At 43.5% G+C, this 125820-nt stretch overlaps 2 protein-coding genes and 1 long non-coding RNA gene across 6 annotated transcripts; 2 read left to right on the forward strand and 1 right to left on the reverse strand.

Annotated features, from left to right (window-relative positions):
* The first annotated feature begins 32434 nt into the window (after positions 1-32434).
* On the forward strand, positions 32435-40110 carry ZBTB33 (zinc finger and BTB domain containing 33). 2 transcript variants are annotated; one of them, XM_061408589.1, is made up of 2 exons: positions 32435-32620; positions 34980-40110. In XM_061408589.1, exon 2 carries the CDS (start codon positions 34982-34984, stop codon positions 36977-36979), a length of 1998 nt encoding a protein of 665 aa, XP_061264573.1. In that variant the 5' UTR covers positions 32435-32620; positions 34980-34981; the 3' UTR covers positions 36980-40110. The 2 variants fall into 2 exon arrangements, with proteins under 2 accessions (XP_061264573.1, XP_061264574.1); XM_061408590.1 differs by lacking the exon at positions 32435-32620 and adding an exon at positions 33100-33189.
* A 264-nt stretch (positions 40111-40374) lies between these two features.
* On the reverse strand, positions 40375-88577 carry TMEM255A (transmembrane protein 255A). 3 transcript variants are annotated; one of them, XM_061408591.1, is made up of 10 exons: positions 88223-88571; positions 81305-81447; positions 72980-73042; positions 70733-70822; positions 65221-65289; positions 63408-63479; positions 62912-63000; positions 55437-55599; positions 49490-49633; positions 40375-42715 (listed from the first exon to the last, which is right to left on the reverse strand). In XM_061408591.1, exons 1-10 carry the CDS (start codon positions 88278-88280, stop codon positions 42557-42559), a joined length of 1050 nt encoding a protein of 349 aa, XP_061264575.1. In that variant the 5' UTR covers positions 88281-88571; the 3' UTR covers positions 40375-42556. The 3 variants fall into 3 exon arrangements, with proteins under 3 accessions (XP_061264575.1, XP_061264577.1, XP_061264578.1); XM_061408593.1 differs by lacking the exon at positions 63408-63479 and having other exon boundaries at positions 88223-88564; XM_061408594.1 differs by lacking the exons at positions 70733-70822; positions 72980-73042 and having other exon boundaries at positions 88223-88577.
* LOC133242435 (uncharacterized) lies at positions 86508-98550 on the forward strand. Its single transcript, XR_009734862.1, has 4 exons — positions 86508-86635; positions 89162-89349; positions 89982-90110; positions 96612-98550. It is a non-coding gene; the product is annotated as an uncharacterized LOC133242435 (long non-coding RNA).
* The last annotated feature ends 27270 nt before the right edge of the window (positions 98551-125820 follow it).

Consider the following 125820-nt stretch of genomic DNA (forward strand, 5'->3'; position numbering starts at 1 on the left):
CAAGAAACAAGGGGAAAAAGAAAATGTTCTCATCTATGTCCGAACTACAGCATGAATACCCAAGAACCTCCTTTTCTATTTCTTTTCTTTGAATGAGGTATAACTGACATCCACTAGTTTCAGGTGTGTAACATAGTATTTGCTGTTTGCATACATTGCAAAATGATTACCACAAGTGTAGTTAACATCCATCACCATACAGTTACAGATGATTATTTCTAGTGATGAGAAGAAACTCATTTTTTGTTACTGCTGTTGTTTTTTTTTTTTTTTTTTGCCCACACCTTGTGCTTTTCAGGATTTCAGTTCCTTGACCAGGGATTGAACTAGGGTCATGGCAATGAAAGCTCAGAATCCCCACCGCTAGACACCAAGGGAACTCCCAGGAAGAAACTGTTAATGTTTTTCCCTTTCTCTTTTGCAAATATAACAGACTTGCTTTCTGTAACCACTGTTGGGAATAGAGACCTAATGCTGGCCCACATACCCCACTGTGGGCTCTGGTTGTTTAGGGAGGTACATTTTGGTTGGTACCACTGGTCCATTTGAATCCTCTCAAAATGAGCTCCATTGCGCTTTCTTATTGGCTCAGATGATAAAGAATCTGCCTGCAATGCAGGAGTCCTGGGTTCTATCCCTGGGTTGGGAAGATCCCCTGGAGGAGGAAATGGCACCCCACTCCAGTATTCTTGCCTTAAAAATTTCATGTATGGAGGACCCTGGTGGGCTACGGTCCACGGCATTGCAAACATTTGGACATGACTGAGTGGCTAACACTTTCATTTTAAAATGAGCTCTATTACACTGGTCTTGATGTACTCATGTACAGGAAGGATCCTAAATCCTAAAATTACAGAGCAAAAATGTGGAGTCAGGCAAGGGGAGGGGGCCTACACTGTCACAATTTGTAGTCTGGGAACTTCCAAAATGATTAAATGCCGTGTAAATACCATTAACTAAGATGATGAGTGGATGGTGTGGTTTCATTGACATGGTTTTGTTAATAGTTGCCAGACATCCTGGGAAAAGACTTTGTGTGACCCCACCTCCACAGTTAAAAAAAAATTTTTATTGAGGTACAATTGACATACGTTATTTTCTTGGGCTCCAAAATTACTGCAGATGGTGACTGCAGCCATGAAATGAAACAACACTTGCTCCTTGGAAGATAAACTATGACCAACCTAGACAGCATAATAAAAAGCAGAGACATTACTTTGCCAACCAAGGTCTGTCTAGTCAAGGCTGTGGTTTTTCCAGTAGTCATGTATGGATGTGAGAGTTGGACTATAAAGAAAGCTGAGCACTGAAGAACTGATGCTTTTGAATTGTGGTGTTGGAGAAGACTTTTGAGAGTTCCTTGGACCAGTCCATCCTAAAGGAAATCAGTCCTGGGTGTTCACTGGAAGGACTGATGTTGAAGCTGAAGCTCCAATACTTTGGCCACCTGATGCGAAGAACTGACTCATTTGAAAAGACCCTGATGCTAGGAGGGATTGGGGGCAGGAGGAGAAGGGGACGACAGAGGATGAGATGGTTGGATGGCATCACCGACTCGATGGACATGAGTTTGAGCAAGCTTCGGGAGTTGGTGATAGACAGGGAAGCCTGGCATGCTGCAGTCTATGGGGTTGCAAAAGTTGGACATGCCTGAGCGACTGTAATGAATGGAACTGACATACATTATAATAGTTTCAGGTGTATAACACAGTGATTCAGTTATCTTATACACAGTGAAATGGCCACAATAAGTCTAGTTAACATTGTCACCACACAAAAATTTTTCTTATAATGAGAACTTTTAATAGCTACTCGCTTAACAACTTTCAAATAGAAAATACAAATTATTATTAACTATAGTTACCACACTGTACATTACACATCCCCCTATGACCTGAGTTTGTTCCTTTGAACCCCTTCAGCATTTCTCCCACCTCTGGCAACCACCAATCTGTTCTTTTGTGTGAGGTTTTTTCTTTTTTTGGTGGATGGTTTTCAGAGTCCTCCATGTAATAGTGAGATCATACAGTATCTATCTTTATCACTTATTTCACTTAGCATAATGCTCTCAAGGTTCATCCGTGTTGTAACAAATGCAAAGTTTTCTTTTTGTGGGTGAATAATATTCCATTGTATATACAGGTATGTCTCATTTATTGTGCTTGACTTTAAAGCACTTTGCAGATATTGTGTTTACACATTGAGCTTTGTGGCCACCTTGCATCTAGCAAGTCCAGTGGTGCCATTCATCCAAAAGCATTTGCTCACTTCTTGCCTCTGTGACCATTTAGTCCTTTCGGCAATATTTCAAGCTTTTTCATCATTGTTATATTTGTTATGGTGATCTGTGATATATGGTCTGTTACTACTGCAAAAATACTACAACTTGCTGAAGGCTCAGAAGATGGTTAACATTTTTTAGCAGTATTTTTCAAGTAGGGTATTTATGCTATTGTCTAAGACATAATGCTATTGCACACTGAATAGACTAAAATACAGTGTAAAAATGACATTTATATGTATTGGGAAAACAAGAAATTTGTGTGGATGACATTGTAGGGCTATTTGCCTCATTACTGTGGTCTGGAGCCAAACCCGCAGTATCTCCGAGCCATGCCTGTATACACGTGTTCTTTGTCCATGCATCCGTGGATAGACAGTGAGGTTGTTTGCTTATCTGGCTGTTGCACGTAATGCTGCAGTGAACACGGGGGTGCCACACTGTGGCTGACCTTGTTCTAAAATGCCTAGTTCCACTCTCCTGCCTTAGATCTCTTGATGGTGTTGGACTCTCCTAGGTGAGGCGAAGGGCTGGTAGGACCATGGTGTTTGACCACTCAGGCAACATCACCACCATCTAGAATTCTGAACCTGAGGGTAGAACCGAATCAGCTGACAGTGTCCTGAGCCCACAAAAGCTGAAGGGTGGGGACAGGTTGGCGTATGCAGAAATGATGGTGGTCTGCCTCTTTCCCTCCAATTATTGGCTGGGCAGAAACTGAGTTAGAATGGACTTGAACCTAGTTAGGTGAACTTGCCTTAGCATTCAAGACTAAAATATTAAGGCAGTATCCAGAGCTTCAGCAACTCTCATGTCCCAGTAAGACAAGTCACAAGCCCCCTGAGCCCCCTTGCCAGACCACCTTTCTAACTCTCAAGAGGTTAGACCCCCTCAGTCATCGTTCTGTCTAGAAAGCCAGCATGTTCCTTCCTAGTAACTATTTAGTTCAGACTGAAGATGGCCTTTAAATTGGTGCTGTTTCCCTCATTATGACTTTGAAAGGGGTTGAGTCTTTATCATGCCCAGCCCCCCCCAAAGACCAGGGGGACACTGTCCCTAGTGAGGAGGGGCAGAGCAGCTGGACTGCTGGTAGAGCACTAACATTTCTTTATCCTGTTACCAGGCAAAGCACTGACAGCAGGGCCACGGCACTGTTTGCGAGCGGGCTTACATGTAGGACGTGGAAAATAATCCAAGAATACTAAAAGTGAGAGGACAGGAGCAAAGCAGTAAGCCTAGACCAGAGCTTGGCACATACAGTCTACCATCCCTAAGGGTGGGCTGGAGGGAGGGATGCAGCCTTAACCTTCCTACAGTATTTTGGCAATGAAATAGTTCCTTCCATTTCGTCAGTGGCATATAGATTTGCATGTTGTGTTTTTCTCTCAAGACCTTAACTGCCCAAGGCTTACGAGTGGGAGGGCCAAGTGTTGGCGATATCAGAGGGCTGTAATTCTCAGACAAATGTCCCCTGTGCCTTGGGTCACCCTCTCGTCATAATCCTGTATGGACCCCAAAGGGCCACATTGTTTTCGGGCGCAGCTGGAGTTGGGTGCCTCTGCTGCCACTGCAGCCCCAAACACCCAGGCCCCCCATGCCACCCTTGCCTCCTCCACCTGTGCCCTCCTTTGTGTGAGCTTGGTTTGGCCTGGCAAGGGCCCCTGTCAACAGCATTCATTTTGTGGCCCCTGTCTTGTAAGACCAGTTTCCTATGACAGTTTTTCTAAAAGTGTTTTTCTGCCAGATTCTAATTTTTCATAGCACCTCAAGAACACTTCACCAAATGCCTGATGGATGAACTCAATAAACGAAAACAGAACACTGTATTTTTATAGGGCGTTTTGGGAGTATTTTCAGGAAAGATGTGAATTCTCTTGTATACTAGTTTTATATGCCAAATGGGGTTAGTACTGTATGGATAAGAATTGCTGAGGGCTTCCCTGGTGGCCCAGTGGTTAAGAATTGGCCTGCCAACTCAGGGTACATGGGTTCGATCCCTCGTCTGGGAAGATCCCACATGCCGCAGAGCAACAAGTCCCATGTGCTGCAACGACCGAGCCTGAGGGCTGCAACTACTGCAGCCTACATGCCCGAGAGCCCATGCGCCACAGTTAGAAGCCACCATATGAGAAGCCTCCACACCACAACGAGAGAGCAGCCCTGCCTGCTATACCTAGAGAAAGTCCCTGGGAAGTAATGAAGACCAAGCCCAGCCAAAAGTAAATAAATCAAACTGTTGTCAAAAAAAAAAGAGAGAGAGAGAGAATTGGTAAGGAATGTCAAGCCGGTCCCTTTTCACGAGGTGACATCCCTGAGTCACATTCGCTGGGCCCTGCACTTCTCAGGCATATACAGGTGAAAGATGCGGTGGGGAAAGTCTCAGTGACAGAACGGTGTGCCTCAAAATGTGGCCGAGCTCCATTCATGATGACGAGTTCAGGCACGAGCCTGGACTCTAAAGGAATCTTCCTAAGAAACTACTGTTCATAGGCCTTTCTGGGAAGGCAGCATCCAAACATTCCCCTACTTTTGTTCTAGATGCTCCACATTCTGTTCATGCTCTCCCTTTTTCTGGATAGAGGGGAACAATCCATTCTGGCCCAAAGGAAACACAGGAGACTCCATCAAGTCCAGAAAGGCTCTTCTCCCATTTCTCCCCTGCCCCCACCACAGGATCATATTATTGTCATCCCCGGCTCAGGAGTGACAATCATGCCTTCAAATGTACTCTGTCTCATTCAGAATCCTTGAGAGGACCCCAGTTCCTGAGGACTAAACACTAAAAGGAAACCTTTCAGTTGAGTGCTGCTGGAAGCAAGAGGGAGGCCTTGCTTAATATTCCACATGAATGGATCATTGAAAAGAAGCAATGAGACCTTGGCTTTCTTCATGCTGTCTTCCTCATGTGCAACTGTCAGGCTACAAACAAAAAGAAAAATGAACTGAGGCATTACTGTCAAATTTTGGGGCACAGTAATGGTCATACGGTTATGTTGAAAAAAGAATGTCTCTCTTTTAGAGAAACATGCTGATTTGTTTATACATGAATTGACATCTGGGTTTTGTTTCAAAATAAATAGGGGTGGTAGCAACTTCCCATAAGTTGATGGTTCTTCAAGTTGGTATACTTGTGTAAATATTTGACCTTTTCCATAATAATAATTATAGGAAAACACCTGGTCATTTGTGTTTCCTTTCCTTTTGCTGGGCTTGTTTTTTGTCTTCCTTTTGTTATCTTCATATGAAAAGAAAAACACATTAAAATTGATAAAATGTTTAGCCCTAAAACATTAATATCTTTGACCAGGTAGACATGCTTTTGCTGTCCCATTTGTTGTATCACAGAGATTTATTCATTTAACATCTATGTCATGAACCATGCTAGGCATTAGAAGCACAGACATTAAAGTTACACTGGGTATTAGATTATATGAGGAATTATTAACTTAATTGGGTGAGATAATGGTATTGTATTTAAGAAAATGTCCTTTTTTCAATGAGGTGCATAATGAAATACTTAGCGTATTTTACCTGGAACAGCTCAATGACAACAAAACATCCGTATCTGAAGCAAATGTCAAAGGGCTAACAGATGTTACACCTGAGTGAGTGACGAGCACTGTATATGGCATTAATGACACTACTCCCTTCACTTTTCTGGATGTTTGAGTATCTTCGTGATGTGTGTGTTTGCGGGGATGCTTTCCAGGAGCTCAGTCTAGTGGAGGAGACAGAGGGAAGGGGGTCAGTAGAATCTGAGTGACAGGGAAGTGGGGAGGGAGGAGGTGATCTAGGCACACAGAGGAGTCTCACCATCAGGCTGTTTTCGCGAGGGTGGGTGAGGAATGGTTGACCATGAAAAGGTGACTCTTAAGCCAGTTCTTCCTAAAGTCAGCTTTATTACAAGAGTAATGCACGTCCATCTATGCAGCCAGTAGGCCAAGCCACATGCAAGGAGAGATTGGACTGTAGGCAGCCGGACTCTGTACCACATGGCAGAGTCAGGAGAAAGGACGTGCAATATGAGGAGATGAAACTCACTCTGAGGCCACAGAGGACGCTGCAGGAGAGTGATGGTGTACATGCGATGAGAGAGCCACTGATCAACTGGGGTCTGACTTTACCCTGAAGCCAAGGAGAGCTCTGGAAGGATTTTAAGCAGGGACTGCCACGCTCAGCTCTGTGCTTCAGGACATCTGTCTTCCAGCAGGGAGGAAGGAAGGTGACGTCAGAGGAAGGGGGCCTGCCTGTAATGTGTCCCCAGAGGAGGCACCTCTGTCAATCACCCGCCAGGGGAGGGCATAAAAAGGGGGCTTTGTTGTGATGCAGCCCCACAGGAAGTGTCTTCCAGAAATCAGCTGCTGGCCTGAAGGGCCCCCTATGTTGTGCCTCTTTGAGGATCGCACAAAGCTGCCCACTGAGTGTGAGAATCTCACAGAAGAGCCGCTCCACTGGGCTGATGCAGCCGCCTATGGCCTGGTTTGGCACCTCATGTCTCACAGACTGACCCCAACTTGGTTCTCTGCCACAGGCCTTGTGCAGCTACACACAACCACCCTGGAGTCACATCGCTTGGCTCTGAGTCCCAGCTGTGTGACCTTGAGTGCAGGCGGGACTTATAACCTGCTCGGGTCCTCTGTCTCCCCACCTCAAAGATGCGTCCTACAGTGCCTGTGTGGATTAAAGAGCAATAGTGCATATCCGGCACCCAGCAGGGTCCCTGACACTAAGTCAGTGAGTGTTCCAAACTCTTGGCTATTAAAAAAAAAAAGTCTTGGCTATTATTAAGTACCTTTTTCTAATATCAGCTTTCAAGAAGTAAAACTTGAAAGCAAGGCGGGCTAATGATATTGGCTTTCTTACCACTGGAGTCTGTGTCAGAATCAGAGTCGCTGTCACTGTCGGCACAATGCTTCTTGTGTTTTCTTTTAGATGACTTTTTCTTCCTCCTTTCTTTGGATCGTTCTTTTGAATGACCAGACTTCTTTTTCTTGTTTTCTTCTACATAAAATATAAATAAAGTTTTATTGGAAATCTTCAATGCCAAAGTGTTACTGCCCACAATATAAGGAACTACTCCTCCCAAAGACAAGCTTCCAAAGAGCACCTTAGTGATGGGCACACAAATGTCACCTCCTCTCCTCCACACCTGCACCTGTCATTAAGAATGAAATAGTTGAGGGACTTCCTTGGCAATCCAGTGGTTAAGCTCTGCACTTCCACTGCAGGGAACACTGGTTCAATCCCTGGTGGGGAAAACTAAGATCTCACATGCCATGCAGCATGGCAGAAGAAAAAAAAGAGAGAGGTTTAAAGAATTTATCAACAGAATTAATGTTGATAAATGACAACAATGATTAATGTCCTCCAGGATAAAGGTACCTAAGAGGCTGTCTGATCAAATCCCTGTCACCCTCAAAGGCAGGCTGACTGATAGAGCAGCCCGGACTCTGTCTACCTACTCCTGCTTCTCTATTCCAGCCCACTGGTAGAAGAGGGGCCACATGTGAAAGCACAGTGAGTGGAACCACTTCATCCTCAGGGCAGCACATAGCTTGTCAGTTAGTGACATTGAGCAATTCCACCCTGGTTTGACTTCTTTTAAAGGTGGGGTGGATGATGATAATGATGAGGGGGCAGGTAGAAATAGGATAAATCAAGTACAACATCAAGCACAGCACTCATAGTTAGGAGCTATTCTTAATATCCAGGATATTCACATGCCCTAAGACACCTGTAAACACCTCTTGTACAACCATAAAACCCTCAGTCTGGCCTGCCTTTCATTTTGCACTTCTCAGTGGAGAAAGGGAATTCCAGAAGTTAGAGGTGAGACAGAGGGGGAGGGGAGGGGAGGGGAAGGATGGAGTAGGGAGAAGGGAGGGGAGGGAGATGAGGTGTAGGAGAAAAGGGCAGCGATAGGGGAAGATGGAAACTTCCTGATCTACAACACAGGCCCAATAAAGGGCAAGCATGCCCCACTGCAGAGTGCCTGCAGCCAGAGGTGGGGAGCTGAGTCCAGCCCCGTATGCAGAGGTCCACAGTTACCTTCACAGTCAAAGGAATGGCCCCTTGCCCCACTCTTCAAGCTTGACTTGCCTATCTAGATTTTGGGGGATATCAACTCGATTTGAATTCTATCTATTATAAAAGAATTAAGTATTTCACTTAGCTCTACTAAGCAATGTCATGGGTGTTTTACATGATCTGCTTCATTTAATTAAAAAAAAGAAAATCTACGAGGAAGGTGTTATCAACATTCCCATTTTACAAATGAGGAAACTGAGAAACAGGCATTATTAAAGTTACAAGCTGGTGAAAGAGATGCTTTTTGGAAAGCGTATTAATCTATCCTTAGTAAACATTGTGGGAAAGGGCATTATCTATCTAGATTCTTGGGGGAAAACTTGTTTTCAATATTCTGTATTGAATAAAACAACACAATTAAGTATGTTACTTAGATCAAAGCCACGTCCTTAGTGTTTTACATGATTGGCTCCATTTAATAGAAAAGAAAATCTATGAAGATGTTATCAACATTCCCATTTTATAGATGAGGAAACTGAGGCACAGAGGTATTAAAGAAGTTAATAGTAAGTGAAGGAGATACTTTTTGGTCAGTAAATTTATGTATACTTAATAAACTTTGTGTAAAGGGCATTATTACATAGATTGTCAGGGAAATAAAACTCGATTTCCTATCTATTAAAAAAACAGAACTAAATATGTTGCTTAGATCTATGAAGCAGTGTACTCAGTGTTTTACATGCTCTGCTTAATTTAGTTAAAAAAATCTACAGGGAAAGTGTTATCGACATTCCCATATTACAGATGAGGAAACAGAGGCACTGAGGCATTAATGAAGTAACTAAGTGAAAGAGATGCTCTTGGGTGAGCATGTTCATGCATACTTAGTAAACTTTGTGGGAATGGGCATTATCTATCTAGATTGTTGGGGAAAAAATCGACATCTATACTCTCTATTAAACTTGGTCGGAAAGGGAATTGTTATCACGTTTGTTGGGGGAAAAGACTCGATTTCAGTTCTATATTTAAAAAAAAAATCAAAACTAAGTATGTTACTTAGATCTGCTAAGCTTTTCCTGGGTGTTTTATATGCTCTGCTTCATTAAAAAAAATTATTTGAAAGTGTTAACAATATTCCCATTTTATAGATAAGGAAACTGAGGCACAGAGGCATTAATGATGTTACTAGTAATTGAAAGAGATGTGTTTTGGTAAGGTATTTATCTATACAACTAAACACTGTCAAAAGTGGTTTGTCCACCTAGATCTTTGGGCAAAAAAAATTGACTTCTATTCTCTCTCTTGAAAAAAACAAAATTAAGTCTGTTCCTTAGTTCTAACAAGCAATGTCCTGGGTCTTTAACATGTTCTGCTTTAATTAATTAAATAGAAAATCTACAAGAAGCTGTTATCAACAATTCCCAATTTATAGATGAAGAAATTGAGGCACTGAGGCATTAATGAAGTTACCTGTAAGTGAAAGAGATGCTTTTTGGTGAATGTATTTTATCTATATTTATTAAACTTTGTGGGAAATGGCATTGTGTATCTAGATTTCTGGGGAAAGTTACTCGATTTCAATTCCATACTAAAAAAATCAAATTAAGTATGCTATTTAGATCTACTAAGCAATGTCCTGTGTATTTTACATGCTCTGTTCAGTCAATTAAATAAAAACAGACAAGGAAGGTATATCAAAATTCCCATTTCATAGATGAAACTGAGGCACAGAGGCATTAATGAAGTTACCAAAGTGAATGAGATGCTTTTGACGAGTGTATTTATCGGAACTTTGGAAACTTTGTGGTAAAGGGCAGTAACTGTCTAGATTGTGGGCTATATAAAACTCTATTTTAATTCTCGCTATTTAAAAAAACCCAAAATTAAGTATGTTACTTAGATCTACTAAACAATAATCTCAGTGTTTTACATGCTGTTTCATTTAATTAAAAAATCAACTAGGAGGGTGTTATCAACATTCCCAAATTATAAATGAGGAATTTGAGGCAAAGGGGCATTAATGAATTTACTAATAAGTGAAAGAGATACTATTTGATGAACATATTTATGGACATTTAGTAAAATTTTCACAAAAGGTTATTGACTATCTAGATTGTTTGCAAAAGAAACTCAATTTCAATTCAATATAAAAAAAATTAAGTCTGTTACTTAGATATACTATTCAATGTCTTTAGTGTTTCACATGATTGGGTCCATTTAATTAAAAAGTATATACGAGGAAGGTGTTATCAATATTCCCATTTTATATATGAGGAAACTGAGGCACAGAGGGATTAAAAAGTTAAGTGAAAGAGATTCTTTTTGGTCAGCGAATTTATGTACACATTTTAAAGTTTGTGGAAAGAGCATTGTCTATCTAGATTGTCAGTGGGAAAACAGTCGATTTCCAATCCATCTATTTAAAAAAAAAAGTATTAAGTATGTTAGTTAGTAAAAAAGTTGGCTTACAGCTCAACATTCAGAAAACGAAGATCATGGCATCTGGTCCCATCACTTCATGGGAAATAGATGGGGAAACAGTGAAAACAGTGTCAGACTTTATTTTGCTGGGCTCCAAAATCGCTACAGATGGTGACTGCAGCCATGAAATTAAAAGACACTTACTCCTTGGAAGGAAAGTTATGACCAACCTAGATAGCATATTCAAAAGCAGAGACATTACTTTGCCAACAAAGGTCTGTCTAGTCAAGGCTATGGTTTTTCCTATGGTCATGTATGGATGTGAGAGTTGGACTGTGAAGAAGGCTGAGCACCGAAGAATTAATGCTTTTGAACTGTGGTGTTGGAGAAGACTCTTGAGAGTCCCTTGGACTGCAAGGAGATCCAACCAGTCCATTCTGAAGGAGATCAGTCCTGGGTGTTCATCGGAAGGACTGATGCTGAGGCTGAAACTCCAATCCTTTGGCCACCTCATGTGAAGAGTTGACTCATTGGAAAAGACTCTGATGCTGGGAGGGATTGGGGGCAGGAGGAGAAGGGAACGACAGAGGATGAGATGGCTGGATGGCATCACTGACTTGATGCACATGAGTCTGGGTGAACTCCGGGTGTTGGTGATGGACAGGGAGGCCTGGTGTGCTGCGATTCATGGGGTTGCAAAGAGTCAGACATGACTGAGCAACTGATCTGATCTGATGTTAGTTAGATCTATGAAACATGTCCTGGGTGCTTTCCATGCTCTGTTTAATTTACTTTTAAAAATCTATGAGGAAGCTGTTATCAACATTCCCATTTTATACTTGAGGAAACTGAGGAACAGACACATTAATGAATTTAGTAGTAAGTGACAGACATAGCTCTTGGTGAGCGTACTTGTCTGTACTTAGTAAACTTTGTAGGAAAGAGCATTGTCTATCTAGATTGTTGGGTAAATATAGTTGATTTCAATTATATATTTTTTAAAAATCAAAATTCAATACGTTACTTAGATCTACAAAGCAATGTTCTGTGTGTTTTATGTGCTCTGGTTCATAAAATAAAATAAATATCGACAAGGAAGACACTATCAACATTCCCATTTCATAGATGAGGAAACTGAGACACAGAGGTATTAATGAAGTTACCAAAGTGAATGAGAAGCTTTTGCGGCTGCTGCTGCTAAGTCGCTTCAGTCGTGTCCGACTCTGTGCGACCCCATAGACTCCACCATCCCTGAGATTCTCCAGGCAAGAACACTGGAGTGGGTTGCCATTTCCTTCTCCAATGCATGGAAGTAAAAAGCGAAAGTGAAGTTGCTCAGTCATGTCTGACTCCTAGCGACCCCATGGACTGCAGCCTACCAGGCGCCTCCGTCCATGGGATTTGCCAGGCAAGAGTACTGGAATGGGTTGCCATTGCCTTCTCTGAGAAGCTTTTAGGTAAGCATATTTATCAAAACTTTGCAAATCTGTGGTAAAGGGAATTAACTATCTAGATTGAAGGAGATATAAAACTTGATTTCAATACACTCTTTAAAAAAAAAACAAAATTAAGTATGTTACTTAGAGCCCCTAAACAATATCCTGGGTGTTTCACATGCTCTGCTTTAGTTAATCGAACAGAAAATAAATGAGGAAGGAGTTATCAACATTCCCAATTTAAAGATGAAGAAACTGAGGCACAGAGGCATTAATGAGTTAATAGCAAGTTAAAGAGATGCTTTTTGTTGAGCCTATTTGTCTATATGTAGAAAACTTTGTGGGAAAGGGCATTTTCTATCTAGATATTTGGGGGAATAAACCTGCTTTCATATCTATTTGAAAAAATAAAATTTATTTAGCTCTACTAAGCAATGTCCTGGGTTTTTACATGCTCTGCTTCATTTAATCAAGAAAAAAATCAACTAGGAAGGTGTTGTCAACATTCCTGTTTTATAGATGGGGAAACTGAGGCTAGAGGCCTGAATGAAGTTACTACTAAGAGAAAGAGATGCTTTTTGGTGAGCGTTTTTATCAGTCAGTTCAGTTTAGTTCAGTTCAGTGGCTCAGTCCTGTCTGACTCTTTGCGACCCCATGGACTGAAGCACGCCAGGCTTCCCTGTCCATCACCAACTCCCAGAGTTTACTCAAACTCATGTCCACTGAGTCGGTGATGCCTTCCAACCATCTCATCCTCTGTCGTCCCTTTCTCCTCCTGCCTTCAGTTTTTCCCAGCATCAGGGTCTTATCAAATGAGTCAGCCTTTCGCATCAGGTGGCCAAAGTACTGGGGTGTCAGCTTCAGCATCAGTCCTTCCAATGAACATTCAGGACTGATCTCCTTTAGGATGGACTGGTTGGATCTCCTTGCAGTCCAAGGGACTCTCAAGAGTCTTCTCCAACACCACAGTTCAAAAGCATCAATTCTTCGCCGCTCAGCTTTCTTTATAGTCCAACTCTCACATCCATACATGACCACTGGAAAAACCATAGTCTTGACTAGATGGACCTTTGTTGGCAAAGTAATGTCTCTGCTTTTTAATATGCTATCTAGGTTGGTCATAACTTTTCTTCCAAGGAGTAAGCATCTTTTAATTTCATGGCTGCAGTCACCATCTGCAGTGATTTTGGAGCCCAGAAAAAGAAAGTCTGCCACTGTTTCCACTGTTTGTTCATGTATTTGCCATGAAGTGATGGGACCAGATGCCATAATCTTTGTTTTCTGAATGTTGAGCTTTAAGCCAACTTTTTCACTCTCCACTTTCACTTTCATAAAGAGGCTCTTTAGTTCTTCTTCACTTTCTGCCATAAGGGTGGTGTCATCTGCATATCTGAGGTTATTGATATTTCTTCCAGCAATCTTGATTCCAGCTTGTGCTTCTTCCAGCCCAGCGTTTCTCATGATGTACTCTGCATATAAGTTAAATAAGCACAGTGACAATATACAGCCTTGACATACTCCTTTTCCTATTTGGAACCAGTCTGTTGTTCCATGTCCAGTTCTAACTGTTACTTCCTGACCTGCATACAGATTTCTCAAGAGACAGATCAGGTGGTCTGGTATTCCCATCTCTTTCAGAATTTCCCACAGTTTATTGTGATCCACACACTCAAAGGCTTTGGCATAGTCAATAAAGCAGAAATAGATGTTTTTCTGGAACTCTCTTGCTTTTTCGATGATCCAGTGCATGTTGGCAATTTGATCTCTGGTTCCTAAGTATTTACTAAGTATTTATCAATACTTAGTAAAATTCATGGGAAGGGGCTTTGACTATCTATATTGTGAGCAAAATAAATCATGGTTTCAATTCTCTCTGTTTAAAAACAAAATTAAGTATCTTAGTTAGATCTAAGACACAATGTCCTGGGTATTCTACATGCTCTGCTTTATTTAAATGAAAAAAAAAATCTACAAGTTAGGAGTTTTCAACATTCCCATTTTAAAGATGAGGAAAATGAGGCACAGAGGCATTAATGAAGTAAATAGCAAGTGAACAAGATGCTTTTTGGTGAACGTATTTATCTATACTTAGAAAACTTCTTTGGAAAGAGCATTTTCTATCTAGATTGGGGAAATAACCCGCTTTCAATTCTGTTTTTTTTTCTTAGGTCCTAGCTAACCCTCTGATTTTACCTACTATTTCTCTGTTCCCTTCAGCCTAAGCTGGCTTCTTTACTATACTGCAGACACACTAAGCCCCTTGCCATCTTAAGTGTTGCTGTGCACACTGATTTAACTCTGTTTCCTGGTTTTGTTTTGTTTTTTTAGTTCTTCAATTAAAGGATAATTTTTATACAGGATTTTCTGTTTCAGTGCTATCTATTAAAAAAATTCAATGTTACTTAGATATACTAAGAAATGTCCTAGGTGTTTTACATGCTCTGGTTCATTTAATTAAAAAAATTCAACTAGGAAGGTGTTATCAACATTCCCATTTTATAGACTAAAAAACTGAGGCACAGAGGGATTAAAAAAGTAATCATAAGTGAAAGAGATTCTTTTTGGTCAGAGAATTTATGTATACTTAGTAAAGCTTGTGGAAAGGGCATTGTCTATCTACATTGTTGGGGGAAAAAAAAAAAAACTCGATTTCCAACCTGTCAATTAAAAACAAAACTGAATTAAGTATGTTACTTAGATCTATGAAGCAATGTCCTGGGTGTTTTGCATGCTCTGCTTAATTTAGTTTGAAACATACTACAAGGAAGGTGTATATCAACATTCCCATTTTATATATGCAGACACTGAGGCACAGATGCACAAATGAAGTTACAAGTAAGTGAAAGAGACACATTTTGGTCAGCAAATTCATATATACAAGTAAACACTGTGGGAAAGCATTATCTATGTAGACTGTTGGGAGGGAAATTTTACCTCTATACCCTCTATTAAAAAAAAAGCAAAATTAGTATCTTGCTTAGTTCTACTAATCAATGTCCTGGGTGTTTTACATGCTCTGCTTTACTTACTTAAGAAGAAAATCTACCAGGAGGGTATTGTCAACATTCCCATTTTATAGATGAGGAAACTGAGGCACAGAGGCATTAATGAAATTACTACAATTTGAAGAGATTTTTTTTTTTGTGAGCCTATTTATCTATACTTAGTAAACTTTGTGGGAAAGGGTGTTCTCTATCCAAATTGTTGGGGGGGGGACTCATTTTCAATTCTATCTATTAACAAAAATGAAGTATGTTCAGTTCACTCACTTAGTTGTGGCCGACTATTTGCAACCCCATGGACTCTCAAGATCTTCTCCAACACCACAGTTCAAAAGCATCAATTCTTCAGCACTCAGCTTTCTTTATAGTCCAACTCTCACATCCATACATGACCACTGGAAAAACCATAGCCTTGACTAGACGGACCTTTGTTGGCAAAGTAACGTCTCTGCTTTTTAATATGTTGTCTAGATTGGTCATAACTTCCCTGCCAAGGAGTAAGCGTCTTTTAATTTCATGGCTGCAGTCACCATCTGCAGTGATTTTGGAGCCCAAAAACATAAAAGTCTGCAAACTGGAAGTGGTCAAACAGGAGAATGCAAGAGTGCTTGCTTTTAGTGAGCGTATTTAACTATGAAAGGGCAGGTTTGTCTAGATTGTTGGGGGAAAAAACTCGATTTCAATTCTATTAAAACAAAAAATTAAGTATGTTACTTAGATCTACTAAGCTACATGTTCTTCTTCATTTAATCAAAAAGAAAATCTACGAGGAAGGTGTTATCAACATTCCCACTTTATAGATGAGGAAACTGAGGTACAGAGGCTTTATTAAATTTACTAGTAATTGAAAGAAATGATTTTGGTGAGTGTATTTATCTATACTTAGTAAACGTTGTGTGAAAGGGCATTGTCTATCTAGATTTTGGGGGGAAAATTACTCTATTTCAATTCTATTTAAAAAAATTAACTATGCTACTTAGATCTACTAAGAAATGTCCTGGATGTTTTACATGCTCTGCTTCATTAAACTAAAAAGAAAATCTACAACAAAGATGTTATCAGCATTCCCATTTTACAGATGAGGAAACTAAGGCACAGAGGCAGTAATGAAGTTATAACAAGTGAAACGGATGATTTCTTTGAGAGTGTATTTATCTACACTCAATAAACTTTTTGGAAAATGGCATTGTCTATTTAGATTGTTGGAGAAAAAACTCAGTTTCAACTCTCTCTTACAAAAAAAAAGAAATTAAGTATTTTTCTTAGATCTACTAAGTAACATCCTTGATGTGTCATATGCTCTGCTTCATCTAATTAAAAAAAAATCAAAAGAGGAAGGTGTTATCAACACTCCCATTTTATAGATGAGTAAACTGAGGCACAGAGGCATTAATGAAGTTACTAGTAAGTGAAAGAGGTCTTTATGGTGAATGTATTTATGGACACATAGTAAAATATGCAGAAACGGCACTGTCTCTAGATTGTTGGTGAAAAAAACTCAATGTCAACTCCATCTATTAGAAAAAAAACAAAATTAAGCAAAGTCCGTCTTGTTTTACCTGCTTGCCTGCATTTAATTAAAAAGAAAAACTACACAGAAGGTGTTATCAACATTCCCAATTTATAGATGAGGAAACTGAGGCAAAGGGGCATTAACAATTTAACTAGTAAGTAGAAGAGATGTTATTTGGTGAACGTATTTATGGACATTTAGTAAAATTTTCACAAAAGGTCACTGGCTATCTAGATTGTTGGCAAAAAACTCAATTTCAATTCTATCTTAAAAAAAAATATCTAAGTATGTTACTTAGATCTACTATGCAATATCCTTGGTGTTTTATGTGATTAACTCCATCTAATTAAAACCAAAATCTATGAGGAATGTGTTATCAACATTCCCATTTTATAGATGAGGAACCTGAGGCACAGAGGGATTAAAAAGTTAATAATAAGTGAAAGAGATTCTTTTTGGTCAGCGATTTTTATGTATACTTAGTAAAGTTTGTGGAAAGGTCAAAGTCTGTCTAGATTGTCAGGAAAAAAACTCAATTTTCAATCTATTTTAAAAAAAATTGAATTAAGTATACTACTTAGATCTACAAATCTCCTGGGCGTTTTCCATGCTCTGCTTAATTTACTTTAAAAAATCTATGAGGAAGGTGTTATTAACATTCCCATTTTATACATGAGGACACTGAAGCACAGAGGTATTAATAAAGTTACTAGGAAGTGAAAGAGATGCTTTTTGGTGAGCATATTTATCTATAGTTAGTAAACTTTTGGGGAGAAGACTATCCATATTGTTGGGGAAAAATACTCGTTTTCAATTCCATCTATTAAAAATGTAAACAAAATTGAGTATGTTACTTAGATCTACTAAGCAGTGTCCTGGGTGTTTTACATGCTCTGCTTCATTTAATTAAAAATAAAATCTACAAGGAAGGTGTTAGCAGCATTCCCATTTTACAGATGGGGAAATAGGCTAGAGGCATTAATGAAGTTATTAGTGAGTGAAACAGATGCGTTTTGGTGAAATATTTATTGACACTTTGCAAAATTCATGAGAGTGGGCTTTGACTAGATTGTGAGGAAATAAATCTAGATTTCAATTCTATTAAAAAACAAAATTAAGTATGTTATTTAGATCTACTAAGCAATGTCCTGGGTATTTTACATGCTCTTCTTCATTTAATTAAAAAGAAAATCTACGAGGAATATGTTATCAGCATTCCCATTTTATAGATGAGGAAACTGAGGTCCAGAGGCATCAATGAAGTTACTAGTGAGTGAAAGCAGAGAAGGCATTTGGCACCCCACTCCAGTACTCTTGCCTGGAAAATCCCATGGATGGACGAGCCTGGAAAGCTGTAGTCCATGGGGTCACTGAGGGTCGGGCACGACTGAGTGACTTCACTTTCACTTTCATGCATTGGAGAAGGAAATGGCAACCCACTCCAGTATTCTTGCTTGGAGAATCCCAGGGACGGGGAGCCTGGTGGGCTGCCGTCTATGGGGTCGCACAGAGTCCGACACGACTGAAGCAACTTAGCCGCAGCAGCAGCAGTGAGTGAAAGAGATCCTTTTTTTTGAGAGCATATTTATCTACACTCAGTAAACTTTGTGGAAGGTGCACTGTCTATCTAGAATGTTGCGGGGGGAGGAATCAATTTCAGTTATCTCTATTAAAAAGAAAAAACAAAAGTATGTTACTTAGACTACTAAGCAATGTCCTCGGTGTCTTACAGGGTCTGCTTCATTTAATTGAAAACAAAATCTATGAGGATATTGTTATCAATATTCCCATTTATACTTCAGGAAACTGAGACGTTAATGAAGTTGCTAGTAAGTGAAAGAGATGCTTTTGCTAACCATATTTATCTATACTTAGTAACCTTTGTGGGAAAGGGCATCATCTATCTAGAATGTTTGGGGGAAAAAACTTGATTTCAATTCTATTTTAAAAAAAATTAAGTATGTTACTTTACTAAGCATGTCCTCAGTGTTTTACATGCTCTGCTTCATTTAATTCCAAATAAAATGTACAAGGAAGGTGTTATCAACATTCCCATTTTATAGATGAGGAAACTGAGACACAGAGACATGAACGGCATTACTAGTTAGGGAAATACCTGCTTTTGAGTGAGCGTATTTATCTATTTAGTAAACTTTGTGGGAAAGGGCATTGTCTGGCTAGATTGTTGGGGGAAAAAAACCCAATTTCAATTCTATTAAAAAAAATTAAATGTGTTGCTTAGGTCTTCTAAGCAATGTCCTGGTTGTTTTGCACCCTCTTCTTCATTTAATCAAAAAGAAAATCTACGAGTAAGGTGTTATCAACACTCCCATTTTATATATGAGGAAACTGAGGCACAGAGGCATTGAGAAAGATATTAGTAAGTGAAAGATGATGTATTGGTGAGCATATTTATCTAGACTTAATAAACTTTGTTGGTAAGGGCACTGTCTATTAGATTCTTGGGGGAAAAAACTCAATTTCAATTCTATTAAAAATAATTAAGTATGTTACTTTACTAAGCATGTCCTGGGTATTTTACATGCTCTGTTTCATTTAATTAAAAATAAAAATCAGTAAGGTAAAATAAAATCTACAAGGCTGTGGGAAAAAAAATAAAGATTTTAACACTCTTTAAAAAAAAATATTATGTATGTTAGTTAGATCTCCTAAGCAATGGTGGCTGTTTTATATGTTAAGCTTCATTTAATTAAAAAGAAAATATATAAGGAAGGTGTTGTCAATATTCCCATTTTATAGATGAGGAAACTGAGGCACAGAGACTTAATGAAGTCACTAGTAAATGAAAGTTTCTTTGGTTAGCATATTTATTGACAGTAAACTTTTGGGGAAAGGGCATCATCTATCTAGATTATTGGGGGGGGCTTGAGTTCATTTCTATCTATTAAAAAAAAAACTTAAGTATGTTACTTAGATCTACTAAGTGATTTCCTGAGTGTTCTACATGCTCTACTTCATTTAATTAAATTGAAAATCCACAAGGAAAGTGTTATCAATGTTCCCATTTTATAGATGACGAAATTGAGGTACAGAGGCATTAAGTTACAAGTAAGTGAAAAAGATGGGGGTTTTGTGAGAGTATTTATCCATACAGTGGCACCCCACTCCAGTACTCCTGCCTGGAAAATCCCATGGATGGAGGAGCCTGGTGGGCTGCAGTCCACGGGGTCACTAAAAGTTGGACACGACTGAGCGACTTCACTTTCACTTTTCACTTTCATGCATTGGAGAAGGAAATGGCAACCCACTCTAGTGTTCTTGCCTGGAGAATCCCACGGACGGGGAGCCTGGTGGGCTGCCGTCTATGGGGTCACACAGAGTCGGACATGACTGAAGTGACTTAGCAGCAGCAGGAAACTTGTGGGAAAGGGGTTTGTCTATCTAGATTGTTGGGGCAAAAAAACTCGATTTCAATATTATTAAAAAAAAATAAGTATGTTACTTAGATCTACTAAGAAATGTCCTCGGTGTTCTACATGCTCTGCTTCATTTAATTAAAAAGAAAATCTACAAGGATGGTGTTAACATTTCCATTTTATAGATGAGGAAAGTGAGGCACAGAGGCATTAATGAAGTTAACTCGTAATTGAAAGAGATGCCTTTTGGTGAGTGTATTTATCTATACCTAGTAAAGCTTATGGGCGAGGGCATTGTCTAGCTAGATTGTTGGGGGAAAAAAACTCCATTTCAATTCTATTAAAAAACAAAACAAAACTTAAGTTTCTGAATTTTCCAAAATCAAAATTTGTCTTACTCTATTTCTTCCCTCTATTTTAAAGTATTTGCACTTTTTTGTCACGTAGGCAAAATAAGCACACTCTACTCCTCTCATTCTGTCGCTTTCAGCATGTTATTCCTCCACCATAATCACAGCCCTAGAAAGGAGGGTAATTTGGACTAGCATAAAGGGGGCAGAAGAAAGCCCTGAACTCACTGTTACTCAGTTTTTATGCAGAGAGCAAGTGAAGTAGGCACTCTGCCCTCTTGAATAGTTCCATTCTTAAAGTTTTGATCACAGAATTGGGCTCAATATTCTCTCTCTCCTAATTCTGTGTTGATAATCATTCTGGTCAACTGTGCTGACAAAGGACCGTCTAGTCAAAGCTATGGTTTTCCCAGTAGTCATATATGGAGTCGGACTATAAAGAAAGCTGAGCACCAAAGAATTGATGCTTTTGAACTGTGGTGTTGGAGAAGACTCTTAAGAGTCCCTTAGACTGCAAGGAGATCCAACCAGTCCATCCTAAAGATCAGTCCTGGGTGTTCATTGGAAGGACTTGTGATGAAGCTGAAACTCCAGTACTTTGGCCACCTGATGCGAAGAGCTGACTCATGTGAAAAGACCCTGATGCTGGGAAAGATTGAGGACAGGAAGAGAAGAGGATGACAGAGGATGAGATGGTTGGATGGCATCACCAACTCGACGGACGTGGGTTTGGGTGGACTCCAGGAGTTGGTGATAGACAGGGAGGCCTGGCATGCTGCAGTTCAAGGGGTCACAAAGAGTCATACATGACTGAGCAACTGAACTTAACTGAACTGAGACATCTCCCAGCTGTTTTGTTAATCTGCCCCTCAATGCCTGTAACGTTTGTAAATTTCTCATTTTTAACACATTCAAGGCACCTAGCAGGTATGAATACTTATAGAGCAATAATTAGAACTTTTCCTTCTTAAATTGGGATGGGTCAATCCTTATCCCAATTCCCAAGAAGAGTAGTACTGAAGAATGTGCTAACCATTGGACAACTGCACTCATCTCCCACGCTAGTAAGGTCATGCTTAAAATCTTGCATGCTAAGTTTCAGCATTATGTGAACCAAGAACTTCCAGATGTCCAAGCTGGCTTTAGAAAAGGAAGAGGAACCAGAGATCAAATTGACAACATTCGCTGGATCATAGAGAAAGCTAGGGAATTTCAGATAAACATCTACCTCTGTTTCATCAACTACGCTAAAGCCTTTGACTGTGTGGACCATAATAAAGTGTGGAAAGCTCTTAAAGACATGGGAATACCAGATCATCTTACCTGTCTCCTGAGAAAACTGGATGAGGGCCGAGAAGCAACAGTTAGAACGTGTATGGAACTAGTTCAAGACTGAGAAAGGAGTATGACAGGGCTGTCTGCTGTCACCCTGTTTAATCTATACATGGAGCACATTATGAGAAATGCCAGGCTGGATGAGTTACAAGCTGGAATCAAGATAGGCGGGAGAAACATCTACAACCTCAAGTATGTGGATCATACAGCTCTAAAGGCAGCAAGCAAAGAGGAACTAAAGAGGTGACGGAGGAGAGTGAAAGAGCCGGCTTAAAACTACATATTAAAAAACCTAAGATCATGGCATCCAGCCCCATTTCTTCATGGCAAATAAAGGGAGAAAAGGTGGAAGTAGTGACAGATTTCCTCTTCTTGGGCTCTAAAATCACTGTGGATGGTGACTGCAGCCATGAAATCAGAAGACGTTTGCTTCTTGGCAGGAAAGCTATGACAAACCTAGACAGTGTGTTGAAAAGCAGAGACATTACTCTGCCGACAAATGTCCCTATAGTCAAGGCTATGGTTTTCCCAGTGGTCATGTACAGTTGTGAGAGCTGGACTATAAAGAAGGCAGAATGCCAAAGAATTGATGCCTTTGAACTGTGGTGCTGAAGAAGACTCCTGAGAGTCCCTTGGACAGCAAGGGGATCAAACCAGTCAATCTTAAGGGAAATGAACCCTGAATACTCATTGGAAGGACTGATGCTGAAGCTGAAACTCCAGTATTTTGGTCATCTGATGCGAACAGCTGACTCATTGGAAAAGTCCCTGATGCTGGGAAAGATTGAGGACAGAATGACAAGAGGGAGTCAGAGGTTGAGATGGCTAGATGGCATTACCGATGCAATGGACATGAACTTGGGCAAACTTACCGAGATGGTGAGGGACAGGCAGGCCTGGAGGGCTGCAGTCCATGCAGTCACAGAGTCAGACATGACTGGGCGACTGAACAATTTCTTAAACTATTTTCCCACTCCAATACTCACTTTCATTAGAGGAAAATTGATCTCACTCTTCCCTCATTCCTCAAGGTTAAGATTGAAATCACTTCACAAAAAAGTGGTCTCAATCTTAGCTTCATCTGCTGTTACACACATCACTTTTCCTACATTCACCCAATCGTGTCTTCGGAGAAAGTTTTCTCTTTTCCAGTGTAAACTCTTTCATTTCAACCCTTTCCTGCTGCTGCTGCTACTGCTGCTAAGTCGCGTCAGTCGTGTCCGACTCTGTGCGACCCCATAGACAGCAGCCCACCAGGCTTCGCCGTCCCTGGGATTCTCCAGGCAAGAACACTGAATTCAGTCTAGTGGAGAATAAAAACTTGCTCACAAATGACAAAGTAAACACTATAAATCGATCTAGGACCCTTGGCCATGCCTGCTGCCAGACCAGAGCTGAAAGCGGGTGGAGGGGTCAGGGGCCCACATGAAGGCGCCCAAGGATGAGTAAGAATTAAGGGAGAAAACGGGCGAATAAGGAGCTGTCAAGGACAGAAGCAAAAGATGGAGATGGGTGCAAGGAAGGTAGAAATGCTTAACTGAGACCGTTCAGAAGCGGGACGAGAGATGAAGCGGACTCTGAAGGCAGGTGGGCTCCTCAGAGCGAAGGTGCGGCCGTCTCACTCACCTCCTCCTGGTCCTTGTCCAGGAGATCGTCCCGGCTCATTGCTCCGGCAGCCGCGATCCTGGATGCCGCGCTTGGCGGACTAGGAGGCAGATGCGGAGGAGGGTCAGCCCCGAGGAGCCGAGGGCCGCTCTCACGAACGACACCGCGAGCCGGGGTCGCAGGGCTGGTTTGGGGGGCCTCGGAGGAGGACACCCAGCTGACGACTGAGGCCATTCAGGTTCCCGGGCCGAGAGCAGGCGAGCCCGCCGGCTCCGCGGGGTCGGGGCTCTTCCAGGAACTGCGAGGCGTTCCACTCCAGACTGCGCGAGCCAGACACCAGAGCCATTGTTGCCACGGAAGAGGGCACACTCACGAGCCGGGGAAGATCTCTGGTCTCTTTGGCCCCCAGAACCCGCCGCTGCACAAGCCCTACCCATGCCGAGGAAACAGCGGAAACCTTCCGGGTACGTCGGCAAAACCCTTCCCCAGGCCTATGTGGCGTCCAGCTAAAGTGAAACGACGTGCACATCCGTATAAAAAAGCCGCCGCTGCAACCGGTTCCGCGCATCCTTCCGGTTCCTCAGGAGGCTCGCCAGGTCTAAGATGCATCAGTGACTGTGTCTTCCTCAGCCTTGTCCTTGAAATGACTGAAAGGAAGGATGACACACCACAAGGTACATTTCAGAGTGGCCGTATCACCAACACAGCCAGTTCTGCTTGTGTTTCAGGTGCTTTCTATGCCTGTGTGTTACGTTATACTCTATACTATTGGGTGCTTACTGTTTCTCATGTGTGTGTGTGTGTGTGTGTGTGTGTGTGTGTGTACATATACATAGTATATGCAGGTGCGTGCTAAGTCCATCAGTCGTGTCCGCCTCTTTGCGACCCTATGGACTGTAGCCTGCCGGGCTCCTCTGTCCGTGGGGTTCTCCAGGCAAGAATACTGGAGTGGGTTGCCTTTCCTTTCTCCAGGGGATCTTCCTGACCCAGGGACGCAAACTGGGTCTCTTATGTCTCCTGAATTGGCAAGTGGGTTCTTTACCACTAGTGCCGCCTGGGAAGCCCAATATATGCACAGATGAGCATATATATGTACATACAGAATATATAGGAATGGCCCAAATCGAGTTACATTATTTTTTTAAGTCTGCTGCTGCTAAGTCACTTCAGTCGTGTCCGACTCTGTGCGACCCCATAGACGGCAGCCCACCAGGCTCCCCCGTCCCTGGGATTCTCCAGGCAAGAACAGTGGATTGGTTGCCATTTCCTTCTCCAATGCATGAAAGTGAAAAGTGAAAGTGAAGTTGCTCAGTCGTGTCCGATTCCTCTCGACCCCATGGACTGTGGTCTACCAGGCTCCTCCGTCCATGGGATTTTCCAGGCAAGAGTACTGGAGTGGGGTGCCATTGCCTTCTCCTTTTAAGTTTATCTTGATTTAAAATAAAAATCTAAGTGGGAAGAAAAGAAAAGGCACAAAGTATTTCCTATGCAACTGTGTGTTTATTTTAGTGCTGTCAGATTTAGCAGGAAAGAAAATATAGTAGGCTTGATTACATTTGAAGTTCACTAAACAATGAATACTGTTTTAGTATAAGTATGCCCCGGGCTTTCCAGGTGGTTCTAGTGGTAAAGAACTTGCCTGTGGATGCAGAGACTTGGATTCTATCCCCGAGTCAGGAAGATCCCCTGGAGGAGGGCACGGCAACCCACCCCATTATTTTTGCTTGGAGAATCCCATGGACACAGGAGCCTGGCAAGCTACAGTCCATAGGGTAGCAAAGAGTAGGACCTGAATGAAGCGACTTAGCACACAGGCATAAGTATGTCCCATACAATAATAATGCACTATCAACTATTTTCTAGTAAAGATAAGGAAATGGCCACTATTATACCTCCTCTCCCACCACTTCTGAAGTTTATTCCTGATATTCTAAGGTTTTTCACTTGCTGTTAGAGACAGTGGGTTTGAAAGCATCCCCTGATACCTGGAAGCCGGCTAGCACTCAGGCCATGTTCTTCTGTTGGACATAAACTTACAGAACACCAGTCTAGATGTCAGTGACTGACAATGTGAGACAAAACTAAACCACTTCATTATTTTTTCTAAGCAGTTCAGTTCAGTTCAGTCGCTCAGTCGTGTCCGACTCTTTGCAACCGCATGGACTGTAGCCTACCAGGCTCCTCCATCCATGGGATTTTCCACGCAAGAGTGCTAGAATGGATTGCCATTTCCTTCTCCAGGGGATCTTCCCGACCCAGGAATCAAACCCCGGTCTCCTGCATTGCAGGCAGACGCTTTACCATCTGAGCCACCAGGGAAGCACAGACCAAAAAAAAAGGTTGCTCTACCACCCACAAAACACCAAACACCCCCTCTCTTCACCAACATGGGTGACTGCTTCTTTATCCATTACAGATTTATCCTTGCCCTAGTCTGTCCTCCCTACAGATGAGATCATTGAGATGCCCAATGCCCTAAATTATCCAAATACTATAGTAAGTTCTTGCTAACGTTCTCTTACTGAAACACCTCTAGTTTCCTATAGTGTTCGTTCTTCCTCCCTGCAAAGAAAAATAAACCCAACTTGTCAGCTATGAGTATATTCCTGGTGCTCTTTGGTTGAAGGGCATTGACATGTTCCACTGCCTAGAATGCTTCCCCAGATATTTGCATGACTCTTTCCCTTAGTTCATTCTGTTCTTTGCTCATGCATCATCTTTTCAGGGAGGTCGTCCCTGAAAAGATTTACAGTACGACCCTCATCATTCTCTCTCCCTTTATGCTGGTCATTTTTCTTCATAGCACTCATTGCTATCTGATATTATATTATATATTTAGATAATATGTTTATTGCATGTCTTTCCCATTAGAATCTAAATTTCCTGAAGACTAGGACTTCACCTTTTTTTTTTTTTTTTTTTAATGTGGACATGCCACATGGCATGCAGAATCTTAGTTCTCCAACCAGGGATCAAACCCATGTCCCCTGCCTTGGGAGGGCGGAATCTTAACCTCTGGACTGCCAGGGAAATCCCACTAGGACTTCATCTTGATGATGATTGTATCTACAGTGTGTAGAGCATTTCCTGGCACAGAGTAGGTACTAAGTGATATGAATTTAATGAACACATGAGTGGATTTTTATTGTGTCAGGGTGTATATAATATTAATAGTTTCTTCTATCACATATTCATAATCAACCTTGTTGTTTGGTCTTAGTCCTCCATTTAAGTAGATTGGCTCATTGCAAAATGTCCATTCTTAATTCTTTGACTCATTTTTTATCGGATTTGATTTCATATTGCCAAATAGTTTTTCACAAAGGATGCCTGGGTAGTGCATTCTCTCAACTTTTTTCATATTTGAAATAGGCTACCTGTTGCTTTTGGGGGAGTAGATTGTATTATTGTCAGCAATGTCCACTTCCTCTTTCCCTGTAGAAGGGTTATATATCCCTATGCAATTGCCTTTGTAAGGTTTTAGGAAGAAAAAGAGAATCAGCAGTTATCAAGCAAGTCACTTAAAGAGATAATTGAGAGAGAATTGTTGGGATAAAGCAGAAAAGGGGAGAGTGATGAAAAAGCAAACATATTTAGCACTTATAAGGTTCTAGACACTCATTCACTCAATAATTCAAGTAACCACATCAGTCTACCATCTGTTGGGTCAAGGCAGGCCTCACAAATGGAAACTGTAAGCAGTTTGACACTATCCGTAGTTAGTTCATTTAATCCTCAAAACAACTCTATGGGGAGGTATTATTATCTTTATTTTACAGATGAAGAATCAGGCTCAGGGTCACACAGCTAAGTGGAAGTACCAGAATCCCAATGCTTTCACTGCTGCCCAAGTCTTTGTTTTTTCCATGATACCTTACTGTGGTTTCTTCTTATACTCATGCAGTGACCTTTCTAAATTTGTGTAGCTAAGTACAACTCAGGGGAAGGGCTATAGGACTGAATAAATGTCATTTTTTCTCTTTTATCATCATCAATTAATACATATTAAGCACCCACGAGGTTCTCTGTATTTTAACATAGGAGAGGACAGTTGCTGGCTTAATGGAATTCTTCAAAAAAGGCAAAGACAAACAAACACGAACACACAGTTTTAAAACCTGACTCCATTATCAGCCAGTCAAAAATCTCTCTAGACTGTGAAACAATTGATACCTCCAAATCCAGTTGATAAAGGTTCTTGTCTTTAAAAACTACGGCAAACAAATACTTCTTTTTAAAAAAAAAGCTACTAGATTATTTGAAGTAAGGTTATGCCTGGAGATAAAAATAAAGTGAAAGGTGAAATAGCTTGTGAGAAACAGAAAATTAGTGACTTTCCAAATATCTTGTCTCCAAAGCAACTGTTTAGGCCACTCAAATTTCTTGGTCTGACCTGCTTTTCCTATCAAAAAAGTCCTTTCCAGATTATTATTGTTGTTTAGTTGTTAAGTCGTGTCTGACTCTTTTGGGACCCTATGGACTGTAGCCTGCCAGGCTCCTCTGTCTATGGTATTTCTCAAGCGAGAATACTGCAGTGGGCTGCCATTTCTTTCTCCAGGGGATCTTTGCAACCCAGGGATCAAACTCACATTTCAGGATTATTAGATCCCCTTTGATTATAGCTAACTTTTTTCTTTTACAATTTTTTAAAAAAAGATTTTATTTATCTATTTATTTATGGCTGTGCTGGGTCTTCGTTGCTGCACGGACTTCCTCTAGTTGCAGCATGATGCGTTGTGGTGGCTTCTCTTGTTGCCAAGCACAGGCTCTAAGGTGCTCGGCCTTCAGTAGTATGGCTCCCGGGCTCTAGAACACAGGCTCAGTAGTTGCGGCACATGGACCCAGTTGCTCTGTGGCACGTATGATCTTTCTGGGTCAGGGATCAAACCCGTGTCTCCTGCAGGGATAGGTGGATCCTTTACCACTGAGTCACCAGGGAAGGCCTTAAATTCTTTTTAAAATTGAAGTGTAGTTTATTTAGGGCTTCCCTGGAGGCTCAGAGATATAAAGAATCCACTTGCAATGCACGAGACACAGGTTCAGTCCCTGGGTGGAGACGATCCCCTGGAGAAGGAAATGGCAACCCACTCCAGTATTCTTGCTTGGAGAACCCCATGGACAGAGGAGCCTGGCAGGCTACAGTTCATGGGGTTGCAAAAGAGTCGGACACAACTTACCAACTAAACAATTGTTGATTTACAATATTGTGTTAGTTTCAGGTGTACAACAAAGTGTTCAGTTATATATATTATTTTTTTCAGATTATTTTCCATTATATTATAAGATATTGAATATTGTTCCTGGTGTTATACAGTAAATCTTTGTCGTGTATCTTTTATATACAATAGTTTGTATCCGTTAATCCTATACTTCCAACTTGTCCCTCCCTCTCTCCCTCTCCCCTTTGGTAACCATGAGTTTGTTTTCTGTGTCTGTGATTCTGTTTCTGTTTTGTATACAGATTCATCTGTATTATTTTTTAGATTCCATATATAAATGACATCATATAGCATTTGTCTTTCTCTTTCTGACTTACTTCACTAAGCAAAGTACTCTGTAGGTCCATCCATGTTGCTACAAATGGCAATATTGCATTCTTTTTTATGGCTGAGTAATAATATTCCATTGTATATATGTACCACATCTCTTTAAGTCAATCATCTGTTGATGGACACTTGGATTGTTTCCATGTCTTGGCTTTTGTAAATAGTGCTGCTATGAACATTAAAGTGTATGTATCTTTCTGAATTAAAGTTTGTGTTTTTTCCAGATATATACCTAGGAGTGGAATTGCTGTATCATATGGTAGTTCTGTTTTTAGTTGTTTTTATTTTTGCTAGGGTATAATTGTGCTTTAATGCTTCTGTGTAATGTTATGATCCAATAGTTCTCAGGTTTACGTATTATTTATACAATGATTTTCTGGTCACAAATGATAGCATAAGGGTTGTTTTTTTTTTTAATCTACTTTTTAATTGAAGGATAGTTGCTTTACAGAATTTTGTTGTTCAGGAACCTCCATACTGTTTTTCATAGTGGCTGCATCAACTTACGTTCCCAGCAACAGTGTGTGAGGATTCCCTTTTCTCCACACCCTCTCCAATATTTATTATATGTAGGCTTTTTGATGATAGCTATTCTGACTGGTTTTGACTTGTATTTCTCTAATTATTAGTGAATAATTTTTATGTGTCTGTTGGCCATCTGTATGTGTCTATTTAGGTGTTCTGCCCAGTTTTTGATTGAATTATTTGGATATTGAGTTGTATGAGCTGTTTTTGTATTTTGGATATTGAATTGTTTCGATATTGAGTTGTATGAGCTGTTTTTGTATTTTGGATATTAACCCTTTGTCAGTTGCATCCTTTGAAAACATTTTCTCCTATTCCATAGGTCGTCTTTTCGTTTTGTTGATGGTTTCTTTTGCTGTGCATAAGCTTTAAAGTTTGATTAGGTCCCTTTTGTTTCTTTTCACTTTTATTTCTTTTGCCTTGGGAGGCTGAGCTAAGAAAATATTGCAATGATTTATGTCAAAGGATGTTGACATATGTTCCTTTCTAGGATTTTTATGGTGTCATGTCTTACATTTAGGTTTTTAAACCAGTTTGAGTTGATTTTTGTATATGGTGTGAGGGAGCATTCTAATTTTATTGATTTACATTTAGCAAGCTTTCCCAGCACCACTTGTTGAAGAGACTGTCTTTTCTCCATTGTATATTCTTGCCTCTTATGTTGTAGATTAATTGATCTTAGGTGTGTGGGTTATAGGCAGTTTCTTAATTTTGGCTTATTTTTTGCTGAGTTAGGGAGTGAGCCATGTGGACAGAAGGGAAGGGGCAGTTTTCTACATTTTGAAGTAACAGGCCTTCATCATACCTCAGCTGGGGTTTCACACTTTGAAAGCCCTTTCAGGAAAGGGACAAAGACAAGGCAATTTGGTTGGAGGTCTTGGTGCTGTTGGTGCTGATGTAAAAGAAATTGTATTGCATCTTACAGTTTACTGAGAGGTAACCAACACCTATTTGATATCAAGAGTGGCAGTTACTATGATCTATATTTCAAAGAAATATCTTGTTTTAGTTTTTGTCAACTAAGCTACTGAAAGATAAATAGATCCTAAACTTTCAAGATGTACTTTGTCCTATTTCCTAAATAATGTTTTGCTACTAAGTTTTGTGAGAGGATGACTCAGAAAAATGGTCATTAATGTTCTAAGTAGTTTTGTTAAGTGCTCAGTTGCCAGGAAAACACTACAATCTATCTTAGTTTCTTTTACAACGGCACACTTCTATTTTCCATGAAATGTGTTTATGTTAATAATGCAGTGATTCCCACATAGGTTTTTTTTTACCACAATACAAAACTTTGGAGAAACGCCTAGGGAATTTCATATGGATTTCTTATCTCCATGTGAAAATACAGCTGTATTACACTACTTTGATATTTTACTATGTGACTTGACTTTATTGAGGAGAATGTAGAATAGATTAGAGGTCGATAGATGATGACATCCTTGTCTGCTTTTATGTTGAAGAAAATTAAATATAGTTAGTAGATCTGTTTTTATTCTGGAATATCCTGATGGACATTTTCTCCAGGATTTTTGTAGGAAGGAAGTGGAAGGATTCCAACTGAATGGTAAATAAGTGCCGATTCAAATTTTTGGAAACTGATGCAATATTATCCTGTATATATATATATATATATATTTTTTTTAAAGAAAATGAACATAGCGAATGGCTCTAATTGTTGAAGAAAATGCTACTATTTTGGTTCCTTAGTTGAATATGATCAATAACCAGCCTGAAGGGAAATGTTTGGCTCTTCAAATACCCATCCTGTCATTTCATTCATCATAGTACTCAGTCAGAAGTGGATTACCAGAGGAGTTTTTCAAATTACCACAACTCATTCATGTATTCATTCACTTAACAATTATTGAACACCTACTATGTGTGGACAGTAAAGCCCTCTGTGCAGGCAATGCTATGTAAATAAAAGTAATAAGCACACACAATGCAAGTGTTACAATTTATCTTTCAAGATGCAGCTCTAATTCAGTTTGCTAGTTCCTTCTCTGTGTTCTGTATTTTGTCGATGTTTGTATACCTATCTACTGAGCTCTTTGAAAAGGTAGAGACCTTGGCTTATTCATTTTGTATTCCACACAGTCTAACATAAGATTTGGTACAGATCAAACAGGTGGTCAGAAAAGAATAGTTGCAATAAAGGAATTAACAATATTGCATCATTTAGTATTCAGTTGAGAAGACAGTACTTACCCCAAAACTGATTTCTTCAAAGTAGGTGTTAGAATGTGCTTGTTATGCTTCAACTTGAATCATGACTTGATTCATTATGTTTTATTATATTCATTCTGATTATATGTCAAGGTGGTTTCAGTTCAGTTCAGTCGCTCAGTTGTGTCTGACACTTTGCGACCCCATGAATCGCAGCACGCCAGACCTCCCTGTCCATCACCAACTCCCAGAGTTTACTCAAACTCATGTCCATCGAGTCAGTGATGCCATCCAACCATTTCATCCTCTCTCATCCGGTTCTCCTCCTGCCTTCAATCTTTCCCAGCATCAGAGTCTTTTCCAATGAGTCAGTTGTTCACATCAGATGACCAAAATATTGGAGCTTCAGCTTCGGCATCAGTCCTTCCAGTGAATATTCAGGACTGATTTCCTTTAGGATTGGTTTATCATCTAACAACAAGCTATTAAATAGGGCAGTCTCGAACTTTCAAAAGAAATGAAACCTTATTAGTCTCTCGAAGTTTTTACGCCCTAGAAGCTTACACAGAACGTAGAGGAAAGGGACTAGTAGCCCTCGCATCCCAACCGTTATTTCCGCGTTACCCCCCTTCCCTTTCCTTTTTCCCACCCTTTCGCCCTCCGGAAGGGGCCGAGCGCTCCCGGCGCTTCCCAGTCTTCCTCCGCCCCTTGCGGAAGGAGCCGAAGGCGGAGCGGGGCGCCGAAGTGGGACGGCCTAGCGCTCGGGCCTCTCCGGAAAGAGCCGAACCGCGCTCGGAAGAGGAGGGCTCCTTCGTCTTCGGCGTCTCGCCCCCGCGCGGTGCCCTCTGTCGGCGGCGTGAGGCAGCTGTGGCAGCGGTGGCGGCGGGAGGCGGTAGCCGCGTCGACGTTGACCAAGACTGGAGCGACGTTTAAAGAAGGAGCCGAATCGCCGCAGAGTCCGGCTTCTGACTGTTGGAGGATTCCTACCCTTCCGCGCGGGCTGACGACGAGAAGCGGCGGCGCCGGGAAGCAGGTGAGGAACCGGCTGCGACCCGTGAGGGGGCGATGGAGCGCGCCGGCTTCCTCCGTCTCTGGGCCGCGCCAGCCTTCGCTTTCTCCTCACTTGAACCAGGAAGCGGCGGAGTCTGAGACTCCGCTCCTCCGGCCCTTTTCTTTGTGTGGGCTCGGGAGCGAAGGAGGGGACGAACCAGGAGGGCCGCGGCGCGGTCTCCTCCGCCGTCAGGGGCCGTCAGGGCCCGGGGTAGGCCCGGAGCTTGGGGAGCCCACCGCGGAGAACCACTCGGCGTTTTTCACGGCCCTCGCCTGCCTTTTTGCGCCAGTTCCCCCTCCTCACCCCGACTTTGATTTAGAGCTTTTCGGCCAGGCCCATCCTCCCCTTCCCAGGGCATAACAATGCCGCCTGCTTGGCCACATCCCCTCCCAACACCCCACCCTCCGCTTCGCCACCTTCTACTTTCCCTGGCCGGCCGCCTGTCCCGACTACCCCCGCCCTGACCGTGCTGGCCGGCCTTCCATCTGTATTTGCAAGAAACTGCTTTTCCACGTGAATCCGGGTTGAAAACCTCGGTTGCAGCCGGCCGGGTGCGAATGGGGAAGAGGGGGTGGACAGAGGGAGATGGGGTTCAGCTGCCGCGTGTAGGTTGTTTCACTCTCGCGGGTGGCGTCTCTCTTTTCCAACGTCACCTGCCCTCGGTCAAGGATTTGTCTCACGGGCGTGCAGAATGGCTTTTCCACGGTCAGGTCGCGGATCTGGGGTTGGGATGGGTTCAGACCGATTTGTGCTGATCCTGGGTCCACCTGGACGGGAAAGACAAAATGAAACAACAAAATGAAACCAAGTCCTGGTGTCACCTGGACGCATACATTGAAATCCTTGCCCCGTTGGGAAAACCCATTTGCAAAGGACAAAAATAGTGGGACTGTATTCAGAAAACCTGTCTATCCACTGAAAAGTGACTTGTGTCGAAATGCCCGTATTTCGGAAGCGCTGGTAGCTGGCTCGCTGTCCAAAGGTCACCCTTTCTGATGAATGCCTTTATGGTAACCTGGAATTCCCTGGTACTGTTAACAAGCAATGCCTTATAACATGATGTTTTAAATCCTTGATTTCTAGACATTTCTTTGTGTGTGTGTGTGTTTAAGCTATAATTTTGAAAAATTTAGAAGACATTTGAGACGCCCTGCCTTCCACATGTGTATAACTTAAGAACTGTGACAATTGTACTATTTTGGTAACTCTAAAGGGAAAGAATATATACTAGCAATAGAAGTGTCTCTTTACCAAAAGTACTTATCAACTAATTTTTAATTATATATACATGTATCATTTTATGTATTTAAATTGTTACCAGAAATATCTTCTGTGAAGTGCTGAAAATTGTTTAGAGGGTGGTACACAGCAATACTATTTATTGACATTCCCTCTCCTCCTTTTCTAGAGTGATGTCTGGTCTGTTCCAGTAAGTTTATATCTTCATTTTCACTAAATCATTCTGTGTGAAGAAAATTCTCATATCAGTGCTCATAATTCTTTCCCAACAAAATGAAATGTTTTGTGTTTTCACGCAGTTGAGCTTTAAGAAATGGTAAACTTTTCCCTTGTTTTGTTTTTCGCAATAGTATTTATTGACTTCATTTGGCGTTCTAACATTCCATCTCTGGAGACTGTGGGGAGTAGACAGGTGAGGGGAAGAAGAAAAGAGGAGAGGGTAAGAAAGGTGTTTCATAGTTTAACCAGATGAAGCATCCCTGTTAAAATAAGAACATAAAAACTTTAGAGGTAATAGTCACCAGTGTTTATGAATGCTGGTTCAGTCTGTGGCTGCAGGGAGTAGCTGTTGAATATGTTGTTAAAGATAAGTTAAATGTTTAGGAAGACTACCTATTTTGGACTTAGTATTGTACACATCAAGCTTTTCTGACACCTCATTCATTTACAGGTGAAATAACTTTTTATGTGTTCACAATGAAGATTTTTCTTAAAGTGTTCAGACAGTTAAAAATTAACTCTAAACTCTTGAGAAAATCCAAAATTGGAACAAAAAAATTAACTTTAGTCTTTAAAAATTGCTTAGTGGTGATGCATGTATCTAAGATTCAAAGGAAGAGATTAGTGTTCAAATCTGTAGATCAGTTTAAAACTTGCTTGTCTCTTCTTAGGGGGAAGTCATGAGATTTAACATGTGGTCCAAATAACAGTTATATATAAAAATCTGTAAGAACAGTTTATATAAAAACCAAAAAGTTACACCAAACTTCCACTAAAACGCCAATAAACTATTTAATGAAGCTGTAGCTCAAATTCTAAATAATGAAATACTTGTGTTTTTCTTTCCTAATGCACACATCTCCCCTTCTCCTTTCTCTTACAGGGATGGAGAGTAGAAAACTGATTTCTGCTACAGACATTCAATACTCTGGCAGTCTGCTGAACTCCTTGAATGAGCAACGTGGCCATGGACTCTTCTGTGATGTTACTGTTATTGTGGAAGACCGAAAATTCCGAGCCCATAGAAACATTCTTTCAGCTTCAAGTACTTACTTCCATCAGCTCTTCTCAGTTGCTGGGCAAGTTGTTGAACTGAGCTTTATAAGAGCAGAGATCTTTGCAGAAATTCTCAATTATATCTATAGTTCTAAAATTGTTCGTGTTAGATCAGATTTACTTGATGAGTTAATTAAATCAGGGCAGTTATTAGGAGTTAAGTTTATAGCAGAGCTTGGTGTCCCGTTGTCACAGGTTAAAAGCATCTCAGGTACAGCTCAGGATGGTAATGCAGAAAACTCACCTCCTGAAATACAAAAATCAAAAGATGAATCCCAAGAAAATGGGGCCACTATAATGCCAATTATAACAGAATCTTTTTCCTTGTCTGCTGAAGATTATGAGACAAAAAAGATCATTGTTACTGATTCAGATGATGACGACGATGATGTCATTTTCTGCTCTGAGATTCTGCCTGCAAAGGAGACTTTGCCGAGTACCAACACAGTGGCAGAGGTCCAGCCTAACCCAGGCTCTGTTGCTATTTCAGATGATGCACCTTGTGTGAGCAATAGCTCTCCCCCTTTAACAAACATCACACCTACTCAGAAACTTCCTACTTCTGTGAATCAGGCAACTCTGAGCCAGACACAGGGAAGTGAAAAATTGTTGGTGTCTTCGGCCCCAACACATCTGACTCCCAACATCATTTTGTTAAATCAGACACCACTTACTACACCACCAAATGTCAGTTCTTCACTTCCAAATCATATGTCTCCTTCAATCAATTTACTTGTACAGAATCAACAGCCACCAAACAGTGCTGTTTTACCAGGAAACAAGGCCAATGAAGAGGAGGAGGAGGAAATTATAGATGATGATGATGACACTATTAGCTCCAGTCCAGATTCTGCTGTCAGTAATACGTCTTTGGTCCCACAGGCTGAGATCCCCCCAAATACCACTTTTGATGGATCGTTGATACAAAAGATGCAGATTCCTACACTTCTGCAAGAGCCAGTTTCTAATTCTTTAAAAATTTCAGATATAATTACGAGAAACACTAATGATCCAGGTTTAGGATCCAAACATCTAATGGAGGGTCAGAAGATTATTACTTTAGATACAGCTACTGAAATTGAAGGCTTGTCAACGGGTTGCAAGGTTTATGCAAATATTGGTGAAGATACTTATGATATAGTTATCCCTGTCAAAGATGACCCTGATGAAGGGGAGGCCAGACTTGGAAACGAGATACCAAAAACACCTAGCAGTGAGACGGCAAATAAACGTATGAAAGTTAAACATGATGATCACTATGAGTTAATAGTAGATGGAAGGGTCTATTATATCTGTATTGTATGCAAAAGGTCATATGTCTGCCTGACAAGCCTGCGGAGACATTTTAACATTCATTCTTGGGAGAAGAAGTATCCTTGCCGTTACTGTGAGAAGGTCTTTCCTCTTGCAGAATATCGCACAAAGCATGAAATTCATCACACAGGAGAGCGAAGGTATCAGTGTTTGGCCTGTGGCAAGTCTTTCATCAACTATCAGTTTATGTCTTCACACATAAAGTCCGTTCATAGTCAAGATCCTTCTGGAGACTCGAAGCTTTATCGTTTACATCCATGCAGGTCTTTACAGATCAGACAATATGCATACCTCTCTGATAGGTCAGGCACTATGCCTGTAATGAAGGATGACGGTATTGGATATAAGGTTGATGCTGGGAAAGAACCTCCAGTAGGGACCACATCTGCTCCTCAGAACAAGCCCATGACCTGGGAAGATATTTTTATTCAGCAGGAAAATGATTCCATGTTTAAACAGAATGTAACAGATGGCAGTACTGAGTTTGAATTTATAATACCAGAATCTTATTGAACTCCTTTGAAATATCAGAAAGTTTTGGTTTGGATTTAAGGGTCAGGGCTTTCAGAAGACCTGTAAAACAAAGGTGAAAACAGGTTCATTTGATCTGCCATGTCATTTGAAGGTAGTCTAGTTGGATTATTTGTTCATAATTTTTAGAAGCAAATTATTCTGAAAGTTTGAATAGAGGTTGAGAACTTCCCCCTCCCCCAAGTATCTGTTTATATAGTTAGCTTTCAGCACATTTAAAAGAGGCAAAAAGAAAAAAAAAGCTTGGAGAGATAGTTTCCTGAATAGAATTTGAATCAGTTTGAATGTTCTTTGAAAATAACTGGAGTTATTAGCATACCCTAGTATATCTTGCAACTTTCCCCTTCCATGTTAGCACTTTACTGCTGAATTCTCAATTTTCTTATTATTGAGACTATAAATGTGTGTTGTGTCTTGTATATGGCATAAAGAGTAAATGAGAACTTCTAAAGTTGTCCTGGAAATTTTCAGAGTAAGTCTCTGCTTGGTTGTGTATTTTGCTAACCCAAATGGATAGCAGCCTCCTGCCTCCCACCCCTCATGAAAATAGCCGTGCAGACAAGTTTCTCATTTGAAGAATGAACAAGTTTTAGCTAATTAGAATTAAACTTCACTTTTATCACCATAGTCTCGAAAAGACTGGTGCCTGGACTACTGTATATATATACCTTTGCAGTGTGGTTTCTATGGGCAAAAAAGAAATCTCTGTAATGCAGACAGGAAGAGATTAAAAGTTTTTATCATATTTGCTTTAAATTCTGTGCTCTTATATGATAGAGACAGAGAATGGAAGTGAATGGAGATTTCCTTTTTGCTCATTATGGTTAAAAAATATTCTCATTAAGTTTTTCAGACTTTGAATTTGAACACCACCAAACTAATCTTTATGTATGCATCTTTATAAATGACAAATTTCATAAATGAGACTCTTACATATTTTGGGTGGGAGGCCACTGGCATGTATTTTTAAATGTTCATATTACTTAGAATCTCTAATAGGAAGTTTTTATTTGACATAGCTGAATCAGATATCTAGTATTTTCCTTTCAGCAAGACCTTTTAGGTTTTTACTCCTAAAATAAGTTCCATTCCATCTGCAAATTGCTGCAGTATTATAGCAATCAGAAGCTATACAAGGAAGTTAAATAGGCTTGTTGATTCCCATTTATCTTGAGAACAATGAATACCACCTTTCTCCCTTTTAAAATGACACATGTTTAAACACTTAGAAAATAAAGTCAAAACTTATTGAAGTGCCAGTACTAAAAGGGAAGCAGGTTGGAACAAATATATAGCCTAGCGTTTATAATAGATTGACTTGTTGAACTTCTGTAAATTTTTGCAAACGAAAAAAATATGATTAGATACTGAAAAAGATTGTTGTGCATAGTTATTAGTCCTTTGTAACCTTGCTTAAGTATTTCTTAATTCAACATAGATATTTTCTTTCTCCCTAATGATGTATTTTTGAAAATAGTCTATTTCTTGACTTTGAACTTAAAGCTTTAATCAATTTCTCATGTATACATCATCTTTCTGACAGTAAGCTAGACTTGAAGATAATGATTTCAGTATTTCTTGAGATGGTAACTGAGGGTATCGGGCATCAGTGTTTGCAGTAATACAAGGAGAAAGAAAAATTAATACAGTCCTTTGCTTACCGAGGGTTAGAATGATGTGCATCTTTTATGTTTTCCGTTCTGTGAGTTGAGACGTTAAGACCATTTTGTAAACTAATCCTTGGAAAATTTTTAAATTACCATACAGCTTACAAGTCTGATCTCTGGAATTGCAATATCTGTTTCCTTTGTGTATATGTATTGATAACATTACTCTTTGACTATAGGGTACACTCTGAAATGTTTTCAGTGGAAATTTGTTTCATTTATGCTGTTTCACCAGTTAGACATAATTCAACAAGTGTGAATGATACTTCCAGTCCTTTCAGACTTAACTGCTAACTTCATGGATGGCTCAGATGGTAAAGAGTCCACCTGCAGTGCAGAAGACCTGGGTTCTATCCCTGAATCAGGAAGATCCTCTGGAAAGGGAATGGCTACCCACTTCAGTATTCTTGCCTGCGAAAGTCCATGGACAGAGGAGCCTGGCAGGCTACAGTCCATGGGGTTGCATAGAGTCAGTTACGACTGAGCAACAAACACTTTCACTTTTTCAATAAAACTTGGTTTCTACAAGGCCATTATGACAAACTAGGAATTCTATAATGGAAAACTATCCGTTCAGAATTATCTTGATATAATTATTTGCTGCTGCTGTGCTCTATCTAAGTTCTGAGTCTGAAATTTCAACTTTGCCTACTGAAGGTATCTTCTAGTTTTTTGGGAGGAGGAAAACTGGAAAATTCACTTTAAATTGTATTTTTGCCAGAAGACTCTTACTTGAACGTATGTCAGGGTCTTCAGTTTTTTTAGAAGTCTCTATATCCAAAGTTCAGAATCCATGTGGAATACTCTCTAGGAATTAAAACCATTCACTCCCAGTGTTTATGGGGTTGGAAATCTGTAGCAAGATGCTATTCAAAACCTGTCATGGTGTTTTCCTATTTTATACTTAGTTTTCTGGCAATTGAACTCTTTTTTTTCATTCAAGTTGGCTTCAGATTTGCTCCTATGCTAAATTACCTATAAATATTCTGGATAGGAACTGTTTGAAATAGCAATTTGTTCAAAGAGATGACAGAAAATGAAAGTGCTTAGTTTAAGCAAAGATTTTTATATGCCATAGCAATCTTGAGAGATTCATTTTAAAATATATTTTATCATTTTGCTGGTAATGATCCCCCACATACAACCACTATGAGGAATCGATGCTGCATTTTTCCCATTGTACCAAAAAGATAAAGGTAAAAATGGTAAAAGTTTTTTGTATTGTCAAGGCGTGCATACTCTAAAGAATTAAATACTAATTCAACAGCACTGGCTTTCTCACCTCTGTCAATCATATGAAACTTTTGTTCATTTCCACCCAGTGCTGTAGTGTTCATACTTGTACAGTCTTCCCTGTCATGACTTTAAGTTCTACTTTTCATTAACCGTTACCTGATATTAGTTCGTAGAGTTTCTTATGGCAAAAATAAAATGTTTTAATTCTGATTTTTTAGTGTCTTTTTTTTTTACAAGATGATCTTTCATTAATTATATAGACTATTACATTCTGTTGTTTTTCAATTTTTGTAGCAGGAGACTGGAACTATATTTCTGATGACAGTATGACAGAATTTCCTGTTAGGTTTTATATGTTGGTTAATCGCATGCCCATTATATCTTGAACCATAGTAGTCAGAAGTGAGTCAGCTGCTGTCAGTTGCTTTAGAGCATTTGTGATACTTCTGTTGATTCCATGAAGACACACGTAAGTTGATAAGGAGGAGGATAGTTTTATTAATTTGAAACATCACAAAAGCAGTCTGGGTTTCCAACATGGCAGTGATACAGATTTTAAGCAATATCCAGTTTACACAGGTTCTGGATTAATATTTTAATTTTTCATGCCCAGTTCAATACTTTAAAGCAGAATTAGGAATAAAGCGGTAAATATTACAAAATGCAGTCAAGGTACATTTTGGAAATACAAATTCCTTCATTACAGCAAATGTTTTTGCAAAAGAGTAAAGCAGCAAATATTAACTTTTCTAAGGTAACATGCAGTTGTTATAATTCAATGTAATAAAAAAAGAAGCTGCTAAAATTAAGTTACAAAATCTATACTGTTTCAAGTTATTTTGTAAAGTAAGAAAAATACATAGAAATGAGTCCTAGAATCTTAACACTTTAAGAAATGTGATAAATGTAGGATATACTGTGAAATGGTGCCTTTTAAAAAATTAAATACTCATACACGTTCATTAAAGCAAAATGTAAAGTGTAAACAGCAAGAAATTTCATTGAGTATCACAAGTTGATATTTGTATAGTAAGTCAATTGGTTATTAGTCCCTTTTTGAAATCCAATAGAATTTTAATATGCTCAGAACAGTAGAAAATAATAGTGTTATATAACGCAAAAAGATTATAATTGTTCAGATTTGAAATTCAGATGAGACGTCATTTGTGATGTCAAAAGTTAAACTGAATGTTTTGCAAACATTTACTGTGAACAGTGAGCGCACTTGTTGTGCCTTGAGAATTCTTGATGGCTGGGTGTCTACAAGGTAGATGGGAGCACCAGCATTTGCCTGCTACCTCTAATCCATCAAGTTGGGAGGTAGCAAAATTGGCTGGAAATTTTTCCTGTATATGTTCTGTCTAAAATACAATAGCCCTGTATTTTTTTTTTTACAAGTGTAGGATTATCAATCTTCCTTTAAATCAATTCTCAGGTTAACATAAGATCGCAATGAAAGTGTTCATTCTGAAGTGAAGGCATGGGTGCCAAAGTGTTAAATTCATCAGGTTGAGGTTTAAAGCTATGTATAATTAAAAGAACTGTACAAATACCACAATGTGCCAGATGGATTTTAAATCTACAATAACACTTAAGAGTTTGTCAAGTTGGCTACATTTGAGGTTTTGCAGACTTAAAGCGGCATTGTAACACTTCCATAATCTTGAACACTGTCACGATTGGTCTCAACAGAAAAAAGGACCAATTAGAGCAGTGGCATTAAAATACAGATGATTCTTTTGGGGTAGGGTGCAGGATACGTGCGGTTTGCTGGGGTTGAAGCACAATATTTGAAGATTAAATAGTCACAAAGATTAGTGACATTTCAAGAACCTAATCTAGCATTTTTAAAACTCAGTTTTAACCGTAAGATTTCTATCTCCCACAGCAAATGCAACATGTAGTAAACCGCTGTTTTCCTAAGTTACCTGATGTATAACTGGGATCTACTTAAAACATCTCACATGCTGCTCTGTGTATGTCAGTGCTTCTTGAACAATCAATCCTGTTCCCCACTACTCGAAGGAATATTGCACTTTTCCCTTTGGGAGGTACCAATCACAAAAGCTGAGCTGAATGATCACAACAGCCATTTTTACAATACAGAGAAGAAAGGAGTAAGGGATATGGCCAGCTTTATTCAGCATCAGACACAAGCAAACAAAATCTTAGCCAGAACTCTCTGCACTGGAACTACCGTGTAGCCCTATCATCTGGGAAATTTTCCTTAGGGACTGACTTTAGTGGGAGGGAAAGAGAGGGCCTCTAAGCCAGGCGCTTCAACTGAGGTGCTAGGGTGGCAATCTGCTAAGGGTGAGGACAACACTCCTTTTACACCAAGTGAAGCAGATGGCAACCATGCTTCTGCGGCCTATAGAGGTGGGGCCATAGCGTAATGCAGGCCCAGACCAGAGACACTTCTTGCTGAGATGGCTCCCCAGCCTCGCACTGTCCTGCTCAGAACTGCTGGGCTCAGCCTGGCCACCCCTCCTCTGCACTAATAACAAATCAACTTCTTCTCTACCTTTCCCTAGCCTGGCAGGCCACTGTCAAAGTTTATGTATGAGTCACACTTTAAATTTTGTACCCTACACACTTCCACTAAAGCAGAAATACGAAAGCCACAATAATCTCAACAGCCAGCGGGCATTCCTCTTTAGGGGCTGTAAGGGGGTGGCTTCTCAAAAGGCGGATAGTAAGGTGGAGAGTAACGGGGTGGAGCACTCGAGGACCACATGTAGCTGGGCGAAGGCGAGGCAGACTGGGGCTCGTCAGAAAGTCCAGAGGGAGGGGAGGATGGAAAGACGCTGGAATGCTGTGCAATCAAAATAAAACATCAGTTTCCACCATGAGGTTGCAATTCCCCAACATTAGTCATTATTTAAAAATGAATATGGACCCAGTGTGTTCTGGTTTGGAACAACCAAGAGCCCCTAAACCTCGCAGGGTTATTGAGGGCCATAAAACGGAGCTGGTCCAACTTTCACTCAAGCTGCAAAGCTCAGGCAGAGATGCCTTGGAATCCTCTTCCCCAGCCCTTTGGACCTCTCAGTCAGTCAGTTATCCTGTTGCTCCTACTTCTGGGTTATTTTGGGGGGGCTTCCCAGGTGGCTCAGTGGTAAAGAACCCGCCTGCCAATACAAGAGACATGGGTTCGATCCCTGGGTTGGGAAGATCTCCTGGAAAAGGAGATGGCAACCTACTCCATTATTCTTGCCCGGGAAATCCCATGGACAGAGGAGCCTGGTGGGCTACAGTTCATGGTGTCATTAAGAGTTGGATATGACAGAGCAATGGAGCATGCATGGCACTTTGGGAAGGGAGTGAGATACGGGATACAAAAAAAATTCCCAGTGAATCAGCATGTGAGGAGTCAATCTGCCACTTCTCTTTCCCGGCCAGTGTACACCCTTGACCCTGACTTTCCTACTCAAGGAGAGTTGACCTGTTTTGGTCACTGCTCTCTCCCCCAGAGCACAGAACAGTGATTGGCAAGTAGAAGTTGCTCAATCAATGTTGGATGAGTGACTAAGACTTCAGTCACTCATAGAGCACAGAAGAATTTTTTAGAAATAAAATCTATTTTCAAAGTCTACAGTCACATCTTGTGGGTACCGTGGCCTTGCTCCAGTGGTGGAGCATGGCTGAGGCCTGAAGGCTGAAGGGGTCTCCAATAAGAGCCAATGAATAGGGCTGTAGAATGGCAATTTTCTGTTGTGCCTTAGCTCTAGGAGGAACTGCTGTATTTTTTTAAAAGAAGACCCACTTATACCAAAATTTCTCAAGAGTTCAAGTGCTGTTTGGGGAGGTCAATACCTTTACTTTGTTCTGCTGGCCAGAGTCAAGGTGGTTGACCGTTTAGTTGTTAAGTCATGTCTGACTCTTTGATACCCTAGGAACTGTAGCCCACCAGGCTCCTCTGTCCATGTGATTTCCCAGGCAAGAATACTAGAGTGGGTTGCCATTTCCTTCTCCAGGGGATCTTCCTGGATCAGAGGTCAAACTCACGTCTCTTGCTTGGGAGGTGGGTTCTTTACCACTGAGCTACCTGTGAAGCCCTAGAGTCTAAGCTGATCATGTCATTTCCAGGCCTAGAACAATCTAGAGTCAGCTTTGCCGTGAGGTGTCTGGAGCCTGAGACCAGTTGGCTGATTCTCCTTATCCCCAGTCCTGACTTCCGTACTCCTTAGAAAGGGGTATCCTGGTTTCTAGGTCTTGCTTTAGACATTGAAATCTCTGTCTCCTACCACATAATGTCAGGACTGATCCTCCCCCACCCCATCCACCCTTTTGATCTGAGAGAAGGAATGAAAGGGTCATAGAAAGCCTTTAAAGACGAAAAAAAAAAAAAAAAAAAAACCTTGAGGGACTTCCCTGGTTATGTGGTTAATGCTTACAATGCAGTGGTTAATGCTTCCAATGCAGAGGGCACGGGATTAATCCCTGGTTGAGGAACTAAGCTCTCACATGCTGCATGGTGCAGCAGAAAAAAAAAAAAAAAAAAAAAGATAAAAGAGCTTGAGGCAGTTGACTTGAGACAAGCCAGACTGCTTCCAAAAATCTCCAAATTTCTTCTCCCTCCAGGAAGAGATATGCTTCCTTTGACACTGATCTCATGATCTCTCCTCTCTCTCCCTCCTCCTCTGTTGCTTTCGCTGTCCTCTTAAACCAGAGAGGAGAGCAAAATCCCACCAGGAACAAGATCTCCGTGTCCAGGGTTGTGACACTCTGCCTTTCTAAATCCCGCTCCAGGATAGAGTCAGGAGGCCAGTTCTCTGCCCACTAGACACAGAAGGGAAGGCAAGTTTCAAAGATGGAGCTAAAGCCCATTCTGTCCTGAGAGGCAGTAACAGGCTGCTGGGGGCAGTTGTAGACTTTGATCCTAAGGAGTCTGGTACAGCCACCTTGGGTTTTCACCTCTCAGTTTCCCGTGATGTGAAAGTGGAAGTCGCTCAGTCGTGTCCGACTCTTTGTGACCCTATAGTCCAATGGAATTCTCCAGGCCACAGTACTGGAGTGGGTAGCCTATCCCTTCTCCAGGGGACCTTCCTGATCCAGGAATCAAACCGGGGTCTCCTGCATTGCAGGCAGATTCTTTACCAACTGAGCTAACAGGGAAGTTTCCCGTATAAGAAGGTATTTAGGGGGATAGGGGTGGGATGCTTCTCACTGCCCTCTGATGATGCTGGAGTTTTAGGAATAAATGGCAGAGCGAGGGAGCTAACTGGCCATAGTCCACCCCCCGCCCTTGGGATAGTGGGTTGGAGGGGGTGGGCACCACCATGCAGTTTCCTAGCAACAGGCAGTTACCTTGGGAAAGCTTTGGCTTTGTTGCAGCTGGGGAGCAGGCCCGGTACATTTTAGTTCCTGCCTAAGACTTGACTAACGGGACAGGACGGCCACTCAGAAGAACAGAGCTTTGAATCTTTTCGCACCACAAAGCATGAAAAGCATGAAAAGCATCTAAATAGCCTACTGCTGGGCTCTGAGCTTCCTGAGCTGCTTCTGAGAGGCTGGGGTGGCTTATCGCAGGGACAGAGGAGGTGGGAACACCCTCACAGACACTTCTCTCCCGCCTCAATCTGCCCCTCCCTCTCCCACTTCAATCTGCCCCTCCCTGCCCCAGGCGGACCCACACTCTGCAAGACCCATGTGCATTTCTATCACGTGTGCTTCTCTCTTCAGAAGCGCTGGGAAGCAGTGACTCCCTGAAGAGCCCTGGAACTGGCCGGGTGATGAAGGTTACACCAGCAAAAGATGCTGTGTTCCAAGGGTGAAATCCAGGGTCTCTTGGTTCTTTGCATTCCCCCTCTGTTTCTGGCCCAGAAAGCAAACCCAGGAGAGACAGAGAGAAGAGTGGGAGCAAAGCGAGGGATCAGAAACAAGAGAGAGGAGGAGAGGCAAGGAGAAGCTTGGCAGGAGAGGGGAAATAGAAGGCTGAGTGGCGGTGGCAGCCTGCTAAGGTTGTCAGTCACCTGCTCCATCTACCATCTCCCCCAAGACAACCTCCACTCTCTCATTCAGTAGGCCCAATTTATAATGGATCTTTTTCAGTGGCTACATAGAAACCTAGTGTACCTTTCTGTGATTTAACAAAGACCATCCACAGAGGCAGTGGCATTTTACAAAGGCTTTTGTTTTAAGCTAAACTTGGCAATTCACCAATTGGACAGGACAGGGACATGGTTAGAGTGAAGTCGGGATTCTGGCCCAGTAGGTCAGACTGGAATCGTTAAGGGATTTACCCCAAAACTTGTTGTTGTTGTTTAGCCACTAAGTCAGGTCCGACTCTTTTTCAATCCCATGGACTATAACACTCCAGGCTCCTCTGTCCATGGGATTTCCCAGGCAAGAATACTGGAGTGGGGTGCCATTCCCTTCTCCAGGGGATCTTCCTGACCCAGGGATTGAACCCACATCTCCTGCATTGTGCAGGTGGATTCTTTACCACTGAGTCCCCAGGGAAGCAGACCCCAAAGCTACACAGGGTTGAATTTCCCAGCAGAAGTAGAAACTGATGTTTCATACCCTATAGGATATGGACTGCCTGGCTACCTGGAAGTGGGTGCAACGTACAAGAGAAGTGAGTGCAGGAAGGTGAGCAAGGAGGCACTGACAGCCTTGGCTTCAAGTCCAAGGTCTGCAAGAATCCTGTTTCTCTAAGCTCAGCCCTCACGACATCCTCAGGGCCACCTGACCAGACCCACGTCCTTGCTCCCATCTGACCACAAGAAATGCTTCCCAAGCTTCCTGACTGGACAGCTACCCAATAAGGGTGTGACTTTGCGGGGTTAAAAGAACACCCTATAAATCTCATCAGCCTCAGGGGTAAAAAGGGAGAGAGAAGTCTTCAAAGTGACATAAATAGTTCTATTTGGAAATGATCAAATTGGGGAAATCATTGAGAACAAAGCCCAGAAAGGTCCATTTTCCTGCTATTATTTGGTTCCCCAATACAATGTAAGAGAATAAGGGCACTCTGGCTTGTTGTTGCTGTTGTTAGGTCTGTGCTTCTGCTGCTTTTATTGTCAGAGCTGGTATGCATTTTGCTGACTGCTTTCCATTTATCTGGGAACACAGCAGATGGCCCTAATCCTCCTGGCTTTCTTGGGTAAAGACTGGTATTTCCTTGTATGAAACGATAAGGAACTGGAACTTGGTGAACAAAAGAAAGCTCCATTCAAATACTAAAACAAAATGCTGTATAAGTTCTAGAGGGAAACAAATACCACCTAAAAACATATCCCTTAGGGATCTCCCTGGTGGTCCAGTGGTTGAGAAACTGCCTTCCAATGCGGGGGACACAGGTTCAATCCCTGGTCAGGGAACTAAATTCCCACATGCCAACATGCCGCAGGGCAGTTAAGCCCATGTGACACATCTAGAGAAGCCCACACAGTAACTAGAAAAAGCCCATGCACCTCAACGAAGAGCCTGTGCACTGCATTGGGGACCCAGTGAAGCCAAATAAATAAATCACATCCCTTAAAACCCACAACTTTAGAACATCTCCAAAAAGGAAATAGAAAAGACAGCTTGAACCTCTGGAAAGAACCAGGAGAGGTATAAGAAGTGGCCCAGCAGTCCTTGGAGTGGGGAGCCATGTAATCACACGGTAAGGGTGAGTCAAGAGAACCTTTCTGAGTAATGATTATAAAGCCCATAATTTAAAGCAGTAAAACATGGAAATATTCTGAAACTAACTGGGGAAAAGATCAATAGTGTGCTCAGATTTACAGCTTCTCCAAAGACTCCCCCAAGCCAGCCTCTGGCCTCAGACAGACCTGGATATACATCTCTGTCCTCGCTGCTGTCCCTGAGCATCCCCACTCAGGTCCTTAGACTGACCTCGTAATGCAGGCCTAGGTCTCACTCAGTCTCTACATCCATAGCTCCAAGCACATGTGAACACAGAGTAAACACTGACTGAACTGAAAACAACAGCCTGGGCCACCACTGGCATTGGGGAACCTTGTTTTCATACCTGGGATGGTTTTGAATGAGTAATGATGGACAGAAAGATAGCTCCATTACATAAACAGGGACTTCCTATCTTAAGAGTTTGCAGCAGCCATTACTAAGGAGGTTACTGTTCCTACTCCAGAGGTTTGTTATAAAGTGAAAAGTCCAAAAACCAATCTAATCGATATAATTTACTTCCATATAAAAAAAATGGAAGCAGCCTCTTGGGAGCCATGCGTGGCCCCTCTATCCTAGGATGACTTTTGGTTATGGATGCCTCAAAGAATGGTGACCCTCTCATGCTAGGTTCAATGTCCCTGAATTCTCTTAAAGGATTCCTTTTTGTCCCTGTCACTATTGCAATTATCTATGCCCTTTCAGAGCATATTTGTGTTTTTCAGTCTATATTATCTATTTGGGGAACAAGTTCCCTGAGTTGTCTACCTGTGAATACAGTAGGCTTTAAAACAAGTTCTAACACTTTCCCCCAGGCTTTAATGGATGTCTCCTTGTGCTGGTGCTGTATTTTGTGACAGTGAACAAGTCCACATTCACACTATAGAGACGTACTCCTATTGCAGTATAGAGTCCTAGACCTGCCCATACAGTGTCTAAATCAAACCAGAGTACACTTTACTCAACTAAATGGGGAGGGTTTTCAGTTTCAAGTATTTTGTTAATCTGAGGCAGAAATTAGGTTTTCCAAGGGCTCTGTTTTTCTAAACTGGCTGGTTAATTGGAAGCACCCCCAAACAGTCATGCTTTTATGTCCCCTTGGAACATTCAGGACTCTTAGTCAATAGAACAAAATTCATTATGGGTTTGCCTCCTTTCAAAGGCATTTCCCTGGTCCCCAAATTTTGAATTAACCAGATTGGAGTGGAATCCCACTCTTCTGTGGTCCGGGGTTTATAATCACTGTAAATGCCTAAAAGACCGTTTCATTTGTTTTCCTGAAGTGTCTAGTTCAGCGCTCTGACCACGTACAATGAATTCCCTTTAATGAAGTGCCTTTTGGGTTCTGTTTTTCTGTGCTTCATCTTAGCTCAAAAGGAAAGTGGGAAAGTGCAAATTTGGTAACACTATTTCTGACCCACATGATAACAAGGCAAAAAAATTAAAAAGGAAGGGAGAAGGGTGTTATAAAAAATATTTTCTCTGTATAGTCCCAGTTAGGAAGTCTAGAAAAAACGAAGGGACTGCTTTCTCATTACAGATTTGATTCAAACCCTTGTGTGATTCAGCGTGTCCTTGTGCTATGGAACAGGACTAGACAAGCCTCTTCCTGTAGCAGAGGAATGGAAAAAGCCATGTTGGACAGGGGTCTGTGGTGATGTACTCATGAGTACCTCAGGGGAGGTCAGCGCCCCTTGGGACATCTGAATCCTATCTCCTTCTCTCCCCCTTTCGTCTGTCACTCTGTTGCTTCTCCTCTTGTGTCTTTCCCAGCCTCCGCCATCACTGCCTGCCTATGCAGTCCTTAAGCTTCACGGGTACCCACAGGCTGCGTGATGGAGAGCCTGGCTACCTCATATATATTAGGAAGGATCCAAAATAGGGAGAGAATAAGAGAGGATGAGCAAGAGCAAGGGTAACAGGGACTTCTTTTTTTTCTCTCAAAACGTACCTGAAAGTCATAAGCAGAATAAGGTGGCAGGTGAGGAGGGCTATGGTAGTAGGTGTTGTAGGATGCCACTTGAGGACGAGCATAGTAAGAAACAGTTGGATGGGCATTTTCAACAGAGCAGTTCAGTGCTGGGAGAGTTGGGTTCTGTAAAATCAAAAAACAATATAAATGTTCATCACTGGGGGAATGGGTAAATAAACCACGGGACATCCATTCTACAGAATACTATGGAGCTGTTGATAAATGATGATGTGCACCTATAGTTAGTGACAGGGAAGTTGTCCAGGATATACTTGTAAATATAAAAAACAAAAACAAGGCTTCCACGGTGCTTCAGTGGTTAAAAATCCGCCTGCCAATGCAGAGGATGCAGGCTCAACCCCTGGTCCGAGAGGATCCCACATGCCACGAGATAACTAAGCCCAGGCGCCACAACTGCTGAGCCTGAGGGCCTAGAACCCAGCCTCTGCAATAAGAGAAGCCATGGCAATGAGAAACCCACACACCACAACGAAGAGTAGCCCCTGGTCACTGCAACTAGAGAAAGCCTGCATGCAGTCAAAAATTAAAATTAAAAACAATGTTTAAGAAAGCAAGCCATTGACAAAACTATGGAGACAATAAAAGATCACTGGTTGTCAGGGGTTGGGATTGGGAAGAAGGATGAACAGGCAGAACGCAGAGGCTACTTAGGGCAGTGAAAATACTGTGTGCTGCCAGAATGATGGATATATGTCATTATACACCTGTCCAATAGAATTCATTTGTCCAATACATTTGTCCAATATTCTATGTCCCATAGAATTACAACATCAAGAGTGGGCCCTAAGGTAAACTATGGACTTTGGGTAATTATGATGCGTCAATATAGATTCATCCTTGCTAACAAATGTACCACTCTGTGGGGGATGTTGATAATGGGGGAGGCTGATAATGGGGAAGGCTGTGTGTTGGGGAAGAAAGTTTATGGGAAATCTCTGTACCTTCATCTCAGTTTTGTTGTGAATCTAAAATTGCTCTAAAAATAAAATCTTTTAAAAAGTCACCATGTTCTATTACCAAAGCATAATCCCAGTTTATGTAAAGACCCAAACAATTATATATAAATATACACTTGTCAATGAAATTAATCTGGAAAGATTCACAACAAAGTGTTAGCTATGGCATGGTATTAGGAAGTAAATGGGGACTCTTTACTCTCAATCAGACAGCCGAAGTTTTCACAACTACTACGTGTCACTTGTGTCATTTCCCCACACTGACTATTTTGAAAAATTCAAACCGATAGTTGAAATCTTTGACTTTCAAAAACACAAAGGAAAAAAAAATTGAGAACCATCCCCCCGATACAAAATGTTAAACCAACAAGACTATTGCTCTCACTGTGACAAAAATATGATTAATCATGAAGAGTTTGGAAAAACTGTAAGGATTCTTGCAGATTCCAACCTCACTAAGGAGCTCGCAGGCACACATGAAGGTATTCACTTCGCCTCAGCCCTGTGGGCTGGAGGCAAAATCTTAGCACAGAAACCAAGAAAGACCAAGTAGAGTATATTGATACCCCTCCACACACACACACACATTTTGGGGAAAATAAAACAATGCAGAAAGAATTGAATACCCTTTTTATAACATGGTGGTGTGTGTAGCCCTTCAAGGGTTAAAACCAATCTTGTCTAGGATGGGAGTCTGGATTTCAATAAGGCCAAAACACTGCTAGAGGAAGTCACCACTGCTCATGAGTTCCCAAGCAGGACTGTGCTTTGTACCTTATGAGTGCCACATGGCTCAAGGTGTGGGAGAAATGTCCTTTCCATGGTCCATGTCATTGACACCCCCTCTGTTCGTGCATATAATCTAGAGCTGTCCACAAAGTCCACGTGTCTTGTTTCTGGTATGTATCTACTTTGTGTTAACGGTGAGCAGAAGCTTCCTCTCAAGTGATGAAAATGTGTGGGCAGGCTTTGGCAATGGCACAGGCAACCATGTTGGGGTGTTGGCAGAGGAAACTCCCGTAGAGCAAGTTTCAACACAGTCTGTTGCTCTCTTCCTTGGAGTGGGTTACTGTTTACATCTCTAGGAGGTTTGAAGAGCTACAAACCTCAGTCATTATGATGCTGCTCACAGACAACCACAGAAATGTTTCTCAGCCTCTCTCATGTGTGGGAGAGGGCTGAGGTCTTGACCATTCTAAGGGCTGGCTCGCATTACAGAAGCGGAGTGTTCAGCAATGCCCTTACCTCTCCACCAGGATTCCAAGAAGAAATGTCACGCCTGAGGAAGTCCCAGAAATCATGTTCCCTTGGCCTTGTGCCAGTTAAAACCACACCCTCCAACTCTTGCAAAATGAAACCAGCTCTTTTATGCAAAGAGAGGGCTTCTCAGGTGGCTCAATGGTAAAGAGCTGGTGCAGGAGATGCAAGGGACGCAGGTTCAATCCCTGGGTCGGGAAGATCCCCTAGAGGAGGAAATGACAACCCACTCCAGTGTTCTTGCCTGGAGAATCCCATGGACAGAGAAGCCTGGCGGGCTACAGTCCATAGGGTCACAAAGAGTGGGACACGACTGAGCATACACACGTAAGCAAAGAGACGCAATTGGGGAATATAAACGATCTAGAAAAGGTTTTTTGTGTGTAGCAAGGCTGGGGGTCCAGGATCCTCTTTGAAAGGAAGTTGAATATTAGAAAGAAACACAGGAGGAAGATGAAATAAGCACAGGAGAGCCACAGATGAGAGACGCAGAGGATGTAGAGAAAATGGACAAGGTACCAACAGAGGTTGAGAGTGTCAAGGGGGGTGAAGTTGGGAGTGGTACAGGGAAGGAGCAAAAGGGATTGCCCCAGAGCATGGTCTAGTTACAGTTTTAAATCCATAATTCTGATTTTACAATAAATCTGGGCTCTGTTTCTATTCGTGTGTGTATATAGGAATGTGTGTTTCTGTACCAATAATTCTGGGGCTTAAGTTATGAGATCTCCACTTCTGATAAGTAGCATTCTGAGCTCCAGTGAAACAAACGGTGATTTGCAAGCACAGGAAATGTGCTGTGCTGTGCTAAGCTGCTTCAGTCACGTCTGACTCTTTGCGACCCCATGGACTGTAGCCCACCAGGCTCCTCTGTCCATGGGATTCTCCAGACAAGAATACTGGAGTGGGTAGCCATTTCCTCCTCCAGGCACAGGAAATGGTCAAATCCATCTCACCCGGACAGAACTGAGTCCCTTCAAAGACAATGATTGTGGACTTTGGAAAGAAGACCACTTTGATTTCTCCCTACTTTACACCAGAGACACTAAGTAGCAAAAAATGGCAAGACAGTATTACTTCTTATGATTCATCTCAAGTTCTCATATCTTTGAGCCACAAACACTGTGGTCATCCAACATTTCTTTAAGATCCTTGGCACCAAGCCCCTCTGGTCAGGGAATGAAGACGTCCTTTTTCCTTTCAGGCTCCCACAACTCTGGAAACAGTGCTCCGAGTTGATCCCATTGAAGGCTGCCAGCTCACAGCCTTTGGCTCCTGGCCTCACTCCTCAGGAATGCCTTTCATCAGCCAGCTCCTCTGGGCCTCCCTGAGGCCCCTAAGGCATTCTACTCAGGGTGGAGACACATCACCACGAGGCATCAAGCACGTTTGGACATAGGCCAAGGATTTTCTGGTTGATGTTCCAGGATTTTCTATACCATGTCTCGTTTTCATAAAGCGATCAAAACAATGGTTCTTCTTTGGTGCCCTGTCGTAATATATAGCTCATACTTGCTCTCTCTTGTCATGAATCAAATTTCCTGCCTCTGCTCTTTGCCTTCATCTTTTGTTTTCCCCACTGGCCCTCAATTGGGTTCCCAGGCTTGGCACTGGATGAGGCTCAGGTCTTCCCTCACTCTCCTCCTCATTTCTCAGAGAAGCTCCCAACAGTTGGAAACAACTGGCTTTTAATTTTTAAAATTAAAGAAACTCAACAAAGGAGGTGATGTCTGTTAAAACACCTATGGAACCAGAAAGGGCTGGCCAAATGATCCTCAGGGGCATTCGGAGTGTGATGGAGTGGCAGGAGCAAAGGCTCTGGCATTTGACCTACCTGGGCTCCACTCCCAGCTCTGCTATTTAGCCGTGGGCAGGTCACTTGACTTCCTATGGGCCTGTTTCCTCAACTGTTAATGGTGGGAGTAATACTTCATGAGGCAGTAGTAGTGGGAGAGGAGCGGAGAAAGGAATTGTGCAAATGCCCTTTATAGAGAGTAAAGGGGCTATTACTGCCACCTCTCAGGATAGACTGTCAACAAACCCCTTAATCCCCTAGAGATCAAAGGTCACAGTGAAATGAACAGGCCACATAGTACACCTGAAACTAATATGCTATAGTAAAGTCAACTACACCTCAACGATTTTTTAAAAGAGTTAAGAAATAAATCTATACATCAATGGTCAGCTGAGTTGTGACAGGAGTCCTTGCAGGAGCCCCACAGAGCCTAGCAGGTGGCTGCCAGTCAGTCTGTGCCTCAGGGTGCTTAGCTGTCCACCTCTCAGAGCTCAGAGGAAATTCAGAGAACCCTTAACACCCATCGGATGTCCCATCTCAACTCGCCAACCCCAACCAGAAGCTTCTCTTCGTCTGTCCCCTGGGAAAACTCTACTTGGTGCTACATGGTGACCTAAATGGGAAGGAAATCCAAAAAAGGAGGGGATATATGTATATGTATAGCTAATTCATTTTGCTGCACAGTAGAAAGTAACACAACCTCGTAAAGCAACTATACTCCAAGTTTTAAAGAAAAGGACAAAGTGCATTCTTTTCTCCAAAGAAGCCCCAACCCAGAAACAGCTTTTCTGAAGAAGCTTTCTCATGCCAAAGCTCCGTCAGGCTCAAACTGAGAGGACAGCCTTCTCCCTCCAAGCTGCCCCCCACCCTAGCCCCATGCCTCCACCAGGCTTAGGGCTTGAGCTCTCCTGAGAAGAGTCAGACACAACTGAGCAACAGAGCATGCACGCAGTGTAGCCACAGACTGGAATCACTAGGAGGGCTTTTTTAAAAGTACTGCTGCCTGAGCTTCAATTTAGACCCATTAAATTGGCATTCTGGAGGAGTGGCCCAGGCCGGCAGATTTTTTAAAGCACCTCAGGTGATTGTATTCTAATCGGAGGCCAGGTTGAGAACCAGAGCTCTAAAGCTATTATCTCCATAATTAGAGATCAAGGTTTATTAAATAAGCAAACAAAAGCTTTGAAATGCTTTAAAAGCAAAAGAGGGAAGGCCCCCAGGACTATGGAGGACCTCCTGGGTGCTGAGCCCTGAGATGCATATTCACACCCGTGTGAATATGGACAAGCAGCTTTCTGGAGAAAACTGCAGGAGGAAATTCCTGGGGAGGGGGAGACAGCCCTACTTCTTACCTGTAGCTAAAAAACGTCTTTCCTTCCAGCTCTCCCGAAGTCTGTAACAGGAAAAACTACCCCAAAAGATTTTCTACTGAAAGTGTGTGTGGGATGAGTTGGGGTAATGACAGGCTATGTTTACATAACCAGCATGAACCCCACCCATCCCCAGAATATGCATCAAAAACACAGGCAGTGTCTCATGTTAACAAGACATGTTTGCAGGCTGAGGACATGACCCGGCTCCTTCGACTTAAGATGTTTGAAGGCAGCTACATTTTTTTTTTCCTTTGGCTGTGCCATATCCCTGTGGCTTGGGGAACCTCACTTCCCGGACCAGGGATTGAACCGGCGCCCTGGGCAGTGAAAGCGCGGAGTCCTAATCACTGGACCGCCAGGAAATCCCACCCTCCCCACCCCCTCCAAGGCAGCTACATTCTTGAAGCAATGGTTTCTGTTCCTCCCTTCAAAACGCGGGTCCCCATGGCCCCCACCCACTGAGCCTTGCCCCACCCTTTACAGGAAGAGGGGCCTCTGTGGAAATTCGAAGTCACTTCCTTCCTTACCATGTCCTTAAAGCCCCCCAGGACAGCGGCAGTGATGATGCCCAGGAAGAGGCCAACGATGTTGAGGATGGTGGCAGACCAGAGCAGGTGGTAGAGGTGGATGATATCCTGGCAGCTGCTGACGTCGATGTACTCGTAGTAGCCACCAGTGATCTCTACCCGGCTGGAAGGGGAGAAGGGCACCCAGTCAGTCGCCAGGGAGCAGGCTGTCCCCCAGGGCTTTGGCTACCATGCAGCCCAGTGAAAAGACAGGGGGTCACGTGGGGCACTATCATAATGGACACGGAAGCCAAGAATGCACTTGGGGATAAAGATAGTATAATGAATCAAAGTGTCACTGCTGTTTATCCCCCTCCCCCAAACCCCTCCTATCTGCCAGAGAAATACTTGTTACCATCGCTAATGTTAATCCTAAATGGGAATTATTAATACCTGCTGTGTGCAGGCACGGGGCTAAGCATTTTACAGACATGGGTTCATCACATCTGTGCTACTATGGCAGCTCCTAGTCAACAGGTGTCTATTAAAATTAAGTTAAAAATTCAGTTCTTCCATCTCACTAGTGAAAGTGAAGTCGCTCAGTCGTGTCTGACTCTTTGCGACCCCATGGACTGTAGCCTACCAGGCTCCTCAGTCCATGGGATTTTCCAGGCAAGAATACTAGAGTGGGTTGCCATTTCCTTCTCCAGGGGATCTTCCTGACCCAGGGATCGAATCTGGGTCTTCCGCATTGTAGGCAGACGCTTAGGCACACGTTAAATGCTCAGCAGCCACACTTTTAAGGGTCATGCTAGTGGCTGGTTACTATACTGGACAGAGCATTTCTGTCATCACAGAAAGTTCTATTAGGCAGCACCGTGAATCCTTACAATATTTATGATGTAAGTATTAGTCCCCATTCCCATTTTACAGATGAAGAAACTGAAGCACAGAGAGGTTAGGAACTTCCTCAAATTGTAAGCAGTAGAACTGGGATCTGAATTCAGGCTTCAATGATTTCAGTATTTCCTTTCTCAAAACAAAATGAAATGCCAATAAAGAACATCCCAATAAAGTACTAAAGCTGAGTTCCTGCACAAAATCTGAATAGCGCCTCCTCAGAGAGACCTTTCCTGACCACTCTGTCCAAAGATAATCCCCCATCCAGCCCCATCATTCTCTAGGCCACTACTTTCTATGAACTGAATTGCGTCTCCCTCTGAAACTCATATATTGAAACCCTAACTTCCAAAGTGACTGTATTTGGAGAAGGGCTTTTTAGGAGATAATAAATTAAGGTTAGATCATAAAGTCTAAGGTACAGGATACTATTAAGTGCTCAGTTGTGTCTGACTCTTTGCAACCCCATGGACTGTAGCCTGCCAGGTTCCTCTGTCCATGGAATTCTCCAGGCAAGAATACTGGAGTGGGTTGCCATTCCCTTCTCCAGGGGATTTTCCCAACCCAGGGATCAAACCTGAGTCTCTTGCATCTCCTGCACTGGCAGGCGGGTTCTTTACTACTACTGCCACCTGGGAAGCCCCTAAAGTCTAAGGGTGGGGTCCTAATCCGATGGGATTGGAGGCTTTTACAAAAAGAGGAAGAGAAATCTCTCCACACACTTGCACACACTGAGGAAAGGTGTTAGCTGTTTAATTAATTAAACAAAAGTTCCTGTCTTTCTGGACGTTGCAAATTTGTTTACAACTTGGCCACTGGAATCAGTAATGAATCTCAAACACTGATTCTTAAACTTACAACCAAACACCCTGGCATCAGTATGGTTGTTACATGCAACTCTCCTGCTATAAGAACACCAAAAATGAAAAAAAAAGAAAAAAGAAAAGAAAGGTTAACCTCCAAAATGAATCAGGGAGAGATTATTCACACAAGACTTTTAAACTTTACAGGTGAATTATCTTAGAATTCTGTAAAACCAGTGTATCTCTAAAGAATTGAAACCAGTGTGGTTATGGGACAGCCTGTGTCAAAATCATCTGTGTTTGTATATCTGTGTGCCAGCCTGTGTGTGTCAGTGTGTTATTCGTGGGTGCCTCTGTGCGTCTCTGTGTGTGTGCATGCATCTTTGAGAAAGAGATGGTTAAACATGCAGACTCTGAGGCCCCGCCACTGGGGGTGAGGCTCTGGGATTTGTGTTAACTGAGTTCATTGATCTTTGAGACCCACTGTGTTAAACAGTAAGCTTCCACAGTGGAATTTTAACAGTGTTTCAATTCACCAGAATTTGAACTGGATTTCAGGATTTGGGGGAACATAGCTGGACACCGCCTGGAAGCATACACTGAGCGCCTCCTATTAGTGGGCACAGTACTCAGGCCTGGGGATGGGACAAGGAAGATACACAGATGACTTACTGCTCAAAAAGGCACCGCTCTACAAGGATGCTCCCCTTTACAGGGGAGCCCTGTGTGGAATGGTGAGTGTAGGGTTGTAGGGATGCAGGGGAGGTTTGAGAATCAGCTTCTGACTTCTCCCAAGTTATCTTTGAAAGTAGTGAAGTGCTTACATCCTAATACACCAAGGGCAGGCTGGTAACACCTGCAGATATATAGATGGGCAGTACAGTGAGCAGATCTGGAGGCAGACTGCGCTTGAACCTTGGCTCTGTCACTTATGTGCTGTCTGACCTTGAGCAACTTTCTTAACCTCTCTGAGCCTGAGGGGTTTCACAAGTGAATGCACGAAAGTAGTATTCCAGCACAATACAAGTACTCTAGCAGTACTCTACCACCTGAACACTGTAGCTGTTTTATTTCCCTTCCAAGAGCCAGCCTCTGGCAAAATGATTCAAACCCCTGAATTGTGTTCTTAAAAGTAGTGATGCTTTATAAGGACACAGACCACAACATGGGGCTTGGTTAGTAGTTCGTTGAAAAATATTCAATAATTGTAGAGAATATATGTTTGGTTTCAGTTTGAGCGGGTTCAGCAGCTACTATGTTATTTTTACAGAGCCATGAAGCAAAAGAACATTAATACTAGATCTGGTTAAGGGTTTAGCAAATTAATGTGGTTTGTTTCTGTTTGAGATTCATGATTCCATTTGGTTCAGTCTTGGGGCAGAACTTCCTCTGAAATTTCATCTTTTGTATTCTGACAGCTCCCACCCTCAAATTTTCATGACTGCAAAGTCTCCTTCCAGAGCCCACCACAGCCTGCTTCAGCTTCCTAACACATTTAAAACACTAAGTCATTCAGCTAATCAAAACCCTTCCACAGCTCTCCATTACCTTCAGGAAAATGTGCCCCAATTCCTCAGTCTGCCATGATCCGACTCCAGAATGGAATCCACACTCCAGCCAGGCTGGTCCTCAGAAGCACCAAACTAGCCAGGTGGGGTAGTTATTCCAGACCTTTGTTCAGATTCCTCCCCCTGCATGGGAGGTATTGCCATCTGTTCTCAGCCTCTCCTGATCTCTCCCACTGCACAAAGCTTCCACACACTCGTCTCATTCTTCAAGGACTCCAGTGCCCATTCATCACCTTTCTCCCTGGGCTCCCACAGCCTCAGTCTGTTCTTCTTAGTTCGGCACTTTGCATATATCAGTAATGCAGCTATTCATTTGATCCGATGTTTACCTGGAGCCTAATTAGAGCTGAAGCTGCAACCAAGGCCAAGGTGGACATGATAGCTCCATCTAACTTCTAACCTCTGGAGGGCAAGGTTATCTCTTACACTTCTGTTGTGTCTCCCTCACTGCCTCCGAGCTCAGTGAGAGAACTGTTGTGGGTCATCAACAGATACTTGGGGAATGAGTAATTGAGTTCAAAGACAGATCATTGCATTGATCATAAGACTGATTACCCAATCTGGGCTTTCACCCACTTGGTCTTAACTTGCTGGGTATATCTGGAGAAACAGATAAACTCTCTTCGTTTCAGTCCCCACTCAACAAATTAGGAGGCACTGGATCTTGGATAAAGCCAAAGGGCATCCTTCTGCTCTTCCATGAGGGCCTGGAATTATTCACCAACTCCCCATGGACAGATAGAGGCTGTGTGCCACCTCTGGACACATTTCTCCACCTCCCCATGATCCCCCGGTAAACTCAGTTACTTAAGGGCAAAATGTTATTTTATCAATATGTATTCTTCTAGAACAATCCCTGGCACATAGTAGGAGCTGAAGAAAAAGTTCGCCCAAGGGAGGAACAGATGAAAGCGAGCTCTCCTCTTTCATTTTATTACCAGTGGCGGCAGTTCACAAACCACCCCCATGTCCTTTCGCTTCCTGTCGGTTACACGACAAAAACCAGTGATATTGACTTGACCTCTCCAAAGCCGAGGGAAGGCTGGAAGGCAGCCGCTGAGGAGCTGTATCCTAAAGAAACCACTTTCCTGCATAGGCTGAAACAGAATCATCTAGGTTTGGTGTTAAAACCTCACTGCCCCTGACGTCAGAGAAGGTCTGTGGCTTCAAGGGGACAGTAGAAACTCTGTTTCCGTAGTGCCCTACAAATGACTGCCTGATGTTTTTGTTTCCACTTTTTTTTTCTTGGCCTCCTTTCCAGGAAATGGACTGGAGGAGCTGGCAATTGATTAAAAATAGGCTTTGTGTGAGGAAAACAAATATGCATTTGGCAAAATTAAAGTCTCTGAGCCTTAGAAGGCTTGCAGCTAGCTATATTTAGGCTTAGAAGTTAGGTCTCCTTCGAGCTGGCTGGGAAAAGCCTCAGGTCAAGGAAAATCTTTTCCTTATATTGCAGGATCATCGCCTCTGAAGTCTCACAGCCTTGGTTTCTGATTGCATGGGACGGTTTCCTGATGAAAAGCTCAGGAAGTGCTTTCCCGGTGGCTTTGCCCTTGGAATCTCAACGTTACAGACCTGGGCAAGGACTCGATGACCGCCTGAAGCTGCTCTCCAGACATCAGGTGGGTGAGCAGCATTTCCAGCTCAAAGGCCTTTATGAGCAGTACCCACACCCCGCACCCCACTCTCCACCCGTAGCCCTCTTAGTCGCCTGGCCCAATACTTTATATTCCTGGAGAAAAGGGTGTTCCTCTTTTTGATCCTTTCCAATACATGTCACTCCCTTGTCATCAGGTTTTTGAATCGAGCCCAGTCCTGTGCTGGGGCCTGAGGATACAGATAAGATGAAGTCATGTTTGCTGCCTTTAGGGAGCCCAGACTTTTAGCAGAGCTCCTCATAAAATTTCTTTAGGGCCTTGAAGACAACCCTGGCATAACTTGCTTTAAGAAAGCCACTGATTATGAAGTTCAGATTGACAGGAAGATAAATTGGGCTTGAGTCTCCACTTTAAAAAAAAGTTCACCTAAGGGCTCAGCTAAATGGAAATTAAAGCAGGATTTAGTTTATTCAGACCTTTTTCAGAAACACACCTAATTGCACAGAGAAAGGTGTGCCCACGAGGAATCACTTGTCAGCCCTCCCAGCCCGCCTCTTCTCACCTCCTGGGATCTCAGGAGGCCTGGGAAGGGAAAAAGGAGACCTGGCCAGAGGACAGGTTGTCCAAAGGAGGGAAGAGGTAAAAAGAGAGGGGTGGACTGAGCAGGGGGAGGGAGGCAGATAGGGGGAGGCAAGAGGAAAGATAGTAAAATAACCCCAAATCCCCTAGGACCTATTTTACATTTCTTTGATCATTTTTGGAAGGATGGGCTCAGGAAGTACAATTATAGCCAGCTCTCCATCACCGCTAAGGAGGGAAGTCCTTTTCAAGTGTTAGTTATTATTACAACATGAATAATTGAACCTCCCAGATAATCCCCAAACCTCATTTGAGTCTTTCAGTTTCTCTTCCTCCACTGCCAAATCTTTTAACGAAATGAGACCAGTGCTAGCAGAGAAAGTAAACAGGCTGGGGTGAATCTCTCTTCTCCTCCTACTCCCCCTTCCCCCTCCCCTGCCTCTGGTCTTAATCCTCCAAGTGAAAAAACTGGTCCGCCAATACCAAGAGTAAGGAGTGTGAGTGAGGAGCAGTGCATCCATCTGACCCCTCTGGATCTAGCTTCATCCTTCTGCCAACTCCTCCCTTCCTCCCTTCCCCTCCTCAGCCCCCTTGCACTGAGAGCTGGAAGAAAACACGTGCGTGACGTGCAGGGCCATTTCCTTATGTTCTGCATCACGCCTTCACACACTCCTGTCTACTCCACCTTCTAAATTCCTCTTACAAGTACTCCCTGCTTTCCACCAGCCCCACAACAACTTCATCTAGGCTCCATTCCCTTTGGCCTGGACTCTGGCGTGGCTCCCTCGCTGTCTCCATGCGCCATGCTGTACCCTTCAGTGGCTCCCAGTTGCTTACAGGGTCAAGCCCCAAAGCATTCCTATGGTCTAGTATATGACTAGGGCTCTACTCCTCACCTCCTACTACCTTGTAAAACCACCCCCACTCCACAACTGCTGGGAAGACCCTCCCCATCTCCACCCCTAGTTTAAGTTTGCTCCTAACTCCCGTCTTATCTTTTAAACCTCAGCTCCCACATCCCCTCCTCCTTGACACGCCTCCTCCCCCGCCCCGCCCCCAGCAACTCTGGCTTCCAGTCTTTTGTGTTGAGAGGTTCCCCAGTACCTCCCCAGATCCCCACCACACTTCTCACACTAGACTGTAATCAATGGCTCATAAGTCTGTCATCCCTGCTGGCCTACAAGCTCCTCAGCAGGACTCTGTATTTCTGGCACCTAAATCTGTTTTGAAAGAGAATAAATGATGTTTTAACATTGAACAGTAGAGCACCAGAGTGGTTGTAGCAGAACTAGCACCACCAAGCCTGCTCCTGCCTCAGGGCCTTTGCACTTGCTGTTCTGTTTGCTTGAGATACTCTTTTACTCAAGTATCTACTTGGCTGGCCCTCTGGCATCATTCAGATCTCTTCACAAATTTCACCTCCTCAAAGAGCTCTTCCTTGGCTCCTTTTATCCAACATGGTACTCACACTCCCCACTTTGAAACTATTTACCTATCTTTCCTGCTTCATTTTTTTTCATGGCTTTGATTGACACCTGGCATGTTACATATTCATGTGTTCATTGACTATCTTCCTTAATAAAATCTAAGTTCCATGAGGGCAAGGAATTTTTTTTTTTTTTTTTTTGCTCCTGCTGCTGAATCTCCAACATCTGGAACAAGGCCAGGCACAGAGAAAATGCTCAATAACTGTTTGTTGAATGTTGTTGAACTTGGACTTAGAACTGGCTGTGAACCCTCCCTCTACCATTGTCAAATTCTGTGTGACCTTGGACTAGTTGTCTGTTTCCTCTGAGCCTCAGTCTTATCATCTGTAAAATGGGAAGAATAATTGTACATAAATCATGGGTAAGAATGAAATGAGATCAGCACTTTGAAAGTACTTACTTAGTATGCTGCCTGGCACAGAGACGGCAGGTAACACCTGTCAGCTGAAATCCATGGACACACCAGTGTCTTCTGCTTCTCTGATCCCTACCGTGCACCCTTCCCCCACTTAGTCCTTCTCATGCCCATGGTGGTCACACCACCAGGGGCTTGGCACTCACTTGCCGCAGTTGTAGAGGTCACAGCAGAAGCATGTGTTGCCCCGGATGCGAGGTGTGCAGAATCCACGGCTGAGGTGAGGGCAGTTCACCTGCGGACACACAGCAGTGAGCAGGTGAGCTGGCGTTGGGTGGGAGCAGGACCCTCTGGGATTGGCAGTGCGAGCTAGTGAACTGATGGAGACAGTAAGGATGGCTGTGAAATGAACACACCAAAGCACAGCCGGGATGGGGCTGGGCGGGCGGCTGGCTGATCTCGTGCATGAGGCAAGTCACTGTGGAGCTGGGCTCACATCCAGCCTCAGCCACAGCCCTCAGCACCCCATCCCTGGAGGGTGGAGATGGAGAGGAGGAAGGACGGATGGAAGGGTGGACAGAAGAACAAATGGACGGTAGGAAGTGAGGCTATGAGGGGGAATCAGGGTACAGGAGGAAAGAGGACCACATTGGGGAAGGAAGACAGAGGGGCGGTCACATGCACTCTGAAGTACACTAGTACCTCTCGAGCTGCCTGCGTAAGGTTCCTCATAACCCTCGCGGAAGGAGAATTTTTGGTTGAGGAACTTATGACCTTATACAGGAAAAATAGGGTTAGGGGGACCAGGGTTACAAGTGAACCTATGGAAGTCATCACTCATATTTTTACAGTCACCAAGGTAACACAAGAATGCGATCATGATGAAATCAACAGAATAACAATGACATTTTATACATCTCGAGTTTGCCCACAAAAAAGGAAAAATTAACTTCCATTTACCGTCTTTTGTTTGTGAGAAATCTTCCAGGCTACCCTCCCCCCAGCACAGGTGCAACGAAGTGCTTGTAAATGTGTTTTGCTGTGTTACAGAGGATACGGATGGTAAACAGGCACTTTTTCTATATTGGGTCCTTCATCCAAAAGCTCAAGCCTTTCTGACACACTGTCGGCACGTGCATCTTTCTATTCCTTTCTAACCCGAGAATAGTTTGGAAAAATAGTGAATTGCTGATCAGGAAAGGAAAATGGGGCAAGTGGGTGGCAAAGTCACCATGTAAGTACATGCCCTAACGCCTTGGGAGCAGGGCCATAGCTTTGCCCGCCTCCCCAGGCACCGTTCACACTGGATTTTAGGGAGAAGGCTTCCCCTGATGCCGGTCCATTTTATGGAATGCAGTCACCACTTTACACCCACTTCTCAGCCTTTTCCAACAATCACAAGTTTACCATTTTTCTAACTATTCTCAGAGTGGGGGTTGATTCATAATGGCACCCCACTTCAGTACTCTTGCCTGGAAAATCCCATGGATGGAGGAGCCTTAGTAGGCTGCAGTCCATGGGGTCGCTAAGAGTCAGACATGACTGAGCGACTTGACTTTCACTTTTCACTTTCACGCATTGGAGAAGGAAATGGCAACCCACTCCAGTGTTCTTGCCTGGAGAATCCCAGGGACGGGGGAGCCTGGTGGGCTGCCGTCTATGGGGTCACACAGAGTCGGACATGACTGAAGCGACTTAGCAGTAGCAGCAGAGAACCAAATGGTCGATGTTGCTAGAAGCATACGGTAGAGGTTCATGTTAAAGGGCTCTCTGGGTTGGGGAGGGGTGGTTGTGAGCTGAAATGAAAGCTCTCCGAGAATGACCTGAAGCCTCACCTCACCCAACTGCCCACAGACTGCCTCGGCTTCTCCATGAGGTGACAGGGACCCAAGGAGAGCTGTGTGGGGTGGGAGAGATAACACCTCACGTGTCCACACAAGCATCATCAGACTGGTCTCCTGGGGGTGTCATGAGACCAGGGGAGTCAGGGCCAGGCCGACAGCTGCCCCAGAGCCTCAAATTGAAGCAGGCTTCTCGATGACCTTCATTTGGCTCCTGACCACCGCCACCACCCCGCCCGCGTGTAAGACTCAGGCTCTGCCTCCCGGGCCCAGGCCTACTGCCTTGGTGGGCCTCCCACTTCACTTCCAGCTAGACATCAAGTCCAGGCAGCTGAACTATCCTCCGCAGATGTGGGCAATGACCTGCCTGTGGCCTCTGTACTCTCCTCGGTCCCTCTCAGGATCAAAGCCACACACAGAGAGGCTGCCTGTTGGGGTCAGAGGGGCAGCCTGTGACCACAGAACAAAGTGAATCTGATTAGGCCTCAGGACGTGCTAACCTATGACCATGGTCCCATTAGCACCTTGCCTTGAACTGAACCACTAAACAAATCAACTAAAGACACCTCACAGCAAGCTGCAGGCCTCGGGAAGAGAGTCAAAGAAAAAGGGGTCTAGGCAGAACAGGAGACTTTTCCCAAAGGTAAGACGGGTAACCCCATTCTGGCTCTTACCTCCTCAGCTTCCTTCTGAGATGTCTTGGGGACATAGTGGCACCGGTTAGCATAGAGGGGCTTCAGATCCTGGAAAGGGAAACAGCAAACCAAAAGGCTTTGGGCTTTGGAAAACAAAGCGGCAAGTGCTCTGATGGGTAAGAAAAGATTTGAACACACACACATCCCAGAGCAGGTAGCGTTGGGTTAATTTCTGTGAGGATCAGATAAAAATGTTCTAATAACTACTTTCTATTGGGCCACTTAGTTAATGAGAAATTAGGAAATTGATTGAGAAATGTGTTTCTTAACATTTCCTATCTGGTTTTCTTTTATTTCTGTCTTTGTCTCTTTGCAAAGAATCCCCAGGGAACCGGAGTCAAAACTCCAGGTGATCACGACATGACCCTCTGCAACAGAGTGAGGCCAGCTCCAACAATGAGGTCTCATCACCTGAGGACAGGACCAGGGCAGGCTGATGCATCCTCCCTGTTGTCATTGCCATAGCTTTTACAGAAAGAAGAGCTCAGGAAGCAAATCCCAGGGGTATGGGTAGCCACGGAGCCCACACTAGGTTTTAACTCAACTGAACTACGAGCCATTTTCACTCAACTACACAGATTAGAAAAAGACAGTGAACTCCAAAAATACTGCTAAAGCCCAGGAAAAGTTGACTAGCCCTGCTGGTTTGGCCAGATGCCTGTGAGGGAGCTCTCAGGCATGGGGCGAGGAGGGGAGGAGGGTGTGCATTGGGGTGGGACAGACAGATGCCACCCAGTGCTGCCCAAAAGTTGGCAGGCAGGGGATGCTGCCCAACTTTTACAGGACACTAAACATCCCCTGAGTGGGAGGGGCCTTCAGCCAAGAGCAGGTTAGCACAGGATCAGCAGTTTACACAAACTGACCTTTGGAAGTGGGCCAAAGCACCCTGGCAGAGGGAATTTATCTATTGCCCCATCCCAACTGAACCCACTTCTCTCACCACTGCCAATCATCCTGATGGCTGCTTGCCCCCACACATGTGATTGAGCATCTCCTATACCTGACACCCATGTGCCCCCTGCCTCCCAGCCTGCCACCCCGTCCAGTTGCTTCTACCTAGCTGCTCTGTGTTATCAAAGTATCCTGCCCTGGGGCTCAGCCTGGAGTCAGGCTGGAAGGCATGAGGGTTCTCATGGTCACGAGTGGCAGGGTTTATTGTCCCCATTTGGGCAACGGTAGAAGTAGTTATCATTCCGAGGTTGTGGCGGGGGCGAGGCTCGATGTGCTGGTTGTAACCTCCTGACCTCCTGGTTCTACTAAGAGCATTCAGCTGCCAACTGCCTAAACGAAGATCGACGTGTGTGTGTGTGTGTGTGTGTGTGTGTGTATGTGTGATGGTGGCCCGTGTGCTGCCTGTGGCTGCCCTTCTGCACTGAGGCCCCAGGGAAGGAATAAGCCCATGGGACTGGCAGGTAAGAAAAGGCCACTGAGCCGGCCGTCAGCCTTTTATTTATGCCTGAAGGGTGAGCAACGGCCAGTCTGAGCGCTGGCCACCAGCTGCCTTCCACTGAGAGTCTGAGTGCTCAGGGCCAGGCCCTTCTCAGGGTGCCTTCACGCCCATGATTTCATACCGTCCTCATGTTACCCCTGAGAGGTAACTAAGTTCCTAGTACGTCCAGGTAGAAGAGAAGAAACTGCCACAAGAAGGTGATGTGACTTTCCCGGCTAGTTAATGGCTATCTTCAGGGAAGGGAAAGGAAGGAAATTGGAGACAAGGGAGAGAAGGAATGAGACGCATTCAGAGGGCTGTGTCAGAAGGCAGGTGAAGCTCATATGCCCCTGAGCCAAAGGACAGGGCACCAGGGGACTTCCCTGGTGGCCCAGTGGTTAAGACTTGCAGGGGCAACACATTCAATCCCTGGATTCCCACATGCCATGGGATGCAGCCAAAAATTAAACAAAAGGACAGGGCACCATGAGGTTAAAGTGGCTCCACAACAGGAAAGGCGGGTTCTAACCCACCCAAGCAGTGCTGGAGTCCAAATGTGCCTTTCATTCAAGCTGACCAACAGATATCACCATTGATTAATAAAGCCTCCTTCCTCAAAACTTCACAGGGTCATGTCACGTATGGAAGTAAAAAAAAAAAAAAAAAAAAAAAAACAACCAGAACTGGGTGTCAGTGAGGACTGGTAGATGTCTCAGGACAGGTACAGTATAGGCAAAAAGGTTTTCTCAAAGACTCATCCAGCTTTACCCCAAACCCTTGAATCAAATGCTCTACTGCAGGCCACGACCAGCAGGAGGTACAGATGACCTAGAGTCAGAGGCTGGAAGAAACTTCCAGTAAATATAACTTAGATTGTTCTTCCATTGCATTTTGGCTAAGGCCACCAATCAAAACCTTTTGGAGTTTAGAAGTCAGGGAAATGCAAATCAAAACCACAATGAGAAACCATTTCATACCTGCTAGGACGGTTAGAATTAACAAGTCAGCTAATAATAGGAGACTGGCACACTCGGACACTTCCAGTGCAACTATAAAATGATGCAGCCACTTTGGAAAATTGGCAGTTCTTCAAAAGGTTAAATATAGTTACCATATGACCCAATACTTCGAATCATACACAAAGAAAATGAAAACATAGGTCCACAGAGAAACTGGTACACAAATGTTTATAGCAGCATTATTCATAAAAGCCAAAAGGTGGAAACAACCTGTATGTCCGTCAACTGGTGAATGAACAACCAAAGTGTGGTATATCCATACAATGGAATATTATTAGGCCATAAAAAGAAAGGAAGCACTGACATATGGTACAATATGGATGAATGTAGAAAACATACTAAGTAAAAGATGTCACAGAAAACCACATATTATATAATGCCATTAATATGAAATGTTAACTAATAAAGGGAAATCTATAGAAAAAGAGAGTAGATTAGTGGTTGCCTAGGACTTGGAGGAGCAGGCAGATTAGGGAGGTGATAGCTAACAGGTATGGAGGAGGCAGTGGCACCCCACTCCAGTACTCTTGCCTGGAAAATCCCATGGATGGAGGAGTCTGGAAGGCTGCAGTCCATGGGGTAGCTAAGAGTCAGACACGACTGAGCGACTTCAGTTTCACTTTTCACTTTCATGCACTGGAGAAGGAAATGGCAACCCACTCCAGTGTTCTTGCCTGGACAATCCCAGGGACGGGGAGCCTGGTGGGCTGCCATCTATGGGGTCGCACAGAGTTGGACACGACTGAAGTGACTCAGCAGCAGCAGCAGCTAACGGGTATGGGGTTGTTTGGGGGATGATGAAAACCTTCTAAAATTGATTTGGTGATAGTTTGCACATATCCATGAATGTACTAAAAGCTCTGAATTATATGCTTCAGATGGATAAATTAGATGAGATGTGAACTATGTCTCAATAAAGCTGTTTAAAAAAAATTAGAAGTGGGAAGAGGAGGGAAAAGGAGGAAGCCATTTTAGCTCATGATGCCATGAAAATCTACCGCAGGCTTCTTGGCCACTATGCCTGTGTTGCCATGGAGACTGCCTCAGAGTGAAGAGTGCTTGTCAAATGGGGATAATCATGCCTGCCCTACATATCTCACAGGATGGTTGTGGGTCTCAAATGAGATAATAGATGTCAAGGCACATTGAAACGCTAAATTCACCACACAAAAACAATTATTGTCATTAAGATGGCGCCTGTTGGAACAAAACAGCACACAATACTATGAGTGACTACAAGCATGCTACAAAAATAGGTATATATACTCAGAGGGTAATATGTGAAAATTGCCTATGTGATAGAATCGCTATTTTAGGGTGGTTAGGGTAGTAGGACAGTGGATGTCACAAGTTCCTGTTGTGTCATTTGCCTTTTCAAAAAGAAAAAGATGGCTGCTCTCAGCTAAAATAATAAGGGATGGATCTGATACAGGAACCAATGTATTCTTGGCCCCAAAAGAGAACTGGGCAAAAAACCTCTCTCTCCCACCCCATACTTTCCCCCTGCCCAGAAATGGTCTCCTTACACACCAACACTGACTATGTGAATTCCACTAAGCTTGGCAAGTGAGGGACTGACTCTTAAATTTGGGAGGAGAGTCCAAGAACAAGTTGGGATTAAAACAATGTTGCAAATCACCCTTGCCCAGATCCATCCATACCCAGGACTCTCCCTCAGGCTAACCTGCACTGTTAGCCAAAGACTGAAATGGAATAAAATATCATTGATCCACAGAAGATCCACAGAATATTCTATGATTCAATTTTGCTCTAATTCACTTGTTTTAGAAAATACACAGTTCCAACTAGTTCATAGGATGTTTTCATTTTCTTTTTTATTTATGGATTTTTAATTGCTTTATGTTTTCATTTTCGCTGTTGGTTCAGTTGGGGATAGAAATAAGTGTCTGAGTGGGTTGTGGGGGCTCACTAAGCAGCTTAGCTCACTCTTGCTTGGGATTTGTGGGCCAGATCAGGGCCACGCTATGACCTCCCTAGGACTATTGCCTTTTGCAACTCCTTCCTCCATTCAAAATATTGAATAGGATGTTTCATTTAATTCTTTGTTATGACTGCATTGGTATAAAGACAAATTTCTATTACATGTGAAAACTTTTTTTTTTTTTTTTTGCCTAAAAGGTCATCATTTTTCCTCTGATTTGAAAATAAATTATATTTTTCTGGGACCCTATAAAAGTTCATGGTTGTGGGCACTGTGTCTATTGAGCCCAATGGAAGAAGGTAGCCTTGGGCCAGATTAAGAAAGCACAGAGTGAGGGGTGAGGGTTCCTCTAGCGGGGCCCATGGGAAGGACCCGAATCCCAGGTTTCCCTGAGAAGCACAGATTTGGGTTTCAGGCCTTCCTCGAGGCCTAGCTTCTCCAGAATTTGAAGCACTTGGCACCTGAATGCCAGGACTGGGATTGTTCTGAAGACTTATAGTTCTGGGGCTTTCTCCAGACCCCAATCACATCACTCCTCTCCAGCTATGAAGACAGCAATGTTCAACGATCCTAGAAACGGTGTCTGGGGGACTTCCCTGGAGGTCCAGGAATTAAGACTCTGCGTTCCCAATGCAGGGGCACACAGATTCCAGCCCAGGTCAGGGAACTAGATTCCACATGCTGAAAACAACGTATTTGTCCTCATGGGCCACTCTTGTTGCTGCTGGAGATGGCGAGGGGAGGTCAGCTACCAGGGCTCTCTCCCTGCCTCCTCAATCCCAATGCCAATTCCCTGGCCCCAATGCCCTTGTCTTTGACTTTTCCAAATCTCAACGACCTCCAGCCCTTCCCCCACTGGGAAGCCCGGCCTGACCCAACGTAAACCACTCTGGCACCTAGAGTTCACCCCCTCAGCTCAGCCCCAGTTCTGTAGTGCATTCCGTGAGGTCCTCATGTTGACGTTACCTCCATGGGACAGGGATCCTGTCTTCTACTTCTTCCGCACCCCTCACAGCCCTCAGCATACACCCAGCACACACCCGCTCGATGAAGCCTCCTTGTATTGCACACTTACTTTAACCCCAGACTAAAAATACTCACAATGTGTCTGGCAGCAAAGACCCCATCAACTATGGCACAGCAAAAGGCCGCAATCACACCAAAGCTGATAAAGACGATAGAAGCCACCAGCTGTGGGGGGACAAAGCAAAAGTGTCTGTTAGCCTTCCATGCCACCCCACGGGGAGGCCCTTTTCAGTAGCATGACTGGGAGGGGGATGCAGAGAAGGGGCCACTGGATTATATCCTACATTTTCAGGGCAAGCTAAGAAATTTACTCCGTGAGTCAGTGAGTACCCAAGGAAGAGGAGGCTGAGGAATCAGGCTACATGGCTCTTCCACTCTGAGACTCAGACCTTTGACATCATGTAGTCCAATCCTATTTTATTTACTGTGGAGTTTGGGCTCAGAGAGGGGAAATGGTGTGTCCCAGGTCACTGGCCAGGCTATGGGAGAGCCTGTGCCCGCCAACTCCTAGTGCAGTGATCTGCCCAACCCCTCATGACTCAGAGGCCCCACACAACCCGACATGGCCCTGCATCACAGAGGAAGGAGACCACACAACTTATGGCTTAGATGTCAAAGACATTTTACAAGGGTTGCAGTCTCTGAAATTGATCAATTCTGTGCAGTCAATACAAAAAAATTCAAGTACAAAAATTGTTTGCTGGAACTAGACTGCCCTATTCTCTGATCATGTTAGGTACAGAAATTTTCCTAATAATGTGTCTCCATTACAAGGGTAATACTACAATCCAATGAGGAGGTAGGCATTTCCAGGTATTTCCAGGGTCGGGAGTAGGTACTGCCTGAGCCCACCATCTACCCTTGTGAAAGTGTTAGCTGCTCAGCCGTGTCCCAGTCTTTGCGACCCCAAGGACCGTAACCTGCCAGGCTCCTCTCTCCATGGGATTTTCTAGGCAAGAATACTGAGTAGGTAGCCATGCCCTCCTCCAGGGGATCTTCCTGACCCAGGGACTGAACCCAGGTCTCTTGCACTGCAGGCAGATTCTTTACCATCTGAGCCACGTGGGAAGCCCCCATCTGCCCTTGTTGACCCTCAAAACAACACTCCTTGAGGTGCTTTTGTGGGGGAAGGGGAGAAATAGGATGACATTAGGCTGCTCTCCAGGGATAAGACCCATCTCAACAGGCTACGAGGAAATACAGATCTCCTTTGGGAGTCGTTCAGAAACCTTGTCCCATAAATCTCACTTCACAGCAGTACAGAGGATTGGTAAATAATGGATGAACGATGTCATGAAATTGGCATTATTAGCTATGCTATGATCAGCTCTACAATTAGAACTCCCCTGTTATTTTGAATAATTTAAATCCAAAGTGCAAACACAACCGGCTGTGGGAGAGCCCAGGTGACATGGAAGAAGAGGACTATGAGAACTCCCCTGAGGCCGACTCCCCACATTGCTGGGGGAGAACATATGGTTAGAGCTCTCTGTCCCTGGAGCTATTACGTTATCTGATTAAACTTGCTGTTAAATAGACTCCATTATCAAAGTCTAGATGCCATGGAGACTTGTACTGGGGAGCCTAATCAGTCCACCATCTGACCACTCACCAGGCCTCTTGATTTACAAGCCTATAAAACTGCAATAAGCTTGCAATTCAGTCTGTACTTTCTTCTCTTGCCCTCTACGAAGCCTTCTCAGGCTGAAGCAGGAAGACACAACAGCTTGCCCTTGCGGGGCCCCATTCGGACAGAGAATTTGGTGAGTTTTACCTCCCAGTATATGCCCATCCTTCCTCTTCACCTCATCACCCAGGTAGCTTTGAACCAAGGGTCATGGGACTATCGGAGACCAGCTTTGTAATTTTATTTTGTCTTCTTGTGCCCTATATGTATTTGTTCTGTTAATTCAAGTCCCTTAGATGAAAATCTCAGGCTATACATCAGAGAGGGAGGGATAAGGGTGGCCACTGAATGCAGGAATCAGAGTAGCAAAGGTACCCCAAGTGAGGACAGTGGCCTGACTGGCTAGGCTGGTGCACTCATTCACTGATGAGGGGAAAATCAAAGGGGAAGATACAGATTATTCTATCCTTGTGACTTAAGGAGATGAGCTGGGCAACTGAGCGAGCATTAGGCAAGGTGAGAACAAGTCCCACACCACAGGGTCGCTTTACAAGTTTCCTGGAAGCTTAGGGGAAGGTAGCTGTTTCTTTCATGGTCCAACGTGGGCAACCTTAGGAAGTGTGCTACCCATCCACAGAAATGTTGAGCTCTTTCAGATGAAGAGGTGGTCTGATTGCGTAGCCACGAAAACTTACCATCTGCCGTTTGTTCTCCACGAGGTTTGATCCAATGATTCCAAGGAACGATCCAAAGCCAAGCTGTAAAGCAACAGGGCATGGATGGTCAGCCTGCCCACGCACACAGCCATTCCAGCCCCAGGACAGGATTCAGGATCGCAGAAAAGAACCTGCTAAACCTGTGCAGTTGTTACGCACACAAATACAGTATGAGCTAAAAAAGCATTTCTTTCACCATTTACCAATTTGCCCCTGTAGATACGAATCACACCTAAAAAGAAACTCAAGTGCCCGAAAGCTAAAAGTAAAAGTCAACCATAGCTTTTCAGAGCCTGCTGATTTCAATTTCCATATCCATTACCTAGCATGTGACCAGTGAGTCAGTCAGAGTCGGATAACGGTGAAAAGCACGAATTATATTCTGATCTTTATCTTTTCTTTGAAAAGAGACCTTCTACCCTGATGCACGAATCACAAAATAAAGGTTGGAAATAGCAATTTTTGATGCATCTGCCACACTAATCAAACCCAGGAAGTACTTTAGAAATCAGCAAGCACCTTAACTTAGACTTGAAAAAAAAAAAAAAAAAGAACAATTTTTTTGAAAGCCTGTATTTGTGGTTGACCCACTGCAATTTATGTGAGCACTTCTTCACCTCTTCTTCCATCTCTGCTTCATTTATGGACAGAAAGCATTCATTAAAGGGTGAGCAGAAATGGCAGTGTAAAATGCTGAGAAACAATCTCCCTGTCTTAGCGTCTGGGATGATGGCTCGGAGTAGCAAATCCCACTTCGCTCTCAGTTCTGACATTAGTGGACTGAGTCTGCCAGTCTCGGCTGGGAACGATCACTAACTGACGGCCGTTATCAGGAATGAAAGTGGAAGAAGTAAAATGTGGTGGGAATGGACCAATAAATCTTAACGCAAGTCCAGTGGTGTAATTACATTTCTCTTGCGCCTTACTAATGATCAGGCTTTCCATCTGCAGCCTTACTTTGGCTCACAGGGGTATCTCTCTCAGCCTGAGGCCCCCCAAGCCTTACACCAGGCTTGGACATCTAAAGGACCCAAAGGCTGGGCAAGAGCCTGGTGGGACAGTGTAGGGGGACTGGGCGCTTGCCTCAGAGACCCAAGGAAGAAAGAGATTGAAGGGAAGGAATGAATACAAATTTCCAAGGCTCATTCTGTAAGGCCACTCAACCAGCAGCCCCTCTTGGGAAATGCAAGTTGAAGAGCGTAAGGATGTATTCCATGCCATCCAAGACCCTACAGAGAACATCCTCTCAACAGTTACTCTATGCCTGTCTCCTACCTGGTCTTGTTTGAAATGTAATTAAAATGCGTTGTAATAAACGTATAGTGATTACGGACATCCCTGGTGGTCCACTGGTTAAGAATCCACCTTGCAGTGCAGGGAAAACAGGTTTGATCCGTGGTCAGGGAACTAAGATCGCACATACTGTGTAAGCCTGGGCACCATGACTAGAGAGCCTGTGTACCACAACAAAACATCCCATATGCCACAACTAAGATCAGACATAGCTAAATAACAAATAAATAAAAACTTTAAAGTACAGTGATTAAAAGCTGGTCATCAGACTAGCCTGGCTTCTAAACCCAGCTCTTCCCCTTGTGTCTGCAACCTCGAACAGACTGACTGACCTCCCTAAACCTCAGTTTCCTTAGCTGGAAAATGGGGACCATCAAAGTGGCCGTCTTGCAGGATTTTTTAAGGATTAGCCAGGATGCTACAGTCAAAGAACTTTGCACACAGCCTAGCACACAGCAAGTACTCAGTAAATAGGAGTTATTGTTCTAGCGATTATTATCACTTTTTAAAAAGACATTTAACTTTTGAGCAGCTCTAACCTGATTTGAGCTGGGAAATCCTATTATTCTTTGCTCTATTTCAGAAGAGTTTCATATTCTATCTTATCTGCCCTTCCAATATGTTCACAGTTTCTATTTTTTCAGGAAGAATTCCATGAATAGTCTGTGCTTATGACACTCTGGGCCATTTGTGGAGATTGAAAGAAAGTCAGAGGCAGCTTCTTACAAGGAAAATAAGTCCTTTTACTGAGTGGTTCATCAGTTTCCACAGATATTCACTGAATGTCTCCTGATCCCCAACGGCAACCTTTGCCTTAAGACAGGAAACAAAGCAAAGACACTCACTTCTGCTGACACTCAAATAACTCTCTGATGGCAATACCGGAAGAGGCGGCCTGAAGCCTCACGGAATTGTCTGGAAATCCCGGGGCAGCCAGTTACTTTACCCAGTTCTCTCCCCTTTCCTTCCATTCCATTTCTATTACACTCCAACTCATTCCATTTTCTAACCCTCACTGAGTACTTCTGTCACATAAATAAGATGACATGGCCCTTTCCCTGTACAAATGCATAGCCTAGTAAGGGAGAGAGTCTGTGGCTGAATGACCACAGGTGAGGTAGAAACAAGGTGCTCAAGAAGCTGAGAATAATTCATTTTGTATTATATCTTTGACTCTGCTATTCTTAGAAACTGTGTGGTCTTGGGCTAGTTCTTTAAGCACGCTGTGCTTCAGTTTCCTCCTCTATTAAATGGGAATCACAATGATCTCGACCACACAGGGCTGCTGTGGGGATGAAATGAGACAAGGCATGTATGTAGTGTGACCTGCATAAGCGAGGCTGCTAAATACACGGTCGTTTCCAGATCTCACAGAGGAGGGGAGAAATGGGGCCAAAGACAGGCAGAGTTCACCAGGTGGGATGCTAAGATCACCTGAGTTCTGGCTAGAAGAATTCACTCATCTGGATGATGGCACTAACTCGCCAGTGCCGCTAAAACTACTTTACATATGAAAAGTATTTGAATTTAAAGAAGCACTTGCCCTCCATGTTGATATGAGTCCCATTTGCTAGACAGCAAAAGGGAGGCCTAGAGAATTGTCTGGGCTTGTCCCCTCTGACAGCAAGTTCAGGCAAAACCAGGAGTAGCCCTCAGATCCCCTGACTAACAGCTGGTGTTCTTCCAGCCACACTTTGCTGCATTTGTGGCAACTGTGAGCAGAACAGTGACCTTTGCCACTGCCCACTCCCCTCAGGGAAGATGCTCTCTGCAAGGAGGGAGTGAGAGATCCTATTTGAGAAAGAGCTGAGGCAGTGAAAGCAAAGGAGGAAAAAATTCAACAGAATTTCCTGCAAATAGGCAGCAGCGTCTAATCAACTGTTTGCTCCCCAGAGGCCTCAGAGAGGTAAGCTCTATGGTCCTCCATCGAGAACACTGAATCGTGGAATGTTTCAGACCTTTGGACCTCCATCTTGACTCCCCATTACCTGAACAAATAACCAGCTTGCTTTGTTTTGGCTGCTCTCCAATTGTAGGGGAAAAAAAGACAAATCATTAAAAATCAGATTCCAGGGTTCTTTTTAGACTGCACCCATGCCTATTCCCATCCTGGAGATGAAGCTCAAAAAGATTAATCATTTGATAAGTTTTCATTGGACAGCTACTCTGGCAGGCTCAGTACTAGACTTGTGATTTGGAGGCCAGGAAATGAGGTGGGATACGATACCAAGACCAATGAGATAGCCTCAAGGAACTATAATTAGGTAATGGGTCTACAATCCCATTCTGTAATCCTGAAATCAACAAAGCTCTTAAAACCAAAAGGCTTTTTTGTAACTAACTTGGTGGCAAAGCCTGACCTCAAACTGCTGTGAGGTTATTTTATAATGTTTATCTACTTAGTGTAAAAATTCACAGTTTACTGCAGAAAGATGAAGATGCTTGATTACTGGGTATATCTCAAGATTCCACTGGGATGTTAGATAATATTGGGTTGGCCAAAAAGTTCATTCAGATTTTTCTGATGCTTATGAAAAACCCAAATGAACTTTTCAGCCAACCCAATATATGACAGATGCACTGTATTATCTTTCTAAAATATAAAAAATAAATAAATTTGCAAACACAGCTGGCCCAAGGGTTTACATAAGGGATTGTTGATGTGTATAAACAAAGCTAAATGAGAATATAGCCCAACATCCCACAAAACAGAATGTGACTAGTTTTCCAACAATTATGAGTAGAAAGAATCTAAGGTAGGGAGTTCAAAGATGGTAGACACAACTATGGATCCCAGTAGCTGAGAAATGTGCCAGCTGTCTTTAAGATAGGATAGAAAAGAACATTTGGATAAACAGAGAGAGCGAGCACTGGGAGGACGTCCCAGCCCAAGTAATGTTCGGGGGACTGTGAATGGACAATTTTGGGAAAAGAAAGGTGTGGGAGACCAGGCTGACGGCATCTTCAGAGAGCTTTGAATGACAATGCTAAGGAGGCAACAGGAAGCTAGTGGAGGGCTAGTCTTATCAAGCAAATCAAGACTCAAGACTCATCTTTGAAACATACTTACTGAACAAGGAATTTTATCTTAGAATGATCTTATATTTTAGAAACAGTTTCAAACAAGAGGTAAAAAAAATTTCTGCCTCATTCACAATGCTGCTGCTGCTGCTAAGTCGCTTCAGTCATGTCTGACTCTGTGCGACCCCATAGACGGCAGCCCACAGGCTGGTGACTACAAAACTATTTTGTGGCTACAAAACCACAAAATCCCACTGTTCAGAGCTCCTTGTATTTCCTGAGCATTCCAGTTAGTCAAACTTTTGTTGGATTTCAAGAGTATTCACATGTGAAGCTGAAGCCACATTGGCCTTAGAGAAGATTTCTGGGTTATTGATGGTTTTGAATGATCCCTGTGGTCTCTGCCTCCTACTCCCCCATGGGAACTCTGATATAATTTTCAGTTAACTGAGCCTCCCCTTCCCCTGCCTGGGAAAGAGGACAGAAACTCCTGGTTTCTTTCCTGAAAGAAAACCCAGGTGGATGTGGGCCCTAGCAGTACAACAGGTAGGGGAGAAGATGTTGGCATGAGAGACTTTTAGCACTGATCAGGTGGCCAACTCCATCTTGGGGGTTGCATGGGAAACACATTTGGAGGCCTCGTTCTCCTGGATCTAAGGCTAGAGCTATACAGAAGGAGTGGGCTTTCTCCCTTGTCTTTTCCAGCTTCATACAAACGAGGCTCTTGTTTTATTTTATTTCATTATTATTATTTTTTTAGTCCTCCTGAGTAGAAAGTTCACTGGAACTCTTCTAGAAAGGACTATGTCTTGAATATTTGAGGACAGTAAAAATCCTAAGCCAGTTTGTCTTTCTGGGTTGGTTTTAATTTTTTTAAATGATACAGTTCAGCCTGTAGAGATGAGCACACCTTTAAAGATGCCTGTTGCACACATGCCTTAAGATGATGACACCACATTCTGGTTCAGGTACAGTAGTTAAAACCCTATCAGAATGCACCTCATTGTCGAAGGGCATCTCATTTGGTAAAATAAAGATGCCGCAGAAAAGTGTCACGTGACTTAGAGTTTAATAAATACGATTAGATTTTTCAATGCTTGAGATCTCAATATTTTTAAATGAAGTGTATGGTAAGTCATCATTTAATCTAATAATTGCCCCCCAATTGGTCTGTTTTAAAATTTTACATTCTCACATACGCATTTAACCAGAGTCCTAAAATAGCAGAGTTCCAAATAACCTGACATTTTTTTTCCCCTAATCTATACAATAGTTATTTATATTCAGACTGGCCAACTAGATAGTGCGGAATCTAAAGATGCCACATTTGGCTCATTCTGGTTTTATTGCTAAGCATTGTTTATTTATTGTGTTTTAGTTCTCCAAGTGGCTGCCGATCCACCTGAATTAAGACTTCCTCCAGGTGTTTCTTAAAATACACGCCAAGGTAGGGAAACCACTGGCTTAGAGTCTATACAATAACTCTCTAGTAACCAAATTATTCAATTAGTGAAAGCACCCAGGTCCCGAATAAATCTAGATTCTCAGGCATTTATTTTTTCAGAGGTATGAGTCATTATTGTATCTGTTATAACATTATCTGACCTATCACCTCAAATGGATTTTTCAGCTGTTCAACCTGCAATCTTCCCCCCTTCACTTTCTATAATTAAAATCTATTTTAAAGAAACAATCTACAGGAACTATAAAAGCAAAAATTTTAAGGTTAATCCATAAGGCCAGTTCTCTGATTAACATTTCCATATCAGCTCTCAGTGAGACACACACACACAGATACTCTTCCACTGCTTCAACTCCCAGTGCTAGCTGAACATCAGGTACTCCAATAACAATCACAAGCCCTCCTTCCTTTGTTAATGTATTCCAACCCAGCCACCCACAGGCAGATATTCTACAGAGAAGGTTTAGAGCCACCGTTCATGAATAGCAGCTGCTACTCTTAAATGACATGGAAAATACCTTCCCCTCACCCAGGGGGAGTCTGAATCTTGGCTTGAGTATGTGCTCAGCAGTCAGAAATCTCTTACTAAATGTAGTTACCTGAAGCCCACAAAGTCACACAGACCCTATAAATTGCTTTCCCAAGCCACCAAAATGCAATCTTACCCCCCTCCCTCCATTCCCCCCTCCCTCATGTGTTTAAAAATAAAACCCAATTCTGCTGACGACTGGTTTTCTTGCCTCACCACAGGAAGTGGACCGGGTGAGTTCTCACGTCACATGCTTAGCAGAGGGCACCAAATGCTGTTTGTGGGACACCTGCCCTTGGCTGAGGGGAGCCCTGTGGGCCCAAGGAGGAACTCCCCCAGTGGGGTGGGCGGCCTTCAGCAGCTGGGTGCCAGAGTCCAGGGCTATTGAGGAGGCTGACTGTGGAATCGGTGACCTAGGCAACAGGCGTCAGGCTTGGTCACTCACAGTGCTGGCTTGTCAAAGGCATCCATCTTTAATCCCTTCCCCTTCCTTTGCTTCTCTCTGCAACCCCCACCACTCCAAAAAAAAAAAAAAAGAGTGAAAAAGAAGAGAGACAAAAAAATAACAAATTCGCCTGTCCTCTCTGATAACCTAAAATGTAAAAAAAAACACAAAATCCCATCCTAACTAACTTTCTTCCCGCCCTCTAGCAGTTACAATTGAGAAGCCATTTAATTGGTATTCAATTAAGTTTTGGGGGTCAGTAGTAGCATGTGTAGATCCAAATGAGGTTTTTGTTTGTTTTTCTTTTTCCTCAATTCAACTGAGGTATAATTGACAAAATGGTATATATTTCATTTCATATATGATGTGATGATTTAGTATCCAGTGAGGTTTTGTATGCAGAAGTCAGCGCTTTCCAGAGTGGATTGCATGCAGCCTGGGGATGGGTAAAACAATCCACTCAAGTAGGGAAAGAAATTTTTCCTATTTTTTGTTTATCTGAAAGAATAGGAAATTTTGCATTACAATTATTCAACACACGGACTGTCACGGGCGCCCTCCCTTGGTGTGAACATCAGGTGACAAGGCAGCTATCCTTTGGGAGGAGAGCAGTTTGAAAGCAGCAGGGGGTTGGGGGTGGGGCAGATTATGTGTGCCCGGATAGTCTTATCTAGTCTTAACTAGTGGCAACAAAACGGACAAGGGGTGAGCAAAGACTCCTGTTGATAAACTACAAAGAAGATGACCCTAATAAAGTAACACAGTGAGAAAATGACAGGAAGTCTCAGGGTAAATTCTTTGCCACCCTGTGAGAGTACATTCAAAACGCAATGATGCCAATGACAATCATATCTGAGAAGAAAGTCCCACATATTCAAAATTATCTAGTAGGTTACTTGAAATAAGGATTTATAGCCACTAACTTTAATGAGACTTCATATGAAGTGTGTATCATTCCTTGAAATTATAGTGTTAGTATGAAGATATTAAAAATTAAAAGTGCATTCACTTTTATCTAATTTTTGAATTTCCATTTTAATAGGTTTATGAACATGTATATACTTTGTAAGTGAATACGTATACATATTTTAGGAGTGGATATTCCACATATTTTTCCTGAGAGGACGGCAGGATGACTTTGGAGATCAGTGTGCTGTGGGTCATAAGACTATCAAGCTGCAAGGGTCCTCAGAGTTCAAGTAAGGTCGGGTGACCTCTGTTATGTATAGGAAACCAGATGCCCAGAGAGGAAAGAACCTCAGCCTACGGTTAACACTGCTAACTATTAACATCTCCTAGATGAGAAAACTGAGGTCCAAAGAGTGAGGGGAGGTTGCTCGGGATCACACTGCTAGTTAGGCATGGAGCTAGGGTTCTTCTTAGTCCAGTGCTCTTCTAAATAGGCCCGAGTTGTCTCTCTATATGAACACAGATACATAAAGGAGGAAAACTGAGCAAACACAGAAACTCAAACAGAATTGAAAGCCATCAGAGTAGAACCAAACGTCTCTAGCTAGCAAGCTGCTGAGACCTACCTATGCTTCTGATACTTACAATAACTCCTGGGTAATAACCTCCAACAGTCACATTCTGGGTCCTGGTGGTTGCAGCAAGGCCCACCGTGAGAATTAACACGGACACAATGAGCAAAGTCACGGTGACATAGATGGAGTTTCGTTTCCTCCGATTGAAGGCTCCTGAAAGCACACAGAGAAACTGAAATTGCCCATTTTGGCCGCAGAAGGGATGGACTTAAAGAAAAAAGTCACTAGGAAGGTGTTCCTTCCCTACTCCAACTGGTAACTGGGGTGATCTCTGGGGAGTGGGATGACGGAGAAGAGATGGAGCTTTAGGTTTGTGCAGTCCTCAGGGGTTACGTTTACAGTAAAATATATACATTTCCGGTTTGAAAATAAACATCAGAAGGAACTGTACCAGTTACATAAAAACAAAACACATTTTTGTGCTTTTGGCATCTGATAAAAGATGTGTCATACCCACTTAGTGGAGTGTTTTTTTAAGCCAAATTACAAGGTGTATGATAAATGAAAAGCGTACTATGAAGATATTAAATGACAATATTTTAAAGCCAATATGCAACTAAGAAGGGTTTTCTCATAAGCTGGAGATATGAAATTTCATTTTCAGTGTAAATACCAGAACCAAGCCAGGTACTGGGATTTTTTTTTTTTCATTTATTTCTGACATTTGCCACCTCATGTATAAACTTTAAAATGGTGTGTTGGCAAGATTTGCCACAAAACAAATGTGTGTAATAAAGTAAATGTTTGGAGGCCATTAGTCCCCAGGGGAGGTAGATGGGGAGGATTATAGCTTACATTGTTTAGGCTTATGTGAGGGTGACATAAATACGAATGATGAGAGACTCGTTCTACTCAGTGCTTATCAGACATGATAGGGCAAACCAATATTTTTTTTTTTCGAAAACAGGCTTATGAAGTCAGATAGAAAAATGGTATGTAGACTCGCTTTTCAATTTAATTTTTTTAAAGGAGTAGAGCACTGTTCAACACTCCTCGTTTGGAGGGGGTTCTCAACAGGAAATAGGAGGGATGAGGTACCACCTAGGAGTTCTCATAAAAATAAGCAACTGGGGGACTAGTTCTGAGAGTCCAGTTCTCTAGAGGAGTGTTATGACGGGGTTGCCCACCCAGGTGGCTTGGCTGTCATTTATGGGCCCGAAGAGGCCACTTGGGACTGTTTCTAGGACCCCGTCATTCTGGGAGGCCTCGCTGCAGCCTCGGGAAGCGGCTGCCATTGAAGCTCAGACTGCACCACTGGGAGGGAGGAAGGGGAGAGGGGATGAAGGAAGCGGGGGAGGGGGGAACGAGAAAGCCTGTGAGACCCAGGAGGCCTGGCGGTGCTGAGAGGGAGGGGCTGTGGCTGGCCCTGCAGCCCCCAGCAGATGCCCCTTCCCCAGAGGGAAGAAGATGATGAGCCCCACCATCCATCTCCTCTCCCCTAGTGCGGTCCTTGCCTCAGGCTCCAAGGGAGGGGGGAGGGGCTGGCGGTCTCTCCCTTGACGTCAGCCTCGAAAGTGAGGGACGTGACTCATCATGGTCATTTCTAATATGGGCCTATTCTAAGACCATTTTACATCGAAATGTAGAAGTGGCCTGAGTGTTTAGAGGCATTCACAGACTAAAGCGTCATGTCGCACCCTGTGGGGAGAAGTAAAGTGAGTTGGGAGATGGGGCTCCTCTGCGGGTGTGTGCTGAGTCCCGCCTCCAGGGGAAAACCTCTGGAGAGCTGAAGACACCTGTGTTATTAGGGCCCTTCGTGTGAGAGGGCAAATGGGGAGCTGACTGCTGGTAATCAGAGGAGCTGAGTGGGGAGGCTTGGACTGTGAAGGGTTGGGGGTGGGGGAGCAGGATTGATTTCTCCTGTTTATCTGAGTGTGTTACCCTTTCTCTGGATTGCAGGGACCTTAAATGAGTCTCTAAACCAGGGTCCCCACATCCATTTGATGACAGCTTCTCAGTGAATCTGCTAGTTGGCTCCACAGAGGGGCTCTAACAGACTTTACTGGTAAAGAATTCGCCTGCCAGTGCAGGGGACACAAGAGACTTTGGTTCGATCCCTGGGTCAGGAAGATCCCCTGGATAAGGAAATGGCAACCCACTCCAGTATTCTTACCTGGAAAATTCCATGGACAGAGGAGCCTGGTGGGGTCCCAAAGAGTCAGACACGACTGAGTGTGCAAGCACACAACATAAACTTACCAACATGGCCTCCCATCCCTGTCTGCATTTCTACACCATCTGAGCCCTCCCAGACCCCAGGCTAGCCAGAGAGAGTGAGGAAACAGCTGGACACAAGGGTATCTTTGTGACACACGAAAGTGTCTCAACACCTCACAGGGAAAACACTTCACCTTAGAGTCTAGAGGTGGGGGAGTGTGTGTATACGGTGTTGGTCTTTCTAAATTTGGGGCTATATCACTCGCCTGGCTCCTTCCTGGCCAACTGGCTTTTGATTTTATTCACAGCTCTTGGGTCTCCTTAGCAAATATCACTCTAACTCTTAAAAGCATAGGAGCCAGGTCAGAAAAGTGACTCAGCAAACCACATGGTGTCATTTGAAAATGTTTTGTTTTTTTTTTCTACTGCTTCAGAACCTGAATTGAAAATCCAATCAGCTGAGAAACCCAGGCAGAGATCCTGGAGCTCCACAGGAGCCAGGCCCCCAGATAGGATTAGCTTTGAATCAAATTCCTAAGAAAACTCTCCCATCACTAGGTTGAATATCTATCCTCTGGCCCCTCACACCCTCCCCCAAGTCACCCCTTGTTTTATACTATAAGGGCTAAAATTGTGTAGAATGAAATTATCTCTAGCTGAACTTAGGGAGCTGATCATTTTAAGGAACCGCAGGGTGAATCCTTCTTAAAAGTTAAGAATCACCCTTCCTTTTATCTTTAGAGGCACTTTGACTGAAAAGTCACATCTACCTCGAGCAAGAAACACCTGTTCTCTGATGGTGTGGTCCAGGCTCCCCAAAACAGCTCTTTGTGTCTGCTTGGGACATTTTCCTGGCTGTTGTTTTATTGAAGAATGGAGAAGCAGAGTTCTGTTCTTCTTAGGGTACACTGTGGGGCCGGCCTTAGATGTTCCCGTATACACAGGGACATCTTATTCTGATTTTAAATCAGTGTATCAAAAAAAAAAAAAAACAACCCTCAAACACCATGAGGTACTTCAGTACAGCCTCAGGTATGTGAAAACAGCGCCCACCAGTGTCTGATACCTAGTGAGCAGTCAGTACTTGTTGAATAAACAAGAGGCCACATCTCAGAATCGCTTCCTTTCTAATCAAGAAGGCTATGGGGTGGGGGTGGGGGGGGTTCTGTGAATAAACATGAGGGACACTCATAGAATTGTTTTTTTTTTTTTTAATAGGGTGCATCTCAGGGCTCCCCAGCACAAAAAGCCTTCTGCCCAACCAGTGGGACAATTCCACTGGCTCCCAGTAGCCTGTCCATGTGGTGCCCAGTATCCTTCTGTTTAAACAACAACCACCCCTGCAACCACCAGCAGTGGGAGAGTCTGAATCCCGTCATTGGCATTGCCTGCCCCCGCCTCCGCCCCCAGCAGCCTCCCTGCAGAACCACTGCAGCCCTCCCTCTCTGCAGTGCCCCACCTCCACCCCAGATTCATGACGACCAAGATGCTCTGCTCTTGAGAAGGGCCCAATTATTTGCCATCTCCACCCTTCCAAATACAGCCAGCTTCTCTCTCCTCCCAGTCCCCTCCCTGGCCAGAGCCCCCACCTGCACTGCGGTCATTGAATCCGGGTCCCTCCCTTCCTCTCAGACCTGCTCAAAATTCACCTCCTCCAAGAAGTTCTCCTTGATCAAGCTTGCTCTCCTCTTAATCACTCATTATTTCATGTCCCTTAGTTCCTAGCTACCTCACTCAGGAAGTCTATTCATTATAACTGCTACAGTTATGCTGTAATTGTGCGTCTGGTCCACAACCCGTAAGATATCCACCAGTCCCAGGATTATATATCCGACAGGAACCAAGGTGTGGGTTGTCAGAAGGTAGGATGGATGGTGTCTGCTCACTTTTTTTTATAACCTTGTACATGTTCCCGATTCCCACCTTGATGACAGGGGATGCAGTCTCTATCAGAGTGCAGCAAGGACTGAGGCCCATAATTCTGTCCTGTGCACTAGGTTGTTGTTGACTGGCTAATCCTTTGCGCTGACCTTTGAACCCACTAGGATTTGCTTACCTGGGTCAGCTGGACCATACAAGGGTGGGTCTCAGGAAGTCCAGCCTTGAGCATCCGTGGAAATAGGTGGCTGCCCACGCAAGAGCCTCAACGCTCTGCCAATCTCCCAAACGTTTCCTTAAAGGTGCTGAAATCCCCGCTTCGGGCAATACTTTGATCAGAGACCTCCAAGTCCACCGGTGAATTACAAATGTGTTATTTGCAAGGGAAGGTGAGCCCCGCTGCAGTAGAGGTGCTTTAGCGCCTGGGGGCGGTGTTGCCAAAAGGGAGATGGGGGTTGCGGGGAGGGGCATGAAGGGGCGCCGGAGTCAAATTACCGTCCAAGCGCCTGCTCCGCCCAGGTCACGGACTTACCGCTCATTCCTAGGCAGCCGGCAAGCGTAGAGTGCAGGCACCTTGGTGCAGTGTGTGTCTGTGTGTTTTCTATTTTATTGTTTTGGCTGAGGTTGTGTCCTGCGTGTAGAGGGAATTCCCTCAGAAATGCTGCCCTTGGAGGCTGAAACACTAACCCACCCACCTCCACTTCCCCTCCCCCATGCAAGGGAACGTGGCGTTGCCAGGGCTGAGGTAAGTGGGAGCAGCTCCGAAGTAGCCCAGACGCTGATTCAGGCCTGGGCTGTGCGGGACCTACGCCAGGGAACTCCGGGGAGACTCCCCTGTCCAAACTCTGGAAACCCAGGGTTACTACTAGACTCGGGAATTTGCTCTGCCTTGGGTCTGCGCACTTTACGAAGCGGGCTGCGTGGAGCTGGCTCGCACGTCCATATGGGATCTGTAATTCTTTTTCCCGCAGTGTCGAGTTTGGACTGGGCGAAGCCCACTCATCTTGTTGCGCAGATGTTTCGTGAAACGCCTGATTGGCTGAGGGCCCCTGTGAGCCCAAGAAAGAACTCTCTTCAACCCCGTTCCCCAACAGGGTGCCTAAGAGCAACGCTCTAACCCGGGGTCCCTAACCTGCCCACTCCCGCACTGGCAGAGGGGCTGGCACGGGCTGCCGGCTTTGCAGGTGGTTGTGGCCGCTGCGGGAATGCGCGCAGCCGGAACCTCGCACTCTGCCATCCGGCCCTAGCCCGTACGCCAGCCCGGCGTCGAGGAGCCAGGGCTGCGTTGGCGCCACAGCTGGCCAAGGTGAGGAGTGCATTCTTTGTGCGTGTGAGCTTGGGGGGGGGGGGTGCGCGCGCACGCGCGCGCGTTTAGCGGGGGGAGCGGGTAGAGAGACCTGGGGAGTGGGGAGAGTCTGGTACTGCTGTGTTCTGGATTCGGATCTGAGCCCTTGGCCTTATTTGTACCACGTTGCAAATAACTACACCCTTAAAAATAATTTTTTTTAAAAGCAAATTCTTGTACTGAATAGGCAAAACCATTAAAAAATAGGGATCTTTCCACCATCCAAGAGATAGTTTCTGGGGCCCCTCGGGTGAACGAATTCTGCTGAGACGAAGTCTTTTGCAGGCAATAGGGAGCTTACGTAGGGAGTTCAGCCCTCTCCCTGCCCCCTCCCCTTGATGTTCCCGCAAATTCTTTGGAGAAGACCTGAGCAGGCTGGATGGCAATAATTAGGGACAGAGGGATTTTGCAGAATGTAAAGTATGTTGGAAAGCGGGGATTCGATGTGGTTCAACTGTATACGAGGCGAATGTGAAGATTAGGTGGAATCGTGGCTTGACGATCCCCTCCCGCTCTCCTGGGCTCCAAATTAATTTCTCCGCCCAGTGAAATCATAGGGCTTGGGAAGGTGCCTAACAGCTGAGGGGGGACGGGGGTTTTTGTTTGTTTGTAACTACCTAAAAGCGGCTTCGAGGAGCAGCCAAGTTGATGCCTGGAGGCAGCTGCCCCCCACTTTTCAAGAGGAAAGGTGTTGAACAAAATCAGGCTAGTGGATCCCCCCCTCCCCTTCCCTTCCACCCGGAGAGGAAAAGCGCGACTTCAGAAGATGCGCGGGTTCGCGCTCGCTCTTTCTTGCGCTTTCACTCGTTCTCCCCCCTCCTTTTTTTTTTTTTTTTTTTTTTTACAATCAACGCACACTCCGTGCACTAGGAACAAAATAGGAATCAAATTCAAGGAATGTTGATCCTGCCGCTGCAGACAGCCGAGCTGGGCTGTCTTGAGAGATTCCTAAGGAATTCCCCTCCTGCCAGCCCCCCGCCCCTTTCCTTCTTACCCACCTCCTGCTGCCCATCCCCCAGGGTTGCGCAAACCCCCCCATCAGCGAGGTGCAAGTCAGGCTTCCCCCCAATGCAGCTCTGAATTTCAGGCCAGCTTCGCCTGAGTTGAGAGGGGGCGAGGACCCTGTTTCTTCTAATTATCTTTAGTGGTGAGCTCTTAGAAGTGACGGGGACTTTGCAAAGAGGGAGCGTCGAATGGAAAGCGAAGGCGCAGGTTGCAGGGAAGTGTTTTGATCCCCCAGACAGCTGAGATTTACCACCGGCTGCAAGTCTGTCGGCACACGCACACAAACATGCGCACACCCGCACTCCGGTAAGGGATACTCCGACGCAAGCTGGGCTCTCGCAGCTCCGCGCGTCGCCCCCGTCCCTACCCGGCCGCTCCCCTGGGGCTCGGGTCCGCGACCCCGATGCTGGGGCACGCGGACCCCCCTCCCTCGCCCCGCTTCCCGCCCCCTGGCTCCCCGGGGCGGCCCGGGCGCTCGCGGTCCAGGGGGCAGCGTACTCACTCCTGCCCGCCGCCGCCCCGAGGCAGGGCGGCTAGACTTACCCATGGAATCCGGCAGGGACATGTCGCTGGACCGCTGCTGAGTCAGGGACTGATGCATGGTGAGAGCTGCCCTGTGGCCCCGGCCCCCGAAGCTGCTTCAGGCGCCCCTGGCTCAGGGCGCCCCGCAGAGCATCCTACTCCGCGGCTGCCGCTCCCCGTCCCTCCGGAGAGCTGAGGAGAGACTGCCTCGGTTGCAAGCTGCAGCCCAAGTGCCTCCTCCCCCTCCCTTCCCCTCTTCTCCCTCCCTCCTCTCTTGCCTCCCTCTGCTCCGGGAGGCAGCAGCATTGGCGGTCCGAGCAGCGACGTGCGCTTGCGCAAGACCCCTCTCCTCCCTCCCCCTCGGCCTCCCCCCCCCATCCTAGTTATCCACCTCCCAGCCTCCCAAGCCAGACAGGGAGCCGTTTTAGCCCCTTGGGGCCAGGACTGCGTAGAGAAAGAGGGGGAGGCTACAGCCTGGGGCTGAGTGGCCTTCTCTGTACTTTGGAGAGAGGGTCTTGGACTAGCATCCTGTTCTAGGATTTATAATTGGGGAAGGGGCAGAGTAAGAGGTTCAGAGCTGAGAACACACACACACACACACACACACACACACACACGCACATTTGTGCAGGTTTGGTCTTAGTGCTTCCAGAATGACATAATGGAGCTGGAGATGATCCAGAGAAGGGCCACTCTATAATCAAGGGGATGGAGGAGGGTGGAGGGGGTTGCCATATGAAGATAGATTAAACAAATGCAGACTCTTCAGTCTAGAAAGATAAAGGCTGGGAAGGGATGTGACTAGAGTGTATAAAATTATGCAGAGATGGAGTGAGGGAACAAGGCCTTATTCACCAAATCTGAGAATTCTAGAACCAATAGCCCCCTAAAAGCTAGATGTGGATTCAGCAAAAGTAAATATGACTCTGCATCAGCACCTGAATTTGTGCTTTTGTTCAGGGTTCTTTTAGGTCAACGATCTCATTTTCTCATCACAGCAGCCATGCAAGGAAGGAAGAAGAGGTATCAATAGCTCCATTTTACAGATGGAAAAACTGAGTCTCAGAGAAGCGATGAAAAATTCCTGTATTCACTCAGCTAGTCAGTGACAGAAGTGGAATGTGCACCTAGATTGGTTGGCCTCCCAGGTCAGTGCTCTTCCTGCTAAGACAGCTAGTAGAGAAATGCTATTGTGTATAGCACGTTGAAAACCTGAAGAATTCATTAGCCTGGAAAAGTGCAACAGGATGAAAACACAAGTAGCTTCGCCAAGAGTGAGAAAGTCATGGCTGACAGACACACTGTGGATTGCTGAGGGAAACTGGGGATGCAGTAGGAAGGTCCCTGCTCTTGGAGAACAACTAGGTCCTCCCCCAGCCTGTCCTTCCGGACCCCATCAGGCTCTTGGGCTGGAATCACTCTGTTGTTGGCTCAGAGGATGGTTCTAACATCTCCCAAATGGCAGAACAAGAGGATGTCTCCTTGGTGTGCCTTGAGACATCTGCCTGGTGGCCAAAGGAGGTGGAAGGTGAGGGAGGGGAGGGCAGTGGGTGAATCAAGGTTTGAAGGCATTCATTCTGCCCCAGTGAGAGCTCCCGGGCTCTGCTTGCCAGGCCTCCTTCCAACCACCTCCCCTTGATGACTGCTACAACCCTCTCTCCATGTGTACCCTCAAAACATACCCAGATCAAGTATAAAACTCTCCTGAGAGTTGATGGGATGAAGAATACCTGTTTCTTTCCAGCTCTGCCTTGCTAATCTACTTTCTTTCCTTATCCAGGAAATGGAACCAAAGGCCCTTGTCCTTTCCCATCTTCCCAAGGAAGAAGAATTGCTTCCTGAAGGTTGAAAAGGGAGCCCTTTGTCAAGAACTTGGGCACCCCAGGGGCCAGGCTGAAGGCTGTGTCAGGTATTATTAGCAGCTCTAAGCTATAGATGCCGTTTCAAAATCTGGGATTCATGTCCTAGATAGAGGTAGGATGCCCACGATTGTAGCGGTGTGTGTCTTAAGCATGTTTGGCTTATGTGTCAGAGTCTCCAAAAGCCCCACAAAGGCAGAGAGAAATCCCATATATACATTCTGCCACGTTTGTCTCCAGTTCTGTTTACTTGTCTCTTCCTTCCCCCACTCTAAATATCCACAGATTTAACGGGAAGAACTCCTGCAACCAGCACTGATTTCTCAGGAGTACTTCATAATTAACTGATTTTGTTGCTCTGAAAGTAGCCTTGAAGAGGTTTTTATACAGGCTGGAAAAGACAGCTTTACACCTTCTTCCGGGATCTGGGTTCCCCAATAGCAATCATACAGCTAGAGAGCCCTAACGAAGCCAAACAGAAACTTGTTACTATGCTGGTTACAATGGATGGAATGCTGTCTTTTCACTTGAGAGAGAAGCACATTACCTGTGAGTTGACACAGAAGGCATATGTAATTTGACCTTTATAATCAAAGCTGGAAACTCGGGAGGTGCCTTTAATTGGGGGAGTGAGCCTTGCTTTATGCACCATCTGTATTCCTGAATCTGGCGCGAAAATGAAACACTGTTTTAGAAAATACTAGAGAAGCTGGCTATTTCAAAGAACAGTGTACTGTGTATTTCCTTCACACTGTCTCTCGGGGTACCGTATGGGACTTGGAACACAGCAGGCTCTCAGTCAAGTTAAAAATGACTTGGAGACCAGCAGCAGTGACAATAGCAGCAGCTGAGGCAGCTCAGAGAGTAGTAGCAGTCTTCTCCCCGGAGATGCTGGGCTGGTTTGCTCAGAGGACCTGCCATAAGTGGAGGGACTAGAATGGGAAATCGAACACACACACACACACACACATTTCAGCTGAGCCTGGCACAGGGACCCCCTTTCCTCCAAAAGAAAGTTTGTTTTAACTCAGAATGAGCTGGACAATTAAAAAGCAAGAGGCGATTTTTCATGGGCTCTATTCTGATTTTCTTCCTGTCAAAACATTTGTGGGTTTTCTACATACATCAGCTCATAGTAAAATTTACCAATAGGCAAGCTGCCTAGATGAAGGAACATGTCTTTCATGCTAATGAAGGCTACTATAAAACTGCTTGGTTAGGTTCTGATAAAAAAGAAATTATTAAAATGGCTTAAAATAAATCCTTTTCGTTGCAAGCTTAATCAAGCATACAGTGTTGCCCTGGGTTGCAAACTGAGGAGCATGAGGAGACTTTTGCCAGTGGGGCTGCAGCCTGCTTCTCTCTTCTCCTTCAAACCAATGATGAGCGTGCTCCCCAAAAGCCTTCCAACCACTAGAAAAATGCCAGGTGGCGCCCTGCCTCTAACACGTTCACTCTGGGAATAGCCATAACACTCCATCACTTCCTTATTTTGATGATCAGTTTGACTGGTTACTTGGAGAAGGAAATGGCAACCCACTCCAATACTAAATTGCTATAGTACCTTCATGATTCCAAATTTGGGGATGTAGACTAGATGTCTGCATGTGTACATACACATATATGCATCTATGCATATTTGGAATAGTGGCAACACCAGTATTCACAAATGCACAGACACACACACATACACATACATATTTACACCCTAACCATTCCCTCTCTGCCGTGGTTAGCACCATCTACCTCTCAGCTCCAGACATGAGTTGATCAAGGATAAGAAAGGAGCTTCAAAATAAAGGAGAACCTGAAAGAATCCAAGCATCTCTAATTGATGCCAGAGTTGTGTCCACCCAGACTACCACAGGTCAATATCTAGTACCCAGTGCCTGTACTGAAAACAGATAAATCAGAGGAGAACACGGTTGATGGTGTTATTTCGCCAACAAAGCACGACTGGTTCCCATCATTAGCTGGTAATTTTCTTTCCATACCAGGAAAATCACCACAGCACCAGGAAACAAAGCTGGTACTTGTCTTTACTTTGTTATTGTTTCCTTCCTATTCTGTGACCTGCATCAGTTACCAAACACTGTCTCATTAGTGTTTTCCAGTACCAGTAAGAAATTTTTGATGACATGATTTTTTTTTCTCTTTTTTTTATTTTTTTTTAAATTTTATTTTAAACTTTACCTAATTGTATTAGTTTTGCCAAATATCAAAATGAATCCGCCACAGGTATACATGTGTTCCCCATCCTGAGCCCTCCTCCCTCCTCCCTCCCCACACCATCCCTCTGGGTCGTCCCAGTGCTCTAGCCCCAAGCATCGAGTATCGTGCATCGAACCTGGACTGGCATCTCGTTTCATACATGATATTTTACATGTTTCAATGCCATTCTCCCAAATCTTCCCACCCTCTCCCTCTCCCATAGAGTCCATAAGACTGTTCTATACATCAGTGTCTCTTTTCCTGGATGACATGATTTTAAATGGATGGAACATCATTTATTTATCATTCCCTGCTATGGGATATTTTCAGTTCAGTCTCTCAGTTGTATCCAACTCTTTGCGACTCCATGGACTGCAGCATGTCAGGCTTCCCTGTCCATCACCAATTCCCAGAGCTTACTCAAACTCGTGCCCATCGAGTCGGTGATGCCATCCAACCATCTCACCCGCTGTCGTCCCCTTCTCCCCCTGCCTTCATTCTTTCCCAGCATCAGGGTCTTTTCCAGAAGTCAGTCCTTCACATCAGGTGGCCAAAGTGTTGGAGCCTTAGCTTCAGCATCAGTCCTTCCAATGAATATTCAGGACTGATTTCCTTTAGGATTGACTGGTTGGATCTCCTTGCAGTCCAAGGGACTCTCAAGAGTCTTCTCCAACACCACAGTTCAAACGCATCAATTCTTGAGCACTCAGCTTTCTTCACAGTCCAACTCTCACATCCATACATGACTACTGGAAAAACCATAGCTTTGACTAGATGGACCTTTGTCAGCAAAGTAATGTCTCTGCTTTTTAATATGATGTCTAGGTTGGTCATAACTGTTCTTCCAAGGGGTAAACATCTTTTTATTTCATGGCTGAGGTCACCATCTGCAGTGATTTTGGAGCCCCCCAAAATAAAGTATGTCACTGTTTCCACTGTTTCCCAACTATTTGCCATGAAGTGATGGAGCTGGATGCCATGATCTTAGTTTTTTGAATGTTGACTTTTAAGCCAGCTTGTTCACTCTCCTCTTTCACTTTCATCAAGAGGCTCTTTAGCTCCTCTTTGCTTTCTGCCATAAGAGTGTTGTCATCTGCATATCTGAGGTTATTGATATTTCTCCCGGCAATACTTTAGAGGTATCTAATTTTCAACATTATAAATAACACAGTGAACTAAATATTGGCATCTTTATTACCATGGGATACAACATTACAGTGGAATTGTTGGTTTCAAAGTTTCAAATGTTTATTTCCCAATTAAAACATGTTTATCAACATACAGTAAAGTGCACAGGCCCAAAGTGTACCTATTAATGAATTTTTACATAAATATGCCCTTGTCACCACCACCCAGATCAAGATGTCGAACCATTCCAGCATCTCAGATGACTCCCTTTAGCCCCCTTTCCAGCCAGTAACCTTTCTAGATGCAACCACTATTCTGATTTTGATCGTTAAGGCTGAATATATTCAAGGTTTTTAATACATATTGCCAAATTTCCCTCCAAAATATTTTTAGTAAATACATTCCCATCATTAGCATGTGAAAGTGCCTGGATCCCCACCCTTGTGGCTTTACCTTGCAAAGGAGATGTTTTAGCACTTAAGACACACCTGGTTACAGTCAGCGACCAGAAGGACCAGTCAAGAAGCCAACCTGGGGTTCAGCTGGGCAGCAGGTGTCCACAGGGAACCACAGATGTAGGAGCAAGAGGTGGAGGGCAGGCCCAGAGGGCAGCAAGTGTCCCAGTCCACAAGTACCTTAGAAACAACTGCTCAGTCCTTTCCTTATTTTCACGTTTGTTGTCCTTCACACATACCCAATGTCTTTTTTACAGCTTTCAAAATTTCTATAATGATCTCTTAGTTATGCCTGGCATGAAGTAGGAACTTAGATATTTGTTGAATATATAGCACTTTTTAAATTGATTGATTGATTTTAACTGAAGGATAATTGCTTTACAATATTGTGATGATTTTTGCCATACATCAATATGAATCGGCCGTACGTATACATATGTCTCTGGGGAGTAGGATTGTGGGAGAGGGGGTAATTTACATCCTGTATACCTGTGGCACTTGTTATCCCCTAGCTTTTTTCTGCTTCCTGAAATAAAACATAACACTAAATATTCTCCAAACTGCAGAGATAAATTACCCCCTCCCCCACAATTCTACTCCCCAGAGATAGCAAGTTGGAATGCATCTTTCCTGAGTTTTTTCTCCGTGCATACTTTTACTTTTGTTTGTTTTGAGAGTTAAATACTCGTTTTAAAAAGTAAACTTTCTCAATAATAAGATAATATATCTTTTGTTAGGCATTGTAAGCTGCATTTAGTAGCACTCCAATATACCACATCAAAGTTCATCTTCAGTCAAGCCTAATAACAGTCCATCCTTGCACAATAAAATCCCTTCAATTTATATTACTACACCTACTTAGCTCTTATGGGCAGGGAATGGAAATTACATCTCACTTCTGATCACTAATGTGTGGTGAAGAGTATCAAGAGAATTATATGAAAATGAATATAAAAAAATGATTCTGATTTCAAAGTAGGTGGTTTGGAAACATTACCAAAAGCATAAAAAATGATACAGGTATATGTACTTCTAGTAAATTCTTAATAAGAATGTTCTGAAGAACAAACAACCTGTTTCTTCCTACAGAAAGAAGGTAGTTACTTTTTAAAACCTAGTGGTTTTTTCCACAGAATTTCACGTTTTCCCAATTCAAAGGCCTAAAACAGAGAACAATAATGCATGCAGCCGTGAATACACTGGGGAAATCTTGATATTCAAAAAGGCCGATAATGCTTTTTTGAATTTTAGAATAAATGTGACAGAGGTTAATAATCACAGAATGTTAAGGTTAGAATGAGATCAGTCAGTGAGTAAACATAATTAACATATTTTATACTGTAAACTATTTACTGAAGGAAAAATCCATACAGAAAAATTCACCATACATATTGTTTTCTGATCAGGAAGAAGGGGCAGGAGATGAAGTCGAGTGGCCTCAAGCCCACAGAAATGGGTTGGGGGATTGTTTGGTGGGTTTCACGGTTTGGGTGCCCTGGTTTACCTGCCAGAGATGGTAGTTGGTCGGGAGCATCAAATAGGATTTAGTGAAGCTGTAACTGCCTTGTTTCCTTCCTCTAATTAATTACAGAGCTCAGTACATCCTTTTCCCTTATCCCCATCAAAAAACATTCATTAAACACCTAATTAGATGTGGCATTGTCGCAGGCGGGGGCGTGTGTGTCCAACTGCTTTGTTCAGGTTTGGACTGGAGAGGATTTCTGTGTTCAGTGTTTTCTGGGAAGCAATAGATTTGCTCCCAATTCAAACTGCTCCACAGAGCCTTTGAAAATGTTTACACTCTGTGACCCAGTAATTCCACTTCTGGGAATCTGTACTAAAGAAAGAGAAATCTGGACTGAGATTTATGTGCAAGGATGTCTGTGGCAATATTATTTATAATAAGGAGGAAAACTGGGGAAAAAAACCTGAAATGCCCAAATTTAGGGGAAAGATTAACCAGGTGATACCACAGCCATAGGATGCACATGTTATATAATGAATGAAATGGCCAAAAAGGTCATTTGTGTTTTCTGTACCATCTGATGGAAAAATCTGAATGAGCTTTTTGGCCAACCCAGTATCAAAGCTGTTTCAAATATTAAGGACATAGAAATATCTATAATAATGAGTGAACACATAGGTTAACAACTGCATGCTTAGTTTGATCCCGATTTTGTTTAAAATTGCATCTATATGCAGGGCAAAATGACTAGAAGGAAAGTCATAAACATTCACTGTAGTTACCTCTGGGAGGTGGGATTCAGGCGAGTACCTGCTTCTTTATACTTTTCTGTATCTTTCAAATATATTCAGTGAGCATGTATTCTTATTACAGTTAGCCTCCCAAACCCTCCAGATTCTATTTTATAAACAAATTGAACAGGTGAATGTTTCATAAATTGCACTATTACAATTAGCCTCCCAAACCCTCCAGATTCTATTTTATAAACAAATTGAACAGGTGAATGTTTCATAAATTGCACCCTGTCCTTCCTGCAGTGTGTGGTTGGGCCACTCAGGACTCACTTTGGTTCTCCCTCATACACACACACACCCACACACACAGACACACACACACGCACTGCTCTGCTTTCAGTCTTCCTTGCCTGGGTGCAAGTTTCAGGCAATGTGTCACCTCTCTAAAGGGAATGTGTGCTTCTTTTTCATTTTGTGATTAAAGCTTGTTGATGCTGGCAGGTGGCAAGTACTTTTTCTGATCCAGGTCTTTCTATGCCCTGGAAATTATACCGGTAGGGGGCTGTCTACTCTGTGGATTGCCTGAAAGGAACAGCTTTCTGGAAGACTGACCTGTCTGGGAAAAGAAGAGGAACACTGCCTGGGGTAAGGTGGGGCAGTGGGAATTTGAGGGAGAGATAGCCTAGAAAGAGGTTAAAATGAGCAGCTTTGTTTATTAGAAAGGATACCCTTAGTAAAGTTGTATTTTATGGTCTTACTGTTTAAAAGAAATACAGCTCTGTAGTTCAGTTAGACCTGTAGCAAGTTCTGTTGAAGGTAAACTGCCCTTAACTCCATGCCTGCCTCTCAGCTCTGTCAGATCCTCAGATCCTACTGTAACGAGGAGGGGGCTCAGTAAACGTTGACTTCCTTTAACAAACACCCAACAATTGCAAAAGTGAAATATGAATCTAAATTTTGAACAACACAGCAATTTGTATAAATTAAAAAGTGAAATTCTTTTCCTCCCCAGTCTCACTCTTCAGAGGTAACTTCTATTAAAAGTCTGGTGTGTGTTTCCACTTTTCTTATGTGTATACAAGAATAGGCACACACACAGAGAATTACACACACAGTGAACAAAAATGGAGCCAAACTATAAATATTATTCTGCGACTTACTTTTTTTAAAAGCCCAATATTATTTCATGGGCATGTTCCATGTCAGTATATATAGGTTTCCCTTATTTTTTTAGCAACTGTGTAACATTCCATCATGGGAATGCTTCAGACTTATTTAACCAAGTCCCCTTGGTTGGACAGTTCATTTAGATCCAGTTTTTTGTAGTTACAAGCAATAATGCAATAAACATCCCTGTGTATATACCATGGAATCAACTTTAGGGGGAATCTTCTTTCCATCAACTGTGCATTACCTAAGCATTTGCAATTAGTTTCCTGGGCTCTGGAGAACAGTTTTTAATGGCCATGCCAAATGTTCTGTAGCGTCCCGAACGGTCTAAGGCATCCTTTCCAATTAAGCTGCAGTCTACTACACACCGCATTTTAAATGACATTATGCTTTAAGGACAGGGCACTGTCTTGCATTACTGACAGTGTCATAATGCTCTATCTTCATACTAACGCCCTGGACCGGAGTGGGCACTGCGGCCCAACACAGGGGGACACAAATATGTGACCTTCCCTCACCCACTTCTATCCAGCATCTCTCTACCACTTCTGGCAGGAAGATCCAATGAGATATAAGGTGCTTTCTTTGCCACCGACTGGCCTGGGGGGAAGAAATAGGAGAACAGTAATAGTAATATCTGAACTGAGGGAGACCCGACTGCTTTCCTGGAGAAGGCAATGGCAACCCACTCCAGTGTTCTTGCCTGGAGAATCCCAGGGACGGGGGAGCCTGGTGGGCTGCCGTCTATGGGGTCCCACAGAGTCAGACACGACTGAAGTGACTTAGCAGCAGCAGCAGCAGCAGCAGACTGCTTTCCACCTTTCTCCCCTCCCCATGTCTCCCCACTATGCCCAGGTGCTCATTGTCTCCAGTAACCTTCTGGTGGCTTGCAGGCCCTAGAAAGAGCCACCCTCCTTGGAGGCGACCTCAGCCTGCACCCCCATCAGAACACATTTCTTTTCAGAACTCTCAGTTGCCAGTGTTCATTTGTGTTAGCATGACAGAGAGCGCTTAACAGTTGGCATCAAGAGACCATTTCCTAGCCCTCGGCTTTTGATCAAATCAATTAATCTCTCTGAGCCCCAATTTTGACATCTGCAAGATGGGGCTAGTACTAACATCTTCTCAGGGTTGATGTAGAGATGAAACGAGGTAGTGTAGGGAAAAGGCCACTGAAAGCAAGGAAGAGTGTTCTGTGATTGTGAGGTGCTGTTATTACTTATGGATTCTCTCTTCCAGATAAACCAATCTGATTTTATTTTGTTTAGATGGGGGATTTCTGGAGACTACAGTGTTTTAACTGGGAGGAGTGCTTGCTGCTGCTGCTGCTGCTAAGTCGCTTCAGTCGTGTGACTCTGTGCGACCCCATAGACGGCAGCCCACCAGGCTCCACCATCCCTGGGATTCTCCAGGCAAGAACACTGGAGTGGGTTGCCATTTCCTTCTCCAATGCATCAAAGTGAAAAGTGAAAGTGAAGTCTCTCAGTCGTGTCCGACTCTTAGTGACCCCGTGGACTGAAGCCCACCAGGCTCCTCCACCCATGGAATTTTCCAGGCAAGAGTACTGGAGTGGGGTGCCATTGCCTTCTCTGTCGTTATTCTCAGCGACTTTCAAATCTATTTTCATGAGTTCGTGTCTGACTCTTTGCGACCCTATGGACTTTGGCCTCCAGGCTCCCCTGTCTATGTGATTCTCCCCACAAGAATACTTAAATGGGTTGTACTCCAGGAGGAGTGCTTATGAGGGTGAAAATGTCAGGTTGTGGAGTGGGCCAGTGGGGAAGCTATTTTGAGATGGGGAATCCCTTCCAGACCTTTAAACCCACATATGGAGGGGGTTGCTGGCTCCCCAGGATGGAAGGCTGACCAGACTTCCCCAGGCTAAAATGGAAGAAAGGTCTCTGTTTCCCTTTTCTGTCTCCAGGGGAGAGGAAGATGGGTTGGAATGGGGGCGAGAACAGCATAGATTTCTGTGGGCAGGCCTGTGTTCTAGCAACTGTTTGGTGTATTTTTAAAGGTCAGAGAGGCTTTGGCTCTATAGGATGGAGTGGCTCTGACACCTGATTAATGTCTGTGCAGTACTTTCCAGAATGAAATTTAATCAGCAGAATGATTGCAGCAAGCAGCTGCCTGGAGGAAAATGATCCTGTTCTAATGGTGGCTTGTTTGATGTGTTGGCATTGTAGTGGGGCACGTACATTATTAGTCCAGCCTGGCGGGGGGGGGGGGGGCAGCTAGGACACTGGCTCAACTAGTAAGGAAATGCAGCAAACAGCAGCAGCCCTTCTATGGCTCTATGTGGGGTCACTTCTTTCAGATTGTCAGCTCCTCGCCACTCAGAAGACCTTTACTGTCAGCCTCCTGCCTGCCCCTGGGGGTCTTCCCTGTCACCTCCTTTAACCCACTCCTATCATTATTCTCCATCCCCAGAGCCGCTCAGATCCATCAGTCTCAGTGCTCCCCCCAGCAGCTTCAAGGCCTTCCCTGACAGCTTCCTCCAGCACACTCAGACATGCAAGCGTGCGTCCCTCCACTCCTCCCACAGGTGTTCTCAAGGCTTAAGCAAAATGAAAATGGTCTCTCCTTGGTCTAATTAACCCTTCTTTGCCTATTTTCTCATCAGAAGCACAGAGGCCATGATACTGACTTGCAGAAATTCTGTAGTCAGTATTTTTTTAAATGATTTTTCTAACATGTTTTTGGCTACACGATACAGCCTTTGTGATCTTAGTTCCCCAGCTAGGGATTGAACCCACACCCTTTGCATTGGAAGCCCAGAGTCTTAACCACTGGACCGTCAGGGAAGTCCCTGTAGTCAGTATTATACTCCCTAAAAGGTAGGAAATGCAGCAGATACCTAGGTGATGTGTGTGTGTCTGCGTGCATATGCAATCGGTCGTGTCCGACTCTTTGCCACCCCATGGACTGTAGCCTGCCAAGCTCCTCTGTCCATGGAATTCTCCAGGCAAGAATACTGGAGCAGGTTGCTGTTTCCTTCTCCAGAGGATCTTCCAGACCCAGAGAATGCAACCCTCGTCTCTTGCATCTCCTGCATTGGTAGGTGGGTTCTTTACCAACCTAACCACCAGGGAAGCCCCTGACTGCCATGTGCTGCCACTCAAATGCCATGGTGTGCCTTCCACCCAAGCTGACTGTGCTGGGCCGTCCTCACCAGGACCTGTGGTTTGAGAAGTTTTCTCGGTAGTAGAGCCAGGTTGAAGGAGCTAGTCACACTTTCTTGCTGCTGTTTGTTTCCTGAGTTTGAAAAGCTTCCACTTAACCCCTCCAGGGTGTACCCCAGAATCACCATAGGGACCTGACCCAGCACAGGGGAAGTGCTTGGAATTATTAAGGCCCGGTTTACAGTGGAAATGGTAGCCTTTTAGAATGAAAAGGAATCAAAGTTAAGGCTGTAACAACCCTCTCTAAACTCAAAGTAATGCTGAGCAGGCTCTTCTCCACCAGAAGTTGCAAGGACCCCAGGCTTCCCCAAGGCACCACCCCAGGGTCCTATGTATGAAATGAATCTGAAAACTAAGAAAGCAGAGGCCAGTGTTCCTGGCCCCATCAAGCAGTGGATGTGTGTGAGACGGTCTAGAGGCAGAATTGAACTGGAGAAGGTAGACATTGTATTCACAGTTAGAAAACATCTTGACTATTTTGAGCACTTGCATTGAGGCAGATTCTTTACCATCTGAGCCACCAGGGACGCCCCTGCTATGTACCAGGTCCTAGAAATAATTAAGATTCAAAAAATAAATAAGATCCTTCCTTCAAGGAGTTTGCAGTTTTTTGTTTTGTTTGGTTTGGTTTGGTTTGGTTTTTTCAGTTTGGTTGGTTTTTGTTTTGTTAGTTCCCCATACAGCTTGTAAGGATCTTAGTTCCTGGACCAAGGATTGAATCCAGTCCCTGGCAGTGAAAGCAAGAGTCAATTGAACTGCCAGGGATTCCTTTAATGAGTTCACAGTTAAGTGGGCAGAGAGAGGTGTGTAAATATATATATAAGTAAGTAAGTGAAAGTATTGTTCTTGCCTGGAGAATCCCAGGGACGGGGGAGCCTAGTGGACTGCCGTTTATGGGGTCGCACAGAGTCGGACACGACTGAAGTGACTTAGCAGCAGCAGCAAGTAAGTGAAAGTCACTCAGTTGTGTCCGACTCTTTGCGACCCCATGGACTATACAATCCATGGAATTCTCCAGGCCAGAATACTGGAGTGGGTAGCCTTTCCCTTCTCCAGGGGATCTTCCCAATCCAGGGATCGAACCCAGGTCTCCTGCATTGCAGGTGGATTCTTTACCAGCTCAGACACAAGGGAAGCCCCATATATATATATATATATATATATATATATATATATATATATAATTTCAGCACAGGAAACTAAAAGGAATGATAAAGAAGATTTATGCTGGATTCTGAAAGAGGACCAAGAAGGGAGGGGAGAAGTGGTGCCTGATTTAAGTATTAAAAGATTTACTCATTCATTCTCTAGGATGTAAATCCCATGAGGTCAGGGACTTGTTTTGTTTGCTATTGTAGGTCTAACGCCTAGAACGATACCTGGACTATGGTAAGAATGCAATATTCACTGAATAAATAAACACATGCCTACTATCTGCTAAGAGTTGGACACGACTTAGCGACTGAGCAACAACAAAAATGTGCTAAGCACTTGGGATACCTGGTGGGGGCGGGGTGATGAAAACTGAAGAGTCAATGAAGATTTCTAGGTTTTTGGCTTGAGCAGAGGATTGGTATTAATTCTTCCTTAAAGGCTTGGTAGAATTTGAGAGGGAAGCTATCTGGTCTGGGCTTTTTGTGTCTGTGAGTGTATGCGGGAATTTTTGATTGCTGATTGAATCATCTTACTTGTATTGGTCTATTCAGACTATTTCTTCTTGAATCAATTTTGCTAACTTGTGTCTTTCTAGAAATTTGTCCATTTCATCTATGTTATCTAATTTGTTGGCATACATTTGTTCATCATATGACTTTAAAAAAATTTCTCAAAGATCAGTAGTAATGTCCTCAACTATAACTGTTGCATTGTCTATTTCTCCCTATAATTCTCTCAGGTTTTGCTTCATATATTTTGGTGGGGGTGTTTGTTCGTATGTATATATTTATAATTGTTATAGCTCCCTGAATTAGTGACCCTATTATCATTATAAAATGTCCTTCCTTGTCTCTTGTAACAATTTTTGTCTTAAAGTTTATTTTTTTATATTAGTATATCAACTCTCTCTTGGTTACTGTTTTCATGATATGTCCTTTTTCATCCTTTTAATTTTAACTAACTTAATTGTGTCTTTGAATCCAAAGTATGTCTCTTGTAGACCGCATATAATCGGATCATGCTTTTTTATCCATTCTTCCAATTTCTGCCTTTTGATTGAAGTGTTTAATCTATTTGAATTTAATGTAATTAGCAAAAGGTAGGATTTATGTCTGCTATTTTGCTATTTGTTTTCTATGTTTCACATCTTTTTTATTCATCAGTTTCTCCATTACTGCCTTCTTTTGGGTTAAGTGATTTATTTTCTACTCTACCATTTTTATTACCTTGTTTCTTTTACTGTATTTTCAGTTATTTTTAGTGGCTTCCCTGGGGGTTGCAATTAGTATATTAACTTATAAAAACCAACCAAAATTAATACCAAATTCATTTCAACATTATTTAAGAACTTTGCTCCAAGAACGCTCCATTCTCTCCCTGCTCCTTTATGCTGTTACTGTCACATAAATTATATCTTTATACATTGTATGTCATCAACACAGATTTATCATGATTGATTTACACAGTTGTCTTTTAAAACAGAAAGAAGGGGGAAAGGAATGTGGTATATGGCCTAAAATTAATATTATGTATTGCCTTGATGGGCTTCCCCAATAGTGCAGTGGTAAAGAATCTGCCTGCTAATGCAGGAAACCGAGGTTTGATCCCTGGGTAGGGAAGATCCCCTGGAGAAGGAAATGGCAACCCATTCAAGTATTCTTGCCTGGGAAATCCCATGGACAGAGGAGCCTGGTGGGCTACTGTCCTGAGGGTCGCAAAGAGTTAGACACGGCTGAGTGACTAAGCATGCAGCATGCATGCATGGCCTTGATATGTGGTAAAACTGAGAGTGCCTCGAATGACCTCACTGCAAATTCCCCTTCCCATTCTGCTTCCACAGATAAGGTCCTCTAGCAAACGGCCCTCTATCATGGAGACCATGCACAGTTCCTGCTTCTCCCTGAGTAGTGGGCTCCAGTTGCCTGCCAGCCCAGAGAACTAAACAAGCCAATCCCAGCCTCACACAGGAACCAGGGGTTACTCTGTCCTCTTTTTTTTTTTTTTTTTTTTTGGCTGTGCCTTGCAGCTTGCAGGATCTCAATTCCCAGACCAGGGATTTAACCCATGCCGCCTGCAGTGGAAGCACAGAGTCCTAACCACTAGACTTCCAGGGAAGTCCCCATCCTCTAGATACTACGAAGTCTCCTCTCACACCCCTGGTTGTTCACTCTGTTCCCTAGCGCAAACTGCTTGTGGCTCTGTTACAGGAAGTGTCCTCCTCCCTCAGGCTGTAAATATATGTGACTAATGAACTGCTGTCTGTCTCATCTGTCCAGTGTTGGGTGTTGCATGTTTGGTCATCCCCATAACCCTATGGCGGCATCCATCCCTCAACAGGGGGTTGAAGAGGAGGTAATCAGCACAATCAGTGTCACAAACAAGATGGACCAACCATGACCAAGGACACCCTCGGGTTTAATTAACTATTTATGGCTAATGAAACGGTTCCATCATGTGGCAAATGCTGTCTAAACTTGGCAGTTCTGTCCAGTGGACTTGTGCTTTGGCTTGCAAGGCAATTTGTTGTCTTTGCTCGTCTCTTTCCACTCTGAATGCTCTAATCCTCAAGATAAGAATGGTCGCTGTCACTATGGAGAACAGTGTGGAGATTCCTTAAAAAACTGGAAATAGAACTGCCATATGACCCAGCAATCCCACTGCTGGGCATACACACCAAGGAAACCAGAATTGAAAGAGACACATGTACCCCAATGTTCATCGCAGCACTGTTTATAATAGGCAAGACATGGAAGCAACCTAGATGTCCATCAGCAGATGAATGGATAAGAAAGCTGTGGTACATATACACAATGGAGTATTACTCAGCCATTAAAAAGAATACATTTGAATCAGTTCTAATGAGGTGGATGAAACTGGAGCCTGTTATACAGAGTGAAGTAAGCCAGAAAGAAAAACACCAATACAGTATACTAACGCATATATATGGAATTTAGAAAGATGGTAACGATAACTCTGTATGCAAGACACCAAAAGAGACACAGATGTATAGAACAGTCTTTTGGACTCTGTGGGAGAGGGCAAGGGTGGGATGGTTTGGGAGAATGGCATTGAAACATGTATATTATCATATGTGAAACGAGTCACCAGTCCAGGTTCGATGCACGATACAGGATGCTCAGGGCTGGTACACTGGGACGACCCAGAGGGATGGTATGGGGAGGGAGGTGAGAGGGGGGTTCAGGATGGGGAACACGTGTACACCCAAGGTGGATTCATGTCAATGTATGACAAAACCAATACAATATTGTAAAGTAATTAGCCTCCAATTAAAATAAATTAATTTATATTAAAAATAAATAAATAAAATTACATTAAAAAAAGAAAGGTCACTGTTTGAGTATATCCCATCATGGTATGCTATTGGTTTTCACCCGTATTTGGCAGGTGGTTTCTGTTTCTGAGGCACCTGCCTGTCAAGACAGCACACACAGCATCTTGACCAGTTGGCACTTGATCACAGTTACCAAAGGTGGGGCTATAGCTCTCTGGTCAGTGTCTAGCCTGGTGACTGTCACTAGGCATCCGGACAGCTATCACCTACTTTGATCATGATTGTACACTGCCAGGACAGGCCTGGGGACACTTCTTCGTAAGGTTCAGGGAAAGGAAAGATACCATCATCCTGAGGAGAATTACTTGATTATTCGTTGCGTAATAGTCATTGTTATTCAGGCAAGGATAGCATCCTTGCTTCACTCCTGTACTGCTGCTTCCCTTGCTACTGTCCTGTATGCGCTCCTGACTCCCAAAGGTATTGAGGTGCACATTCATGGTGCCCCATGGCCCAGGAACTCATGGTTTTTAAAATGGGAAGGAATATTTCATACTTAGTTGCTATCCCAATCTATAACCCCTAGCCAGTGTGCCTGGGCTTTGCCTAACACTGCTGCTTGCCAGCACGCCAAAAGTCCTAATCTTGCAATCATAGGGCTTGATGAATCCCATTCAGGCCATAGACAAAATGATCTTACTGGATGTGGACCTCAACTCAGGGAAGATTGGCATTCCCTGGAGGATGAGACAGCTGCCTATGAAGTGGGCCCCAGGGGCCCTGAACCTTTCCCCGTAACAACCAAGAAGATCCACAGTACAGGTGATTGGGTAGAGACAGAAACTGAAAGCAGCAGTTCTACATGGCTAGAAACCTGAGTTGTTATCAGGAAATTTTAAGAAAAAGAAGAGAGGAGGAAAAGGGCAGTCCCTGTGAGGGAAAGAGTAGGGCTGTAGCAGACTTGTGGCCCCAGTGATCTGCTGCTACACCACTCTTCTGCTTATGCCTCCATTGCAACAGGAGCTCAATTCTCAGGGCTGCAGGAAAAAAAAAACTAAACTGAAACACAGGTCCCCAATTTGATACAACAGGAAATACAACATTGACTAAAATAATTTATACAGCAGAAAGACAAAAGGGCACTTTCACACCTCTACAGTATAGGTTCTGAATTAACTTCAACATTTGCAGTTGAAATGCACCAACTGGCAAACTTTCATGGACTTAGTCAATACTGGAGCTCAAATTATCATTATACCTGGGGACCCATTAGGCTTCCCTGGTGGCTCAGACGGTAAAGCATCTGCCTACAATGTGGGAGACCAGGTTCAATCCCTGGGTTGGGAAGATCCTCTGGAGAAGGAAATGGCAACCCACTCCAGTACTCTTGCCTGGAAAATCCCATGTATGGAGGAGCCTGGTAGGCTACAGTCTATGGGGTCGCCAAGAGTCGGATGTGACTGAGTGACTTCACTTCACTTCACTTCACTTGGGGACCCATTATATTTAAACAACATACCCTCTATAATCTTAAGGGAATTACTAACTGTAAAATATAGGACAAATTGGTATGCCTTACCTTAACCATCAGAATTATTATTTTGCCTAAATTCCCCATGGTCACAGCACCCATTATCCTAAAATATCCTGTTGTGGGCCTGGACACTCTGACCCAATGAGTAATTAATCAAAATTAAATAAAGTTTTAGCACTTACAAATTTCTTTGACTAAGTGAGGTGCCATGGACTCCCCAGTTAAAATAGTTGATATGACCTAATGTAACCTAAAATAGGGCCTTCAAGGATTAAAACTTATTATAGATAAGACCTAATTAGTGAAGGAGTGATTATCTCACTGCTCCTTCTTTTGACATCCTAGTTTGGCCTATTCCTCAACCTGGAAAGAACGAATGGTGCCTCATAGTATGTAACTGCAGCCTCAATGCTGTGGTCCTATCCATATGGCTCCCACATCCAATATTCAGTATTATTGTAATGACTGACTCTAGCCACTCAGCAACTATATTGCTATAAATATAGATTTGGATAATATATTCTGTCCAGTATCTATCCCAATACCTTCTTAACTGCTGTTTGGCTTCACCTCTGAAAGGTCACAAAACACCTTTCCCAGGCTACTCATGGGGTACCTCAGTGGCCTTGCCATCACACCCAGGACCCCAACTGCATCCGCCTTTCTCTGGGAATACAGGTATGACATTACCTCGATGATATCCTACTTCAAGGAGGTTCATTTACCACATTTATTAAGTATATACAAATACTCCCAAGGAGCTCACAAAAAGGGGACAGACCATTCCTCCACACACAGTGCAAAGCCTCACTACCTCTGTTACAATCCTGAAAATTCTTTGGTAGACTGACAGCTGCTTCATCTCTGACACTGTCAGGAAACAGCTATTGACCCTTTAAGTGCCCACAATGTTAATACAAGTCCAATATTAAAAACATTTTTTTTTTCAATTTTGGCTGCACTGGGCCTTTGCTGCAACAGGAGGACTTCATTGACCTGGGTCATGTGGGATTTTCGTTCCCCAACCAGAGATCGAACCCGAGTCCCCTGCATTGGAAGGTGGATTGTTAACCACTGGACCACAGGGGAAGTCCCCCATCTTTGAGTATTTCTTTTCTTCTTCTCTTTTTTTTTTTTTTGGTTCTGGAGGCACCATATTCTTCACTTACAAATTTTACTTTACCTCACTAATGCTGTTACTTGCAAACTGACCCATTTTAAATGGGGCCTTCTCCAACAACAAAGGGCTTCCCTGGTAGTTCAGAGGTTAAAGCATCTGCCTGCAATGAAAGAGACCTGGGTTCGATCCCTGGGCCAGGAAGATCCCCTGGAGAAGGAAATGGCAACGCACTCCAGTATTCTTGCCTGGAGAATCCCATGGACGGAGGAGCCTGGTGGGCTACAGTCCACGGGGTCGCAAAGAGTCGGACATGACTGAATGACTTCACTTTCTTTCACTTTCACTTTCTCCAACAAAAAGCTTTAGAATCTGTCAAATTGAGATCAACAAGCACTTCTGTTAGTGCCCTCACAGACTCCTTCCCTGTAGCTTAGGCAAACTCCTTTCATGCCTCCTGGAATCTCTAGGCCACCTACAAATGACCATAGGTTGTCCCTAGGTTTCTGATGCAAGAAGCTGCCCTTCACAGGCCTGCACTATATACCATCAGGACAGCAACTGAAGGCCACATATTGAGATCTCCTGAAATTTGAGTTTCTCACAGTCCCTGAGCCTATGACCTTCTATACCTCGCTGTTCATTATGCCTTGGGTCTTGAAAGCAGCACCCCACTAGCACATCACAGCTAATGAGGCCTCCTTGACCCAGGATGGAGCCAAACCTGGGCCCTCTAGTAGATTTCAGCTACAGGAGGTGTAGCCAGTCATATGCCTCCTCAGTCATTTGCCAGATGCCATGATGCTGAAGGAGGTCAAGCCTCTCCCAGACCCTTGGCTACCATGGGACTCCCTTAGGATCAACTAAGTGACCAATAATGGGAGTTCATACACTTTACGGGTGGTATTGCACCATCATACTTGATGGAGTTCAGTAGAATGTTGCTGTTTTTCATCCCTTAACCAGAATGTCTCTGAAAAGGATAGTACATGAGAGTCAGTCAGCACAATGGGCCACACTTCAGGTAGTCATTTTAACATTGGATGCCCTGGCCAAAAAGTAGTCTCATCTGCATATTTTTACAAATTCTTGGGTCATTGCCCAAGAAGTGCCCCCTTTGGGGTAAAGAACTCTGAAAATCTCTTGACTCATAGATACCCAAAATATAAATCAAGGTCACCCAGTTTTGACATATACTAAGGCCACAATACAAGGCCTCACCAGGGTACTTCTTATTCCCTTTGGAGTTGTAGACATTACTGATCATGACAAAGGGACTCATTTCATTTTCAGAATACACAATGCTGGCTCTTAAAGAAGGTATTCACTGGAACTTTCACCTCTACTGTAGGCCCTAGGAAGTTGATTTAATTGAACGGCAAACTGAGCTCCACAGAGAACTCTTATTTAAGGTACAGAGTGGCAAATGGACCCCCACTGGGTGTCACTATTGCCACAGGCTCTGATTAGTTTAAATTCATGCCCCCTGGGGACATGTACTCTCGTCACCAATGCCACACAGATCCCTCACGTGACTTTACTGGCCAAAAACGGATCACCTCTGAAGTTAATATTTTTCAATGTTCACCTCACCATGTGGCCCTCTTTCTCCTGGTCAAGCTGCTCCTTTACTTCCTAGGGAAGTACTTCTACTCCCTGAAACTCTTAGGCTGTGACCAAGATTTAAATTGATATCAAGACCTTCAAGAGGTCAGGTGTGATGTAAATCTTAGTAAGTGCTGCCTTGCCAGCTGGTAAAATCAGGAGGGCCTCAAATAGCCTAACTCCAAGTTCCCCTCCTCACTGTGCTCATATGGATGATAAAGTCCCCTAGCCAAAAATTCTCCCTTACCATAGGCATTAGGCACAGTTCTTACTCAACCCAGAGTAGCATGCCTTAGTTGTCTGCCAGCCCTTGGAATTATTCAAACAAGCCAATCATGTCCTTCTGTGGAAACTAAGAGTCACCTCGTACCCTTGATACTTATAAACTCTGACTCCTTCAGATCATGTTTGTTCACCCTGTTCCAAGTACAACCCCCTCATGGCCCTGCATGGCACACGGTATCTTTCCTCCCCTGGGCTGTGAGTATATGTGACTAATAAACTGCTATCCATCTCATCGGAGAAGGCAATGGCACCCCACTCCAGTACTCTTGCCTGGAAAATCCCATGGATGGAGGAGCCTTAGTAGGCTGCAGTCCATGGGGTCTCTAAGAGTCCGACACAACTGAGAGACTTCACTTTCACTTTTCACTTTCATGCATTGGAGAAGGAAATGGCAAGCCACTCCAGTGTTCTTGCCTGGACAATCCCAGGGACGGGGAGCCTGGTGGGCTGCCGTCTATGGGGTCGCACAGAGTCGAACACGACTGAAGCAACTTAGCAGCAGCAGCATCCATCTCATCAGTCCTAGCCATCCCCATAAACCTAGAATGGGGAATCCATCCTTCACCAATGGAGAGGCGGTGATCAAAACAAGGAGTTATAAAGAAAAAAATACATTTATATTGTCTCATACTTATCTATGTAATTAAATTTAACAGTTGACTTTTTTTCATGTGCATTCAAGTTGTTACCTAGTGTTCTTTCATTTAAGCCTGAAAATATCACTTTAGTATTTCTTGTAGGGCAGATCTGCCAGCAATAAACTCTCTTAGTTTTTGTTTATCTGAGGATGTCTTAATTTCTCCTTCATTTCTGAAGAAAAGTGTTGCTGGATATGGAATTCTTTAATTGACAGTCTTTTCTTACAGCACTTTTAAAGTGTAATCTGACTGCCTCTGGCCTCCATTGTTTCCAATGAGAAATTAGCTGCCAATCTATTGAGTAATTTGTGTATCAAATGAGTCACTTCTCTCTTGCTGCTTTCAAGATGATCTCTTTGTCTTTTGACAATTTTATTATAATGTGTCTAGGTGTGGATCTTTTTACATTTATCCTACTTGGATTTGTTTAGTTTCTCAGATGCGTAGATTCATCTTTTCTTTTTTAATGAAATTTGGGAAGCTTTCTAACCTTATTTCTTCAAGTATACTTTTTGCCCCATTTTTACTCTCTTCCCTGAGTCACCTACTGTGCCCATGTTTCACTGTGTCCAAGAGGTTTCTGAGGCTGTTTATTTTTCTTTTTATTCCTTCTTTCTGCTCCTCAAATTCAAAAATCTTAATTGACCTATCCGCAACTCATTAATCCTTTCTCCTGCCTGCTCAATTCTGTTGTCAAGTCCCTCTAGTGAGTTTTTCATTTCAGTCATTGTACTTTACAATTCCATACTTTCTATTCCATTAATTTTATAATTTCTATCTCTTTGTTGATGATTGCTATTTGGTGAGACATCATTTTCATATTTTGCTTTTAGTTCGGGAAACTTGCATTCCTTTATTTCAGCATATTTAAAACATCTCATTTAAAGTCTTTGTCTAGTAATTCCAGTGTCTGGGCTTTCTCAGGAACAGTTCTTATTGACTTCTTTTCCCCACCATGTATGAACCAATCTTTCACGTTTCTTTGAATGTCTCAAACTGTTTTCTTTGAAAAATACAATGTGGCAACTCCTGAAATTAGATTCTTTTTTATGTTCAAGGTGTTTTATGTTTTGTTTTGTTTTTCTGTTTGTCTTTGTTATTGTTGCTATTTGTTTGGTTAATGACTTTTCTGAAGTAATTCTGTAAAGTAATTCTTTCTCATGTGTGACCACTGAAGTTTTTGCTTGGTTAGCTTCAGATCAGATCAGTCGCTCAGTTGTGTCCGACTCTTTGCGACCCCATGAATCACAGCACGCCAGGCCTCCCTGTCCATCACCAACTCCCAGAATTCACTGAGACTCACGTCCATCGAGTCGGTGATGCCATCCAGCCATCTCATCCTCTGTCATCCCCTTCTCCTCTTGCCCCCAATCCCTCCCAGCATCAGAGTCTTTTCCAATGAGTCAACTCTTTGCATGAGGTGGCCAAAGTACTAGAGTTTCAGCTTTAGCATCATTCCTTCCAAAGAAATCCCAGGGCTTATTTCCTTCAGAATGGACTGGTTGGATCTCCTTGCAGTCCAAGGGCCTCTCAAGAGTCTTCTCCAACACCACAGTTCAAAAGCATCAATTCTTCAGCACTCAGCCTTCTTCACAGTCCAACTCTCACATCCATACATGACCACAGGAAAAACCATAGCCTTGACTAGACAAACCTTTGTTGGCAAAGTAATGTCTCTGCTTTTGAATATGCTATCTAGGTTGGTCATAACTTTCCTTCCAAGGAGTAAGAGTCTTTTAGTTTCATGGCTGCAGTCACCATTCGTAGTGATTTTGGAGCCCAGAAAAATAAAGTCTGACACTGTTTCCACTGTTTCCCCATCTATTTCCCATGAAGTGATGGGACCGGATGCCATGATCTTCGTTTTCTGAATGTTGAGCTTTAAGCCAACTTTTTCACTCTCCACTTTCATTTTCATCAAGAGGCTTTTTAGTTCCTCTTCACTTTCTGCCATAAGGGTGGTGTCATCTTCATATCTGAGGTTATTGATATTTCTCCCAGCAATCTTGATTCCAGCTTGTGTTTCTTCCAGTTCAGCGTTTCTCATGATGTACTCTGCATATAAGTTAAATAAACAGGGTGACAATATACAGCCTTGATGTACTCCTTTTCCTATTTGGAACCAGTCTGTTGTTCCATGTCCAGTTCTAACTGTTGCTTCCTGACCTGCATACAAATTTCTCAAGAGGCAGATCAGGTGTTCTGGTATTCCCATCTCTTTCAGGATTTTCCACAGTTTATTGTGATCCACACAGTCTGATCAGCTAATGATTAGGTAGAGATGTCCTTAAATGCCTGGAATCAATGTCTCAAGTATTTATTGAGGGGCTCTGTGTTTACTTTGGAGCTTTCAACACTGAGCCAAATCATTTGAAACTCTTGTCTTAGCTGTATTTCATGATTATGTAGAACCTCAAAATCATCCAGTGGTGAGAGCTTTGGGCCTCCTCAGGTTTTTCCTGAGCATGCACATAGCCCAACACATGTATGTAGCCTTCTAGATTCCTAGAAATTTGTCAGAGCTTGTCAAGATCCCTATGGAGCTTTCATTTCCCTGCTTTTCCTCTTAAGTTTTGTGGTTAGCCTATTGTGTCTCAGCTATTATCCATTGCACCTAGTACCAATGATGTTAAATAAATGCCACTTATTATTTCAACAAACACCCTCAGGGAAAAGGCTGTTCACACTGGGTGAGCTGAGTCAGGTCAAATAAGGACAAGTCTTGTGAGTGAGGTCTTCCAGAGAAATATCAGACAGGTCAAATGATGACAGTTATATGGGCATAGGGTTTTGAAGGAGCTCTAACCTCATTTTGCCTCCCCCAGTGGCTTCCAGGCTCTCAGTTTTCCACATGAGTGTGGGTTGTCATTATTAAAGGCTACTACAGAGCTGGAGAGAAGGGGATGGGCATAGAGCAAGGCCACTAAGTTTTCTGTTCTTACCACAACTTACCTGTTTTTCTTCAATAAACACTCGCTGATTCCTGCAAGCTTTTGTTAATTCCCAGAGGTCTAAAAAAGTTGACTGTGACCATTATTACTAGTGTTCTCACTGCTTCTGTGGAAAAGAGTGTTTTCTGTGGTCCTTACCACATCAATACTGCTGACATCATTCTAATTCAATTTTGAACATTTGGAGTTTGAGATATCTGTAGGTTATCTAGATAGAGATATCCAATGGGAAACTGAATATATAAATTTGATGGCTGGGTCAATCTGATATAGAGATTAAAGTGTGGAAGGTATCAGAATAGTTTAAAATACTGGAGTGGGTGAGCTCACTCAGGAAGAATTTGTATGATATGAAGAACAGACGTTTTTAGGAAAGAACTGTGAAGAACAGCAGTATTTTTTTAATTTATTTTTAATTGGATGAGAGCTGCTTTACAATGTTGTGTTGGTTTCTGCTGTACAACAACGTGGATCAACTATCAGTGTACATATGATAGTATGTAGAGCCTCCATCCCATCCCCCGACCCCACCCCTCTAGGTCATCCCAGAGCACTGAGCTGAGCTCCCTGTGATACAGCAACTCCTCACTAGCTATCTATTTTACACATGGTAATGTATATGTCTCAAAGCTACTATCTCAATTTGTCCCTACCCTCTCCCCAGCTGTGTCCACAAGTCTGAATAACAGCAATATTTAAGGGTGAATTTGAGACCCAGAAGGTTGAGAAGGCACAATAAGAGAGGTAAGAGAAACCAGAAAAACTTGAGTTTACAAATGTATTTGTCCTTGGCCATGTTCTTCATGGTTTGAAATCCAGTGTAGTTCCCAGCTTGTTTTTTTTTTTGCCAAAATGACAGCATTATAAAAATAAGGACCAGATTGGTGTTTTCCAAAGATTAGAGACAGGGGAAGGGGGTCAGAGGGAGGTGGATGTAGTTATAATAGGGCAAGATGAAGGATTCTTGTGGTGTTAGAACTGTTTATTGTCTTGACTCTGGTGATGGATACACAAACTTGTACAGGTGATAAAATTGCATAGAGCTTAAAATACACTCACATACAGACATATACACAAAAATGAATGTGAGTAAAACTGGGGCTATCTGAATAAGTTCAGTGGATATTAATATCCTGGTTCTGATATCACACTATTGTTTTTGCATGTTGCTATTGAGAAACTGGTACTTCCCTGGTGGCTCAGATGGTAAAGAATCTGCCTGCAATACAGGAGACTTGGGTTTGATTCCTGGGTTGGGAAGATTCCCTGGAGGATGGCATGAAAACCCACTCCAGTATTCTTGCCTGGAGAATCCTCATGGACAGAGGAGCCTGGTGGGCTACAGTCCATAGGGTCACAGAGTCGGACACAACTGAGCGACTTAGCACAGCAGAGCATATTGAGAAACTTGGCAAAGTATACAAGATATGTCTTTGTATTATTACTTACAACTGTATGTAAATCTAAAATTATATCAATACAATTTTTAGTTTTAAAAAAGTAGCCAGAGAGAAAATACAGATTCGCCCACAAAGGAAGGGCACTGTCAGCAGACTTCTCAATAGCAGCAATGAAAATCAGAAGATAGTGCAACGATACCTTCAAAGGGTGGGCTAAAATCTGTCAATTTTGAATTAATACCCAGGAAAAATTATCTTTTGTTAATGATGGTGAAATAAAGGCATTTTCATATGAACAGAGAGTTTAGTAAAGGATGTACTTCAAGAAAAAAAAATGATATCAAAAAGAAGGTCTAAATCACAAAAAGAAATATTGAGAAAGAATTGGTGATGATGTGAGTAAATCCAAAAAAATAAGGCAAAACAATAATGTATAACTTGTGGTATTTTAAAAAATATTACAGTGAAAATACTAAGCAATAATTGCATGAGAGTAAGTAGAGGTTTAGCAAGGTTGCTGGATACAAAATCAATATACAAAGGTCATAAATAAATAAATTCCACAAGTGTGGGGTGGAACAAAAGCCCCAGATGGAGTAAAACCAGAAACAAACTAACTTAACAGTATTTCAAAGAAATCACACAACCACTTTAGGGGTTGGGGGTGGAGAGAGAACTAACCCAAGATATTTCTGAACACAATATTTTGACTAACCTAGACTTAAAATAGCTGTAAACAAATGGTGTACTCTAGGTAGTGGGTATGTTTTTTGCAGGGGTTGTGTGTTGTGTGCTTCCTTCACTATCCATCCTAAGTTCTTCTCACCCTCAGATATCACTTCTGCTAGTCCTGTTGGCTTACTTGGTGATGTCAGTGAAACCCTCATTACTGTGAAACCTGAGTCCCTGGCAACCATACACACCTCGGTTTGGGGTTGCTGCACTTGTCCATTCACAATTAAAATGGAGCAAGGCAAGGGACTACCAGGAGTTGTCCAAATGGATTACATAAGCTCCATTCATATCTCATCTTGTCCCTGTTTTGTAACACCAGCCCACGGGGACTTGGCATAAACTCTATAATACATATTTTCTGACCCCTATTCTTCCCACTGCATAGGGTCTGCTGGATCATATGGTTTAAGCAGCAGAACTGCTTTCACTTCCTGGATCTGTTGAAAAGAGTCCTTTCCTGTTCCATGACTTATTCAAAGCTGGTAGACTTCCCTGACTCCAGGTATATGACTGGACTAGTGTTCCTAGGTATGAAATGATTTGCTCTAAAACCCAAATAGTTCTTCCTGGTACTGGGTTTTTCTTCTTTGTTGGAGGGATTACAAGGTGCCAAAATTTGTCTTTTACTTTGGCAGGGATGTTCCTGCATGCTCCTAACCACTAGATCCTTTAAAAAAAAAAAAAAAAAACTTCACTAAATCTTGACAGGTTTTATCTCCTACAATCTGGAGCACGTATCTGTACCAGTACCAAGGCTTGTGGAGTAGTAGTCATTTCTTGCTCATCCTGCTCAATCAGCATAATGATGTTATTAATGTAATGGATAAATGTGATGTTCTGTGGCTGTTAAGAGAGGCCAGATCTCTTTGAACTATTTTATGACATAGGGAGAAGAAGTAACATCCCTGGACAAAACAGTAAATAAATATTATTATATGTTCCACTTACTGTGAACTCTTTCTGATCCTCTTTCTTGTTTGGACTAGCAAAGAACATATTTGCTAAATCAATGGCCATACATCATGTAATACCTAAAAGCCAAATTAATCAGCTCTAGTAAAGATACCATGGCCAGCACAGAAGCTGTAATTGGCTACTACCTGCTTAACTTACAGTCACCTCCACTCATCTTTCAAGTTCTATTCATTTCTGCAGGGTCTGTACTGGTGTATGTATAAAATGGGGAACACCATCCCTTCATCTCTGAGATCCTTAGGGTAGCACCAATCTCTGCCATGTCCCATCTTGAGGTAGGAGATGGCGTATTGATTTTTATTTATAATCTTGACTGTCACCTGAAGTTTTAGAACAACCAACCTAGTCTTTCCACTGTTGTAGCTCTTACCCCACAAGACACCCAGTGTGAAGGTTATTCCAGCTGCCAAGTATGCCAATCCCAGCAAAGACTCAGTGACCAGGGAAATGAGTATCTGGTAAGTCTAAAGACCTAGTGAACCTCTTGTAAGATGTCTTTTTGCAAGGACTCTATTTATTATCCAGTCTCCCTATAACCCACTCTCTAATAAGGGAGTCATGATGACAATTTGGGTGTCTGGGTATCAATGTTCAGTAGTCCTCTACATGTCTCCTCTTTCCCCAATGGACAGTCACCCAAATAAATGGCATTAGGTCCCTTTGGGGAAAAACCGGGGCTACTATAATGGTTTATAATTTCCATGGTGATTTAGGGTCCTTCTTTCTGGGGACCTGGCCACTTTTTCAGCCAATGGGTTCCAGGTCTTGAAAACTGAATCAGGTCCAGGAACTTGGCAAGGGATCATGGTTTTCTCAGACTCCTGCTCTTCATTGCAGGTCTATATATGAATGAGCACTCAGCTTCCTGGTAATGCTGCTGCCCATCTTGCTAGAACTTTCCTCATGACCTTGCTGAGTAGTGTGTTCCCTGAGCCCCCCCATGAAACATAATCTCCAGTGGGTCTTTTGGGCTCACATAATATATGCATTCCAACGTGCCTATGGCCTTAGGTCTTTTAATCCCTTCCTCCACTGTCTCCCATGGCACACTCCTCACTTAAGGTGAGATTCCCCAGGCTCACATTCCCCAGGCTTCTAGGAGTCACCCTAGCAGCGTCTGTGTGTCATTCCCTACAGTCCTGGCTGAATATTGCCTCAATCCGTTCAGGTGGCTGTACTAAAATACTACAGCCTGGGTAGCTTATAAACAATAGAAATGTATCGTTCACAGTTCTGGAGGCTGGGAAGTCCAAGATTTAGGGGCCAGCATAGTCGTGTCCTGGTGAGGGCCCTCTTCCTGGCTGCTGCTGCTGCTGCTAAGTCACTTCAGTCGTGTCCGACTCTGTGCAACCCCATAGACGGCAGCCCACCAGGCTCCCCTGTCCCCGGGATTCTCCAGGCAAGAACACTGGAGTGGGTTGCCATTTCCTTCTCCAATGCATGAAAGTGAAAAGTGAAAGTGAAATCGCTCAGTCGTGCCCTACTCTTAGCCACCCCATGGACTGCAGCCTACCAGGCTCCTCCGTCCATGGGATTTTCTAGGCAAGAGTACTGGAGTGGGGTGCCATTGCCCTCTCCGTCTTCCTGGCTGACGCCCCTACGAATCCCTTTATTGCTTGGTCACGCTATCATGATCTCATTCCAACATGCTTTCTCAATTTTTTGCCACACGGATAGGCTGAGAATTTTCCAAACTTTTAATTTCTGTTTTTCTTTTGATGAACAATTTTAAGCCATTTCTCTCTTCTCTCATTTTACTATGAGAAGTCAAGAGAAGACAAGCTGCTCCTTCAACACTTTGCTTAGAAATAGCTTCAACCAAATATCCAACTTTATTGTTCACAAATTCTGTCTTCCACAAAACTCTAGGACATGAACACAAGTCGACAAAGCTCTCTGCCACTTTATAAAAAGAATGGCCTTTCCCCCAGTTTCCAATGAGATGTTCCTCATTTCCATTTAGACTTCATCAGAATGATCTTTAGTGTCCATGCTGTGACATACTGTGACCATTCTGTTTAGGACCGCTTAGGTATTCTGTAAGAAGACTGAAGCTCTCTCTATACTCTTACCTTCTTCTGAGCCCTTACCCAAACCACCTTTAATGGCCCATTCATGGCAATGTAGACTTTTTCTAGCATGCACCTCCAAATTTTTCCAGCCTCTACCCAGTGGAGGTGGTTGTTTAGTCACTGTTGTATCCGATTCTTTGTGACCCCATGAACTGTAGCCTGCCAGGCTCCTCAGTCCGTGGGATTTCCCAGTCAAGCATACTGGGGTGGATAGCCATTCCCTTCTCCAAGGGATTGTCCCAACCCAGGGGTCAAACCCTGGTTTCCTGCACTGCAAGTGAATTCTTTACCAACTGAGCCACCAGGGAAGACCCCACTATCCATTCAGTTCAGTTCAGTCACTCAGTCATTTCCAACTCTTTGCGACCCCATGAATCACAGCATGCCAGACCTCCCTGTCCATCACCAACTCCCAGAGTTCACTCAGACTCATGTCCATCGAGTCGGTGATACCATCTAGCCATCTCATCCTCTGTCATCCCCTCTCCTCCTGCCCCCAATCCCAGCATCAGAGTCTTTTCCAGTGAGTCAACTCTTGGCATGAGATGGCCAAAGTACTGGAGTTTCAGCTTTAGCATCATTCCTTCCAAAGAAATCCCAGGGCTGATCTCCTTTAGAATGGACTGGTTGGATCTCCTTGCAGTCCAAGGGACTCTCAAGAGTCTTCTCCAACACCACAGTTCAAAAGCATCAATTCTTTGGCGCTCAGCTTTCTTCACAGTCCAACTCTCACATCCATACATGACCACTGGAAAAACCATAGCCTTGACTAGACGGACCTTTGTTAGCAAAGCAATGTCTCTGCTTTTGAATATGCTGTCTAGGTTGGTCATAACTTTCCTTCCAAGGAGTAAGCGTCTTTTAATTTCATGGCTGCAGTCACCATCTGCAGTGATTTTGGAGCCCAGAAAAATAAAGTCTGACACTGTTTGCACTGTTTTCCCATCTATTTCCCACCTCTATCCATTACTCAGTTCCAAACCTGCTTTCACATTTGTTACAGCAGCATTCCACCCCAAGTACCAAAATCTGTGTTAATAGGGCTCTTCAGGGACTTCCCTGGTGGTCCAGTGGCTAACTCTGCGCTGTCAACACAGGAGGCCCATGTTTGATCCCTGATCAGGAAACTAGATCCCACACGCTGCAACTACAGATCTTGCATGCAGTACCTGCTGCAACTAAGACCCAGTGCAGCCAAATAAATAAATATTTTAAAAAGTAAGAGCTCTCCAGAGAAATATAATCAATCGGATATATATAGATATATGTAAGATGAGATTTATAGGAATTGGCTTACATGGTAATGGAGGCCAAGAAGTCCCATGATCTGCTGTCATAAGCCGGAGACCGGGTAAGCTGATGATATAATTTCTTCTGAGTCCAAAGGCCGGAGAACCAGGAACTCTGATGTCTGAGGCCAGGAAAAATGAGCATTCTAGGTCAAGAAGAGAGAAAGGAAATTCACCCTTCCTTTGCCTTTTTGTTGTTTGGGCCCTCAACAGATTAGATGATACTTGTCCACGCTGGTGAGGGTGGATCTCTTTATCAGTCTACTGAATTAAATGCTCATCTGTTCCAAAAACGCTCCCATGGGGCACACAGAAATCATGTTTTATCAGCTCTCTGAGCATCCCTTAGCCCAGTCAAGTGGACACAGAAAACGAACTATTATAACAATTAAATCTTGTATCCCAAGAAATTGTGAAAGTGTCAGTTGTGTCCAACTCTTTAAGAGTACCCCAAGATCTATAAACTCTCCCTTTTCCAGTCTTATGACATGGGCCCCTTGATTGAGCACCCTCACAATCAAGTCGCATGAATACCCTTCTGACTCCTGCTGACACATTCTAGCTAATTTGTGTGGCTCACTTGGGCTTCTTAGAGAAGGAAATGGCCACACACTCCAGTATTCTTGCCTGGAGAATCCCCTGGGCAGAGGAGTGTGGCAGGCTACAGTCCATGGGGTCGCAAGAGTCGGACACGACTTAGCGACTAAACCAAACCTTGGGCTCTAGGGCCTGTCCTCGCAGTGGGCCCCTGTTGTTCTTAGATGGGTTATGCTGCTACTTGGGGCTGGCAGGAGAAGAGGTGGGGGCAGATCCTGCAGGGGGTCTCCTGCTGCCTTTAGAGACAGATACCTTTGCTGTGTCTTCCCACATGGGGGATGGGGTGGGCTGGAGTGCTATTTCTTAATAAGGAATGGGCCATTGTACAGGTTCTGAGGGTGCAGAGGGGGCTGGGGTAGGAGTGCCAGATAATTGACTGGATGCCCAGTTAAGTGAGAATTTCAGAGACATGAATAAGGTTTTGGCATAAGTGTGTCCCAGGCGATATTTGAATTTTTGTTATATTTTTATTTGCTAAATCTGGCAATGCAAGCCTAGAGAGCTGCTATGATCTGAATACTTGTGTCCCCCTCCCCCCGCAAATTCATATGTTGAAATCCTAATACCCAATGTGATGCTATTAGAAGGTGGGGCCTTTATGGGGTGATTAGGTCACGAGGTCGGAGCCTTCATGAATGGGCTTCAGTTCAGTTCAGTTTAGTCGCTCAGTCGTGTCCGACTCTTTGCAACCCCATGAATCGCAGCACGCCAGGCCTCCCTGTCCATCACCAACTCCCGGATTTCACTCAAACTCACGTGCATCGAGTCGGTGATGCCATCCAGCTGTCTCATCCTCTGTTGTCCCCTTCTCCTCCTGCCCCCAATCCCTCACAGCATCTGAGTCTTTTCCAATGAGTCAACTCTTCGCATGAGGTGGCTAAACTATTGGAGTTTCAGCTTCAGCATCAGTCCTTCCAGTGAACACCCAGGACTGGTCTCCTTTAGAATGGACTTAGTGCTCTTATAAAACAGACCCCAAGGAGCTTGCTAGCCCCTGCCACATGTGAGGACACAGAGAGAACTCTGCAACCCGGGAAGAGGGCCTTCACCCAACCATGTTGGCACCCGGATCTCACACTTCCAGCCTCCAGAGCTGTGAACAATAAATTTCTGTTGTTTCTAAGTCACCCAATCTGTGGTATTTTGTTAGAGCAGCCCAAACAGACTCAGACAGACGTCAAAATGTTCAGGCTTACTCACCAGCCCGTGTCCCAGGTTTTCCCAACCAAGGCTCTCACTTTAGCACAACAGACTTGCCTCCGTCAGATGTTCAGTCATCTTCGAAGCTCCTCAACTCTTTACAATAGTGAGTTTGTGGCCTTGAAACTTTTTTTCTGGTCTTCCACTGTAGAAGACAAGAGCTTTGGTGTAAGCTACCAAAGAGATGTTCTGAATTTCACAGTGTTTGTTACCAACCCTCACCTTTTTCTTATCCTTCTGTAGGTATCAATGCAACTAGATGAGAGCTGGCAAATTTCATTGTCTTTGTACGATTCCCTCTTCTCCCCAACTCATTTCCCCAAAGCCTGAATCATGGCACTGACAAGGCATTATTCCCTTTCATAGACTGTCCCCAAGACACTACCTGCGAAAGTTTTAGCAAGAGCGCCACCATCTGGTGCCTGGGACAATCCATCCTTCACATACTACTGGGTGCGGGTTCTGCATTGACAGCCTGGTCGTGAGTGATCCCATCTCCCAAATTCCATTACTGCCTGATTTCTTGGATCACTCCTGGTAGCAGATATGTTAGTTTAGGTCCTCTGGTAAGGAGACACTGAACTGGAGAACGAAGTACAAGAGGTTTATTGGAGAGTAACATCTGAAAGGACAGGAAAGCAGGTTTGGGAAAGGAGAACCTCAGATAGTGAAAGTGAAGAACTCATTAAAGAAAACCCTCCAACAGTGCAAGAGAGTTCCCTTCTCTCCACACCCTCTCCAGCATTTATTGCTTGATAGCATTGAAACATGTATAATATCATGTATGAAACGAGTCGCCAGTCCAGGTTCGATGCACGGTACTGGATGCTTGGGGCTGGTGCACTGGGACGACCCAGAGGGAGGGGAGGGGAGGGGAGGGAGGAGGGTGGAGGGTTCAGGATGGGGAACGCGGGTATACCTGTGGCGGATTCATTTCGATATTTGGCAAAACTAATACAATATTGTAAAGTTTAAAAATAAAATAAAATTAAAAGAAAAGAAAAGAAAAGAAAACCCTCAAAGGACCAGGCCTTAGTATGCCTCCCATGCTCAGGCACTAGCTAGGGGCTGCGTGGGAAGAGCTTGGCTTCTGCTTAAATGCTTTAGCGATCTCAAAGGTGCTTCACCTGGAGGCTGACAGCCAACTGTACTCCTTGCAACTGGATGGAAAATTCTTGAAAGAAGAGCCAAGAGACACAGATGGTTCTTTTCAAAAATGGTGCTGGGACAATAGGATACCCATATAGAAAAAAAAGAAAGAAATTGGATTCTTACTTCAATGAATACCCCACGATCAGTACAAGTAGTTTATACGTCTAAATTTGAAGGGCAAATTATGCGTTTGTGATGTAAATGATTGTGTTCACAACTTTGGGATGGTGAAGAATCTTAAACAGCACGCAAAACTATTAACCATAAAAGAAAAAATTAACACTTTGACTACATTAAAATTAAACATTTCATTAAAAGTTACCATTAAGAGAATTAAAAATTAATTGATACAATAGCAGAGATATTTGCATTATACATGTAGCAAATAAAGTTCTAGGACCTGGGACATATACCAAGCTGCTGGAATATGATAAGAAAAAATTTTTTAATGGGTAAAAAGTAATAAACAGTTGCTTCATAAAAGTAGAAAACCAAATGGCCAATAAATATATGAAAATGTCCTTAACTTCATTGCTACTGCTGCTGCTGCTAAGTGGCTTCAGTCGTGTCCGACTCTGTGCAACCCCATAGACGGCAGCCCACCAGGCTCCCCCGTCCCCGGGATTCTCCAGGCAAGAACACTGGAGTGGGTTGCCATTTCCTTCTCCAATGCATGAAAGTGAAAAGTGAAAGTGAAGTCGCTGTCGTGTACGACTCCTAGCGACCCCATGGACTGCAGCCCACCAGGCTCCTCCATCCATGGGATTTTCCAGGCAAGAGTACTGGAGTGGGGTGCCATTGCTTTCTCTGCCTTAACTTCATTAGAGAAATGCAAAATAAAACCATTATGAGATACCACCACATCTACAGAAATGGCTGATGTTGTTTTTTAATCTTTACAATACCAACCATTGGCAGGGATGTGGAACAACAGGAATTCTGACACACTGCTAGTGGAGATGTAATTTGATTTAACCATTTCAAAAAAGTTTGGCATTATCTAGTGGATTTAAAGCTAATGCATTTTCTGTGGCCCAGCAATGCCACTTCTATGTATATACCCAAGAGAAGTTTGTAAATATGTTCATCAAAAGACATGTACAAGAAAGTTCTTCACAGCACTCTTTTAACAGCCCTTACACTTGAATAACCCAAGATGTTGACCAGCAGTAGAAAAGATAAAAAACTGTGATATTTCCAAACAATGGAAAACATTCAGCAGTGAAAATTAATGAGCTACAGCTACATGCAACAATATGAATGTACCTTACAAACACGCTGTTGATGGAAACAAGCCAAGAACAAATATTACATACTATATGACAAACATTACTTACTGTATGAAGTAGAAAAACAGGAAAACCTAATCTACATCATCTAGGAACTTATACATAAGCAGTAGAACTATAAAGAAAAGCAAGGACATGGTTAACAAAAGTCAGGATATTGGTTATTTCTTAGAAGCAGAAAAATGGGAGTGATCAGGAAAGAGTACATGGGAGGGCTGTTTCTATTTTTTCCCAATTTTTTATTATGGAAAATTTTGCAGATAGAGGCAAAGTTGAAAGAATAATACAATTAATACTCACCTACCCTCTAATTAGATGTAGCAATTGCTAACATTTTAGCATTTTGCTTTATATCTCTCCATGTATACTTATATTTTTAACAACTTTATTGAAATGTAATTCATATCTCATATAATTCACCCATTTTAAGTGTACAATTCAATGGTCTTTAGTATAATCAGAGATATATGCAACCATCAGCATATTCAATTTTAGAACATTTCCATCACCCCAGATGTACACTTCATACTTTAGCCATCAATTCTCCATCCCCCCACCTCCTCTCATCAAGCAAGCATATACTTTCTGTCTCTGTAAATTTGCCTATCACTGGCCTTTCATATAAATGGAATCATGTGCTTTTTTTGTGATTGGCTTCTTTCATGTAGAAAGTTTAAAAAAGTTTAAAACCTTTCATGTAGAAAGTTTCAATTAAAAGTTCATTCATGTTGTAGCATGTGTCAGTACTTGTGTTAAGTCTGCTTGGTATGTCATAACAGAATACTACAATGTGGGCGGTTTAAACAACAAATTTATTTTCTCACAGTTCTGGAGACTGGAAGTCCAAGATCAAGGTGCTATCAGGGTTGGTGTCTGGTGAGACTCCTCCTTGGGTTGCAGGTGGCTACATTCTGACTGTGTTCTCACGTGGCCTTTCTACTCTTTCCACTCTGACTTGCAAAGAGAGGTCGCTGGTGTCTCTTCCTCTTCTCACAAGGATGCCAGTGCTATGGGATGAAGACCCTATCCTTAGCACCTCATTTAACCTTCAGCATCTCCTTAAAGGCTCTATGTCCAAATTCAGTCACAATGGGGGTTAGGGTTTCAACATATAAATTTGGGGGGGTGGTGAATAATTCAATCTATAACAGCATTTTATTCCTGTGCTGTGCTGTGCTTAGTTGCTCAATGGTGTCTGGCCCTGCAATCCCATGGACTGTAGCCCACCAGGCTCCTCTGTGCATGGGATTCTCCAGGCAAGAATATCGGAGTAGGTTGCCATTCTCTTCTCCAGGGGATCTTCCCAATCCAGGGATCGAACCCAGGTCTCCTGCATTGCAGGTGGATTCTTTACTGTCTGAGCCACTAGGGAAGCCCAGTTCATTCCTATTTATGGCCAAATAATATTTTATTGTATAGATATGTCATATTTTGTTTATCCATTTACCAGTTGATAGGCATTTGGGTCATTTCTTTCTTTTACCTATTATGAATAATGCTGTTATAAACAGTTGTGTACAAGTTTTTGTGAGAACATGTATGTTCATTTCTCTTGGGTATGTACCAAGGAGTTGAGTTGCTGGGTCATGTGATAACTCTATGTTTAACAATTAGACGAACTGCCAGACTGCTTTCTGAAGTGGCTGCACCATTTTACATTCCCATCGGGAGGGTATGAGGGTCATAATTTTATCAAATCTTTGACAACACTTGTGTTATCTGACCTTTTATTATAGTCATCTTAGTGGGTGTGAATGGCATCTCATTGCCCTTTCAATTTGCATTTCTCTGACCAATCATGATGTCAAGCATCCTCTTTATGTGCTTACGGACTATGTACATTTCTTCTTTGCAGAAATGTTTATTCAAATCCTTTGCCCAATTTTCAATTGGGTTATTTCTCTTGGTAATAATGAGTTTTAAGTGTTCTTTCTAAATTCCTTGTTTTGTATTTCCTTGCATTTCCTGTTTTTGTCTTGTTTTGTATATTCTTAGAATTTGTGGAGCTTCTTGGATGTGTGCTGTGCTGTGCTAAGTCGCTTCAGTCATGTCCAACTCTTTGTAGCTTTATGGACTGTAGCCCGCCAGGCTCCCTGTCCATGAGATTTTCCAGGCAAGAATACTGGAGT

The sequence above is a fragment of the Bos javanicus genome, chromosome X, assembly GCF_032452875.1.
Source record: "Bos javanicus breed banteng chromosome X, ARS-OSU_banteng_1.0, whole genome shotgun sequence".
Lineage (NCBI taxonomy): Eukaryota > Metazoa > Chordata > Mammalia > Artiodactyla > Bovidae > Bos > Bos javanicus.

What these genes read in the sequence shown, in the direction of transcription:
- ZBTB33 (XM_061408589.1), top strand. Translation starts at nt 34,982, where the DNA reads ATGGAGAGTAGAAAACTGATTTCTGCTACAGACATTCAATACTCTGGC.
- TMEM255A (XM_061408591.1), bottom strand. Translation starts at nt 88,280, where the DNA reads ATGCATCAGTCCCTGACTCAGCAGCGGTCCAGCGACATGTCCCTGCCG. An exon ending in GTCCCTGCCGGATTCCATGG is followed by an intron (nt 81,448 to 88,222) that starts GTAAGTCTAGCC and finishes GTGTGCTTTCAG; the next exon opens with GAGCCTTCAATCGGAGGAAA. An exon ending in TGGGGGGCTTTAAGGACATG is followed by an intron (nt 49,634 to 55,436) that starts GTAAGGAAGGAA and finishes TTGATTTTACAG; the next exon opens with AACCCAACTCTCCCAGCACT.